This window comes from Prionailurus viverrinus, unplaced genomic scaffold (genome assembly GCF_022837055.1).
Source record: "Prionailurus viverrinus isolate Anna unplaced genomic scaffold, UM_Priviv_1.0 scaffold_33, whole genome shotgun sequence".
Taxonomy (NCBI): domain Eukaryota; kingdom Metazoa; phylum Chordata; class Mammalia; order Carnivora; family Felidae; genus Prionailurus; species Prionailurus viverrinus.
The window spans coordinates 7,881,631-7,998,759 of NW_025927604.1; the positions used below are offsets into that span (position 1 = coordinate 7,881,631).

At 46.0% G+C, this 117,129-nt stretch overlaps 1 protein-coding gene and 1 long non-coding RNA gene across 3 annotated transcripts; one reads left to right on the forward strand and one right to left on the reverse strand.

Annotated features, from left to right (window-relative positions):
- Positions 1-6,956: 6,956 nt before the first annotated feature.
- On the reverse strand, positions 6,957-97,138 carry NOL10 (nucleolar protein 10). The gene is made up of 21 exons (XM_047845197.1): positions 96,964-97,138; positions 93,922-93,967; positions 91,350-91,448; positions 87,971-88,048; positions 86,577-86,614; positions 85,228-85,364; positions 83,966-84,031; positions 82,539-82,599; positions 77,600-77,685; positions 75,044-75,122; positions 73,189-73,338; positions 71,164-71,230; positions 64,199-64,251; positions 34,147-34,273; positions 31,642-31,721; positions 31,363-31,461; positions 29,424-29,513; positions 20,853-21,026; positions 20,351-20,598; positions 11,114-11,216; positions 6,957-7,746 (listed from the first exon to the last, which is right to left on the reverse strand). The coding sequence occupies exons 1-21, from the start codon at positions 97,027-97,029 to the stop codon at positions 7,627-7,629; spliced, it is 2,067 nt and encodes a 688-aa protein (XP_047701153.1). The 5' UTR covers positions 97,030-97,138; the 3' UTR covers positions 6,957-7,626.
- On the forward strand, positions 18,880-35,825 carry LOC125158297 (uncharacterized). Of its 2 annotated transcripts, XR_007149320.1 has the most exons (4): positions 18,880-19,268; positions 33,272-33,401; positions 34,220-34,293; positions 35,449-35,825. It is a non-coding gene; the product is annotated as an uncharacterized LOC125158297 (long non-coding RNA). The 2 variants fall into 2 exon arrangements; XR_007149321.1 differs by lacking the exon at positions 33,272-33,401 and having other exon boundaries at positions 18,890-19,268.
- Positions 97,139-117,129: the final 19,991 nt, after the last annotated feature.

Genomic DNA, 117,129 nt, shown 5'->3' on the forward strand with positions numbered 1-117,129 from the left:
CAAATCCTCGGAGCCTGGGACTCATGACTCTGTCCTGGTCCGAAAGAAACCCAAGGCCACTAGAAAAGTAGTTGGCCTCTCTCCCACCCGGCAGGAAAGCATTTGGCCCCACGACCTTGAAGTTCCTCCTCTGGAACCTGCCACAATCACTCGCCCCCCCCCCCCCCCAAAAGGAGAGCAGGGCAGCATACAGATTTTCTAATAAATTTTTCACCCGCTATGTGCTCGTTCGTGATGAAGGACAAATGTTTGGAGTACGTGACGGCACCCTAATTCCCCATATAGTTCATTCAAGTAGAACTATTAGACCGTTTGTATCGCACTCATTAATTTAGGTAAATTTACATCGGGATAAAAACTGATTTTCAAGAAGGAAAATTACTAGGACTGGAATTTTCCATGCATATGCAAGGAGACATATAGTATCCTAAATCAAGTTATTACATATGCCTAAATATAAGGAAGTTCCAGATATAAGACAATTCCATAATTTCCCAAGGAGAAGAAAAAAAAAATTATACCAACTTGGATACGTAAACTTTTTAGAAATGTTGATAAAAATCACCAAATATCTACATATATATGTGTATACACACACACACACACACACACACACACACACACACACACAGAGTTTTCTAATGCTTTGTGCTTCTCTTTCAAAGTATGAAATAGAATTCAGTCATCCCAAGACCCAACACATCCATTTACTTTGGACTTTGCTTGGACTAAAATACACTTTTGGTATTCTCAAATGCAAAGAAGAGACGAGTTTTCTATTGAATATGTAATGTGGAAACTAGTCTTTGTCACAAAGAGTTAAATGGTTATGTGAGGGTCACCATCTATATTTGCTCAAAAACTCGAGAGTTTTGTTTCAACTTCACGATTACACAGGTAAAGTGAAGGCTGAAAATCATTTCAAAACCAAAATTGATCAAATAAAAACCCAGCTTTTTAACGCATTGAAAATTTGCCTAAGAACTAGAAAATCTTTCACGTTTCTTTAAAGAGCCACGAAAACTTTCTTCTATAAAATCTGTTTTGCATTTATTTCTTTAAATGTTTTTACTTATTTATCTTGAGAAAGAGAAACAGAGAGTGCACGCAGGGGAGGGGCGGAGAGAGGGAGAGAGAGAATCCTAAGCCGATGCGGGGCTTGAACTCACGAACCGAACCGTGAGATCATGATCTGAGCCGAGATCAAGAGCTGGATTCATAACTGACTGAGCCACCCAGGCACCCTGAAATATGTTTTGCATTTAAATGATGCTGACAGAGCTTTTAAAAAGAATTAAATATTCATCTTGTACATTTAGTAAAAAAAAAAAAAAATTCTTCTAGAAGCTCAGGCAAAATGTCTCACCACACAATGTATCGCAATTACAAGTTGTGGCAACAAGGACACCTCTGGGGGATGAATTTCAGTGGGCTTTGCACCAAGTTTCTGGAATGCAACAATACAATCCACCTGTTCGGGTAGGCAGTGATTTTCAACTTGGGGCTGGATCTACCATAGTGGGTCGAGAAGTCAATTTAATGGGTGTGAACTTATTACGTGGATGGGTGGGGGGTGGGGGAAGCGAAGGAAACTGGAATAGGATGGGAAGAACAATCGCAGGGAGCTTAATAGGTTACAGTTTGTATCACTTTTTAAAAAAAAATTTTTTTTAACGTTTATTTATTTTTGAGACAGAGAGAGACAGAGCGTGAGCAGGGGAGGGGCAGAGAGAGAGGGAGACACAGAATCGGAAACAGGCTCCAGGCTCTGAGCCGTCAGCAAGCACAGAGCCCGACGCGGGGCTCGAACTCACGGACCGCGAGATCGTGACCTGAGCCGAAGTCGGACGCTTAACCGACCGAGCCGCCCAGGCGCCCCAGTTTGTATCACTTTTGATACGCACGTGTTCTGGGTCACGATGTCAAATGTGTTTCTTACTGTGGGGCAAAGTAAGAAACATTTGGAAACCAGTGGAGGTAGAATTTAGGAAACCCAGAGAGGCAATAAAACCAGGGGAAAAGAAAAAGCAGAGCCCATGCTTCTCAACTCGATGTCTTGGGTTTTATTACTTTGAAGAAGCAATCGGTTGTTCTCCAAAAATGATGGCGGGGTAGAGAGGTAGGAAGGAGAAAAAAGATCAGGACGGACAGTGAACTGGGGACTAAGAGATTCAACCAGAGCAAAGGCTCTGAATCAAGAGTGAGCTTGGTGTGCAAAGCACAGAAGTTCAGGACGAGGGGAGTTGAGGGGAGGAAGCTCACTCTGGCCCGTAGCTTTGCTTCCTAATTCAGGGAGGAAACAGAAGCAATTCAAGGGAGTGCCCACCAGCTTCCCTCTCCCTATCTGCCTATCCGTCACCTACCTACCTGAACTTGCCTGTGTATTTCGCCTTCTCTCTCGTTACAATCTGCCCGCGTGTCTATGCAAGGTCACTACGTCTGTCTATGCACCACACCCCATTCCCTCCTTTGCTACTGTGCCGGTTCTAAACTACGTCTACGCATTCCTTCTAGGGTGGCCCAATCTAGCAAATAAAGATATAGGTCATCCATTAAACTTGAGGTTTGGATAAATCACAAGTTTTTCACGTAAGGATGGCCCATCGGATGTGCGGAACATACTCTGAGAAATTAGTTGCTTATCTGAAATTCACATCTCACCAAGTGTCCTGTATTTTATCTGGCAGCCTTACCGATGCTCCTTACGCTCAGAAGACGGCACCTAATTGAGTTGAGCGGGGGCGGGGGGGGGGGGGGGGTGGTGTACTTCGCGACTCTTAACAAACGGAAGAAAGCGAAGTGTTGACGCATGACCTCTGGCTCCAGGTGATGCTCGAAAGCATCGTGCCCTCCATCTTGGTCTCTCTCACGCTTGATCTGTTGCTCCGGGGAGTTAGCTACCAAGTCCTGAGGACACTTCAGCAGCCCCATGGAGAGGTCCAGGTGGCGGGAAACTGGGACCTCCTCCTGCAACTGTGTGTCTGGGTGTGGAAGGGATGTGCCCTCCAGCCCAGGTCACGCCTGCAGCAGACGACGGCAGCCTCGCCCTGCATCCGCACCACCCAGCCAGGCTGCTTTTGAATTCCCGACCCACCCAAACCGTTAGGTGACGCTGTTATTTTAAGCCGCTAAGCTTTGAGGTAACTTGTTACACAGCAGTAGATAACTACTACACTTACTGATGCTGTCACTCTGGAGATGGTCCTCTCCGCCATCACTTTTTCCTTCTCCTGGATGATTCCCAGCAACTTGCAGACGTGCTGGGATTTCTCTCGTTTTAAAGAAAACCGTCTCTTGATCGCACACGTCCTATTTTCTGTTCCCGTATGTCCCAAAACTCCAAGTGTTGCCCACCATCCCTCCTTCTGACTCCCTTTTGCCGACTCCCTCCTGAACCACTCCAGTGAGGCCTTTCTGCCCTGAGACGGCTCTTGCCAAGGGACAATCGCCCCCTGTGGTATTGAATCCAAAGTTCCATCTAACTCAACTATTCACTGAATACAAATGTATTAAATAGCGACTATGTGCCAAGCATCGTACTACATGCTGCATATACAGCAGTGAACAAAACAGACCAAAAAAAAAAAAAAAAAGTCCCTGTCCTTCTTCAGGGTACATTCTGGTGTGGGATGGGGGTGGGGGACAAACAATAAACAAACAAAAAAAAGCAGCCCAAATATTTATGGATAACATAATATCTGGAATCAAAATCTTTCAAAGTAATGGGGCCAGCGGGTAGGAGTTCACGGTGAAATGACATCAGATCGTTGTCAATTACTGAAGCTGGGTGATGGGTATGTATGGGGAGCACATTAAGCTGTCTTCTGCTTCGGTACATGTCTGAGAATTTCCATAAGCAAGTCTCTTACAAGCACACCGTATTGGGTATCCATTGAGGTGTGCTGGGGGCAAGGGCGTGACCATTTATTTAACATCGGCTGGTTGCTCCCTGAGTGTGACACACACGCCAATGGCCGGCCGAGGAAAAGCACTCCAAGCACAGGAAATGCACCTGCAAAGAGAACACATCTGGGCTTAAGGGAATGCCCGGAGTGTTCTAGAAGCAGCAAGGGCAGTGCCACGGTGCCCCTGCCTGTGCACTCACAGGTCAGGTCTGTGCTGCTCGTGGCGGCCGGAGGACACACGGTGTGGCTCTCGCGCGAGAGATGAAAACCCACACAACTGTCTGAGGAACTTTGTAATAATTATAGTTGGAGGCCTACCAGTACACTCCATAAACAGTGTGGAAAAGAACGTCATTAAGGGTAGCCCAATTACGTTAAAAAAAATATCTGCTTCTGCTCTTAGGACAGATGGTGAGTCCCACGGATAGAGCTAAAACAATAGCCTAACTAGAGAACCGAATTCTCTCAAATCTCAGAATAAGAGATAATCTCAGAAAAAAAAAGAGAGATAATCTCAGAGAAAAGAGATACAGAAAAAGAACAAAAAGCAGCATTGCCATTTACAGTGCTTTGCTACACGCACGGGTGTTCCAGAAAGTTACCTACGTACGTCCCTTGAAAAAATAAGTTGGGTTACACTTATCACAGATGTGACTTCTTAAAAGGGTCTTTCCGTAGAGTTTTAGGCATAACCATCAATAGGGGAAGAGTCAGATTATGGATCAACCATACAGTAAAACAGTCTGAAGTTTATAAAAAGCAATGAAGTACATCTCTCTGCATAGGTCCGCACTTGAGAAAATTAGTTCTAAAAAGCAAGCTGAGGAACAGCATAAATAGTATGACCCCATTTGATTACCAAAACAAATGTGTATATAGCTGCTTATAAGACGGAAGAATATTTGAAAAAATGTGTCTCAGGAGTGATCTCGGGGGATCAGATGGGACTAACGTGTTATAATGGGTACAGGTGACTTTGATACAATTCTTTTCTAATAAGATTTTGTAGTTAGGGTCTAACATGCATACGGAAAGGTGTACCAGTCGTGAGGGTAATAGCTTCCACCCACGTTAAGGGGCAGAACCAACCAGAGCCCAGATGCCCCATCGTGCCCACTGTGTGCCCATCAATTTCCCCTTTCACTTTCTTTCAAAAGGGGCGCCTGGGTGGCTCAGTCGGCTAAGCGTCCAACTTCGGCTCAGGTCATGATCTCATGGTTCATGGGTTCGAGCCCCACATCAGGCTCTGTGCCTGGAACCTGCCTCGCAGGATTCTGTGTCTCCCTCTCTCTCTGCCCTGTACCCGGTTGTGCTCTTTCTCTCTCTCTCAAAATGTAAATAAACATTAAAAAGAATGTAAAAACCCCACATTTAGGCATCAGGTCAGGGATATTAGAGACTGAGGGGCATCTGGAGCAGGACGAGGGGAGAAATCACCGCTCAGTAGCCCCTGGGACGGTCCTGGTGTGGAAACCAAGCCCCCATCTTTAGGCTGTGCCCGGCTCCCTAACGCCCTGCATGTACTTCTCTGGTGGAGACCCACAACGTAGGGCTGGGAAGTAATCCATCACAAACCAAACAATTACCAAGTATGAAACCTGCATTCCGAAGAAGGGAGAAGATTGTGGCAGGTACTTGAAGAATCTCAACCCGGAAGAGAGGGGGCTGTTCTAAGGCCCCGACAGGGGGGCCCCGGGGCCTGGAGGGGGCATCTGTACATCGACCTGCTGAGTAAGTTTTCCCTGAACACCCGTCACAGATCCCTCTGCCCTTTCGGGGATCCCCCAGGACAAGAGCTGAGCGAGGGGCAGCCCTGCCCTGGAAAAACCTCGGTATTAAGAACTCGGCTGAGTCCACAGGGACGTGTGCAGAGGTGAGGGAAGGGCGGCACTCGCGAACCTCGCCCCATGCTCATGCTCACCTAACACAAGCACCTCAGTGAATTCCCACAAACGTGAAGCACCAACCTCATTTTATAGGAGGGAGTGAGACTCAAAGAGGTTAAATAAACAGTCAAAGGCTACCGAGTGGGTGGGCAGCAGGGCCGGGATTGAACCCTCGGTCGGGCCAGCTCTGTGGCCAGCGCCCCAGCTCCTCGCCCCGGGGAGGCCCCGGCCCCCCATCTTAGAAGAGCCCCCGCGGCACACTGGCTCCCCACCCCCAGGGAGTGTCCCCCAAGAAGGGAAAGAGAGGCCTGGGAAGGCCAGGTATAGGTGTGAAAGCACCCGGCCCCAGGAAATGGGTCTGCTCAACCCCCCGGGGGGAAAACCCGCAGCCAGCAGTGTCCTCGCCTCACTTCTGGAGTCCTCTCTGAGGAAGTGGTCAACGTGGGAAACAGAGAAAAGGAAGTGCAGAAAAGCTGAGGCCCCTTCCTTCGGGAGGAGGTGGTTCATAAAAGGGGTTCAGGGGATAGATAAAAAGCCGGAAAAGGAGAGCAGTGGCTCCAGGGATGGAAACGGGTGAAGCCTCTGCTCCCAGAGCACGAGCTGGGCTGGGTGCGGGCAATAAATAAGACTCTTGTCTGGCGAAGAGTCTGTCCCCACACATAAACCACACGGACACGCACCACAGACACATTCACCACAGATACACATACACACAACACGGACTCACACGCCACAGACAAGGCACCTTTTTTCCTGGAAGCAGACCGCACCTCTCGGGCCTCAGAAGCGGACACCTGTCCGCACAGAAGCAACAGAGATGGGATGGGGACGGGGGATGGGCCAGGAACGTGAGCCGGGGAGACCCGGAGGGATAAGGAACCGTGCGGCAACAGGAGGAAGAAAAGGAAGGCGGGGAGAGTGGGCTAAGTCCGGGGCCCCGAGGCCAGCTACACACTCTGCAGCCTGCTGCCCTCAGCACGTTCCACCTTCCCTTCGTGCTCACAGCATCTTCAGAAAGATTCTGTCATTTGCGGGCCAAAGAGCCCCCGTTCCAGCTGTGCATAAAGAAACACGCTTCCAAAATCCCACGAATACCTGAAAAACTAGGGAAACCAAATTTAATTTTCAAATTAATTCAAAGAACGGACCTGTCTCAAACGAGCCATTAAAATGCAAGTATTTATTTTTACAAATGTTTTCTCCAGCCAGTGTCTCTCAAATTGCACTTAAGAAACAAACAAAAAAATCTGTACTCTTGTGAAAAGTTAAAAGAATAACCAGTAGCTTCCGTTTCCTGTCTTAGGTTGTTATTACCGCTAAATTATATTCTCTTGGTACACGAACGTTTTTTTAAAAGTCCCAGACTAACACGCGTCCAGCCACGAGCGTCCGAACGTCTGACCGCGAAGCCGGCCGGCACCCGGGCACCGGGTGGGACGGGGCGGGTCGCCAGTGAGTGGCAGCAGGTGCCGCGGGGAGGAAAGTCCCGGGACCACGAGGAGCCTGCAGTTTCAGCCCACAGAGACTTCCCATCTCGCGGCACACGTTTCACCACGTGGAAGAACCACCACCTGCTCCACCTGATTAAAACCCGGGGAGGACCGACTGCGGCAACCACGACTTACAGAGGGCAGCCTGGGGGCGACGCACTGGCCGGCGGGGCAGGGGGCGGCTGCGGAGTCTGACGCGGAAGCACGGGGACAGGCCGCCATTCAGCCTGCAGAGGCGCCAAGGGATCACGGGAACCTCCGGAGCGCGCTCCCCCATCTGCAATGCACCCCGAGGGCGAGCGGTCCGGGCGCTCCCTCCGCACCACACGTAGGGTCATTCCCGATTCAGTGAGATGGCCGTCCCCGTCTGTGTCTTGACTTCAGGTGACCGGCTGAGCGACGCAGTGTCTTCCTTTCCTGTCGGTGCAGTTTCTCGGCCTCTTGCTGCTTCTTCTGCTGTTCAGACTGAAGGAGGAAGAGAAGTGAGAGAGAAGGAAGGAAAACCCCAATACCCCCTTTACAGAAAGGGGACCGGCAGACCACCAATGGCCACAGCCCCGCTGCGGGGCTCTGGAAAGACTGCCCCCGGGACCCCGGGGCACGTGGTCTGGCCCCTGGACTCTGCCCCCACGATGCTGCCCTATTCGGAAGCCCAAAACACGTATTTACGTGGCCCCAAACCCAAAAACAAAACAACACTTACAGGTACTAACGGTGTATTTCAACCCACCCACGATTAATTATCATCCGCCAGAACTGGTTCCAAAGATTCTCCGGCTGTTTCCGAAGAGTCAAACTCCCCTCGGAAGCCAGAGATTTGCTACCGTTAACCACCGACAAAGGCTGGGCGGACAAGTGGCCTGCGAGCTCCCGGCGGGCCGAGCGGGCCGACCGCGCCGCAGGCGCCCCGGCCCCCGGGAGGCCCACTGCTTTCGGCGGCGCTTCCTCGACGCAGAATCCGCAGTGGAGGGAAGAGCCGTGTGGTTTCCAAATCACACCTGACGGGCCCGACGGTACCGACTCTTGGATGCAAAGCTCAGAAAATATTCTCAGCTGGTGGGACTGCACAAAAGGGAAACTGAGAAAGCGCTGCCGGGACCTAATTTTTCCGAGTTGAAAAGCGCCGCCTTACAGACACCTACGAGGCTTGCCTGACGGTGGCCCGTGTTGCTCTCCGCCCCGAAAACACTCCGCTGTGTCCTGCTCCTCAGGGGAAGTCTCTGGCCTCACCCCCAGCTGGCACGACTCAGTACTTCCCGACCAGAGCTGAGAGGTGAGCGAGTGCTGGGGAAGCAGAGACGACCCGAAGCGTCGATCCCCTGCTCTAGGAAGCTCCGAGACGGGCGCTCCGAATGAGTCCCCGAGTTCGCTTTCTGATTCCCACTGTTTCCTCAGAGCCCATTCCAAATCAATCCTGCCGCACGTTCCTGTCCCGTGTGTCCCGAGCTCCTCCGCGCCCACCGTGCCTCTGCTCCGGGCCCCTTCGGCCCACTACTCCTCGGAAAACAGCCACACTCAGTTTCTGGAAATACAAACGGTCAGTTTTCTGCTAAAACCTGTCAACGGCTTTCCACGGTTCCACTTAGGTCCGAGGAGAAACCCACGGCCCACTCACAAGGCCCCGCAGGACCAGGCCCCCTGTGCTTCCGGCTACATCCGACGCCACTCCTCCCGGGATCCCGTTTGACACACGCGGGCCCTCGTCCGCACCCTCGGGCGTGCCCGACTGCCTCCCTCCTCAGGCAAGAACTCTGCCTCGGTGGTACCCTGAGCCTGGAGCCCCGCCTGGCCCCTCGGGGCTCTCACCCTGCACATCGCTCGCCCTCCCCGGCCCCCGTGTGTGGGTCAGGCCCCGGCGGATGCTCTCACCGCACTTCTGTCTTCCGCCGGGGTCCCCGCCACCACCATCGTGATGGAACCGGGGGCGTGCTTCTTTCGACAGACTGAGAACCGGAGAGGCGAGGACCACATCTGTCTTGTTCTGTGTATCCCGGGCACACACCCCAGAGCGGATATCTGAGACGCACTTGTTAACGGTAAGCTCAGAAAACCCGAGGGAACCCGCCTACCGGCACACCAGGTAACAGGATCAGGACCCTTGTAGAGTCAGTCAACACTGGGCATCTAATATTTTGTTTCTTCATGTTAAAAAGAATCCCCGAAAAGTGTCTCATCCAAACAATTTCGGGGAATGATGAACCAAGTAAAGGTAAACAGGGTGCGCTGGAGCGTTTCTGCAGCTTCAACACGGACGTCCGTCCCAGGCGTTTCCCTACGGGTCTGGCGGAAGAGCAACCTTCCGGGAGCACCTCCCTCGCCAGCTGCACACGGCGCGGGGCCCGGCCAGGCCTTCCCCACCAAGGCAGGAGCCTCCTGAGGAGTCTGTAAGCAGCCACGACTGCCCCACAGACGGAGCCCCATCCAGAAAGGGACCCGCACCAGCCTCTCTCTGAAAGGCCGTCCTGGAAGACGTCCACACCACGTGACCGGCCCCTTATGATCTATGGGCCAAATAGCTCATCTCCACGTTTTCCTCTCCTGCTCCATCTCGGTCCTGCCCCGGCTGCTCTCCCACAGTCACCAGCAGGCCGGCCCAACGAGAGGGGGGACACGGGCGCAGGCGAGACCACACGGAGCAGCCTCGCCAAGGATCCGATGAGGGAGGAACTATGGTACAGGAAGTTCGAAAACTGGATTTGGGACCTAATCCTACTTTTGCCACTATACAATTTTAAATAATGTGAGAGCATGAACTTTCCCCTTCCATTCTATTCACACATTAGGAAGTATACATGAGGGGCGCCGGGCTGGCTCAGTTGGTAGAGCACGTGACTCTTGATCGTGGGGTCGTGAGGTCGAGCTCCACATCGTGGGCAGAGTTTACTTTAAAAAAAAATGGGGCGCCTGGGTGGCTCAGTCGGTTGAGCGTTCGACTTGGGCTCAGGTCATGATCTCAATGGTTTGTGGGTTCGAGCCCCGCATCGGGTTCCGTGCGGACAGTTTAGAGCCCGGAGCCTGCTTCGGATTCTGTGTCTCCCTCCCTCTGCCCCTTCCCCGCTCATGCTGTCTCTCAAAAATGAATAAACGTTAAAAAAAAATTTTTTTTTAAAGTATATATATAAATCTTGGAAAAACTTGAGATTTTACCTAAATATATCACACACCTAGTAGAGAAAGAGATTTCTATTAAAAACTACACAGATCCCTAATTATTCCTAAGTAAAAATGAGATTTAAGAAGTTAAAATTTGGTTACTCAAATGACACAACTGGCATAAATCAAATATTAACTGATGCATCCCCCAAAAGAATTTCACAGCCTCTGCTTGACTCAACCATGGGGCCATTTTAGGTATTTCTTAGTGCTTTTGTTTTTAGCCAAAAAAAAAAAAAAAAAAAGTAATAACAATCATAGTCATAATTTCAGAGCCATCCTATTTTCATTTCGCACGAACTGTGTAAGCCCCAGACAGTCAGGACTTTCCCTTTACAGGGAGACCAGGGACCAGAGACCAGAATGAGCCCAGTGACCCAGACACCACACCTGCCGCCCTGTCCCCCCGGGGACCCCGGGACCCGCCTGCCTCTGCTTCGGCCAAGCTGTATGCCTGGCCCGGACCCAGGAACCCAGGAGGGGCTGTGGCTGCGGGAGAAGTGCTAGAGCGGGAACACGGTTCCTCCGAGGGGAAAAGCCTGGGAGGGCAGTTCTGAGGTCAGACACACACACACACACACACACACACACACACACACACACACACACACACACACGTAGCTCTCCTGGAAGCCTATTTTCCTTTCTTGAATGAAAAAACACAACACTAAGAACTTACCCTCTTTAACGTGAACGTCAACTGTTTGCTGCCAACTGTGGTGTCTGATATACTCAACGTGCCATTTTTTGCCTCAAGTTTCAAACGATCTTCAAGCGTTTTACTGTGGGAAATTTAAGAGAATGATACGTTAATTAGCATTACGTTTTGATTTAGCATTTGAAACCAGTTTTAATGAGCACTGCTCACATGGAGAAAATCCTTTCCCCTTGTGGTCAAGACAGAAAATGGCATTCATTTAACACAGCCGCGGGAAGAATTAAGGGCGCTCAGCCTTTGCTCACACCCAGTAGATACGCGGTAAAAACAACAGCTGCCCAAACAGCCACGAACTTAGTATTTTAAGTGGTGGTTCCAAATAGATTTTCAATGATCGCCGCTTATCTTACTAAATCACATTTCTGAAGCCAAGATCCAAGGAGCACTATTTCTGAAGCCTGTAATTTCCTGTAATGGTCAGCGGCACGTATGCTTCCAAAGCATTTCGTATTTAAAGCACGCACAAGGCAGGAGAGCGTTTCACTCACCTCGTCAAGGGAGCGGACACACAGGTCAAGTCTTCCAGATCAAGGCGTGGAGAAGGGCCACGCGAATTCTGATTTTTCCTTCGCTCACCCTTAGCTCCCTGGACTACACTCACCACCCGTCTCGAGAACAACCCGAACCGCGAACCGGTCTGACTACAGACGAGGGCAAATTCTATCCGATTCAGTCTACTCACTCACTGCTATTTCTCCAGGTGACTTTTCCTTCCAATTTCTTACTTGAATTACTCTTCCCGAAGCACTTTACCCCAAATGTAAATTTTGTTTCATTTCTTGATCATATATTCCAAACTTTTCTAGAGTCTCTTTCCGTACTTCCTGCCCCGTTACGGTTTGCTGTGCCCCGTAATTCTCTGTCATCTGCATAATTAACATCGTTGTGCCCCGGCTTTACAAGCAAGACGTTCCATTTGTATCTTGCACATGTAACACTTCATTGCATGTTGCTGTAACGTTTTATTAGAAAATCACAACACCGGCCCTTTTTGTTAACTTGGTTCAGAGGGGGGAAAAACTGCGTTAGGCTTAAAGACAAAAACTTCCCGTAAGTTTTAATACTAGCTCTAACGCCTGGAGAAACGGCAAAGCGGCAACACCCTCAGGTGCCTGTGATGGAAACGGGTTCGGGGAGCAGAGGAAGAAAGAAGGCAAGAACGTGGTTCTCTCTTCTATTCCCTCCTCGAAAAAAGTAACCGCACTTCCCTTTCAAGTTAATACTGAACGACCTGACTGAATTGGAAGATGGCTGAACCGGGTGCAGGGTTTTCTTTTTCCTGAAATACGATCTTCATCACTAATTACTGGGCAGAACACTGCTCTGAAACGCCCCGTAAGATAAAGCGATGCTCCTTTGAAATTCTGAAGGAAACGTTTGATGTGCACACCACGAGAGATTTATCTCCAATTTACGACTGGTAGTGATGTACGAAACAGGTCTTCTTTACATAATTTGAGACGTGAAGTGGTTAGCATAAAAGTGGCACTCTTTTCTAAGCAATAATGTTATTAAGAAGCACTTTTAAAGTACTTTTCATCTTCAAAGCGCTCTACAGACGAACTAATTAATCCTTTCAACATCCCTGAGACACAAGTATGTATCCTTTATAGATGGCGAGAAGGGAGGTGAGAAGCTAACTGGTCGCCCCAGGCCACACAAGGACTCAAGTCTAAAAGCCAGGATTCCGGTTTGAGAATTTCTGGTTTCCAGGAGTGTGCCACGCCAAACCCGATTTGTAAAGTTTTGTGTAGGAAATATGTCCACTGGGTCTCCTGAAGGACACGCTTCCACACGACAAACGGAACGGAGCTAAGATCTAGTTTACTTTTTTTTTTTTTAACAAGAATCCCGACGTGAAGCATACACGGACTCCAGCGTGGATGGGAGTGATGTCGGCCTAAGCACATTCCTCGGCCTGTTCGTGCCGTTTTCTGTTCTTTCCTTTCGTGGCTTCTGAATAGCTCCGGAGCCTTGGAGACAGGGTGGCACACGGAAAACGCTAATTTGGGCAGAAAGTGACTTTTCAAGTAAATTGTGGGCAATTACTACTCTTTTAAGAATGACCTTATTTCCTCCATGATAGGGTCTATAAATTCTGGTTTCCTCTCAATGTACTTTCAATGTGCACTTGTAAAAACTTGTTCTGTCTGGGCTGCTTGGAAAGACAAGCGGAGTTTTAGAATGAGCCGTGGCACAAGATCAGACACAGGCACTGAGCGTGCAGATTTCTACATTAAAGCAAGCGCCCCTGCCCTCCCTTTGAAAGTCAGTTTACGGTACGTGGCTCTAACCAGCCATCCCTAAGCCAGCGCCTTGAGAATGAATTCAGTCAGAGACGATTCAAGAAGCAGACAGACACCTGAAAACCATCTACTATAACAGAAGCACAAAATGCACAGGGCCACACCGTGTGTCACCAAGAAGTAAGGTGAAGAATTTCAGGGAAAAAAAGTTCACTGTCACAAGCTGAACAGCCCCCTTCCCCCCGCCCCACCAATGTGTGGGGACTGGTGAGGAAGACAGATGTGGGCTTTTAAAGGTTGAAAGAAAGAAATTACTCAGCACAGGACAGACAGGGCGATGAGGGGAAGAACCAGAATTCTCAGCAAGGCGATCTTTAAAAAAAAAAGGGGAGGGGGCACAAAGTACAAGGGGAAACATCAGATATTTATTGTATGCCCCAGAACTAATGCACCTCAACTGAGTTTTTATTTTTTTAAAAAAATTTTTTTTTCAACGTTTATTTATTTTTGGGACAGAGAGAGACAGAGCATGAACGGGGGAGGGGCAGAGAGAGAGGGAGACACAGAATCGGAAACAGGCTCCAGGCTCTGAGCCATCAGCCCAGAGCCCGACGCGGGGCTCGAACTCACGGACCGCGAGATCGTGACCTGGCTGAAGTCGGACGCTTAACCGACTGCGCCACCCAGGCGCCCCTCAACTGAGTTTTTAAAAATCACTTTGTGTGGAGGCACGTTGTGTTAGTTAGTACAGCACTGAGATGAGTTAACTCAAAACAAAGGACTCATTCCTCCACAGTCTACACCAAAGGGAATAAGGCGGCAGTGGAGAAATGGAATCTACAGATAAATGGCAGACGTTACGTACTCTGCTTAGAACAAATGACTCTGACAGATACTTACAGAGACCGCATGCGTTGTTGAAAACGGTCTGATGCTCTCTGTCTGCAGGTGCTCCTTCGAGGCCCCTATCTTCGCAGATGTGAACCCTGAAGTAACCAGGGTGTCTGGATACCTCATCTATCAGCTTTGTTCAACTTTAAAAAGATTCCTAACGTCCACTGTTGTCGCAAGTGCGGGGCAATAGGCACTCTGGTAAGAAGCAAAGAGCTCGAGGCCTTTCTTGAGGGCGATATGGCCGTATCTATCGCATACCCCTTTTGATCCAGCAAGTTCCATGACTAGGTCATACAGCCTCTAAAGGAATTCCCGCACGTGTGTATATATTTATCACCATGAAAAAGGGAAGAGAAAAGCAAGGAACAACCTAACCATCCCGAATCCGGGAATGTGACCCATGTGATGGCCCATCCACCTTATGAAAGACTGACGCAGCTCTAGGTAGGCCTACACGTACTTACAAAGAAACATTTTCAAGACTTCCTGCTGCATGAAGTGAGAAGTTCAACCGCCATGTGATTACAGCAGGGCCCATTCCCGTCCAGGAAAAAGCTAACACTGACCACGCGTGAGTGACAGCAGTCACCTCCGGGAGGGAGTGTGGGGTCAGAGGGAGATTCGCCTTTTATTCTACACTCTTTTTAAGTATCACAATGAAAATGTGCTTATGTATCACCTGAGTGCCTATCAACTTGAGTAAGATTCTTTTTACCAAGTGCAACTTTGGAATGAAATCACTTTCAAAGTCAGCTTTAAAAAATGCTTGTATTAAACGAAGAGCGTGTGTCTTCCGCTCTCATCCACGACCAGTGAGGGAAATGAGCTGGAGGGTCCGTCCACAAAGCGGATAAAGTCGTAGGTGTGATAAGCGGCTTCCCAAGAGCTACTACAAGCACCTGGCGAACAAGGTGAATTCCTCCAAGGCAGGAAATGTCTTTGAAACCTTTGAATTTCCAAGGCAGACCACAGGCCGGGTGCTTCAAAGAACACTTTCCTACTGAAGGCCCGCCTGGCAGGGAATATGTATTCCCCCGAGGGGAGGGGGTGAGGAAGCTGTGCTCTAGGAGCTCCCCCATGCAGGCTCCCCGTACCCCCTTCCAGCGCCTCCCATCACCCCGCCTCCAGAGCCTCCCCGAGACCCTACCGCCCTGATCACCAAAGTGTGGTGCGCCCAGACCCCGGCCCGGGGCCAGCAGCACGAACGCCCCCACTTTCTAGCTACAAACCTGACTGTTGCCACCCATCCCGCCAGCCTCCCCTCGGGTCTTTGAGGAGGGACCCCCTGTCCTTTCTGAGGCTGTCTCCTTAAGCCGTGCCCTGGCCGCTTCCTCCTGACTGCTCACTGAATTCAGCTCTGTCAATTTACTTATGTCTCTTGGGTCACTGTGTGCTTGCCAGTCAATCCCCCCCCCACCGCCCCCACTAACACATTCTGTCCCTCGAGCCTAAAAAACCTTTCCCATTGAGTTATTGGCTTTGACTCCTTCCTTTTTCTGCCAAACTTCTTGGAAGAATCATCCACATGCACTGTTCACAATATTTATCATCTCCATTCATTCATCAATCAATCGCAATCAGACATCTGGGCCGATGCCTCCGAAACGAGTCCCAGCAAGGCATCTCCCTAACGGCCTTTTAAACCTCCGGCTCGCGGGCCTCCTGCCCCATCACACACTCGCACCACACCCTCCCCGCTCGGCTCTCTCCGGTTTTCCTCCTCCGTTTCTGAAAACTACCCGGTAATTTTTACTACCTACCTTCCCCTTAGCCTGTCCTCCGAATCGGAGCTCTTCGCCCTCGGCTATTGGTGTGTGCGGTGCCATCTCTAAATTTACACGCAGCGTTTTGCTTCCAGTTGCATTTTTCTAAAGAGAGGCGGATGGTTTTTATCGTGGACTCAAGAGAAAACCTCCGTTGCTCCCAAGGGGCTCCATGCGTCACCCTCGCCGCGCCCTACACGTTGGTCTTCCTCATACCGCGACCGCGGTCTCGATCACACGGGAAAAGCTGGGGTCTCAGCCCTGTGTCTCGCCCCCCCCCCCCATTTCCCTCTGTCTACTGAACATTACCCAGAGGACACCTGGGCACCGCACACTTGACGTGCGGACACCCAGCTCAGGACTTCCAGCCTGAAACCCGGTTTTCGTTCCGTATTCTGTATCTCAGCGGTAACACTGCCACACGGTTCAACATCACCCGACTACTCCTTCCTCCTTTGCCATTAAATCAGTAACGGAACAACACCGTGGCATACGCCCATTTTCCTGTCTCATTCTTAGACGGTCTGTGAGTGCCGTGGCTCGAAGTCGGCCCGGTTCTCGCTGCCCCCAGTTCAGGCTTCATCACTTGTGACTGGGATACTGTATAGCCTGTTAGCTGATCTTGGGGGCCCACTTACTCCCTGCCTTTTCTCCCTAAAACTGAGATATTTCATTAATAGTTTCTGAGAAAGAGGGACTTTGTATTTTTATTTTCTACAACAAACACGAACTGCTTTTACTGTATAGAAGCATGCACACCACGGGGTGGAGGGGCTGGAAACAGATCTGATGGTGTTAATCTTAGCGTCCCGACGTTCCCGGGCTCCTGTGCTCGGGCCGGGGGGGGGGGGGCCTGTCTGCTGCTCCCCCCGGTCACCCTCCCGCACCATCACGCTTCTCTCTGTTTCCACACAGCATTCTTGTGCCGGCACGCCACTCCTCCTGGACCAGCATCCTTCCCACCCTGCTTTGGGGGCTCATCTTTTTGCCTTTCAGAAGAGCAGTTTCGCTATGACCTCTTGTTAAGACTTCCTAAGTCTCCAAAAGTTCAATCCCTTTCGGTCTTCCGCGCTTTCCGCACGCCTCTTCACGGCTCACGGAGGACCAGCTAGAATGTGAAGGCTCCAGGACGCGAGCTGTGCCTTGTGTTTCCATCCCCCGGCTCTGGACTGCACTTTGCTCACACTAGGCAGGCACTCAACGAACATCCGCCTGAAGAATGGGCGAGGACAGAGGCTGATGGACGGATGAATAAACACAACGCACAGCACACCGCAAGGCACATAAATGTGTGCCGACAGACATATGTATCTATCTGACGCCGTGTCACTACGCCAAGCGAAGAGAGGGACTCACTCAAGTACCGAGTTAGGACTCATCGTTCACTTTTCCCTTCACAGAAGCAGTTTTAAAGCCGGGCGGGTCCGAGTGAACACTGAAAACACAACATACTCAGTTTTGATGCTGTGTTTTATTGATTGCCTTGTGGTAACTGAGAGAATAAACGGAAGGCGTTCGCTTTGGTGTTCTCAAGGACAATGGTTCAATGCTTCATTAAATAATATTAAAATATTGCAAGTTCGGGATCTGCCAAAATGATCCAGTCAAGACTAGAACTCAATAAGCAGTTTGTGCCAAAACGCCCAGCCAACTACAGGCTGTTCAAACCAAAGGGTTATTACTTTCGGCTACGGGACTCCCCTTTTAAGCTCATGGAGTCCTATCACTTACATAGTTCTCTACTCAAAAAAAAAAAAAAAAAAGAAAGAAAAAAAGAAATGTTTACTTGCAGTGTATTAACCTGGCTATTACTTATCCACTAAATACTCCATCTCGTTTGTTTCTCACGTTAATGTCCTGCTACAACCCACAGGCAGAGCAAAAATGTCAAGAAGGTTTACTCATGCCTCCGGCCCCAAATCACGACGTTGCCAGGCTTACGCTAGAGACCGCCGCTCCCAGGTCTCCCTGGCCGGTGGGCTGGAGTAAATGATTCTTTCTCAGCAGCCCTGGCGAGGGTAACTCCCCGAGATGCCCCACACGTGGCCAAGGCACAGAAGGTCCCCTTCCACCAAGGTTCATCAAGTGCTTACTTGGGTCTAGTACTGACTCAGAAGCCAGCAATAGAGTAAACAAAGCGAGACCAAAGCAGCAGATGGTCTAACAAAGAAACTCCCTCCCCGGAATCGGAACACTACGAACGGCTAGCCTTCCTCCCGCTGCTGAGGCGGACCCCAGGTTAGATGCCCGAGAGTAACGGGGACGCGGGGCCAGGCTGCACGCGCCGCCGGCAGGGATGTGAAATGCAGCGGCTTCCTTGAGAAACCGCGTGGCAGCTTCTCGGAAGGTTAAGCATCACGTTACCACGTGACCCCGAGGAATACAGCCGGGAGAAATGAAAACGCGTCCGTGTCAAACCTGGTACGCAGATGTTCGCGACGGCATCATTCCCAACAACCGAAAGGCGGAGCGACCCAAACGTCCGCCACCGGGTGAACGGGTGAACGGCTACGCGGGCCGGTCTAGGCACACGCTGGAATATTATTTGGCGAGAAAACGAAGGAGGTACTTGCAGATGCTACAGCACGGATGAACACTGGAGACGTTGCGCTAAGTAAAAGAAGCCAGACAAAATGCCACGTCTCGCGTGGTCCCCGTTATCGGAAATGGCAGAGCAGAAAGCGGACAGCGGTCGCCCGGGGACGGGGTGGGCTGCGGGCAGGTGGCGGCGACTGCCACTGGGGGGTGGGGGTCTCCTCTGGGAGATGAAAACGTTCTCAAATGAATTGTGAGGATAGCTGCACAGCTCAGTGATTATACTAGACACGGGTGAGCTGCACGCTTTAAGTAGGTCAACTGGATGTTATGTAAATTGTATCTCAAGGAAGTTGTTACCCAAAAAAAAAAAAAAAGGCCAGTAAAGATATCTTCAAATGATATCAACCCTATTACTAGATTCTTTGTTCACCAACAGATCTTTTGTTTGTCGGAAGCGGAATTTTGAGATGCTCCTGGATTCTACGTTACAGGAGTCCCTTAACATCCGGTGTCTCAGATGCTCACTAGAAGTTGGTGAGATAAACAGGACTAGCCAGATCTCCGTTCCAGAAACAATTCAGCCTGTCCAACGATGTCCTCTCCACCCTTTCCCTACTTCCTGCCTCTGAAAAACCACATTTTCCAAACGGGAAGCCAGGAGCTGGAGAAGTACAGGTACGGAAGTGGTACTAAGCCGGGCCTCACACCTCGCCATGTGGCTCCTTCCCTCCCCCCCCCCCGCCGGCCCCCGGCGGACTCCCCACACCTTTGGGGTCTTCTTTCGAGATCACCTATCACGACCATCTATCACACTTCATCTTACACATTAATACTCAGCCCAAGAATCCTCAGAGCAGAGACTTACACAACTTACAGCTCGTACACAATCTAGAACTGAGGACCCAGCTTGTTCCTTACTTAGACACAACAGAAACTGTCCTATAATACGTACAACAGAATTCTGTTGTCATGTCCTACAACAGAAACTGTCCAAATAACACCCTTTTTTTTTCCCATGTTGACTTTTTTATTGTGGAAAACTATATTCACGTTGCTGTGCAGCCATCACCACTATCCATTTCCAGAACTTCCTCACCACTCCCGACTCATAAAGTGATTTCTCCCCATTCCCCCTCGCCCCGGCCCCTGGTAACCACCATGCTACTGTCTCTATGTATTTGACTATTCTAGAATATCACTTTTGCTCGTCTCTCAGCTGTCTCGCAGAAGGCTTAAAATTTCTGCCAAATTGTCCAAGTGACTTTTTCAGTGATCAGGTAAGCTGAGAGAGGGATAAATATAACTGCACTTCTAATTAAAAAAATAACTTTTTTTTAAGAGGGAAAGAATGTGTTCCCTGTTAATTACCACTGTACAGAAGACTACTGAACTGCGGGGCAGAGAACAAAATGGATATTTGCAGGCTGGGGAAACGGGGGAAAAACAAGGACAACAAAAGCAATGTGACTTTTATGGTGGACAAGTGTTCTCACTATCCTGGCCACTACCCAGAGGGCTAGACCCCGGGTCTCACTGTATGTAAACACCACCCCAAAAAGCTGTTAAAAGTCATCTCAATAAAGACAGTGTTACTTCCCCTCAAGCCTTATGGCGCTTCCCTGACATTAACTGACATAACATCCAAAGATGCAAATCCACCCTTGGGGCGACCAGGCGGAGAGGAAAAGGAAAAGCAAGGCCCCCGGCCACACGGCCAACTCGGGGAGGCACCACCGAGAGCGAGCAGCGTTACTTACTTCATCAGCTTCTGCTTTGTGGCAGAATCTTTGAAGCTCCTGAATTCCTCGCCTGCTTTGATCTCGTAAAACTGGGGCTTGAGGACCGTCTGCCGGTCCTCCCTGAGCTGCTCCTGCCGCTTCACCTTTTCCTCCTGGTGCAGAAGTCTGCGCTGCTTCCTGACCTCTTCGACCCAGTCTTTTTCATCATCCGAACTCTCAGAACTTTCTGCATCACTTGGTTTTCCTTCCGGTTCTTCCTCCTCTTCCTGAAAATAAAAATAGTAAGCAGCAGCTCCTTTCCCCTCGCCAAACCCCGACCTGTTATTTTCTGGTGACCAGCAGTCGCCCACTGGGATACGTGACATCGCGCGCATTGGAGAAAAAGGCCTTTCGTCAAAGATCGACTTCTAAGCTGAAGGTCAAGCAAATTACATCGCAAGGGTCTGAAATGCTCTTCTACCTCGCACAGAAAACTCTATTAACGAAACACGAGTAAACACAAGGACAAGGAGTACGTTACTTTTTCGTGAAGTTCTTGTTGCTCTAAGAGTCTTAGTTTCTTCTTCCTTTTTTCACTAATTTTTGAGACAAGTGGATTCAAAAGCCTAAATTCTTCACTCTCTTCGTCCACCTGGAAGTCAGGGTTCTCAAACATAACTTTAAACCGATCATCAGTGAGAATATTAGGAAGGCTCTATGAGAAAAAGAATGCAGGAATGTAAAGTTAGTATGAATAAAATCTGACCAGAAAGATGGCCTAAAGATATTTGTCAATTATAAGTTAATAAGCTGCACAAGGCATTACTTTAATTATTCGGGAACTTCTTTAGAACTCGTTTCCAGAACTTTCTAACTGCCCTTGGGTTTTCTCTCCTACTCACAAACAAATTCTATTAATCCATTTCAGACGGTATGTATTACTTGGCCATTCAACATAATGAGCTAAGAATAAACCTCTTGGCTTAACTTTATGCTTAATATATTGAACAGAATTTTCCTCAATTACCATTTTTTTCATGAACAACACTCTTCAAGGAAATACATGTTTCGAAACCCAGCTTTTTAGGCAGAGCTACTATACTGAAATAAAATTAGTGACTCTTCCAACTTCATTGAAAACTGCGAAGGGAATAATACTAATAATACTAAGAAGAATTAACATGGCGGGAGCTGCCGGTCAAAGCTTCCTGACTCTGAGTGATTTGGAAACACAAGGGAAGCTTCCACCTCTTAGAGGATGGCCTCCTCATATTTTCCGTAGGCCATTGAATTGTTCACAACGGACGCAGAGTAAACCTGACACAATAAAACTGCTATTGAGACTCATATGAATAGCTCAGGGTTCTGAACAGAAACTTTTCTAGAACGTATTATAAACGTATCTGTTCATGTAAACAGAAGACAATCCTCTACACTCAGGGCTCTCCTATAGTTTTTTATCTGCTATAGGTTTGGAAACCAGATAAATCAACCTACTGAATACAGTCTGTAAAGTAAGTAGCCCAAACGTGGGCCGAATAGGCTAACCTATTCATGGCGGGTGGAAACAGCTGGGTTCTGAGCGTGGTACGTAGAATACGGCTACACAAAAATCTGCCAAATGGTGAGATGTTGACGGACTTTGGCTGTTTGTTCCTGGTAGGCACCTAAAATCTGATAAACGCTTAACCTAAATTTCTGTGACACACTGAATACATATTTAAGATATACCGAACAAGTCTTCCCTGATTAAATATCATTTCCAAGACAGATTTAGGTTCAAGGAAGAAACAAAGATAGGTAAGATCCAGTTCCTCATCCCAAGGTAATCTAAGGAGAAACAGAAACACAGTAACAGAAACAAAAGCCTGGACGCCGCAAGGCTCCTTACGAAGGATGCTAGGCAGAGCTGCAAGTGCTCGGAAAGCGAGAGGTAAAGGGTAACTCCCAACAGGAGGCACGTGAGAAGGGTTCAGCGGGGATGCGGCAGACGGAAAGCCGAAAGCATTTCCAGCCCACTGAGGAGTGGTGAACAGTCTGATGACACAAGAATAATGACAGAATTTGGAAAAGCATGTTTTGATCAGGCCAGACTGTAACGGAAATCAACACTGTAAGACCGTGCCCTTTATTCTATAGGTGAGGGGACTGCTTGGGAGGGGAAGAGGGGGAGGAGGAAAGAGGTGACAGAGGTGTGCTCCAGGACCCCTGGGTGACAAGGAGAATTCTGCACTGAGAGCCCTCGGCAGCGCGGTGCCTGATGGACTGCTGAGGGAGAAACCAGTCACCTTGTGACTACCGGACGGCTTTAGGAAACCGAGAGAAGAGACGGGGCCTATCTTAGAGCAGTGGGATCTAAGGGCGGGAACAAGTACGGCTGGAGGAAAGGGTGACTATGAGACACAGTTCCACATCAGAATGGACAGATGCAGCTACAGAGGAGCCGGGAGGGGGGAGAGTGAAAAGCAGGGTGTGAAGTCTAGCTTAAGTGACTGGAAAGTCAGGGCTACCAGGGGTGGGGACCCATCACTGAAGATCATCAGAAAAAGGTGTAGGGTGGAGCGAAGGACGAGAAATTATGTTCCAGAAACCAAGATGTCCTCCAGTAGGTGCATGGATGAACCATGGAGCATTCAGACAACCGAACGGCATTCTGTGCTAAAAAGACATGAACGACCAAGTCATGAGAAGACACGGAGAAATCTTACGTGCATTTTACTAAGTGAAAGAAGCCACTCTGAAAAGACTTCGTATGTATGATCCCAACTATATGGCATTCCCGAAAAGGTAAAACAATGCAGACAGTGAAAAGGTCTGTGGTTGCCAGGGGTTGGGGCGGGGGGAACAGAGGGACGAATGGGACTTTTAGGGCAGTGAAAATACTGTGTGTGATACTCTAATGGTAGAAACAGGTCATTATACATTCGTCCAAACCTAGAGAATAGACAACACCAAGAATGAAGCCTAATGTCAACTGTGGACTTTGGGTGATTCTGATGTGTCAGCACAGGGGTATCCATTGTAACAAATGTCCTCTCTGGTGGGGGATGTGGAGTGGGGGATGGGCGGTGCCATGTGTGGGAGCAGGGGAGCATATGGGAAATATCTGTGACTTCCCCTAAATTTTGCTGTAAACCTAAAACTGCTCTGAAAAAAAAAAACTTAGTCTTTAAGGAGAACGTCATCTGGTTTCTGATGAACACCATTAGATGTCTGGGAACAATGCAGTCTCAAGTGAGAGAAGGAGGCAAAATTGTACACATTTTTAGAGTTACCTGTAAATATAGGATAGGTGACACTGCCAAAGATCCAAGTATTTTCAAATGAATAGCGGTTAGCCTATTATGCATTTACACAATGAATGAATGAACCCCTAAAAGAAATATTTTCCTTTTCATCCTACTGTATGTATTAAATAATCATATTTAGTACCAGAGAAACATGTTAAAAAAGAATATACTGTGGGGCGCCTGGGTGGCTCAGTCGGTTGAGCGTCCAACTTCGGCTCAGGTCACGATCTCACGGTCCGTGAGTTCGAGCCCCACGTCGGGCTCTGTGCTGACAGCTCAGAGCCTGAAGCCCACTTCGGATTCTGTGTCTCCCTCTCTCTCTGCCCCTCCCCCACTCACACTCTGTCTCTCTCTCTCTCAAAAATAAAGTTTTAAAAAGCTTAAAAAAAAGAATACGCTGCTAGCACTAACTTTTTTTTCTTAATCTTCAAAAATAAATTGTACTGCCTAAAGACAAGTTATGTTTTGCATGAACAATTATGAACTACTAACTCTTCGGACCTAGTATAAAAATATCTTCCTTGGAGATTTTTCCTAGTCTGTTTGTTTTCACAGCTGACTTAAAAAAAAAAAAAAAAGGAGTAGGATAAGATGAGTGATATTCTACAGTAGTTTGTAAGTGTCTGGGTAGCTATCTACCCTAGGAAGATACATGTACATATGCTCAACACCTGCCATTCAAAGGTGAAAACACCTGGAAGCATCATTATTCCTAGCCCTGCTTCCAAGATTTGAGTAGGATGTTTATTCTGAATATTCTGTCCCAACACAGTAACATACAAGGAATGCTTCATATTGAAAACAAGTCAATTCCTTTAATGCTAGGATATCTATGAAATTAATGCCGCGATGGCTATGACGCAGACTTCTGGGTAAAGATGGTCTGAACACACGCATCTCCTTCTAATCTCTGCCAATTCCATTAAAACAACAGAAAATGGACTTTAAATGAAGACACGACCCTTAAGGATGAGGAGGACAAAAAAGGAAACAGGAGCGGTGAGATTCTGGAAAGAAGAAAGGCAGGCCTCAAACGTGCCCTGTCCACGGAGAGGCTTCTTCCCTGGAGGGGAAGAGGCGTGTCCTCCGGGACAGCAGGACCCTGAGGGCCACGAAGGGGCTGCACACTAATGTCACCCTTCCCCCCAAGCCGTCGTGACTAGGGTTCTCAGAATGCTAGGAGCCGGGCGTCACCCTCCAGGCAGCAGAACCTGACCAGCCAAGAGAAAGGCCAAAAGACATTGCTGTTGGGAGCTTCCCCGAGGAAACAGCGTGGCCAGGTCACCACACAGTGCGTGGGGAGTCCTGCCTCCCCACCTCAGAGTTGCCATTCAGCTTTTTAGACCTTTCACTCTTAAATATAAACAAATGACCTGAGGTCACAGGAGGAAAAACTACTTAAAAAAAATTTTTCCCCCCAAAATTCCCCCAGCACCGAAGAGCCTGTTTCTGGATTCAAAGGGCCCACACAGTGGCCGGCACTGAGGGCTGGGTTAACAGAGGGAAGCCAGTCCCCGGTGCAGGCTCAGCCCTCCGTGGGCACTTTCTCCACTCTTCCTCTTCCTTGCCCGACTCCCTTATTTTGGAGGAGAGAATCCTAAGGAATTTCCCGAGGAAAATAAGCACATAAATGTAATGTGTGGTTGTTGCTGACAGCATGCATGTCTGAACAATCTCTTCACTCTATCCCCTTACACTGACTGCCTGCTTGTCTGGGTTGGAGAGAATATTCCTTCAGAAAGCTAAAGGCTAAAGGTCCTGTATGCAACACGGGGAGAAAGTGGAGCGAATCCCCAGGATGCCGGCAGCGCACCAGCATTCGGAGGTGACCAGTCCAGAACGGAGCAGGGCCGACACATGTAGAAGACGCTCCGTCAGGAAAAGAAAAATTAATGTAAAAACCGATATTCATATAAATATCCTGCGAGGAGATGTAGAGAGCCAGCAAACTGGTTAACTAGTTTACCGCTAGTGAAGTAGGGCCAACTAGTGATCACCACACAGAAAACAAACAAAAAGTCAACACTCAGTCCAGGGAAGACGGAGGCTGGACGGGAAATGTAACCATGAATTGCCTCCAGACCCGGCCTTGGGCAGAAAGAGCACCTGCATGGTCCTGACGCAAGTGCTGGGTGCTGAGCGTCCCAAGTTGCAATAGAACTTATCGGGAGGGAAGGTCATGGAAACAGGTAAGATGACTGGCCTGGCATTTAAAAGTCAGGGGGGAGCAGCATGGGCAGTATTAGGACCCAAGGGAGCCTAACACCAAAATAATTAGCTGAAAAGGCAAAAGTATCTCAGGACAGGAGAAAATGAGGGAGGAGGTGGAGGAGGAAAAGGACAGAGGGAGAGCCACCGTTCCTAACAAACCCTGGAGAAATATTTAGTTTCTAAAACTACATGTGTAAAACCGTAATAAAAACCAAGAGCAATTTTTCACTGGTACTATAAAAACTTTACAAATAGTATTTGGGATGTTAAAGCCGATCTGATCCAGCCCGGTGTCTACACATGCACGGCTGCCTCTGTTCCCTAGAGAGATGAATTATGACTTTAAGACCTGCTCTTAATGGTATGGAATAACCCCCGGGCTAAGACACCGCCCCGCGGCTCCGGGCCAGAGCACGCCTGGCCTGGAGAAGTGCTGCAGGACAACCCGGGACTAAACCGCCGCGGAATCCAGCAGAAGGACGTCCACACAAGACTCTACGGCAACAGCGAGAAACTGGGAGAAGAGGCCAACAGCCAGGGAATGGCACTTGTAAGGAAAATGGCTCAAACCCTTTCCGATCAAATGGTTACTCACCGGTGCCACACCTCTCCAAGCTGCCTGTGCACACGGGAAGTCAATTCACACTTGTTGAGAGAACAGATGGACTGACTCTCACTTAACTACAATTAACGCCCCCAAGTGCCTTCGTTTGGCTTAAGATGGCGATGATGCTTCTTGACACTAACCGCTCGGTGGGAGGGCCCCTTCCCACCGCAGGTCCATCATCAACTGAACGGTACACACCTTATTAGGCTTTAGTTATGTCATGAGGGGCGGCAATATCTGGAGACATATTTCACTGTCCGCCTCCAAGAAATTCCAGTTGGGGCCAAGGCAGAACGAAACCATACTGACTTTCCAATCAGGAGCCAGCAGAGCTGGGCGAGCTCCTGAGGGTTTGGAGAACTGCTGACAGACATAACAGACCTTTTAAGTATTCTGCCCATTATGAAGGGTTCTTTCCTCGGCTCATGAACGCTTTTTAAGGTCTTCATTTTAATTCGATGACAATGTAAACAACAGATCGTATAAGCTTTGTCTAAGAACAGCCTCAGATTTCTCGAAAACTGTACTCAAGAGTTTCTGGCAGGAAACTGAGCCCTGATAATAGGCCCCAAATTGGGTCAGGAAGCCACTGAAAAGCAAATTAGGGGCACGTTTTACAAATACCACTTTCTAGCAGAATTTTATCAGGTGGCACAGCTTTTACAAGGACAGCACTTCCAGCAGCTAGAGACACAATGCTGTCTGAGGAGAGAGGATAAGAATTTTGAAGGCTGTTCCTCTTGGCACCGCCACAGAAGCAGCACACAGCCTGTCCATAGTACATAGCCTGATGGAGGATTCTTCACAGGATGACCCCTTACTGTTTTCACAACAAATTTTAAATGCACAAATGATCATGGCTTTTCCCGTTGGCTCTTATGATCATTTTGCATGCTTTCGTTCACAGAGTCATTTTTACCATCCTGCCCCCCCTGCAGAGTGAGGACTATCACTATGTGTCATAAACCTTCTCTGGCTGCCCCCAAACTCAATGAAAGCAAGGGGGTGGCGGGGCAAGGACAGGGTCCTTTTCCCACATTTTCATAATCACGAGGGCCTTTTTAAAAGGCTTCTGAACTGAGCATACCACACTGCACAGGTACCAAAACTGCAAGTTAGTCTTACTCTCTGTAATATTTACATATGTATCACATGGATAAAGACCCATAAGCATAAAACATTGACAGGAAGCATATATCTGCATCCTCCATTAGCCCCACTCTCTTCCTCCTGAAGCTTTTGGGCCTGTAACCCAAAGATCACTTCCATTTAGCTTACAAAATGACATTAGACGTTATGAAGCTGAGAAGTTAGCTCCCTAGCTCAGGCTGGGCTAACAGGAAAACCCAGGAGAGTGCCCTGAGGAGAGTCAGCGGTGCAGGGAGCACTCACATCGTTAGTACTTTATGATACACGTACACACTTAACGCCCTGACGCTAGTTAGGAGGGTGCGTAGATGCAGCACGTACATATAAATGTATGTAGTAAGTTTAAATAATTGTTCCAATGTTGGCATATTTTTCACATACTGAAAATGGAAGCATAAACATCATCTACGTATTTACTTAAGGTGGGCTTCCGAAAATCAAGATTTAAATAATATAATAAAAAAATGTAGCGGGGCGCCTGGGTGGCTCAGTCGGCTGAGTGTCCGGCTTCGGCTCAGGTCATGATCTTACGGTTTGTGAGTTCGAGCCCCATGTTGGGCTCTGTGCTGACAGTGTGGAGCCTGCCTGGAATTCCCTCTCTCTCTCTCTCTCTCTGCCCCTCCCCCACTCGTGCTCGCTCGCTCTCTCAAAATAAATGAATAAACTTAAAAAAATTTTTTTTCAATGTTAATAGGCCAGGATGGAAGGTGGGCAAGGATGAGGAGGCAGAGGGTAAGCAGTGAGTGTGACTCCACTTAGAAATCACAGCACTCCAAGAAGGCCCCCCTCTTGTCCCATCGTTGCACGTTATAGAAGAAAAAACTGTGCCCCAGTGAAGCCCAGGGTCACCCAGAATGACCCAACCAGCGAGCAAGAAACTAGCGAGCGACGTGACCCTTCGTCTGTAGTCCACTGGCAATTCCTGGAACAGACTGGAACAAAAATAAACACACAAGGAGCTGGCTCATCTCATGTTCACTCACCTCTTTAAAAACTACCCAGAGAAGAGAGAAAGAATAAACAAGCAAACAAGAACCGCTCGAGAGCATAACCGGTCCAAAGTCCCAAGGTTAGGCCCTTTGCTCAGAGTCAGGTCCCACAGGCTCCTGAGAGATGTGACCTTTACAACTCATTCTAGTAAGGAGCCAAGGCTGAGTTATCTGCCTGCCTGCTCGAAGCAGGTGATGAGGAAGTCTTCAGGTATCTGGGAAGATTAGAAAAATCTCCCCCTGTCCTGATAATGTCAGCTACATGAAGCGTTTATTTCAGGGCTGATCTTCATCCATTTTCACACTAGTAACGGAAGTTGAGCTGCAGTTACACAGAAGTGTGCATACCTCCTGACAATGCCAAGTCTAAACAAAAATTCGCTACCTCCGGAATTATAAAAAGACCTAGTCAGAACAAAGAAAAACAATAAACAATTTAGGTATTTAACAGCAAAAGGATTAAGTAAACGATACATCCTTAGGAGAGTATATGCAGCTCTCCAAAGAATTTACAAAGAATTTTTAATAAAATGGGAAACCACTTGTGTTATTTTACACAACCAGGATAAATATGTATACGATATTATCTCGCCATCATAGCTTAGAATTTTAAGAGAAGTAAAACAGGAAGGAAATTCAGTAACATCTTAATGATGCCTTCTTTGGGTAGAATTACATAAGCGACACGCTTTACGTTCTTTTCCATTTTCCAGACTTCTCATATTGAGTGTATACTATCCTATAAGCAGGAGGGGAGATGAAGCTACGTGTATTTTTCAAGAATAAAGGGAAAAGATAATTTTAAGCTACCACTAAGAAAATACAGAAACAATTTATCAATTCTCCACTGCCTTATAAAATCTTACCTTAACTTTCTTTTTCCAGGTAGATTTTTGCTTTTCCTCCTCCTCCTCAATTAATTTAAGTGCCAGCTCTTTGTTAACTTTCGGCAATTTCTAACAGCAGGAAAAAAAAAAAGGTGTATGAAATGTCTACAGTTTAGCTTTAAAAGTTAACAGTTCTGTAAGAAGTACAATCTCACCAACAGGTGATGTCTAATTCTCATTTTCAAACTTTCGTCGTCCCCAGAGTAGGGAAGAATGCGGACACAGGGGACGCCATCAGGCACGCACAAAGGGACAGAGCCCTCAGCGCCGGGAGCGCTTGAGCTCACGCGGCCCCCTCCTGTGCATGGAGAAGCCAGCTGGGAGAAGCAGTCTCGGGGGGTCAGCGCACCGGGGGAGGCCCTCTCTGTGAACGGGAGGCCAGCAGGCCTGCCGCTGCGGCCCCTGGCTGGGGTTCAGGAAACCCCTAAAACGCTACTAATAATGCCAAATGCACTATCTCCTGCTCCTGCAGTGGCAGATTTCTAAGGGGAGTTCCAGGTGTGAGTCTGACAGCTCTCAGGACAAAGCTGCGAGCTCTTTATTGTTCCCCACTTAGTGCTTATGTCCCCTGTAAAATACAACTTGGACAAGTAATGCAAAGAAGGGGACAAGAGTGCTCCATGTCCCAGCCTCCCCCTTGCCCCCCAACACACATCTGACACTCCTAAAAAACAAGTAATCTGGAAAAAGGAAATACCAGCGACTAGCCTTTAGTACTGAGTGTGTGGACATATGTGTGTTTATGCACACGTATGTGTATGTACGTATGCACGTGTCTTTGGTACTGTGTACACGTGTGTGTTTGTGCACACGTATGTGTATGTACGTATGCATACGTCTTTGGTACTGTGTGCACGTTTGAGCACACGTATGTAAACGTACACGTGCATGTGTCTTTAGTACTCAGTGCGTGTACATACGTGTTTTGCACATGCATGTATATGTACGTATGTACATCTTTAGTACTGTGTGCAAATATGTGTGTTTATGCACCCGTATGTGTATGTATGTATGCATGCGTCTTTAGTACTGAGTGTGTGCACATACGTGTGTGTTTATGCAAATGTACGTATTTGTACACACGCATGCATCTGTGTGTTCATTTATCACCAATGTTCAGCTACAAACGAGCAGGGCAATAGAGAGAATGGGAAGCAGAGGGCCTCAGCGTCCCTGCCTGCTGGCTGCTGGGCCAACATCGAAAGTTAAAAGTTCTTCCCCCTGGCAGCAAACAGATGGTCAGCACAACCTGGGGTTCCAGTTTGTGGTTTTCTGACCACCCCCCCAGGACGCCAGCCCCGGCTGCAGCCCTCCTGGGAAGCCCGGGTCCCAGCGGTAGCCTCAGCAGCCCAGCTCCTCAGGGCCCGCCTCCTTCCTGGTGCTCCCCGCCCCCCACCCAGCCGTGCTACCTGCTTCCTGCAGCCACTGCCTCTCTTATCAATATCCTTATTCCATATCAGTATCAAGATGCCTCAGTTCTCTAACACCTGGCTGACGATTCTTTACGTCGAATTCTATTAATGTAACTAGGTGGCCTGATGTGACATAGTCTGATGGCCCTGATCCAAGCAGACAGCCTAGGGTACTGCCAAATGTCAGAAATGGGAATTATCGAAGCCTCAACACCCTAAACACTGAAAACTCATCCGAAAACTCCATCGCGTTTTCTTAGAAGGGCCGCCACTATCAGTCCCTCCGGCATCCCTTCCCACAACGTCACGACCACAGAATCCATTACGATCAACCTGTAAAGAGTGTCCACCCTCATGACCAGTAAGATACACCAAAACTATTAGAAACAGATGTAAACTAAAAATGGGAAGACAAAGAAACGGATGGCAGGCTGTTTTGGAATAACACACAAAATGAAAATTAAGTACTTTCCCCTGGCAAACTCAACAGTGAGCACAGTATCTACCTTTAACTGGACTCTCTGTGCACGTGTTTCTTCTATCTTCTGTCGGATCTTATCTTTCCTGTATTCTTCATAAGCAAATGGATTTACCATCAATTTCACCTTTTCAAAGTGGAAAAAAAAGTTCACAAATAAAAGTCATATTTAAGAGCGTGTTTCATATACACCATGACTATTATGCTGACAGACTGTCTTACAAATCAAGTATGTTTTGCAAAATGCAAGTAAATAGAAAAGAAATGGCTCATTAATCACATAAAATCAGGGCAGTTTTCTATTTACCTTGTGATAGAGTCTTATATCCATGAAAAATCCATGCATATATGCCCGGAGAAATGGTGACCCAATTAGATGTGTGAGCCCTGGAAAGAGTTAATCACAAGAGGGCAGGTCATTATGAAATCTTTTTTTTTTTTCCATTTTTTTTTTATGTTTACTCTTTTTTTTTTGAGAGAGAGATACAGAGTGAGAGCAGAGGAGGGGCAGAGAGAGAGACAGAAAGAGAGACAGAATCTGAAGCAGGCTTCAGACTCATAGCTGTCAGCACAGAGCCTGATGTGGGGCTCGAACTCATGAACCGTAAGAATATGACCTGAGCCAAAGTCTGATGCTTCACGGACTCGAGCCACCCGGGTGCCCCAGGTCCTTATGAAATCTTGATGAAAAATAAACAGGTTTTCTTGGATTATAGTAAAATTTCACTTCTGATTGATTATCAGAAGATTTTACTCTGGAGACCAGAACCACTAATTTTCATAAACTATGGAGAAAATCTAGTCCATTCTAAGCAGTGTCACTCTTACTTATTTTAAATGTCATCTTAAACACAAAGGTGACAAAAAGTCTTTATGAACTATGAAAGACTGCTAAAGAAAGATCCTTAATACTAATGGTTCTCAGATTTTTGGATTGCATGGATCAGTTTAATTTAAAAAATACTCCTGGCATCAACAGTAACTTGCCAACTTTCATTGTGCCAGGTAGAAGCAGTGGTGGTGGGGTCGGGGGGCATTATCTTCCATAATTTCCGAACACAAAGCACGCTATCACAATGATAACGTAGCAAGGGCATGTTCTTTCCATTATTCTCATTTTATAGATGAGAAAACCAAGGCTTAACAGGGGTAAACAAGCTGGCCAAGTCCCTCAGATATGAAGCAGAAGAGGGGGATGTGTACCCGTCAGCCTTCCTCCGATGCCCACGGTGTTAGTCACCATGCGTTCTGTCCAGCATTCTGGCACAATATTCCACGAAACATGTTTTGGGAAATACCATGCTTTATAACTGCCTTCCTCACCCAAAGTAAACACAGTAAGAGAGACTAAACAAGCACCCAAGATGAACTAAACACAGTCTTTTTAAAACCCTGCAAAGCAACAATGACTTTTCCCCTCCCATGTTCAGAATGGAGCTGAGTGTGACAGACACAAGTATAAAAATTACCCTGAAAATGCTTAGGAAGGCCCAGAAGCAGGAAAATCTTATTTCACCATATTTCATTCAGGGATCATTTTTAAAAAGCTGACTACAAGTCTTTCCTCTTTAAACATTAACATTTAAAGAGTTACTTTGGTGGGAACTGGCAGAAAATGAGTTCTGCCTGGATTAATTGTGCGATGAAATACACCTTAAGGGACTCTTCGGTGGCTCAGTTGCTTAAGCGTCGGACTCTTGATCTTGGCTCAGGTCGTGATCCCAGGGTTGTGGGATCCAGTCCTGTATCAAGCTCTACACTGAGTTCAGAGCCTGCTTGAGATTCTCTCTCCCTCCCTCCCTCCCTCTGCCCTTCTGCTAGAGCTAATTACAAAACAAATACAGCTTAAAAATAAAGTTTAATAACTTCTCTATTTACGCCACAACTCTATTTTCTTTTAACGTTTAACTGCGGCTGTATACCCATCTGTTCCACAGACACCTAAGCTGCCTGGATTCGTAAAGAATGGGTCCTTTGAGTTTGCCCGCTCTCCATGCAAATTTCTTACGCGGCCTCTCTCCAACGACACGACTCGATCAGCTCGATCTGCTCTCCTTATCCTACAGGGTAGTACCAGTCATCTGAGCAACACGCATTCCCCTGAGGGGCGGTATGGTTGAGGTGAAGAGCACATGCTCCAGGTGTAAAGCCAAACCCTCACGTTCACGATCACTGGGGTCTTTGGCAATTCGTTTCACCTTCTTGGGCCTCAGCTTCCTCGTCTACAAAGTGGCATCATAACCGTAGCCACTCCACGGAGCGGCGAGGATTAAGAGCTGTATGTGAACGTGCAGAATATTACCCGGCACATGGTAAGCCCTACGAGTGCTGGCTACCGCTGATAAAAGGCATTTCTTGTCTGTGACCCTCAAGCCTAAAGGAACTATTAAGGTTCTACGTATCTGAGGATTCAATCGGGTTTCTAAGTTTTGGATGAGGTCTTCTGTAAGCTTAAAGGGAGCCAGAAATCATTTACGTGCAGTCTCTGCGATATTTTCAAAACCTTTTACTCAAAGCAGTACTAAAAAAAATACATCGCTGCTTTCTTGACACTTTTCTATACATAGCTAGTGTGCTCAAGAAAGTCACTCCTCACTTAAGATACAAAAAAGGTTGGGGAGGTTGAATTATCTGAATCTGTCCTAAGCAGAGATTACCAACTTGACAACGTACATAGACTGTTATATCTGCTTTGGCAGAAAAAGAAGATGCGGAGAATCAGATAAAACGTGACTCTACTGCCCCCGATGTTCAAAACTCCCCCTCCCCAACAACCTTATAAATATTTTATCATAATTTTTTTTTTTTTTACCTAAATTTTCGAGGTCTTTCTTGGTGACAAATTTGTAATCATCGTAAACTGTGCTTTCTGGATTCTCTTCTAGTTCTTCGGTCAAGTTGTCCAGGAAGGAGCACCACCTGGGAGCAGGGCCCAAAACCTACCGGTGTGGATTAAAAGGTTAGCAAATGTACATTCTCGCCACATCAACTAACGGTGACTTACTTTACAACCAGATTTTCTTAAATTTAAAAATGCTTGTTTGTATCAGAAGTGCTGGAAACTAATTACAATATGCATAATCAACAAGTATATAATGGAAGGGAATAAAGTAGGAAAAATTTAGGCTTGTGAGGGAAAAATTTCAGTCTGGGATGCAACGATATTAAAAAAAATTTTTTTTTAATGTTTGTTTATTTTTGAGAGAGACAGAGACAGAGCTTGAGCAGGGGAGGGGCAGAGAGAGAGGGAGACACAGAATCCCAAGCAGGTTCCAGGCTCTGAGCTGTCAGCACAGAGCCTGATGCAGGGCTCGAACCCACAGACCACGAGATCGTGACTTGAGCTGAAGTTAGACGCCCAACTGACTGAGCCACCCAGGCGCCCCTGGGATGCAAAGATATTAATGAACGTTCTTACATTAGCACTATCAAAATACAAATAAATAATGCAGGTACTTAAAATAATATCCATCCATTTATCTTCTCTTTCATTCAAAAGAGTGCTAGAATCTACAAAAGCATATTTGGCATAAGAGATTTTTTTTAAGTCCACCTCTCATGAAGACAAGTCTAAAATGAGAATCACCTTTCTTTTTTTTAAAGCCTATTTATTTTGAGAGAGAGACAGAGAGCACAAGTGGAGGAGGGGCAGAGAGAGAGAGAGACAGACAGACAGACAGACAGAAACAGAAAGAGAATCCCAAGCAGACTCCACACTGTCAGCACAGAGCCTGACATGGGGCTGGAACCCGGGAACCGTGGGATCATGACCTGGGCTGAAGTCAGACGCTTAACCGACCGAGCCACCCAGGCACCCCGCAAATCACCTTCTTTTCAGGGGTTTTCAACTAATTACTTGATAATTATATTTGCTCTTGTGTGGTCCACTTCATTTAATTCATTAAAAATTAAAATTCTCTATATAGAATCCTTCAGACTTAACCTAAAATGGGTCACCAGGACCCACAAGTTAATCCCAATGATAGGCTGAGGAATAAAAGTTGAATACAATTTATAACCCACTAATGCAATATGAATAGTTCACAATTCATAGTTGTAATCCAACTGCTTCCATAAAATGTGACTGCTTTTTAGTTTTCTGCTGTTGATACAGATCTTTCCCAGCACTACGCCTCACCCACTGAGGTCAAGGCTTATCCCAAATGAAACAATGCTACGCAGCGGGAAGGCTATGCTGTTGAAAAGTGTCTGCTGAACTCCAGGCTTTCAGAAGAACAACCCTGGGCTGACAAAATGGAACTTCCCGTGACTACTTCCCTGTGTATTTTGATAGCTATCAACTCACCAGGAGAAAAACAAAAATCATAATGAAAATGATGAAACCTAGCTTAAACTTTCTGGAGAAGGGAAGGTGGGAGAGACTCATAACAAGGAACAACAGTGCCTAATACCACCTTCACTCAAAAAAATAGTAAATGTTAGATATGGCCACACTGGCATAGTATCGTCGTGCTCGATTAGAAAGGGTGATCCCCCCAAGCCCCAAAGGTTATGGCACTCATCAACATGAAAAATAATGTTTAAGGAGCATAAAAGGAGTCCTATCAACAAGTTTCATATTGGCATAATCTATGCAATTTTTAAAAAAATAAAGCTTTTGATGCTCTGAGTGGTTTGACTCTAACCATAAAAGATAAAACCTTCAAGAAATGCAAGGCATTAAGAAAAATTCAATGTAGGACACTTTTTAAAGAAACTGCTATGATTTTAAACAATTTTAGGACAGTAGCTCGAAGTCAACAAATGGCGATGATAAACGCTACTACATATAAAGCACTGTGCTAAAACCGAAGAGTTTATCAAGTCTGGCTGGAGCAGAAAATCTAGCGGAACACATGCACACAACACTCAGTTGTGTAAAGCAACAGACTGAGATCTCACGGAGTCCGCGGGGAAGACAGGTGGGGGCCCTGGGCAGGCTGGGACCCCGAAAAGCACAAACAGAGGGACTTCAGGTGGAAGCGAACTCCTGAATAAGCTGGGAAAATCGTGAGCCCCTTCAAGAGAGAGCTTGGGCACTTACACTCCAGGTATGTGCGTCCCATCGTTCATAAAGCAAACGCATAAAGCAAAAGCTCTGCCATCTGCTGGAGCAGAACCTAAGACGGCAACCTCCTCTCTTCTTTTAGACAGAAAGAAAGCACCCTATGGTCGCTTCTCCAGAATATGATCCCCAAGATACTGTCCTCTTGGGAGGGTAGGACCTTCATCTGTTCTAAATGCTGAATTTCGAGTACCTAGAACACTGCCTGCCAAGTAGTACTGTTTTCAATACATATTTCACAAATACATCTATTCTCACATCATGTATGAATGTGTCATAAATTCCACATGCACAAAGTACTAAGACGTAAAGGGTCCTGGGGCACCTGGGTGGCTCAGTCAGTTAAGCATCTGACTTCGGCTCAGGTCATGATCTCACAGCTCGTGAGCTCAAGCCCCGCGTCGGGCTCGGTGCTGACAGCTCAGAGCCTGGAGCTGCTTTGGATTCTGTCTCCCTCTCTCTCTGTCCCTCCCCTGCTTGCACTCTGTCTCTTTCTCGCTCTTAATTATAAAAAAAAACATGTAAAAAAATTAAAAAGAAAAAAGACTTAAAGGGTCCTGTTTGGCATTAGTATTTTTTAAATTGTTTAATTTTCCTTATTCAGAAAAAAAAAAAAACACTCAAATACTTCTCCATAAAACTACTGGATATGACAACACTTTTTGGTGAAAGTCAGACTATTTTGCCTCCTATGCGAGGGGGCAACGGTTACCAAATAACCTCATAATAAAGCAGTTTCACCTTTAAAAACCTTCAGTGATAAACATGGGCTTCAAAGACAGTAAGATTATACTGTGCTAACCGACTCTTCTGGAGGGAGGGCGGTGAAGGGCAGGAGTATCAAAATATCATCCCAGATCTGAACTTATTTTCACAAAAGTCCTTTTTGATGACGTTCCACGACATTCATCTTGATTAGTTAACTGGATTCTAATGGAATTGTTCTAAACGGCCTCTCAGGGGACAGATCTGGTTACGGTAAATACACCCTGCAATCAGATTCGTGGCCATTAAATTTTACAGGAGGAAATATTTCCATCAAAAACAAAATTTAATCGGGTGGGTTGATTTTATTAATCACATTTCCCTAGTTCCTCTTCAGGAAAAAAAAAAAAAACACATCAGAACAACCATAACAAAGTTGAAATTAATGATTTAACTGGCATTAAACTGCAGGTCTACCTAAATCACAGCTCTCCTCAAAGGTCTACCATTAGCTTGTAAAAGCAGTAGTTGGCTTTTGGAGGACTTGACCATATGCACAACTCTCTGGGGTACCCATAAGGACCACAATATTAATTAATGTGTAAAAAGTCCTTGTTTTCACTCAAAATATGTTAAGCCTTCAATTAATCCTTAAAAATATATTCATTTGCTTCCTACATTTCAGGCTTTCCAACTTGAAGAAAGCTTCCTTTTTAACCACTGGTGTCCTATTACTACTCTACGTATCGAAAGCTTCTAGGTTTTCTGTACTGTCATTAGACTGCTATATTCCGTACTTCCGCCATAACTGATTACTGCTCGCTTACCTACATTTTTACGCACCTTAAGAGTGGTTTCAGAAAGCTGGTGAAGACTCTTCTATTTTGGACTTCTGTTATCTGTTAATGAACTTCTACTTTGAACTTGTAAGAACCTCCTAAAGTCACAAGTCAATACAGCAGAGAACCGGAAAGGGACTCTCTGAGCTACTATTAAGGGACACTGTGGGTCCCTCAGCAACTTTCGTGATCATCTTATCAATGAATCTAAACAGAAACATGTGGTCCTCCTGAACGGGAAACAATCTTGATCAACATGCCCTGGGAAGGCCTCAACTCCAATGCAGCCAAGTATCTGCTTGCTCTCATCCATGTGAGCAAGAAGAACTGATTTTAAAGTACGTGAAAACACACGCTACGGGCCCAAGATCATCTGTCTCTACGACTACGAACTTCCTTTAAGACGTTACTTACATAAGCTCAATTTTAAAATTCAAAGTTCTCGTGGGGCGCCTGGGTGGCTCAGTCCGTTAAGCTCCGACTTCGGCTCAGGTCTATGATCTCATGGTTTACGAATTCGAGCCCTGCGTCGGGCTCTGTGCTGACGGCTCAGACTCTGGAGCCTGTTTCGGATTCTGGGTCTCCCTCTCTGCTCCTCCCCTGCTCACACTCTCTCTCGAAAATAAACATTAAAATTCAAAGTTCTCATATATTCGGGTAGTGGCCAAAAATGACAGAGTGGGGAGAAAAGAGAATGGATTATTAAAATTCTTATGGAGTTGACAGAAGAGGGCGGCCCTCCCACACCCTACTTACGAAAAATCACTGTGTCACACGCATCCCAAAGCTGGGTTGGGGCAGAAATGAAGATTGAGAGTTTTCTAAAGGGGTGGTTTTTAACAGATTAAGGACAGGTAAAATAACAACAACAAAGTATTATTCCTATTATTAGAGACAAAGAGCCAAACTAGTAGGTCAGTATAAATCTCATCATTTTTTCCATCTACTTACAAAGCTACTGAGCACAACTAATCTCCTCATCTTCCTACCGTCAAATGGTAAGAAAATAACTGATAACAGCAGTTCAATTTGAAATTCTTTTATGTTTGTTTATTTCAAGTTTTACATTTAAGTTCCAATTAGTTAACATCTACTGTAGTATTAGTTTTAGGAAGAGAATTTAGTGATTCATCACTTACACTTAACACTCAGTGCCATCATAAGTGCCCTCCCTAAGGCCCACCCCCACCCTCCAACAACCCTCAGTTTGTTCTCTTTTCGGGGGTCTCTCTTCTGCCCCCCACCCCATGCTCCTCTGTTTCGTTTCCTAAATTCCGCTGACTTATCTCGTTTGGCATAATACACTTTAGTTCATCCACGTGGTTGCAAATGGCAAGATTTCATTCTTTCCTTATGACTGAGTAATACTCCATTGTGTATAGACGCATGTTCCTTATCCATTCATTGGGTGATGGACATGTAGGCTCTCTCCGTAATTTAGTTCTTGTAGCTAATGCTGCTATAAACATTGGGGTGGACGTGTCCCTTCAATTCAGTATTTTTGTATCATTTGGGTAAATACCTAGTGGTGCAATTGCCGCGTCATAGGGTACTTTTACTTTCAACTTTCGGGGGAAACTCCAGTGTTCTCCCGTATGGCTGCACCAGTTTCCACTGCCACCGACAGTGCGCGAGGGGTCCCCTTCTCCACAGCCTCGCCCACACCTGTTGTTTCCTGCGTTGTTCAGTTCGGCCGTTCTGACAGGTGTGAGGTCGTACCTCGCTGTTTGTTTTTCCCTGAAATTAATTTCTAATGATTTAAAAAAACCGTTAGCAACTGAGAAAATTCTTAATTACTCTACTTGGGAGAACTATACCACAGACAGTAAATAACTCTGAACCAAAATGGGCTTATAAGCTGGGAAACTTCAACTGACATTATTAGCACACACAGAAGTACAGGATGTACCCCAGCACAAACAGTTGATTTTTAAAACTATTCTGTTCCAGGATTCTCAGAATGCATTGCAGCATAGTGTGAAGTAGGGTATCTTTTAATGATAACTGGAAAAAGAATCATGATAGTAGAAGAGAGCATAACATCACATGGAAAAATGGCTTAAGTATATTGTTAAGAGAATAAAACTAGCTCCAATGAATGTCAGGGCAGATCTTAATTCATTTTTCATTCATCACATATTTACTGAGTTCCATGCTTATTATGTTCCACTCCATAAAAACAGGTAGCAGGGCACTTGGGTGGCTCAGTCAGTTAAGTGTCTGGCTTTGGCCCAGGTCATGATCTCACAGTTCCTGAGTTTGAGCCCCCCATCAGGTTCTCCCCTGTCAGCACAGAGCCCGCTACGGATCCTTTATCCTCCCACTTACTTTCTGCGCCTTCCCTGCTCACTCTGTCAAAAGTAATTCAAAAATTAAAAAACAAAAACAACAATCAGGGAGCGAAATAAAACCCCACAGGAAAGGAGTTTCACATACAACAATACTTATGTGGAAGGACTAGATGATTCTCAATTTCCTCAGCCTCATTCGTTCATTCAAAAGGTTAAGTGAGCATTTACTAAAGGTCAAGTGCCAAATGTCAAACATATGTAAAACGAGTTTGGAAAACAGTGAAATACAACATATAAATGCGATTGGCATCATAGCAGAGAGATTTTCAAATGGTGTCGGGGAGCCCTTCCTTTACTGAGACAGGAACTGAAGATAGCTTTTAAGAAGCCCTCTGAGCTAGGCCTTGAAAAATTCGAAGAGGAAATTACACGTCCAGTAAAACTTAACTAACGTGTGAAATATTTTAAATTCAATGCTACCAAAATTAATATATATTTTACGCATCATATAAAAGATGCCTAGTTAGAACTATCGGTTTACTTTTTAGTGACCTTATACTACTTTAATCCTTGAACCTCAATTTAAACTCTATTTTATAATGACACCACTGAATAGATAAGCACTACACTTACAAGCAACAATGGAGAGTGTGAAGACACAACAATTTTACTGTCTAACAACCAAAAGTAAATTATCTGTTAGAAGATTCTGTCAGAGAACTGTTTTCAGGACATTCTAAAGTAGGTATAAATAGGAGTTTCTGGAACTAGAGCAATGATGAAAATCGTATCAAGAACAGCAAAAATCACAATCACTTTCGCAAACAGAGAGTTTCTTCATCCCCCTTTAAGAATTTGAAGTCGCATCCAACCAGAAATCTGTTAGGAGGCCGTAACTCTTTATCAGAAACTACTGGGTCCAGAAAGAACTTGAAGTTCAGATTTTTTGTGCATTTGAAAAAGGTGATGTGGTATGCATACTGTATATTCTATAAAATCTTTGGTGAGGTCTGGGTCAACGGTCCATATTCAGACACATTGCTATCTCTGCAGCAAAACCCATACATATTCATACCAGTGATATGGGATTAAAAAAAAAAAAAAAAGCCTCATCATTACATGGCAGGTTTGAGTCTCGATGAAGCAAGTCAAGTCAGGTTTTCCCACCAATGAATTATAAGAAAATTTTCAGGGGTTTATGGACCGCAGAATCGTGGATCAGAGAAAACAGAGGTATGCTGTACTATAAATAAAATGATAAATAAATAAGTAATATTATGATGGTTAATTTTTCTAACTGCATAGCTTGCATCTCTAGGGGCAGAATGGGATTTTGCCAACTAAGACCGACTATTCAAAACGTACACTTAAAGGAAAATTTCCTTTCAAACTTTTCCTGCACTACTGGTTGAAAGGCACCACCGGCACCAGCATGTATTTTCAAATTCTGACAGCTGGGGCTTAATAATAACCGACGGTAAGCCCAAAACCAGAGAGACAGCTGGGTGAGCCGAGGGAGTGGCCATGCATTTAAGCATGTAATTGCATTTGCAACATAATGAGCTGCCTAATTGCATACCCAAGTTTACATGCATTTGCGTGAGTAATTATGAGTCACTTACAGGTACTCATAGTGCTCTGTCCTCTCCTTCCTAAAAATCAGATGAGCAAAGGAGCAATTGAATTTCAACATTTTAAAAGGTTGATTTCAAAAAGGAGAACAATTATTACCTGCCATGATTTGCATTTTGAGTTAGTTTTTGAAAAAGCAGTTTAGACACTGGAAGGAAATGATAAGAGAATAAGGCCGAGCGGAACAAATATGTCAGACTGCTCATGCCACTGTCTACTCACTATTAGCCAACCAAACCGACAGTCAGTCTCTGTATGAGAGGCTCTGGGAGTACAGACAAGCATGATATGGAATGCCTGTCACACCCAACGGCTGGGGGAGACAGGATACCCCGAGCAAATATTTAAATACAAAATTAAGACCGATAGGGACAACAACCGGGATTTGTTAGTAAGGGCGCGCTAACGACATGCTTTTGTCTCCTCTCCCTCCCAAGCTTGGTGAAAATTCACAGTCCGTCAATATAAAGAGGCATTAACCTTCAAGGACAAAAAGAACAAAAGAAGAAAATGCAGCAGTCGAGGGATTTAACGTGGTAAATGCTGGGGGCCTACGGAGGTAGAGAACAGAAAACGGGGAGTAAATTCTTCCCTGGAGTCCTTGAGACCCAGGACTTCACCTGGGAAACTAGGCCAGAATGGAGGGGAGGCGATGGAGACGAGGAACGCCTACGTTCCCACCAGCCCTTAGGAGACCAGAGGATGATTCTCTGGAGAAAGAGAAGTGGAGACAGCTCCACAAGAGAGGGCAGCAGGCGTGGAGACCTGACTGTGGGGCTGAAATCAGTTCATTAGGTGGCAGTCTGCACGTCCACCAGTGGGACCCTCAGCTCTTTTCTCATCTTCCAGAAAACCAAAAGCCACCGATGCGGTGCTGCTGCCAGCCTGAACCCCCCATGTTCCCAGAAAGAAACTGGGATGCTCCAATGTCTATAGCAGCACGATCAACAACAGCCAAAGTATGGAAAGAGCCCAAATGTCCCTCGATGGATGAATGGACAAAGAAGATGTGGTCTATACATGCAATGGAGTATGACTCGGCAATCAAAAAGAATGAAATGTTGCCATTTGCAACTACGTGGATGGAACCGGAGGGTATTATGCTAAGTGAAATTAGAGAACAGAGAAAGACAAATATCCTATGACTTCACTCATCTGAGGACTTTAAGGCACAGAACAGATGAATACAAGGGAAGGGAAACGAAAATAAGATAAAAACAGGGAGGGGGACAAAACAGAAGAGACTCTTCAATATGGAGAACATGTAACAGACGGGTTACTGGAGGGGTTGTGGAGGGGGGATGGGCTAAATGGGTAAGGGGCTTAAGGAATCTACTCCCGAAATCTTTGTTGCAGTATATGCTAGCTAAGTTGGATGTAAATTTTTAAAAAAAGAAAAAAAAAGACACTGGGGGGGTGCTTCTCTGCAGGGAGTGAAAGATGACCCTACAGTCATTAGCTCAACAGTCAGCATAAAACTACAGTAGACAAGACCACCACATACAAAGAGCTTCCAATTGGTATTTTAGTGCCTCATTCTTAAATAAGAATAGATCGTCTAAGATCACCATTCATTTATTACACAAATAGTTATATCAGACATTTGTCTCTTCATGGTAGATACGGCACTGAATAAAACAAACAAGAATCTCTACACTCCAGAAAGGGAAACAAAGGAAAGACGGAATTGATAAAGAAGCCTTACAATTCAACAATAAAAAGGTAAGTAATTTATCTTAACTTGGCAAAGGAGGGGCGCCTGGGTGGTTCATCGGTTAAGCCTCCGACTTTGGCTCAGGTCATGATCTCACGGTTCCCGAGTTTGAGCCCCACACTGGGTTCTGTGCTGATGGCTGGCCTGCTTCGAATGCTGGGTCCCCCTCTCTCTCTGCCCCTCCCCCGCGCTCGCTCGCTGGAGCTCTCTCTCTCAAAAATAAATAATAAACATTTAAAAAATTTAAAAAAAAAAAAAAAAAACTTGGCAAAGGATCTGAATAATTTCTCCAAAGATCTGAAGACGGCCAAAAGCAAATGAAAAGAGGTGCCACACCATTGGTCATCGGGAAATGCTAATCAAAACCAAATTAAGGTATCACATCACTCACTTGAATGGCAATACCCAAGAAAATGGAAAGCAACAAGTAATGCTGAGGACGTGGAGAAACTGGAAGCCTCCCATTCTGCTGGTGGGAATGCAAAATGGCGTGCAAAACACAGCGCGGCCTCTTCAGTTATGCACGGAGCCGCCATACGATCCAGCCAGTGTAATCCTAAATATGCACACCCAGGAGAACCAAAAGTACATGTCCACACGAAATGCTTACAGCAGCATTACGTGTAGGAGCGGCAACATTTACTTCAAAAGGGGAAGCAGCCCAAACGTCCATCGACTGATGAGCGGATTAACAAGACGAAGATCCCCAAACCAGTTTCCCATACGAGGGAATGTCATTCGGCAATTAAAAAGGAACGTAGCACTGATCCATGATACAACACGGATGAACCTGGAAAACATGAAGCTAAGTGAAAGAAGCCAAACACAGAAGGTCACATAGTCTCGAACTCCTTTTCTGTGAAATGTCCACACTCCAGGCAAATCCAGAGAAACAGAAGTAGAATAGTGGCTGCCAGGGGGTGGGGACGGGGGTCAGGGGTCAGGGAGCGACCGGTATGGGGCTTCCTTCTGGTGTGCTCCAACGTGCACTTTGACGGTGGTGCTTATTACACAACTCGGAATACACTAAATACTCCTAAATCGTACTCTTTCAAAGGGTTATCACTTACGGCTTGTGAACTGTGTCTCCAAGAAGCCGTTACTTTTAAAAGCCTAATTACGGATCACACGTTGCACTAGCTTATTATGCCTCTTCAGTTTCCGTTAAGCTAGAACAGCTCCTCCTGCCTTTCCGAGGTCAGGCCAGCTGATCTGGAGAGGTCTCCACATCTTACGGACTGTTTCTCAGAGTCAGATTCGGTCAAACACTGCCAACGAGGACGCACCGCTGGCCGGTGCCAGAACAACCCTTAAAGCTATTTCGACCTCAAGCATTTGGCTTTGTATGGTTACTATTTGTAATGTCACGTGCTTCATGTGTTTTACACTTTTTTTTTTCCTTCGTATTTTGGATTTGGGGTATAAAATGAGCTTACAGGAAAGGGGGCCCGATAAGGGTTCATCTGGGGACCAGATCCCACGAACCAGAGAGGCTACTGGGACTACAGACGGAGAGACCGGAGAGATGCAAGTAACACTGTACCTGTCCCCCTCCCCCCCCTTCTTCCCACACCACACATACACAAATCAAGTGGAAAGATGAGCAAGACTGAAGACAGGGACACACTTCAGTTCTTTTCAAAAGGAGCTGTTATCATGAAATTACCTTTCAGCAAACTTCTGTGACAAGATACACTCTCCTGTCTCCTTACTTCACCAAGTGCACAGACACACAAACTCAGTCCACTCTCTTCTTTTTTAACACCATCAACGTTTAATTGAGGTGCCGGAATGTCAAGAAAGCTTCTGGGAAACCAAAGTGACCATTTTTTTTTTGAAAACCAGACACATATATCCACTGGACACGCACTGACTGCATTTAGAACATGGAAGCTTAGCGAAAACCCAGTATTTCTGCTAAATTTAGGAACAGAATCACACTCAAGCGAACCATTGCAATTTAAGAGAGCAAACACTTTATTCCAAACCATGAAATCCCTTCAATAACACAAATCTCTTAAATTTCTCTCTCAAGTAGTCAAAACTGCATTATAAGTTGCAAACCTAAGCAACTCTTAATTTATGCTAAAATGCTTTCTGCTTCTGCTTTCCGTGAAATTGCCAACAAGGCCCTACATTCTCAAGAGGAAGAATATCTTCCTACAGTCCCAAACTTCTTCAAAGTCCACTGCTAGTTAAATAGGGAACATCTGTTTCTTTGAAGGCCTCCCACTGCTTCTGTCCTGGAGAGCCTGGCCTCACACCCCAGCCCCTACTTCATGGTTACCATCACACAACACTTGAGTTTCCTAGAGCTCACAGCCAGGGTCCGCAGCGACAATACCTGCAAGGCAGTGTTAATGTCGGCCACTTCAGCCTCCGCCTCTCCCAATTTCCTAACCACGCTAAAAATGCTCAACCTGACGGCTAGGTCTGCGCACACGTGCACACACACACACACCCCCCACGGGCTGAAGGCACCACGCCAGTTCTACCCTGTGAGAACGTATTTATCTTTCTGATCACACACCTGGCAGTGAGCGCTCCCCCAGATCTTGTTTTGTCACCCGGTTCCCGCCAAGGCTCACACAGATGGCTGTCCTGTGTTATCCTGGTGACCACATCACTAGTTTCCTGGTTCCATCCCACTTCCTTGCAGGCAGAAGAATTTATTTATAACTGTTCTGCACATTCTTATGCTTTCCAACTTGTAATTCTGAAGTCTACGTAAAGACTGGCGGTATATTAATATTTTAAGATATCTAGAAATGGGACCTTGGCAGAAACGAAGGAAGAGGAAATGTTTGAAAATGACAGGTACGCTTTTTCTCGAGGTCCTACGCCTCAACAACGCTATTCCACGAGGATCAAAAAACATTTTGTCCCCCGTGTGCAGTTACCATTTACCTACACAGTGCCACACACGGAAGTAGGAAATCCTGAAGACATTTTAAATTCAAGCAAAGTAAGATTTCCCACACATCCTTCAAAAAAGCCCACGGAGAGCATCATACTGGCAGAGTGAACGAAGAGGGTAAACAAACCCAAAATGGACTCATAGTTGAATAATGTGTGGCCAACCACTACGTATTTAAGTAACTTTCTACAACCCTAAGCAGAACGTCTACTTCAGAGTTCAAATATCTGTATTTCCCACTGAGATGATAAACAGGCATGAGACACATAACATTATTAAAGACCTGATTAGGATCGATGCTGGGGGAGGGGTCTGTGAGAGGGAAGCAGCGTGTACACAGCATTAAGCTCTTTTTCAGTGAAGTCAGGACAGATCTAAAAACTTCACGTAAAATCTATCTGTAAAAAGAAGGGAGCTTTATAAGAAAAACCATATCCACCATGAAATCTGTAAGCTCAGAATGAATGGAAAGCTACGCAGTCTGGTAGGGGAGTGGGCAAGGGTAACATACGACCCGCATTAGCTGACCAAAATTTTCCCTCTGGGTTCCCTGCCAACCAAGCCAGAAAGACACGCAGAAGTAAAAAGATACCATTTACTTGATACTGACATGTCTAGAAATAGAAACTCTCTCCTGGAACTAAACTCAAGAAGTAAGAGATCTTTCTTTAAGGGACTCCAATACTGAACAATGTTTCTTTAAAAGAGGTTTACAAAATACACGTCATAGGAGTGTTACACATCAAATACCATTAAGCTGTGTTTATGAAGGCCAAAGTTACGTGATCCAAGCAAACGGTGTTACGACCTAACTTGACTCCGGAATCATTTAGAGCCATGCTGTCCTATATAGTAGCTGCTAGCCTCGTGTGGCTATTTATATTTAATTTAATTAGAACGGAATAAAAATTTAAATCCAGCTCCTCAGGCACACTAAGCACATTTCAAATGCTCAAGAGCCCCATATGGGTAGTGGCTACTATGGTGGGTCGAGCATTCTAGAACACTTCCATCATTGCAGAATGTTCTACTGAACCGTGGTTTACAGAATTGAAAGAAATGAGATAAATAAACATCCATGAATAGGAAACTAAGTAAATAAACCACCACCACTCTCTAAATGACATACCAGGCACCGATCAAAAAGAATGGGTTTGACTTACGTGCTGATCAAAATGATACACTGTTAAAGGGCAAAAAAACGTTTCATAATAATACGCATAATGAGATTCCAATTCTGCTCAAGCACACACGCTTGCGTGTGTAGGGCCTGGGAGCTGAGCAAGGTAGAGAACTGACCTGACCCCGCAAAGAGCTGTACCCCATCTTGTTAATAACGGTACTTGGAGGGGTGATTGGGAAGAACTTTTCCTTTCTATTGTGATTGTCTATTTTTACGTTTGTTTTTTTAATTAGGACATTTTTTTCTAAAGACAAGCAAATAGCACCCCTCAAAGGACTTGAGGCGCAGATACAGGTACGAAGGGTTAGCAAGCCCCCTACAACAGCGAACTGAAACAGCAACTGGTTCGGACAGTCTTTACAAAGGACCCGAAGCCCAGCTCATAATTCAGGATTGAGGTCCTCAGGGAACACCTGGACTGGTATTTGTGATATGGACGGAGATAAGACCTTGAAGAAAGATTTTTTTTTTTCTTCCAGAAAATTCAAGAACCTAATGCACTTACAACCTTTGATCCTTTCCACGGAGATGCATCAAAAAAACCCAAAAGATCAAAACTTCTTCCCAGGAAGCACTTTAGCACAATAATACCTGAAGCTCCAGAGTTTTAACTCCTACACATGGGAGAAAGAATTTCAAGACAATCTGATTTGACACTTCTTTTTTTTTTTTTAACGTTTATTTTTATTTATTTGAGAGACAGAGAGAGAGAGAGAGCATGCACACGCAGGTATGTGTGCCAGCACCAGAGGGGGAGGGGCAGAGAGAGAAAGAGAGAGAGAGAGAGAGAGCGCGCACACGCCCACGAGAGAAAATCCCAAGCAGGTTCCACGCTGTCAGCACAGAGCCCGACACGGGGCTCGATCCCACAAACTGTGAGACCTGAGCCGAAATCTAGAGTCAAATGCTCAATATAAATATTGAGAGCAGCTTTATTCATAAATGCTCAAACTAGAGGCAACAAGAAGCTCTTCAACAGGTGGAAAAATAAACCAATTGTGGTTCATCCAGACAACGGAACAGAATTCAGCAACAAAAAGAAATGAGCTACTGAGCCACAAAAAGACACGGAGGGATCGAAGGCATATTAAGTTTAAAAAGCCCATCTGAAAAGGCTACATAGTCTACGATTCCAGCTTTATGACATTCTAGAAAAGACAATACTGTGTGGACAGTAAAAAGTTCAGTGGTTTCCAGGGGCTTCGCGAGAGCCATCGGGAGGGATAAACAAGGTGGAACACAAGGGGATTTTCGGGAGGGAGGGGGCAGTGCAAACTATACAGTATGATACATAATGGTGGATACGCATCATTTTACCTTTGTCAAAACACACAGAACGAACAATACCAAGAGTGAACCCTAATAACTTTGGACAATAATGTAGCGTCAACGCAGGTTCACCCAGTGTAACAAACGTACCACCCCACTACAGGATGTTGACAATGAAGGAGAGTGTATTGTGTGTGAATGTGTGTATGGAGTGTGTGGGAACTCTCTGTCCTTTCAACTCAATTTGGCTGCGAACTTAAAACTGCTCTAAAAAGTACAATTATGAATGAATGAATGAATGACACGACCATGTGCAGACGCACAAGAAACATGGATAGGCAGACCTAACCTTCCTTTCAGTATGCCTCACTATCATTTACACGTGATTTCTTTCCAACCAACAATAATGTTCCGTTCTTCACGCAGGTAAATACATAACCTAATAAAACATATGAGCCAAGGTGAAGGTCAAATTATTCATTTCCATTTAACAATTTTAAAAAAATGTTTTTTTAATGTTTTATTTATTTTTGAGAGATAGACAGAGTGCAAGCAGGGGAGGGGCAGAGAGAGAGGGGGACTGAATCTAAAGCAGCCTCCAGGCTGAGCTGTCGGCACAGAACCCGATGGGGGGCTCGAACCCACAAACTGAGATCATAACCTGATGAACCGACTGAGCCACCCAGGCACCCCTCCGTTTAACAATTTTTAACAACTACCTTTCTGGAACAGCCTGAAGTGCTAGGAACATAAACCAATCCTACCCCCACTTCTCCCCAAAGCTGAAAATACCGAAGCAAAGGGATAAGTACACGGGGGTTCACTATACTTCTGCTTTTATGCATATCTGAAATGCTTCCATAATAAAATTCTCAAAATCAAGTCAATACCATCCATTCCTTCAGGTCAGCACGTATTCAGTGAGAGCCTGTGAAGCACTAGCCATTGTTCGAGGCACGAGAGCCACAACAAAAAGTAACAACAGAAGTCCTGCCCTTGTGGAGCTTACATCCGCGAACACGGCAGCAGGGGACCAACTTTCTTGGGATTTGAGGACACGAAGTCAAAGTAAAGACTGCGCGAGTCCTAGACCTTTCTTACCGTTTTCTGTGCATGTCAGAAAACAGAATGTAAAAGAATGCGGCCCCAAATTCTTGCCTATTTGTAGAACTTACCTTGTATTTTTTTTTACATGTTTATTATTTATTTTTGACAAAGAGACAGCACAAGCACGGGAGCAGGGGAGAGGCAGAGAGGGGGGGTGAGAGGATCTAAAGTGGGCTCGGTGCTGAGAGCAGCAAGTCCACTGCGTGGCTCGAAGTCACGAACCGTGGCATCACGACCTGGGCCAAAGATGGACACTTAAGCAACTGAGCCGCCCAGGCGCCCCAGCTCGCCTTCTATTTTTAAGGAGAAAACAAAACACACCAAAAAAAATCAGAGCAGGCAATGGGCATATTAACTGAAGAAAGTGACATATGATTTAAAGAGTCAGGCACACTCAGAAGCTAAAACCAATCCCTGGTTGTGGACACTCTAGCCCATCACCACCACCTACATGGCCACACCAACAGGACCCTGGCATACTAGATTTACTTCCAACTCTATCTTGCCCAAAATAATAAGGATGGCAAAGAGATCAAGGTGGTAAGCCCCAAGAGACATAACTTGTCTCTCTAGGAGACAAGCCTTTTGGTCAACATCTGATTCAAGCTGAGTAAGTAGCACCTGAATAGGAAGTTGTCGTCTATTTTCAAGAAAGTGGGCATGCAGGCATGTAACTATATAAGCAAAACTAAGCATCATCTGACACATTAACATAATAAAGCATATGTCACGTGCACATCAAGTATCTCCACATGAAAATGACATGCACTTTACCTAACCAGAACTGCAATTAACTTCTGCAGATGTGACGGGATGCTCGGAAGAGGACTTCCCGAGTGATGCACGTTAATGCTTCCCACAGGTCTGCCATTCTTACGACCAAATAAGTTGTCATCAAAAATGGAAATGATCTGAGGGTTTCCATTGTCGGGGAAAATGCCTCAGATACTATGTTGCTGCCTGAAAGTGTTCAGAATAAAATAGGAAGCCCACACATCCCCGTCGTAAAGATGCAGACAACTTGTCTGTATTAGAACAGAATACCTTATTAGCCAGCTGCCTGACTTTTGTCTTTATTTCCCATTTCATAGTCACGAATATATAACGGAAAAGTTACAGACAGCATACCACGCCTTATAAAACAATTCCATGCATAAATGAAGTTTATGACAGATTTGCTGTAAACTTGGGTTGGAAAGGAAACTCACCCCCCAGTGAAGGGGGCATCCGTTCTGCATCCCTCTCCTTTTGTTCACCGGGAAAAGGTAATGAAAATACACACGCTTTGGATCTAACCCTTCCACTAACCTATATGTGCCTCACATTTTTTTTCTCCATAAAATTAGGCCTTTTATTTTTCGTAAGATACCTTACCCTTTTAGATCTTAAAGGCTTAGCTCTATCTTTAAAATGCTTTTCTTGGGGCGCCTGGGTGGCGCAGTCGGTTAGGCATCCGACTTCAGCCAGGTCACGATCTCGCGGTCCGTGAGTTCGAGCCCCGCGTCAGGCTCTGGGCTGATGGCTCGGAGCCTGGAGCCTGTTTCCGATTCTGTGTCTCCCTCTCTCTCTGCCCCTCCCCCGTTCATGCTCTGTCTCTCTCTGTCCCAAAAATAAATAAATAAACGTTGAAAAAATTTTCAAAAAAAAAATAAATAAATAAATAAAATGCTTTTCTTGGAGAACAAAATTAAATATACGTTCCATTTGCATTATTATGACTCAAGACATCTAAAAAACATGCATCTTGATCTGAAAACTGAACTCAGTGTACAATGAACGGTGTTTTTCCTTCAAATTTGTCATTTTCTTCCTTGCACTTCCCCCCACATTCCGACAGCTCTTCCCATACTCTGAGTCATAGACATTTTCTCCTGCAGTCCGACACCCCACCATTTCCTCTGCCTCACACACGTGCCTTTCTTCCATGATCTTCCTCTTTGCCTACATCCTAAAAACACGCCTTCTCTGCATGTGCATGACAACACGACTCCTGTACTCTCTTCTGAGCTCGCTCTGACCCTCAGCCTGCAAAAGATTTCTCAATGAACATCCCCACATGAAGAGGCCCCGGATCACCCCTTCGTTGCACCTCCTTGTCCTTCTCTGCCCCGGTCACATGTGGAGTCACGGCCAACATTCTGCTTCTTACCACCCGCCCCTCGGACTTACAGCTGGAGAGAATTCCCAGATCTCTTTTAAACTGAGGCTGCTGCTAAGCCCTCTTGCCCATCCTGAACTTGCTAACTGTGTTTTCAAAATCTTTTCCCTTCTCTCACTCCATCCACTGCATGGTAATATTTCTGAAGTTCAATTTCATTGGTTTAACCTCTTACATGGAGATCAGGCTCTAACATCAAGCAGGTAAGACTAAACGGAGTACGAGCAGAAATAAAAATTTGAAAATCCCTTTGGGATACCCTTCAGTAAGTGAAAGAGCACATTTTTCTCAGTGTTGGAACAGGGCAGATACAATGCGTGACCTGCATCTAGTGGCCTTGTCATGCCCCAAACCCCGTACCTCCAATTATCAGGATCACACTCAGCGTGGCAGCACCATGAGAGATACCCGGGGAAACCTCGTTGGCGGCAAATGACAGATTCAAGCAGCCTTTTTCTAACGGCGTCGTTCATCTCAACCACGTGACATGAAAAACAGCACACTACTTTCTCTATTCTCCCAAGAATGACACAGAACCAGTACCTTCCTCAGTGCACAGGAGGGAACGAACTGATCGCATACAGTGGACCCCTTCGGGATTAGGACTGAATTTTCTTAGTTGACAAAAGGCTCTTCCCCCGTGCAGTTCGGTCCAGGACATGTGTCCACCACACGGAACGAGCCGCCACGTTAAGTGACACCGTGTGCTCTATCACACTAGCCCTCCGCACCTCACAGGACTTCCATTTATATTTATGTAAGCTAAGTGAACTTAATTACAGGACTGTGCTATAAACCTAATCAATGGCCACTAAAATATTCCCAAATACAAAGAAAATATAACAAAACGTTAGCAAGAATGTCTGACTAGTGAGGCTATGAGCGTTCTTTTCACTTTTCTGATATTTCAACATTTTTAAAAATAGCTCTATATTATTTCTTATATTCACACACAAAACCCACTTTTTACTCATCTCCAGGAGTTTATATTGACGTGGGGAGAAAGCAAGATACGAGACCACAGAAACAATGTTTCAGATTAAAACAATGGGAAAAATACAGTAAAATGTTAACGTGTTTGTGTTTGGGTGGTGGAAAGGTGTTTGAGTTTTCTACTTATCTTCACTTGCCATTTTCTTGTTTTTTAATTTTTTTAACGTTTGTTTATTTTTGAGAGTGAGTCAGGGAGGGGCAGAGAGAGGAGACAGAATCCGAAGCAGGCTCTGCGTTATCAGCAGCACAAAGCCCAACGTTGGGGCTCGAACTCACAGACTGTGAGATCACGACCTGAGCCGAAGTCAGACGCTCAACCAACTGAGCCACCCAGGCGCCCCTATTTGCCATGTTCTATAAAGAGCTGTGATGATAAAATGGAAGGGAGATGGACTTCAGTTTTTAAAAATCAGAGTTCTTATTTTAGCAACCAGATTTCACCACTGCTTTCCGTTTCTCTAACATTTATTCATTCTTGAGAGACACAGACACAGCGTGAGCAGGGGAGGGTCAGAGAGAGAGGGAGACACAGAATCCGAAGCAGGCTCCGGGCTCCGAGCTGTCAGCACAGAGCCCGGCTCGGGACTCGAACTCACGAACTGCGAGATCATGACCTGAGCCGAAGTCGCACCCTTAACCGACTGAGCCATCCAGGCACCCCTTGCTTTGTTTCAACAGCAGCAAACCTCACGGCATTCAAATGCTCTGTCTCAGCCTGCATTTTATATGATCTGTAACAGGCCGAACAATACCAAGCCATATTTCTGAACTCGTTTTCCTAGTCTGTACTTAACGGTTTTGTCACAAACCTTTCAGTATATCTCTGTTTTGCTCAAAGCACATTCCTTCCAAAAGCAACAGGAAGGCCACATAATGCCAGATACTCTCTGCCACTGGGCTCCTTGAATTCTGCTGCTGTAGGAAGGCTGTAACAGTCATCATCAACTGGACATCTGTTACGTGCCTGGCACTGTGATGAATGACGTGATAAATCTATTCCACACGACCGCCTCACCTCATTCCCCTTCCGCAGTTCCTGAAACTAAGGCTCAGACGGGGTAAGTAACTCCCTCAAGGCCACCACATTTTTAAGTGACGAAGCTGGTATTCAGAGTCAGGTGAGACTAATTACAAAATCTGATGTCTTTCCACTCTGTAATGCGGACCAAAGACATGCCTTGTAGAGCCAGCCCTGCCCCCCGACTTGTCATTTGACCTTGAACAAATAACTTGATTCCTCAGCTATAAATTAAGGAGCTGGACTAGGTGACCCCCAAGTTCCTTCCTTCCCTCGTGTTCTGTGCTTCAAAAGCTTCCCCTTTTCCTTTACAGCACGCTGAAAATTCCTTTAGTGAGGAAACAATTCAGCAACTACTTGTTTACGTTCTGTCTTGTACATCCTCTGTGTGCTAGCAAATTCCCCGGGGGGATGGTTTTCTCTGCATCTGGCACTACCTCCCTAAACCAAGAGAGTATGTTGCTACTGGCATTCTGAGACAGGAATTTCTAACAAAATCTACTTCTGTCACTGTGTCTAACAGCCCTCTCCTCGAGTGAGCGTTCTAGGTGAAAATGTGATTTGCCACTTTGAGGGCTATACGTGGACACCAGTATATTCAAGGCCATTTCACCATACACCAGGTGGCCAGACAGATCTCACATCTGGGGAATTTCCAAATATCCAATCAGTGGACACAAAAGGGCTTTCAGTGTTGGCCTGGAACTGAAATGGATCCACCGGACCAATCGTGGTCCAGATTCAAACCCACGTCTTAGACAGGAGCCTGGAGAGCACTTTCAGCCAACTCCTACTTCAAAGCACAGGCATGCACAGGAAGAAAAACAAAGGCACCGTTTCCAATCTTTAAAACAGATAAGTCTTCCTTACCCAGATGAAAAGCCAACTTCTGCACAAATTTCAAAAAGGGTCCAACAAAAGCTAAATGCCCTTACCTTCATATTTTCCTTTTGTATTCTTCTAGGAAAGACTTTATCCTCTTAACAGCATCGCCATTAAACCTTCTGGACAGGGTATTACTTTTATAAATCTGTCAGTACTCCCAAATCCAAAGATTGCATCACTCCAAGATGTTCTGATCTGGCTGATTAGAATGCACTGTCAGAGCAAAGCAACCGATCCTTATCCTACTGTATAAAAATGACACTCTGGCACTTAGAAGCCATGTTCTTCTTTCTGTACTTTTGTCACTCAACGGTGGTAGCAGCAGAAGGCAAATGGAAAACGCGAATTTGGTAGAAGAGCTAAAAATCAGCATTGCCAACCGGCCACTGTGGAAGCTGACAATCATTACCTAAGATTCTCCAAATCACAGTCATCGGGTTACTCTCCCACACCTTGGTTTTATTGATTTTTCACCGCGTGCTACCCGGATGCCTACCGTGTAACAAACAGGCGCTCCTTCAGGTGCTGGGAGTGTAGCAGTGAAAAGGCCGAAATGTGCCCCCGAAGCCCATGCTTTGTATTAGGAGGAGGAAAGACATACATAAATATTTGAAGTAGGTAAGTGTCGGGAAAATATGTGTTCATGGAAAACTATAGCACTGCCTAAAGCAGGGGCCAGCAGACTTTTTCTGGGCCTGGTACATTATTACAGGGCTTGTGGGGCATACGGCCTCTGTGTCAACCGCTCAGCTCTGCCATTTTAGTCCGAAAGCTGCCGAGGACAACACGTACACCAACGGGTGTGCTGTGTTCCAACAAAACCATTTACAAAAGCAGGTGCTGGTGTTTAGTTTGCCAAACCCCTTCGAGCTGATGTGATTCTGATTTTCTGGAATCTGTCTTCCAAGTCCGTAAATGGAGGTAACTGGCAGCAATGCAAAATACCAGACTTGCGCGTGAGTTCTGTCCCAGACGATTGACCCTCCACACCTCTGACAAATCCGATCCGTGTCCATCTGCACGCACCCAACTCAACGCAACTTTATTCCCCGTAGATCTGTGCTTTTTTTAGACTCCTCCTTTGATCTGGTGTAACTGGGTCCGGTTCCCTCGTTTAATTAACAGGCTAAGTAAAATATTTCAACACGTTTATCCGGCATCTACGTGAGAGTCATGATTTCACGTTTTTCTGAAATGATCTTTTACGTTTCGGAGGTCTCATCAAGAAGCGCAGCGGATTCACCTGACGGCCAGGCACACCCCGACAGCCCGAGAAGTGCCCCTCACGGGGGCTGCTTAGGCTCGAGCACAGCCTTCCCCTTGGCCCCCAGAGGTGAAGCTCAGGGGGGCGTACAGCAGAACTCTGCTTTTCTCAGTTTAATTTTCCTGTCTACCAACTTGACGTATCGGTTTTGGTTCATTTATGTTACTCCCCCTTGGTGGCAACAATGGCTGGGGATTTGGTGACCTCCATAAACGGATTAATGGGTTACAGAGATCTCTATTCTCCGATGGGTGAGAGAAAATGGAGACTCTGGATTTTTAGCCTTTTTCTGCATGTAGGTCATTTTAAGTCATGAAAGGGCTTATGCCAAGCAGAGGGATAAGCCTCTGGAAGGTGTTACGCAGTAGAGCGTTATCATCCAATTTACGTTTGTTTTGTCTTTATTTTTATATTTAAATCACTCGGGCTGTTATATGGAAAACAGACTGCAAGAGAGAGAAGAAAAAAAGAGCAGCGAAGAGGCCATTCTGGCAATCCAGATGAGAGCACGGGAACCGAAGCACTGGGAAATGGCTGGATTTGAACCACCAGGAGCGGAGTAGATGCGGCCTGCAGACAGATGGAGGAGGGAGCGTGAGCAGAAAGGGGTGGGGAGAAGGATGGCTCCTGGCTCCTGCACTCTGGGCCCGGATAACTGGGTGAATGCTGATTCCTCTGCCGAAACAGGAACACCTGGCAGGTGTGGGGTGAGGGTGGGGAGCTGGGATCAAGAATTCCACTGCGGACCTATTAAATATATGTGCCTGTTAGAGCTCCAAGTGGAGAACCCACGTAGGTTAGTGGATACTTAACTATAGCTCCGAGAAGGAAAGACTTAGATGGCAATTCGGAAGTGATCAGCCCACAGGTGTCAGAGAAAGCCTAGGGACATATGAGCTCCTTGGGAAAGAATGTAAACAGAAGCGACAAGGACTAAACTCCTGGGTACACTAAGATTTGGAGGTCAGGAGGAGAGAGGTAAGGCCCAAGCCCTGACCGCACACAGAAGGAGCAACCAAGTGAGACTGAGAAAACCAAGAGAATACGGTGTTCTAGAAGCCAAGGTAGTGTTTCAAAGAGGACGGGTCAGCTGTGCCAAGTGTTATTTAGAGATTAAGTTAAGCGATCTGTGTGTGATATACATATTAAGGAAGCAAGGGCACCTGACTATTCGTACAGCTGGCTCTCCTGGAAAAGCATCACTTTCTCGGTTGGCCCAGATTCACTCTACTGTTGACTTTGTTTCTAGAGATCATGCAACAGATCTGTCATTCACCATTTTGCCCGCAGATATGTGCTGTGATCATGAGACAAAAAGAAGACCAAGTCTTTAACCCTAAACTTTAAGATTAAACCAGGAAGAGAACATCTATACAGAAAGGAGAAAGGAGACATAATGGGGTGCCTGGGTGACTTAGTCGGTTAAGCATCTGACTTCGGCTCAGGTCATGATCTCATTCATGGTTCGTGAGTTTAAGCCTCACGTTGAGCTCTGTGCTGATGGATCGGAGCCTGCTTCGGATTCTGTGTCTCCCCCTCTCTTTGCCCCGCCCCCTGCTCACACTCTGTCTCTCTCTTGCTCTCAAAAATAAACAAGCGTTTAAAAAAAAAAAAAAAGGAGACATAAAATATTTATGTAAAATGGAGACTGATAATTGCGGTCTGATCCTCCGACCACCCCCCATCCCGGAGCATATTCCTGTCACTGCACCCCAATCCTTGCCTTCACAGCATTTGGCTACACATTTGTTTACCGTCATCTTCCCCCAGATCGTGAACTCACAAAGGCAGGACAGGAAGGTGGTTTCACTCACCAACACATTCCTGGTTCCAAGCACATACAAGATGTATCCTTGCTGAATAAACAGAACCACTGGTCGGTCTCCTCCGTTTACTTTTATCATACAGGAAATGATAAAAATACTACCAGGCAAAAGAGCAAAGGGCCACCCATCTAAGACTTTTAGGCATTTACTTTTCAGACATGGTCAAGTCCGTTGTAAAATAACTTATTTATAATTTGGATAGCTGACAAAAATTTGTTACATTCTTTTTTTTTCTTTTTTTTTTTAATTTTTTTTTTCAACGTTTATTTATTTTTGGGACAGAGAGAGACAGAGCATGAACGGGGGAGGGACAGAGAGAGAGGGAGACACAGAATCGGAAACAGGCTCCAGGCTCTGAGCCATCAGCCCAGAGCCCGACGCGGGGCTCGAACTCACGGACTGCGAGATCGTGACCTGGCTGAAGTCGGACGCTTAACCGACTGCGCCACCCAGGCGCCCCGTAAAATTTGTTACATTCTTAAGAGGTGGAGGTAAGGACTAATTGTTAGAAAGCACTCTATGGCTATGCTCTTAAAGTCTTCTGGAAAATTATGCCAAAGCGTCCCAGAGCAGTAATATTTGAAATACTGGACTTAAAGATGCTGCTGTATCAGAGTAGCCAGGTAGCGATGAACAAGTATCCGGAAATGCCTCTACAACAGTCTGACAAAGTGGCTGAGTTCAGAAATAGGCTAAAAATCCAATTTGCCACAGACAAGAGCAGGCAAGATTATTTGCAACTGAATTTTTTGGTCTTGGTCACAAAAGCCCCTGGAGAACAAAAACACTGATGAGAAAATTACGCCCCTTTTTAATTCTTGAGCAACACACCAAGTGTGCCCAAATGCAAGTATCCATATGGCGACTACAAAACATTTTTCATGCCACTTCCTAAAACCGACTTCCGGAGGCGACGGGTTGTTTCCAAAGCACCCCCCCGACTGCCCCCGCAAACCACGTGGCACTTCCTGTGTCTCTGAGGACCACCGCATGGACGTGTGACCCAAACCAGCGACCGAACCCTTACGAAGACAGGAGCAAGTGAACCCAGGGACGGTATCAGAAGCCCTTGGCCCGGCAGCAGACCTTTGCGCAGCTGAGAGTGACAACTCGCTGAAGCGAAGAGACGTTCTTTCCTTAGTCTGAGCCTTTTATCTCATTTCACAACGTTCGGCTGCTGAGAAACGTCTGCATTTCCTTGGGCTTTACGTGCCTTGGTGAGGACGTGCGTGCGTGGTTTGTACGCAAGTGAAGCAAGCACTCTTGAGCGTTTATGATTCTCAACACCTCGTTATCTCTCTTCGCAAAGACAGAGTTTTGTGGGCTTATGCGTTACGCTGGATGAGTTCCAGCGCTATTTCCCAGCAAAAATACAAGTGCTAATGCAGGTTAAATACAGTCCTTTGTGTTTTCGCTCTGCCACATTTTCAGGTAACGGGGCTCCAAAATACTTTCCAAACTGAAAACACAATTTTAAGTTAAATAAGTAGTGAAACTTAAAATGCTTAATGCTTGGTCGATGTTTTACAGATAGTAAAAACATTTCCATAAAAACAACAGAGTTATCTTTTTTCCTAAGGAAATGTTTTAAAATAAAATACCTAACCGCCAATATGGACTGCTGGGTTCGGTGACATTGCGTATAATTGTCATAGTGGCTTCAATTTGCATGCTTTAAAAATTACATTTTTGGCGTTTATTCTTCTAAATCAAATAGCTTCCTGAACAAATAATAATGTGTCCTCCCCTTACATTTTCCCTCAAGATTACACATCCATATATATATCCTCGAGCTTACAAGTAATCAACTATTCAGGCGTGAGGGGTTTCAGGAGCTCCTAACACACTGGGAGCTTGGAACTCAGGGTCATTTCCAACAGAAACAATATTAACCACACTGGCTGGGTTTCGGGAGGGGTGCCACAGGAGACTCGGATTCCTTCTAGAGTCTACACAGAGGCCAAAGGCTTAATTATAAAGAACTACCCTAAGATTAAATTCCATTTCAGGGGAAAACCAAACCTGAAAAACGATTCCTGGCATTAGTCTCAGGAGCTGCAGTTGAATTAGACCCTGGAATTTAAAATGCAAACAAACAAGCAAAATAATACTTCCTGGTCTCTGAGAGGGAAGAAAGGGGTATACTAAGAAAATGGGGAAGGAGCTGCAGGAACCTTGGCCATAAAAGATTAGTTGCTTGAGGGGCTCTGTATGTGGCACAGCGTATACACCGGGAATTACATTTAATCTATAAAGATTTCAAGTATTCAAGAAAGATGGTATCAGATGGAAACGCAAAACTTAACAAGCTAAGAGAACATTCACCTGCCTTCCTTTTTTAGTACAGGCCCAAAGCGGGGGAAAAGAGCTTTCATACCTGATTTATTATAAGATATTAATACAAATCGCAATCCAAACCTCCTAAATTTGGCATGAATCATACATTAAAAACACACTTCCCCGCTTTTATAGGCCTCAAACCATTGTGCCAAAGATCAGTTTGGTAAATCTGATAAAATCTTATGACAAATGGCAGGCTTTCAGACCCCTGGGCTCTCTCCCTGCCCTGGCGGAATCTTCCAGGTGAAGACAAGGGCGCTGTAAAACACCAGGCAGCGCAGGGTGGAAAGGCAGGTCGGGAAGGAGCGCCAAGTGCAAGTCCCAGCACTGAGCTCAGCTGCGCAAGAAGGTCACCCTGAGCGGACGGTCCCTATGGGCTTTTTCATGGCTTCTGTTAACTCTGCGTTACAAAGCTGAAACTAAAAAGCTCTTAGAAGAGAGACTAACATTTGTCAAGAAGGCAGTTTCTCACCCCCTCGTTGGTACTGGCCCCTATCATTCAAGCTAATTAAAACCCCCGTTACTTGGAACAGAAAAGCCCACCCCAAGAATGAGGTACAGAGAAGTGAATAATGGGTCTCCTCTAGTTCTAAGACGATACAAATGTCACAGGCCAGGCAATGAAAAACAGTGGAGATGACGGGGCCGGAGGGGCGGGGGGGGGGGGGGGGGGGGGGGGGGGATGGGTGAAACAGGTGAAGGGGATTGAGGGTACACTTGTGATGAACACGGAGTATAATGTGTGAAAGTGCTGAATCACTATACTGTCCACCTGAAACTAAAGTAACAGTGTGTTAACTACACTGCAATTAAAGTAAAAGGAAAAACAACGGAGACAACTCAAAATGTTGTAGGTAATTTTAATGCCTTGGAATTAATACTTCTGAAGTGAATTCAAGAAACCAGGATGCAGATGTTTATATAAAATAGGACTTCACACCAATAGCATCGTAACTAAAAGTTATTGCATCTCAATATTACCAACATTTATAATATTACAAAGAGGAAATGGGTGGTTTTTACTTCCTTATACTTTGTAAAACACTTAGCATAAATAGAAACATTCATTCATTGTCTAATAAAAAAAAAAAAAACGGTGCGCCGTTCCTTTTAAAGATCACTTTATAAAGCATACAACATGTACCAAGGGGAAAATAATTTTAAGTTTATTTTCAGAGACAGAGGAAAAGAGCGCGCACGTACATGAGCAAGGGAGGGGCAGAGGGAAAGAGAGAGAATCCCAAGCAGGCTCTGCACTGTCAGTACACAGCCTGACGTGGGGGCTCGAACTCGTGAACCGTGGATCACGATCTGAGCCAGAACCAAGAGTCGGACGCTAAACTGACTGAGCCACCCGGACGCCCCCCTCAAAGGGAGAATAATTTTTAATATCCCCCAACCTTGTCCTCATCTACACGCTTACCCAAGCAGAAACAGGGCTGCCGTCTTCGCTTTTCCCTCTTCCTGACTCCCTACGTCCCGTCAACTGCTACGCGCTATCTTCAATTCTTCCCCACCGCCCCCAGCGGCGCACAAACCGGGAAGGTGGTCTTCTTACTGCACGAGCGCTCAGGACCGCCCCTCCTGCGTCTATACTAAGGGGCTCTGCGGCCTGCAGCTCCTGACCCTTTCTGGAGGCCTCCTGATGCAGCCATCCATGCTCCGTCTTAGACCTCTGTCCCCCTCCACGGGTTGAGTCTCCATACAGTTGACACGGAAATGCCTCTAGTATACGGGACATCAACACCTTCCGGGCAAGTGCTAAAGGCCAAAGCACAGTAAGCACTCCAAAGAGGACCTCTCTCGGGACGAGAAGTAAGGTTTAGGGGCTGAGCGGATGTTATTCTGTCTGGAAGACGACGTCACGCGGGACCCAGGCAAGGCATTTCTTGTGATCTACACGAGCCCTCGTCAGCAGACACCTCTGAGACACGCCGTGCGGCAACGCAAGGACAACAAGCCTCTGAAATGACCGCCTGCCCGTTCAGACTCCTCTCAGATCCCAGAACCCAAAAGGTTGCGACCCCTGAGAAGGGAAGCCCGGCCCAGGTAACGCGGGCACCGTCGTCGCTCCTGCACGTGGCTATGGCGTCATCTTACTAGACCCTGTCTAAGCCACTGTCCTAGTGGCAGCCAAGATAATCCTCCCCAGATGCAAATCTGATCCCATCACTCCCCCACTTAACGCCTGTCTAGGACTCCCCGCCGACACGCCCACCGGGCTTACCAGACGCTGCGCCCCCTGGCTCCTGACCCCGACCCCTCTCTCTCTGTGGCTCGGCCACATGGGGGACTTTCTCCCTGATGTCTGCACAGCGTTCCCTCCACTTCCAAGACCTCTCTCGCACTCTGCACCCCACCCTCTCCTTCCTGTGGACGTCACCATACCCCAGGTCTCTCCTGGGAAGTCCGCCCCGCGGGCAGGTTTCTCAGTACCCTCTGTGGCGCCCCCCCCCCCCCCCCCCCCCCCCGTCAGCTCCCAGCCCCAGGCTGGGTGGTGCGCCTCCCCTCCCGAGCCCCAGAGCGCCCTCCTTCATCCCGTTACGGCGTCCCTCACACTGGACTGCCTCTCTTCATTCCCTGCCAAGGGACTGCTTGAGGGAGGGGACAGCGCTCCACACCCCGTGACACTGCCAGCGTCTAGATGGGGCCGGACGCACAGTTGATGCAATCGATGAATGTATTCCCTGACCACACGAAGACAAGGAAAGAGGGATAAACTGACAGGAAGACAGAAGCGGCGTCTGAGCTGCCAGGGAAAATGGAACGAAGGACAACTTAGACAAGTTTGCCGCTGGAATGGCCTGTTTCACTAACAACCAAGAGTACCTCAAAGTGCTTTCAACAACTTACCTACCGGTTTCCTGAAACCACAAAAAGTTGACATCCACCAGAATACTTTTTTGGGGGAAATACACACACCGTCAAGCTATTTCAAAAGAACCACGGTAAATATGAAGAACGTTCTGAAATGGAGGCTGCCAGCAGTTACAGAATTCACGTCTCGAAAGTCTTGCTCTGAAACACTCCTCACCCCTCCCGTCCTCTCCCCAAATCTCAGAAACGGAGCTGTTTGTCGGCCATAAAGTGATCGAGTGCCAGCTCTGTACTATGCTGTTTTCTGTGTAGGGGACCCTCTTCCCCGTCTCTTTCTTACTATAATCTGAAACGTAAAGTTAGGGAAGCTTCCGTCATATGCAAGAGAAGAATTCTTTAAGGAAGAACAAAGGGCCAGGACTGGCTGTGTGCCAGCACCAAGCAGGTCCACCTGAGACAGGTTTCTTAGGTGTAACTTGTTTGTAAGAGAAATGACGCGACTTAAGAGCACCAGGCTGTTGGTTCAGAATCAGGCCTCCTGATCTGAACAGCTTAAAGTTCAAGATTCCGAAATACTTGGAAACAAAATCCAAATGTAAATCTGAAGAACAAAGACTAACTCTTAATGTCTACTTTAATGGGATATTAAGCAGTTTCCCATAAAACGATGGTTAAGCATTCTTTTCCCGGCTCCAGGAAGCAGAGCGAAGCTACCCGTGAGCCCGCTGTGTTTAATTTACGCAGCCGCAGGCAGACCCGAAGGCCCTCAGTACACCCAGTTTAAAAATAAACTACCTTTGCTTGTCCTATTTTTACCGTAACTCCTATTTGTATTACTTACCGGAATGTAATAGATGCCCATCTTGGGGGTTTCATTGGCAGTAAGAAGCATTCCTAAAAATAAGCACAACGAGAAGGGTAAACAGGCGGGGAAAAGGAAGGTGCCCTTTTCTAGTTGTTTTACACTATGGACCGGTGCTCCAGGTGCCCAGAAGACGGTGCGTGGCGAAGAGCCGGACCCGGAAACCAGGCGGGTCATGGGCTTCCGTCCCCGGCCCTCCTAGATGGGGCACCTGAAGTACCGTGAAGTTCTTTACAACATTCCCATCGGCGAAACGCTCCAGCCAAGTACACAAGCAGTTCCCACCGTCGGGTGCTCAGGCCTACGTAGAGCCTGCCATCATCCTCCGAGGAGTTTTCAGCTTTAAGTACATGGACAAAATGTAGTTCTGGTACACCATTTATGATAATAAACTGAAGAAATTAAGAACAAAGGCTTCTTTCTGTTAATCAGGAATCCAAGAACCAAGGCAAAGCATCTCCCACAAAACGCCACGGCAAAGTAGTTCCTAAGGTTTGCGTTAAACCTCGCGTCTGAGCGGAAAACCAAGGGACTGACTTGAGCGGGTGCTGTGTGCAGCTACACCAGCAAAGACCTCTCCAGGGTCTCACAGCCCTTCCTCTCCCCAATAATTCCGTCGTCGGGGAACCTAACGGCCTCAACTAACAGAGTGGTTAATCATTTAGTCTTCCCGGGATGCACAGTTTAAGAAAGCAGAGCTGACGGATGGGCAAACTTCCTGGCATTCAACGATGGCACCCCTGTTACCCCAGGACCCCATCACTCTGTGGCACAGCACCAGGGTGCACATGCCCCAGGCTTTGTTCCCTGCCCTCTGCCACCTGCGGCCTACGCCTCCCCGCAAGCCTCCTGAAGCGGCTCCAGTGCTCACAGCCCCTGTTCCAGGATGACGGCACTTTCGATGCAGCTGAAATCAGCCACCGTCTGGGGAGTTCTTTACAACCTGGTAAGCGCCTTCGCAGATACCATCTTGGTGCGCATGCAAAAAATCTCTGAAATAATAACAGCATCCTTATTTTAGAGATCAAAAAAAAGTTCAGTGGGACTGAGTGCCCTTGTCACAAGCCAGAGAATTCTAGAGCCAAACCTCCTACGTCCTTTAGACACGGTGAGAGAAGTTGTTCTGGGGACTGAGGAGCCAGATTACCACCAGAAAGAAGGTTCTTGCCAAACATACTCCCCAAGCCTGGCTTCACTGGCTTGACTCCGAACACGGATCATTCAGCAGTGAGCATTCCACAAGGAAACACAATCACACCTACCCACCAAACCACAGAGAGGGCTCTAAACTAATGGCTCTCAAGAACCCAGACTGGACACGGTGGATCGTTGTCCACATGGAATACGATCTTTCTTGGCCGTATATGGACAATGATAGCAGCTGACTTACCACCGAACTAAACCGGGGAAGGTCAGGACTAAAACCGATCATGAACGAGAGAAACCGGCAACCTCAACAAAGCCCAAGAACAAGAAGGAAAAAAAAAAAACTAGTGAAAGGAAGTTCAGCAGAAATTAACATGATCATGGGCAAGAGAGGAGAACTTTATTTCCAGATTAACAGTGTGGCCTCACAAAATTAATTTGCTCAAGGTCACCACATAGCTAGGAAGGAGAGTAGCTGATATTCTACGGACTCCAAAGCCCGTGCAACGCAGGACTCTAAAACCACAGTAACAACTAAGATAAAATGAAAAGGCTTCTTGCGGGGTCAAATAATAAAAATTTCAGAAGTGCAAATATAAACACCATACAGCAACAGGAAAAATGTTAATATCACGTCAACTGGAAAGCAAAAGACAACTATACACACAGCATGAGGTCAATGATTGAAAACATACAAACACGAGATTAATACGAGAACTTCTCTCATGGAAATTGTAATGGTACTCGTGAAGAGACTGTGGGCTTATGAATGATTTTTCCTTTAAGTTTCCTTTATAGTGATGCTTATTAAAATGACAATACCAATTAAAAAAGTTTTTTTAAACATTTATTCATTTTTGAGAGACAAAGACAAAGTGTGAGCGGGGGAGGGACAGAGAGGGAGGGAGACACAGAATCGGAAGCAGGCTCCAGGCTCCGAGCTGTCGGCAAGAGCCCGACGCGGGGCTCGAACTCACAGACCGCGAGATCATACCCTGAGCTGACATCAGACATTTAACCGACTGCGCCACTTAAGCACCCCGACAGTAAAAATTTTAAAAGAGAAGGAAGAGCTCAACAGTGCCTGGAGTCAAAAGAACACACATCCAGTCTGAAACAGCACTGTAGAGTGACGTATCCAGTGCCCTGTGTGGCCCAACAGGGCGGCCAAAGAGGATGGGATGGATCAGCAGCCCCCTCCCAGGAAGCGTGAACATTCGGATTCTCCTGTGCACGTGCTTCAGAGGCCAAAGGATTCACTGAAGCCCAGAGTTCCAAAACCAGACTGGATGCCCTCTGCCAGTGCCACTCACTCCACTCCCAGGGCCGCCCTGCAAACCCGCCCCCGGCCAGGCGCTGAGTGTAGAAGTGGAAAGGAAGAGTTCAGAAAGCTGAAGAGTAACGCGACATTGCAGGGAGATCCCCACGTGTGCTCCTTTCCCTTGTAACCTCTTTTTACTACGTTTTCCAAAAGTACCCGGTCTGAAACGGATTAGAAATTTACACACAAAGGAAAAACACAATCTCCGCCCTCAGAAACATCTGCACTGAAACGTACAGCAGCGGTCACCGCCTTGAACAGCTCAGAGCAGAGCACCTGTGAGAACAGAACTGTGTCAGGGAGGAAAGGCCAGGACATTTCTTCCATGTGCTCAACCGCGGATGTGACTACGGAGCTTGGGATGTTACCGTACAGGGCACCCAGGATGTTTCCACATGGCCCGAGCTGCTCTTTCCCATGTTGGGAGAGGACATTTGCCACAGATGGGAAGGCGACTGCACACTGAACGGGGAAGGCCGTCTGCAGGGGCCTGGAAGGCGGCCGGGGAAACCACACTGGGTGCTTTACACGATCATTCAGCCTGAACTCAGTCTTTCTGAGTCGAAAGCCCATCTTCTTTTCTCTGTGGCAGCGATTCGAACCCAGCGATCCCGGGTCCCAGAGGCGGCGGGGCTCAGACACCCGTGAGCCCGACAGGCGCCGCGCCACGCCAACGCGCCGTCACAGAGCTGACCTGCAGGGCAGGCGCCCGGCGCAGAGACGCCGGAGTCGGCCGAGTGAGCAAGAGCAGGAACAAAACAGCAGCCAGGAAGGCGGAGCCATTTCTCAATATTCTGAGCAATCTTCGTATTAGAAAAACATTACAAAACAGTAACTGTGATTCGGCTCTAATTACTTCAAAATGAGTAAGTGAGAAGATAAAGAAAGAAGGACGTTTTAGCTTTTCTAAAATATGATTAAGCGCCTGATGATTAAGCATAAGGCATCAAGAGCGGCGTCAAAGGGAAGAGGAACAGAGCAGGGGAGAGCAGCACAGCGCGTGAATCACACCCACTCACACGCAACCCCCACGGCAGCCGAGGCCCTGGTCTCACTGTGCTTGCAAAGCTCAGGGAACAAACCATTTGGCTACTTTTTGTGTTTGATTCGCTTCTTACAAGTTATTTGACAGTGAAGCCGTCCTTCTGTTCGAAACATCACTCTTACAATGTTTACCTCCCAGGAAAGTACATTTTGCAATGGGGAGACCCGGTGGTCACCTTAACCCAGGGGCCACGCTGCCCCTCCCTGGCCCTGGATGCTTCTGGGAAGGGGTCTGACACAGGGGACCCAGCATTCCTCGTGGCCACAATATCTCACCTACGGTGCATCACAGTCAGATTTAACTTCTATCTGAGATAAAATACACGGGCTGGAGGCACAAGGTCAAGGACATTATGACAGCTAGCCACACGAATCCAGGGTGAGGGACATTCTATGCGACTACTGCCCTGATCTTGGAAAAATCAAAGAAAACAAAACAAAACACAACAAAACAAAACAAGGACGGGTGGGGGGACACGACTATTGCAAACTGAAAGAAACTAAAGATGGCCCCAGCTCAGCATAACACACAACCTTGATTACGGCCTGGTTCCAAACAAGGCGCTACAAACGGCATCTGGGGGACAAGCGGGGAAACGCAGGAACGGACCGGAAGTAAGACAATACTGGAGACCGAGAGTCATTAGACGGGCTGGCGGTCCTCAGTCCCTCTGACGACACAGACGCCACACGCCCTCGGTGGACTTCCACAGCTCCCTCACGCCAAAGCTGCACCCTACACTGGGCCAGATCCCCGAGTCTGGGCCAGAGCCGTGCAACAGAAATATCGTGCGAGGCTCACGTGTGATTTCACATTTTCTACTAGACAGATTTTAAAAAAACAATTTCAAAAACAGGTAAAACATATTTTAATGTATCTTATTAAGCCAGTATGCCCCAAACGTTTCCATTTCAATATGTAACTGACATAAAAAATTAAAGGTCTATTTCGTGTGATTTGTCTCCACGATGTCTTCAAAACCTGGCGGGTAGTTTACACTCAGAGCACACCTCACTCAGTTCAGGTCGGTCACCCTGCCAGGTCTCAAGGGCCACACGCGGCCACACGTGACCATGCAGCTTCCGTCTCTCAGCACTAGCTGCCCTTCAAACTCTCACCCCCCAGGGGCACCAGGGTGGCTCAGTCGGGTTAAGCTCGGGTCCGACTTTGGCTCAGGTCACTGTCTCACATTTCGTGAGCTGAAGCGCCATGTCGGGCTCTCTGCTGTCAGCGCAGAGCCCGCCTCGGATCCTCTGTCTCCCTCTCTCTCTGCCCCTCCCGGGCTCTCCTGCTCTTCCAAAAATAATAAAATCAACATTAAAAAAAAAAAAATCCTCTCACCCCTTAACCCAGCCGCCCACTCACCAGCCTCATGCCAACCTCAGTGCCACCTGACTTTACTCCTCCTCGTGGGCAGCTCAGACCCGGTTTCGGACCGTCTGATACTCTCTAACGGGGACCCCGACATCCTCATCTGCAATTTATTCCTGAACTCGTCCGCACTGGACGTCACCTCGCCGCTGCAACAAGACCCTCTCCGTGACCACAGACACACAGCGCCTCATCCTTCTCGGGACAGCAGCACGTAACTAGAAAGGGCACAGGCTCCAGAACCAGGAAAGGCTGGCTCTACCCGAGGCCCTGCCACAGCCAGCTGAGCCACCAACTCCGGCCCAATAACTCAACAGTTCTCACCTCCTAAGACGTGAGACAGGCAGACAAGAAAAAAGAAAAAAACGTGTGTGCCACTAACTACACAGGGTTCTGGAAAGATTAAGTGATGCGTGGTCATCACCGTGCCCGGAAGCACAGGAGCATTAAGAACTCGTTCTCTCCTTCCCGCCTCAACCTCAGTCGCCCTCAAGCTTGCCGAGCAGGGACCACTGGATCGCTTGTGCCTTAGCTTCTGCTCTACTTCGAAATCTGTCACTCCTTTTATTGCCATTCTGTCTGTTCCTGTTAAGTTTCTCAGCTGGCACCTCCTTCTCCTCAATCCCCGCTGAACTGGACTCGGGTCCTGCTGTGTACACATTCCCGTGGTGATCTCACGCACTCCCACCTCTGAAAGATGCCCTGTTTACAGGCCTCCACACTTTGCAACCGCAGACCTGCTTCTCTTGAGACGGCACTTTCTACGTGCACCTGACTTGGCTCCCGCTGCAAGGTGGTGGGGCAGGGCAGGGCCTCACGAGCACTTGGGAAACACGCTTCTGGGCCCTCCGCCCGGATGCTCTCAGTACGTCTGGGACTGGGCCAAGGAACCTGTCCTTTTTAAAAAGCTCCCTGGGTGATACTGACAGCGGCCAGGTTTGAGACCCTCTGCCAGACACTGTCACTGCCCCATCGCCTCCTAATAATATTCAAATGTTCAAAAAAGAAAACAGTCTCTCTAAACCTGCTCTGTCTCCTATGTTCTCAATCAGCTCAGAGCATCCCCTCCTACTAACTTTGGTTCAAAACCAATGTACCTTTTAGAGGACGGACAGCACAATCTGAACAGGTCCTGACTACAGACCGAGCCCAGATCATTCAGCACATCATTCCCGGACCTCCTCCACCTTGGTTCCCAGGAGAGCCACCAGGGCTCTGGCACGTAAGGCTCCATCGCTTTCCCAAACGAGCCCCACCAAAGGGACCCTGTGGCATCTGCCACAGCCTATCCTTCTTGCCGTTCTCACGCTGCTCCCTCACAGGGATGTGCCTCATCTCGCCGCCCCACCTACCGAATCTCACTCACCACTCCAAACACACCTGAACAAACATCTCCTCTGGCATCTCCCCTCCCCAGTTGCTCTGGCTGAGCCTTTCTCTAACACGCTGGCGAAGTGCTGTTTGTACACACATGACAGGTCTCTCCTGCTCTGCCTTGTATCCGTCTATCAAAATGGGCTGTGTCTGTCCTCAGAACGCAACGCTGCTTGAGAGTGGGAACTATTCCCATTTTCTTTCCTGCCCCCAAATTCTTCACCAATTTGTCTCAAATGTATTGTAAAATCTTGAAATCCACGATGTAATCCGCAAAACAGTATACAATACAGAAGACAACAGAACCCCTGGCTTCGTGAGCCTCGTGGGTTATCGGGCAATCCCAGCCTTCTTCGAACCTCTAACCTCAATTTCCACACGCTATTACTAATCACATAAAAGGGTGAAGAGCACACTAAAATAGCATCTCACCTGCCACCTACCTATATATTGTTACCAGTTTCTACTAATAGCTAGGCTGGCTACGGGCTGAGTCACTGAGAGTGCCATTTTCTGAATCATCCACACCACTTCCTGCTCTCGATTCTTCCAGTAAATACAATATCCAAGAACAGTCCTGACCAAGCCAAACCCCGTCTTAACAAATGAAATGAAATGTGTTTAAAACCCAACAAAGCACAACTCAGATTTATCTCACTGAATGACCCATCGCTACATACCGCATACCTGAGTTGGGATAGAGGCAGACATCATTAATGTCATGTTCTGGTTCCAAGGAAGTAAATATTTTTCCCTAAAAGAAGAGGCAAAAAGGAATTATTAAAACAGTTAAAGGAAGACAACTTCTGGCAATGCTGAGTAAAGAAAATAAACCGGAGGTATGACATAGCCACGTGGTTATGTGTAAATGGTACTGTGTAAAGAAATAAAATCACCTGATTGAAAATAAAGAATGTAAACTACGGTAGAGAGCTCATTTTATCAATTTATCAAATGCTTTCACTTTAGAAACAAAGAAACTGAGGCGAATGGGGGAAAAGCGACTTAACCAAGGAAATACAGTTTCGCAGATAATGTTTTCATAGCGGCAATGGGTAAAGTTTAAGATAAAGTTGTGCATCAACTCAGGAAATCTCTCATAATCTGGAGTTAAACTCGTTGAACTCGTAATCCCCAGTTAAAGCCGTACTCAAAGAAACCAAAGACTGGGAGGGAGTCAACACGGCAGGACGAAGACACTTTCTGCCAACTGTATACCATAAGGCCTTGAGGAGGATCAAGGAAGACAATGGGTATAAATGATAACTTACAAAATGAAATCCTGTAAATACGCAATGAGTTACTTACACAGGAAAGACTACCACACTTCTATTTTCAATGGGAGAGAGGGGAGGAACGTGCTATATTTTAAATTAAGAGAGGGAAAGTAAAAGAAACAAAAGAGAGGAGAAGATGGGAATGGGAAAAGGTGATGAGAAAGATAAACAAGGAAAAGCAAGTCAAGCAAAACCAAGTAATCTGGGTGTTGGTCAAGAGGGCGTATTCAGTCATAACAACGCCAAAATAAAAAACTTATTGCAGCAACGACGGCAGGATAATTTCAAGCGCTGGTGTTGAAAATGTCTGCCAGCTCTCACGTTTATTAACTCGCTACCAGAGGCTCCCAGGGCAAAGGAGAAGGGACAGTTAAGGCACGGGGAGGACGGCTCCCGCACGCTCGGTGAAAAGCTGCAGCCAAATTCTAATTCGAGACAGAGCTAGGAACGGTCAATACTCTGCGAGTTAGCCAAATGAAGAGTGGACACAGAAGTTATGATCCAAGCGGCCAGGAACCCCAGGGCGTAGCGGAGGGGTGATGAGGTCGAGTCGCGGGCCGCTGTGTCGGGCACACGCAGGCCCCCGGGACAGGCCGGGCCTGTCCTCTGGCGGCTAAGGCTGCGGCGTCTGGACCCTGCACCCTCTTCACCTCAAAAACGAGTTAAAAAAAATAAAAAGGAAGTAACGCTTTTTGACTCAAGACACGAAAGTTTGTAACTAATTAAACGCAAAGAGCTCTTAAAAGCAACTGCTATACTGAATACATTTTCTCCCTGTTTGCAGACGAGCTAACCTTTCACTAGTTTCTCCCAAGTTTTAAAATGAAAGACGAAAAGCACAAGGCAGACGAAAACCAGAAATATGGGCTTTTGTTACTTTTACTTTTTCACTGTTACTTGGAACTGAGGGGAAAGAACAGAGAGTTTTAAGAAAATACTGCTTTTTAAAAAAACACTCAAGGAATTACTGTGAAGGGGTCATTTCCAAAAGCCAATTCTTTTGAGATTGGTTTTAAGAGGTATGAAACTGAAATACATAATAACACTGACATGGAAAGATAATTAGTTGCTCATAAAAACTTTCCCAAGGCCGTGAGAGAGCCTCAGGATCTAGGAGGTTCTCATGGGGCGATGTTTTTAAAACGTGATTTACGCTACCCAAGCAAACACGGTTTTAAACGTGATTTACGAACCCAAGCAAAAGGCATGCCAGTTCTAGCAAACCGGGAAAACTTCGTAGCAGGAAGAAGGCAGTCTGGACTACTTTATCTCAGTGGGAACATTAGCTCTGCTGAAGTACCTGTCTCCCAGCTAAGTTCCCAAACAGGGACTCGGCATCTTTCTCAAGAGCCCACGTAACTCAAAACGGGCAACAGAAAGAAAAAAATCCTCAGGAAAACACACTAATAAGTTATGTCAACAGAAAAGTACATACTGAGTTCTTGTTCCACATTTTGACGATTCGTGAGTCTGCAGACAAAATCAAATCTAATGAATCCTGGAAATGAAGTGACTTAATGGGCAGCCCGTACTGGTGATCCTTAACCAGCAATGGCTTATCTGATCGAAGATCATATAATAAAACCTAAAAAAAAAGAAAACAAGTTATTTCTGTTTCAACAAATTAAACATACTTATCTTAAAAAGCAACTTTGTAAACTTTGAATAATGGCTACTATTTGTTTCACTACCTTTTTATGAGCACAGTGAACACTCAGAGCACAAAGATTTTTTTTTTTTTTTTAATTTTTTTAATGTTTATTTATTTTTGAGAGAGAGAGAGAGAGAGAGATAGAGCACGAGCAGGGGAGGAGCAGAGAGAGAGGGAGACACAGAATCCGAAACAGACTCCAGGCTCTGAGCTGTCAGCACAGAGCCCGACACGGGGCTCAAACTCACAAACCGTGAGATCAAGACCTGAGCCGAAGCCGGACGCTCAACCGACTGAGCCACCCAGGCACCCCAAAGGGCACAAAGATTTTAAAGTCAGACAGCAAAAATACTCTAGAAAAATCTCTTAAGTTTACCTGTAGAGTACACGGTTTTTTTGTTCAATTTTTTTTTAATGTTTATTCATCCTTGAGAGAGAGACAGAGCACAAGCAGGGGAGGGGCGGGGGGGGGGGGGGGGCACAGAATCTGAAGCGGGCTCCAGGCTCCGAGCTGTCAGCACAGAGCCCGACGTGGGACTCGAACACACGAACCATGAGATCATGACCTGAGCTGAAGTCAGACGCTCAACCGACTGAGCCACCCAGGTGCCCAAAGTACATGGTTTGATTTAACTGGAAAGTAAGTTTCTGGCACACTAAGATTGAGAACTACTGAGCTACATTAAGAAAGGAACAAAAAGGAAAATTCGTAAGAACTTGTGCCATTTGTGAACCGAACCAAATATATATGCGGAGGGCCTACTAAGGACCAAGCGCTGTCCAGCAACTGACAGAAATAAGAATAAAAGGCTTAGTGAAGACGATCCTGGCAGATCTGCGACACATGGGGGTGGCAAGGTTAGGACTGTTGGGGGAGGGGAGGGGAGGGGAGTGGGTGGGCAGGTCTCTTCTGAGCCTTGTCACTAGAGGCAAGAGGGCTGGGGAAGCTAGCTGCCAGTCCCTGGTGACAGATCCTCTGTAGACCCTGATGACAGAGGTGAACTCCACTGGAAGCAGGGTCCAGACCCGCTCTGGAGAACAAACTTACAAGTGTGTGAATTCTGCCTTGAAGTAAAGAAGGGAAGAAAGAAAGGATGAAATTAACCCTCTGTAGCCGCTCAATCCATCCCTGTCAGACCAGCTCTGCTAAGGTGTGTTACTGCCTGGGATGTGGTCAGTGGTGCTCGGAGAGAAAAAAGGTTCCTTGTACAAGTAAGTTTTGGAAATACTTGTTAAACACATTTCTTGTCTAGGGGAATCTCAGAGCCTTCAATACATATTGAAAAGCACTGTGAGCCTCCAAGAGCAGGAGTCTGGCAGAATTCCAGATTCTGTAGACCACAGAATTTTGTTCCACACACTCTGGAAAATGTTGTTCTAAACCACGGTCAAGAGAATGCCTGAGGCATACCCACATGGTACCTCCAGCTCGACAGCCCCTCAGACCCACCGTGAAGGCCAGAATCAGAATTTCTCAAGGTACTAAGATAGAGGATTCTGGAGAACCCACTCCACTCTGGCCAAAACAAGAATGCCTCATTTCCTGTTCCCACAGTGAACAGAAAGTATTTCCCAGAATACATACATGTCTCTGAGATACTAACGTTAAGTACGAAGTTCTCAATTTAAACACGTTTACCTGCCCGGTAGATGTTCCAACTGCCATGGTCAAGGCTCCATTAAATTTCAAAGCAGAGATTGTTGGTAAACTGTTTATCCTGAAAGGCAAAATATTCATGTTCCATATATATATGGTCAAACTTTCCAAGTAAAAAGTCGTTATTAATCTGCAATTCTCTTTTTTGGAAGTTTTTATTTACTTATTGAGAGAGAGAAAGAGCAGGGGAAGGGCAGAGAGAGACGGGGACAGAGGATCCTAAGTGGGCTCCATGCGGACAGCAGAGAGCCCAATGCAGGCCTCAAATTCATGAACCGGGAGGTCATGACCTGAGCTGAAGCTGGATGCTTAACCAACTGGGCCACATAGATGCCCCTATTAATCTTCAATTCTAAAGGGGAAATCACACTTCTATCCTTATGTTTAAAAAAAAATCATTGCATCAGGGGGCGCCTGGGTGGCTCAGTTGGTTGAGCGTCCAACTTCGGTCAGGTCATGATCTCACAGCATGAGTTCAAGCCTCGCATAGGGCCCTGTCCTGACAGCTCAGAGCCTGGAGCCTGCTTCAGATTCTGTGTCTTCCTCTCTGACCTTCCCCTGTTCATGCTCTCTCTCTGTCTCAAAAATAAACAAACATTAAAAAAAAAAAAAAAATGCCCCACCAAGGGCAAACGAAGCCACTAAAAACTATTTGTGAATCAATATTCTATTAAAAAAAAAAAAAAGAATATTTCTAAAGACCACAGGAGAGATTATCTTTTCATATCCCTTCTTTAAATTTTCTATGTTCACTTATATTACAGTCATAAATTTAAAGCAAAAACAACCTTAAGACATAATCATAATACAAAGAACGCTGTTTCCTCAAATGACTTTTCTAAGAAGAAATCGTCGATGACAGAGCTTATAAATAGAAACCAAGTCTCTCCATTTTAATTCAAAGACAAGTTAATGTTTATGAGCAAAAGAAAATTAACTTTTCTGCTTCCTAGGGAGTGGGTAAATAGCTTTCTCTTACAACTGACTCCCTACTTTCTAAAAATAAGCAGGTATTGGATTTGTTTTCTTTCATACCAATATAATGAAATGTTGAGAAGCATTTTTGTTGGTTCCTTCCATTGACAAACAGAGCTTCACAGTAATTCAGTAACCTGTGTGTTAACGTTTAGAGATTTTCTGTATGTGTGTTATATTTCACAACAAAAATGTCTGATTCTAAGAAAAAAACGAATATAAAATGAGTGAATTTTCCACTTTAAAATTCTTTACTATACTCCATATTGTGATCAGTGAAGTTGTTCATTAGTATTACTTTAATAAAACTCAGCAAGAGGGCAAAAATTTCCTATACTCCCTTTAAGTGTCATGATTAACAGATGAAAAAAAATCAACTTATTCTTTACTTACATCAGGAAAAATATATATTAGAAAAAGACGTCTTTCCAGTTCAGTGATTCTTCACTTTTCTCCAAGTCAAGCTTTATATAAGCTGATTTCTCAAAAGACGGAACTATACAGGGGTGCCTGGGTGGCTCACTTAAACGTCTGACTTCTGCTCAGGTCGTGATCTCACAGGTTCATGAGTTCAAGCCCCATGTCGGGCTCTGTGCTGAGAGCTCAGAGCCCGGAGCCTGCTTTGGGTTCTGTGTCTCCCTCTCTCTGCCCCTCCCCATACTTTCTCTCTCCCAAAAAGTAAATAAACATAAAAAAAAATTTTTTAAAGATACAACTTATATAAATTTTTCTCCCCCAGAAAAACGCAAATGACACACAAATCAGCAGTAATTTAGAGGGTCCATGTTCTCTCTGTACCCCACTCATCAAACACCCCACCTCCCACATGATACAACTACAGACAGGTAAATGTTTGAGCAGCTGAAATGAATAAACGCTAATAAAGCTACATTACTGCAAATATCAAGAGCCCAGAGAAAGGAAGTTCCTGAACCGATTATAGCAAATAATCCCATGTTAAGAATCTGACCAAGAGAGTATAAGACTGCGTACTAATGCGAGCTCAGAAAAACGTCTGAAAACATGTACCAAACAGTAACCTCTCTGGTGAGTGAAGAAAGGACAGGGGGCTTGTAGTTCTTACTTAATTCAGGCATTTAGAAGTTTTTAGCGCCCACGTGTGTTACTTTTCTGACTGTTATAAATGTAGCAACTGGCAAACAGGAACAAGAAAATCTCAGAAACGCTTGCCTCTCTCCAAGGTAGAACTCAAAGTACATCTTTCCTTTTCACTTACTGACAGGAGTGGCGACCTCCCGGTTCTATCACTAGACCCTAAAGAATTGGAAATACAAATTCCTCCAGCGCGTCAATTTCAATACAATTCCACGGCAACTAACAAAAAAGACATTCCATGTAGCACCTGAGAAAGGAATTCTGTCTGGCTTTCCCACTTAGTGAACTTTTCCAAGAGAAGGATTTTTACATAAAATGGTCACAAAACTACAACCTTAGACATGAGTCTGAAGAATTTCATCCTTTACTGATGCTAACCTGGTATTGACACATGCGTTTAAACCACAAGCAAACGGATATTTAAAAAGTACGCCAATTCCCACTTACTCTGAATCTGCCGTGACGCTACTCAGTGCACAGTCTAGCAGACCGACTCTGCTGCGAGTTCTTGGGTCCCAGCACTCCACACGACCCTCAACACACAAAAAGTGGTAATTTTACACAACAGCTACTGCCAGGTATTTTTAGACAGACACCAAGAAGGGCCTTATTAACAGTCTCATGGGAGATAAGAATTTAACTTTTTACCTTAATACCCTTTTTAATACTGTCAAATGTTTTAGGATAAGCTGAGTTTGTTTTAGAATTGAAAGAAAGAAAGAAAGAAAGAAAGAAAGAAAGAAAGAAAGAAAGAAAGAAAAAGAAAATGGAGGATTGGTTAAGAAAAGAAGTCCAAAATGCAATGCATGATCCCTGTCTGGACCTTGGTTTGCTTGGGAGGGTGGATGGGGGAGGAGCTGTAAAAGACACTTTGGTATATAACTGGGGATATCTGAATACTGTATCAGCATTAAGTATTTAATATGTAACATTATTGTATCAATTTAAATTTCTTAGGGATGATAACAGTAATATGATTTATAGAAGAGAGTCCTTGGGCTTTGTTTTGTTTTAAATGTTTATTTTTGAGAGAGAGAGAGAGTGCACACGTGAGAAGGGGAGGGTCAGAGAGAGAGGGAGACAGAGGACCTGAAGCAGGCTCTGTGCTGGGGCTCAAGCCCACGAACTATGAGACCATGACCTGAGCCAAAACCAAGAATTGGATGCTTATCCAACGGAGCCACCCAGGAGCTCCAAAGCCCCTGCTTTTAAGAAAAACATTTCAGGGGCGCCTGGGTGGCGCAGTCGGTTAAGCGTCTGACTTCAGCCAGGTCACGATCCGCGGTCGGTGAGTTCGAGCCCCGCGTCGGGCTCTGGGCTGATGGCTCAGAGCCTGGAGCCTGTTTCCGATTCTGTGTCTCCCTCTCTCTCTGCCCCTCCCCCGTTCATGCTCTGTCTCTCTCTGTCCCCCAAAAAATAAATAAACGTTGAAAAAAAAAATTTAAGAAAAACATTTCAGAAGTATTTAGGGCTAAAATATCATAATGTCTGCAACTTGTTTCCAAATGGCTCAAAAAACGTATTTCGTATAATACACATGCATTTTTATAGCAAAAGAAAGCAAATGTGCAAAATGTATATAAGTGATTAGTGAACTATGTTTTCAACTTTGCAGAAAGTGAAGTTTTCAGATTTTCAGATTTTTTTAAAAATAAAAAGCAAGAAATTAAGCAAATAGAGCAAATAAAGCAAAACGTGAAAAAAACAAAATGAGAACTGCAACCAACAGAGTAAGGGAACAAGTGGCATAACCCATCTAAGAATACTACGTGATCACTGAAAAGAATGACTTAGATGTGCATATACTAGAAATGCGTCCACAATCTGTCAGGTAAAAAAAAGTTTACTTAAAGAAAATAGTATGGGGGGCACCTGGGTGGCTCAATCCAGGAGTTATGCATCCAACTCTTGACTTCAGCTCAGGTCATGATCTCAGGGTCATGGGATTGAGGCCCCCCATCTTGGAGCCTGCTTAAGAGGCTCTCCCTCGGTCTCATAAAAAAAAAAAAAAGGTATGATCCCACTGTCTGTTTTAGAAAAATGACTGTGCTAACACAGAAAACCCTGAGAGGACACACAACGAATCATTAACAGTGTTTAGGAAGTGGAAGGAAACAGGACTGGGGTAGGCAGAAAGGGAACTATGCTTCTCCCTTTTTACTCTTCTGTATTTACTCAATTTTGTGATGATAAAAAAACATAAAGATTTTTTAAAAAACTGTTTGCTATAACAACCACCTTAAAAAGTAAGACCTCAAACATCCTTGAAAGGCTTGACCTCGTGAGTCATTCAGTGTTATTACAAACGTGTCTGTCACAAAGATAAATAAAGGAAATCTCAGACATCATGCAGCAAGAAATTCCAAGTGGTCTGGCCTTCATGCCTTCTCAAAATGAGTTAACAGGCTTTATGGACAGAAAAAAGAAAAATCACGTTGCAAAAACAAAAAAACAGGTATGCAGATAAATTCCAGAGTAAATACAAACTTTTTTTTTTTTTTAACCATAACGGCTCTGTGTGACCTAAATTTGAATATTTGTTGCTAAAGCCCGCACTCTTACGTACTCCGAAAAGCACAAAACGCAAGCCCTTATTGTTTGATTCTGACAGTAAGTAATAACACCTGTCACAGACAAAATAAAAACCCAACATGGAATATCCGACTTCATGTAAAAGTGACTGTGGAAGTCTGGTCTGACTATGCAGACCAAATGTCAAGCTCCCTGGTAATCAGTAATCCAGGAATTTCAAGAGCGGGTCCAGTCTCCCCTCAGGGACAGGCCTAACCAACAGCTGGTGAGGGAGTAGCCTGCTCTGGTGGATACCTTCTCTTACAGGGCAAGTATCGTAAGGAGTAAACTGGTCTGTGAGGACTCTATTTAAAAACTACTTTTCCAGGGGCGCCTGGGTGGCTCAGTCGGTTAAGTGTCCGACTTTGGCTCAGGTCACGATCTCACGGTCCGTGAGTTCGAGCCCCACGTCGGGCTCTGTGCTGACAGCTCGGAGCCTGGAGCCTGCTTCGGAGTCTGTGTCTCCCTCTCCCTCTGACCCTCCCCCATTCATGCTCTGTCTCTCTTGGTCTCAAAAATAAATAAACATTAAAAAAAAACAAAACTGGGGCGCCTGGGTGGCGCAGTCGGTTAGGCGTCCGACTTCAGCCAGGTCACGATCTCGCGGTCCGTGAGTTCGAGCCCCGCATCGGGCTCTGGGCTGATGGCTCGGAGCCTGGAGCCTGTTTCCGATTCTGTGTCTCCCTCTCTCTCTGCCCCTCCCCCGTTCATGCTCTGTCTCTCTCTGTCCCAAAAATAAATTAAAAAAACGTTGAAAAAAACAAAAAAACAAAAAAACTATTTTTCCGAAGAAAATCTTTTAAAACCTCCCCTTGGTAATCTCAAGAAAAGTACTTACCAAGAGAATACTTCATTGGCCTGATTTAGGCACAATACTATTATAATACATTCAACACAGTTTTATGTATTTTCATTAGGCCAACTGTGTCCATTTCGAATCCTAATCTTTTAACATAAAAATAATTTGATGAGAAGTGCGCCTGGGTGGCTCAGTCTGGGCGTCTGACTCTTGATTTAGGCTCAGGTCATGATTTCACAGTTTGTTTGATTGAGCCCCAGGTTAGCTCTGCGCTGACAGTGTGGAGCCTGCTTGAGATTCTCTCTCTCCCTGTCTTCCTGCCCCTCCCCAGATTGCACACAGTACTCTCTCTCTCTCTGTCTCTCAAAATGAACAAACTTAAATAAATAGGGGCACCTGGGTGGCTCAGTCGGTTGAGCGTCTGACTCCAGCTCAGGTCATGATCTCGTGGTTCATGAGTTTGAGCCCCACACAGGGCTCTGTGCTCACAGCTCAGAGCCTGGAGCCTGCTTCAGATTCTTTGTCTCCCTCTCTCTCTCTCTCTGTCCCTCCCCCACTCATGCTCTTTTTCTCTCTCTGTCAAAAATAAATAAACTTTAAATAAATAAATAAATAACTTGAGAAGAGACCTAAATTTCATCCACATGGGACTGGGTTAATCAACTACAGTACATTCTAACAAAGGAATCCTAGCCATCAGTTTTTCAAAATTAGTTTAGCATTTTAATAAGTACAAATGTATAAAGATGCATGGTCTATACTATTATGTTAAAAAAAAGCAAATGAAGAGCTACAGTATGTAATTTCATCTTTGTAAAAAACTTCAAAAATACCTAACACGTACGTATACCTGCATATACCTAGAAAGAAACATTAAAGAATTAACTCTGGCTGTAGGATTTGGTGACTGGAAAGTACAAGATGACATTTTTTCAATAATATGTTTCTGACCTTTTTTTTTTTTACTAGGATTATCTATTGTAATTAAAAATGCAAATCTAGGGGCGCCTGGGTGGCTTAGTCTGTTAAGGGTCCAGCTTCAGCTCAGGTCATGATCTCACAGTTTGTGGGTTCGAGCCCCACGTCAGGCTCTGTGCCGACAGCTCGGAGCCTGGAGCCTGCTTCGGATTCTGTGTCTCCCTCTCTCTCTGCCCTGTCCCAACTCGTGTTCTGTCCCTCTCTCTCGCTCTCTAAACATTAAAAATTTTTTTACGCAAATCTAGGAAAATTCTTGACAAGCATGAAGAACAGGGATTCAAAAGCACTGCAGTTTAAAAGGAAAATGCTGTGTATTTCCCGAATGCTACTACGCAGGATATACAAATCACAATCCCACTCGCCTCTACGGCGTAGGGTGCTTCCGCATGGCGCATCTCACGGGGTTCTCACCAGCACCTCTATAAAGCTGGCAAGGTGGTGTCACCTGCAGTTCTTCGATGAGGAAACTAAGCCTCAGGGCAATTAATTCTGTTGTAAAACCAGTAAGTATCAGAGAGCCGGGACTCCGGGACAGAGCGCCTCCAGTTAAGAAAAAGGCTGGCTGTGGCACAGCCGCTGGTCCCGTGGAGCTGGTGATGCTCGTCTGGCTCCTGATGATCAATGTCAAAGCCAGATGAGATGCACGAGGGGGCAGTCTGCAGCAACAGAAACACCGTGGAGCGGTACCAATGTTCCATACAAGCAGCAACCAGTAGCCTGTGGCTCCACTGGCACCCTGCTGAGAACAAGTAACTCGGTCCTTTTTTTTGTTTCCGGTGTTTATTCATTGAGAGAGAGGGAGGGGGAGGAGCAGTGAGAGAGGAAGACAGAGGCTCCAAGGTGGGCTCTACACTGACAGCAGCGAGCCCTGTACGGGGCTCGAACTCATGAACCACTGAGATCATGACCTGAGCTGAAGTCGGATGCTGAACTGACTGGGCCCCCGGGCTCCACAAGCAACTCTGTCTTTGAGTAAAACTCCACTCGTCATCAAATGTGAAACAAATATTTAAAAAAATAAAGGCAACATATGCTTACCTCTATTGTTCCTGTGGCAAACAAGCCATGCACTGAGTTTATGTCACACACATTATTCTCCCTAAAACAGGAAAGCAACAACGGAAAGCTTTATTATTTATTTTAGGCGGAAGGGATACTCGGTGAACTTTCTACATAAACAGCCCAGTCTTGTGCAGAAAGAAAACATGCAAGTTCTTCCTCACTGACCCGCGCGTGAAAAAACACCAGAAATGAAGGACACTCAATCTGCCAGGCAGATGAGACAAGAGAGGAATTCCCTCTGAAATACTATCTCCCACCATGAGAATCAAGGCTCATTCGACTTTCTCCGTGTTTTCTCCCCCGGCAGAAGGAACACGGGCAACCACTAAGCCAGTCCTGAGACCAGACTAGCTTGGGCCGGGCATACTCATCGAGGCTTCCTTTTCTTTTTCTTTAAAACGGATACTTCACCCACCTCTTTTGGTTGTGTGAGGGTTACATGAAAAAATTTACAAAACGCGCGGCACAGCATCCAGACAAGACACTCAACAAATAAGTAATAGCTACCATAAACAGGGAAGTGTGCAGCGAAAGAGCAGGTAACTTTTTATTATTCAACAACACATCAGGAAGCTACTCTAGTTTTGTTTTTTTAACGAAAATAAGAGCGCTGCAAGCCAATGTGAAAACATTAGCCAGGGTCTACCTAGTCTTTGTCACCACATGTCCTTCCAACCTTTAAAAACCTTTTCAAAGCGATAAGGAAAACCCAACAAGTTCTTTATACACTTGGAGGAGAAGTAATCTAGCTTCTACCCCTTACTAGCTATGTGACCGTGGTCTTACCCTCTCTGCGCCTGAGCAGTCCTGTCTATAAGATGGAGATACTAATAGTACCTACCGTAAAATTGTTATCAGTTTAAAATGAGCTAATACATATAAAATGCTGAATAATATCTGGCACAGAGTCTTTTCACTATTATCACTCTTACTGTTACTCAATATTATGATTATGACAAATGTATTCTTAAGGATTTCTCTTTGAATAAGACAAAAATGTAGACTATAATGTATGATCAAAGGAAAACTTGAAAAAACCGAAAACGTCTGCCAGCAAAAACACAAAAAATAAAATTTTAAAAATGAAACTCCAAGTGAATTCAAAATGTCTCCACGAGAGATTACTAGCACAGAACAAAATCATGAGAATTTAAAGAACACTGCAAAGAACAATAAACCGGACTTCTTAGTGAGTTATAAAAATTTTCTAGTCTGCCAATAAAATTGAAAGTTTAAAGAAACCACCAGGTCTTCTGGTGAATTTTATGTTCAAGACAAATTGAAACTCTTTTTAACCAAGTTGCCCAGAGCTCTGCTTAAATGCAACAAGCTATCTGATAACTTGAGCGTCTGGCTCCCCCTCCTGGCCGAGAGAAACACCCGGATTCTGACAAGACACTCACGCAGCATCCGTCTGTAGAGGGTTCAAGTACCGTCCTTGTTCTAAATTTAATCTATAAACTTCAGAGCTGCAAAGTAATGAATAAAGTTAGAAAGCTGGCAAATGGCAATGAACTTTGCTTCAAGTAAATATAAATTTTGGAAACATATATATATATATATATATATATATACACATATACATACATATACACACATACATACATACATATATACATTTCTGGCTTACAAGGCATTACTTCTCTCCAAAAACACCAAAATGTATCTTAAGCCTAAACAATAATCACCTTATTTGTGAGTCTGTTCACGTATAAAAGTGATTTAAACAACTCACGTGACAAGGAAATATTATGAACTTATTAAGAAGAATATTATTTAAAAACACAGAGAATCCAAGATCCAAAATGGATCTATAGGTATATATAAGACTAGAAGAAATACAATAAAACACTATTAAGGCGACATGATTATGGGGTTTTTTCATTCATCCTTTTGAAAATATTCTCCCAATTTTCTAAAATGATTTACCATTTTTATCATCATATAGAAGGTGGTATTTAAAAATGAGGTTTCAGGGGCGCCTGGGTGGCTCAGTCAGTTGGGCATCTGACTTTGGCTCAGGTCATGAACTTGCTTTCATGAGTTTGAGCCCCGTGTCAGGCTCTGTGCTGACAGCCCAGAGCCTGGAGCCTGCTTCGGATTCTGTGTCTCCCTTTCTCTCTGCCCCTCCCCTGCTTGCACTCTGTCTTTCCTTCTCTGTCTTAAAAATAAAGATTAGGGGCGCCTGGGTGGCTCAGTCGGTTAAGCGGCCGACTTCGGCTCAGGTCACGATCTCGCGGTCCGTGAGTTCGAGCCCCGCGTCAGGCTCTGGGCTGACAGCTCAGAGTCTGGAGCCTGTTTCAGATTCTGTGTCTCCCTCTCTCTCTGCCCCTCCCCCGTTCATGCTCTGTCTCTGTCTCAAAAATAAATAAACGTTAAAAAAAAAAAATTTTTTTTTAATAAAAAAAATAAGAATGAGGTTTCAAAACGTCATGCGATGGGGTTCCGCAACCGACTTCACCACCACTAAGACCGCTATTAGGCACCCACGTTGCTCCAGACTCAGAGCACGCCGCTAATAAAAGTCAATTTCTAAGTGAGCAGTTACTTTGGAACTATACCCTTTGAGGGACCATGTCTTATCCCTCTCTTGATTCCTCTCCTCGATTTTAAGAACAGAAGTTGGAGGCGGAAAGGAGAAAGCCAAGGTGATCAGCCCCAATACCTCGCGCCAACAAAGTACAAGTCACAGGACGGATAGTGGTAGGAGAAATCTCTCCCGAACTTTGGTATTCTGGTTTTGTAGTAAAAACCCGATTGTGAGTGAAATTCGATGTATCTATCATTATGTAAAAAAACAATCTGAAAATGAAAGAAGAAAATCAGTTTGCTGAGGTTTCTAGGAAAAGCATTTATTTCATCATCACTAGAACCGACAAAGCAGGAGAAACTGTGATCTCTCTCACCCGCTCTGTGTGACACAAGTCTCACAAGTCTCCATGGTGACCAAGGACCGGGACTAAGAATCAAACCTCTGCCCTGCCTCCTTAATGCCTTCTTGCACCCCAGGAAAGCTTTTCTTGCCCTCTGAGACAGACTGAAAACAAATGCCCTTCGTGCACCTGGCCCCGGCACTTTAGAGCACAGAGCAATGTTTGGCAACTTCAGAGAGTAATCTCTTACTTTCCTGAAGAACACAGTTTAATCATCTCACAATTACCACTCAGGGTTTGATAAACTCCCTGTATCAACCTAACGTTAACATATTACAAAGGTATCTTAGAAACTGCAGATGGTATTTAGAAGCAAATCCATCAATATCTAGGGAAAAATACACTATAAAATGGCATGTCCCCAAACACATGATTAATGACCACCACAGGCAAAAGAATCAACTGGGCTCCAGTCTCCGAACTGAGGACAATACATAAAGCCACATCAGCTCAGAAAATTCAATTTTCCTTCCAGATGACATCTGACGTCACTAAACTTTTATTTTATTTTCAAAAAATTTTAATTTTAAATTGAATGAGGTACTCTACTGACAACTTTGTAACTACCGAAAACGACCTAAGGGTTGAGAGACGGACTAATGGGACCAAAAAAGAAAAGAAAAAAATATATATATTTAGCTGTGTTTCGAGCTGTCTCAGAACTGTTCCACAACTACCTATTTGCAGTGTTAAGAAAATTAAGCATGTAACAATGTTATTTTACTTTTCACATACGAAAGCAGCTTGGCAAATAACACCAGTGTCAATGTAAAAATTAAAAATCACAAATCTACAATCTAACATGGTCTAAAAAAGATGGCCGCTAACCATTCTTGACAACACAGATGAAGTTTCATATGCGATCCAGGAAACTTATTTTGGTATTAGACTGGCCAAAGGCTATCGCTATCACTGTCCTTTTAAAAGATATTCTATATATCACACATGTGTCAAACTAAAAAATATATTCATAGAAAATAATAGGTTTTATTTTACCACACAGCTATTTTTAATGTAACAACAGGAACATTACAAAAATACTTCTCATGACTTCTTGAGGACCCAATACTATCAAGCGTACCTTTGAATAGTCATCAGACAAAGTTTCAAAGGTGACAACTGAAAAACAAGAAAACAGTTAAGAAAAATTACAATTACCAATCCACAGTCTTCATAACAATGCAAACCTGAGGCAAAGGTTCCAATTCAACACAAAAACTATGTACAAACTATATATAAACACCGGATCCCCCCCCCCCTTTTTTGTCCTTCCATAAAACAAGAAAGCTGCCATATTATATTGACCCCAAAACACCAAATGGAAAATTAAAAGCTTTATAATTTCTCAACGCAGATCAACCAGATTTTCTGCAGAACTGAAGCTAATTAAATAAACTCACAAAACATAACTTCTAAATTCTACCAGTTTGTCTGAGATGCCCAAAACAGACATAGAAGAACGTTAAGAAAATTATTTCTTTAAAAAAGAGAACAGCAGCTTTTTATTCATTCACCCACTAAACATAAAGAGTACAAACGGCATGTGGAGCTTGTACTGTTTTCAAAAAGGAATGGGTAAAACAAGCTGAAGAATACTTAGCCCATTACCTGTTTTCTCTCGACCCCAAACCCCAGCAGCCTGACAGAAACACCTGCTTATTTCCTGCCCTCCCCCCTGTGCAGTCAGTCGCCTTCTCTGCCGAGTGGACGGAGCCTATGAATGCGGGGAGCCTCCTGTGACTACATCGCAGGAGATGGCGAAGGGGGGATTTATCATCACGTGAGCCCTTTAAAATCAGAGTTTTCTGCTGCTGCCGGCAGAAGGGGAAGTGGGAGAGAGACTCGAAGCAGGACACGGACCCAACGACCAGGTGCTGGCTTAGAGGCGAAGACCAGGTGGCAAGGAACACAGGCCGCGGCTGCCAGGAAACGGGAGCCTCGGCCCTACAAGCACAACAGACTGCATTCTGCCGACAAGCGGAAAGCTGCGAAGCGGGTTCTTGCCCAGGGCCTCCGAGTAAGAGCCGGGTGGGCCTGGCTGACACCCAGAGGTCAGCACCGAGCACAGAACACGGCACAGCCTGGATGAACTTCACCTACAGGGCTACGAGCTAACGAATGGATGTTTTAAGCTGCCACACTCATGGGAATTTGTTACACAGCAAAGAAAACTAACACACAACGCATTCCCATTTTAAAAAGCAGAAGAGTTAGGGCGCCTGGGTGTCTCAGCGGCTAGGTGTCTGACTCTTGATTTTGGCTCGGGTCATGATCTCAGTGTGTGAGTTCGAGCAGCGTGGGGCCTCCTTGGAATTCTCTCTCTGCCCCTCCTTCTCTCTGCCCCTCCCCCCGCTAGTACATGTGCACCCTCTCCCTCCCTCTCTCAAAATCAATTTTAAAGAAATTTAAAAAGAAGACAACTATCCACATATAAAAATGCTATTTTCATGAATTCAAATTTAATCTCTTACTTACCTTCTGAATCTAAACACCTTTCAAACTTCAAGGATAATTGATAGGTGTCATAACATCGAACCCGAGGTTTATATGTTCCTATAAAAAAGATTAACGTGATGTAAAGCCTAAAGGAGGTACTTTTCACTGGCAATATCCTGCAGACAGGTTAAGTGCACTTTTTGTTTAGAAGTAAGTAGGATTCATTATAACCACATGAAAGAAAAAGAATTTAAAAGCAGCCCTCCCCAGCATCCCAAGGAGAAAACCAGCAAAGTAGATAAACAAGCAGGTCATAGAAAATGAAATACATGTAACTACTAAACTTCACAAATAATCTAAGTAGACAAAAACAATGAGACAGTTACCGTCCGTCAGAATGGCAAAGATTAAAAGACGGTTAATATCTGTGTAGGTGAGAGTGTTAAAAAGGCACTCTCATACACTTGGTGATTAGCATAAACTTCTCTGGAGGACAATCTGGCAAATCTGTAAAATATGTGATGTTTGTACACCTTGAATCTGTATTTCAACTGATACAAGTTTATCCTGGAGAAACACACCCACAAGTGTGCCAAAGACACAAAGGGTGTTTCCCGCAGCGCTGTTTACAACTGGCCAAAAACTGAGCGCAAATAAAACGCATACTGACGTGGAAATGGTTCAATAAATGATGGCCAATCATCACATGGCTCACGAGAGGATGGCCCAGGCCTGTGCCAACGGGGAAAGCCACCACAACATGCCACCGAGGACGAGAGACAGGGCAGAGAGCACAGGCAAGCGCCCCAGAGTGGCGCCTAGGGTCTCACGTCTGTGTAAGTCAACACTGACGGCATAAGCACCATGGACAGAAGAAGCTGGCAGAAGCACGGTGATGATCCCCGTGAAGAGCAAATTCTAGGGCATTTCGCATTTTGTCTTCTGCAATTCTGTAATGTTTGCGTGTTTTATAAGTTTATCGTGTTTGCAATCAAAAAGAGAAAAAGACTGGTCTTTAAAGCCAAAAGATTTTTTTTTTAAATAAAGGAATGAGGTAGTTCTCGAATCCCTGAGACCTCATTTAAAAATAATATGTAGTAGGGGGCGCCTGGGTGGCTCAGTCAGTTGAGCGTCGGACTTCAGCTCAGGTCATGATCTCACAGCTCGTGAGTTCGCCCCGTGTCGGGCTCGGTGCTGACAGCTCAGAGCCTAGAGCCTGGAGCCTGCTTCAGATTCTGGGTCTCCCTCTCTCTCTCTCTCTCTCTCTCTCTCCCTCTCTCTCTCTCTGCCCTCTCCCACTCATGCTGTCTCTGTCTCTCAAAAATAAACATTAACAGGGGCGCCTGGGTGGCGCAGTCGGTTAAGCGTCCGACTTCAGCCAGGTCACGATCTCGCGGTCTGGGAGTTCGAGCCCCGCGTCAGGCTCTGGGCTGATGGCTCAGAGCCTGGAGCCTGTTTCCGATTCTGTGTCTCCCTCTCTCTCTGCCCCTCCCCTGTTCATGCTCTGTCTCTCTCTGTCCCAAAAATGAATAAACGTTGAAAAAAAAAAATTTAAAAAAAAAAATAAAAAAAAAAAAAAAATAAACATTAACAAAAAAAAAATTTTTTTAATGGTTATGCAGTATAACATACAAATATACACACACATAACACATGTTATATATTATATAACTGTTTACATATTTAAACCATATACAGTATATATAATTCATACATATGAACTGGAGACTAAGCAATGTGTTAGTGAGACAATCATCAGCACGGAACAAAAGAGACTGGCATATAGATGTATAAAAGTTCTGTCAAATAAGCAAGTGTTTGGAAAGGAGATATAAATGGATATAATGTTAAGTCAGCAAAAAAAAAAAAAAGTGCACAATACACAGGATTTAGGTACCACGATCACAGTCAAAACACACACTGGATAATGCTCTTCTAAATTATAACATGTTAAAAGTTACCTATATTTCAGGGCTTTTTGATACTAACGAATAAATACTACTAATATAGAATGTTAGTGGCATAAAAAATATTAGTCCATTACACAGAAAATTATGTTAAAAGCAACCCTTCCCGGAACTTTCATTCATTGTTGGTAGGAATGTAAAATGATCTTGACTGCCTTGGAAAAAGTCTGGTGGCCGCTCATTAACGCGAAACATACATCTACCCTACGGCCCAGCAATGTCCTCCAAAACAAGCCTGTGTAACATTGTCCACCGTGCTTTATTAATAATACTAAAAAATGAAAACAGTCCAGGTGTCCAGCAAATGGAGAATGGACGGATAAACTCTAGTACGTTCTTATGAAGAAATACTATTTGGTAAAAAGAAAAAACCACTGACACCTGTGCCAGCATGGACGCATCTCAAAGACCTAAGAAAAAAGATCTCACATAAAAAGAATATGCAGCGTGTGACTACAGTTACATCAAGTTTCCCACAGAGCAGTGGTTGCCGGTGCATGGGTGGGATCAGGATGGACTGTGAGGGGCATGAAAGAAGTTTCTGGGTGAGAGGAAAGTTCTAGATCTTAACTGGGGTTTCGCCTACATAGGTGAATGCGTCTGTCAAAACTCCTCAAAAGATCTGTGCGTTTCACTGCATGTAAATCTACCTAAAAGAAAAGCCGTAGATAAATACGGTCTGGTTAATGGTACACATGCTGAGGTATTTATGGGAAAAGTATACTGGTATCTGCAACCTGCTCTGAAATGCATCAAAAAACGGGATGGGGGCGCCTGGGGGGCTCAGTCGGTTAAGCATCTTACTTAGGCTCGGGTCATGATCTCGCAGTTTGTGGGTTCAAGCCCCACGTCGGGCTCTGTGCTGACAGCTCAGAGCCCGGAGCCTGCTTTGGATTCTGTGTCTCCCTCCCTCTTTGCCCCTCCCCCTGCTCATGCTGTCTCTCAGCAATAAATAAATGTTTAAAAAAAAAACAAAAAAACAGGATTAAAAAAAAAGGATGGATTGATGGATGGACAGAGATGGACAGATATGATCCAGCAACATACTACTGAGAATCTAGGTGGTGGGTAAAAGGATGTTCACCTTACAATTTTTCCAGTATTTCCGTATGTTTGAAAATTTTTATGCTAAAACGTTAAGGTAATTAAAAAAAGCAACCTTTCGGGGCGCCTGGGTGGCGCAGTCGGTTAAGCGTCCGACTTCAGCCAGGTCATGATCTCGCGGTCCGTGAGCTCGAGCCCCGAGTCGGGCTCTGGGCTGACGGCTCGGAGCCTGGAGCCTGCTTCCGATTCTGTGTCTCCCTCTCTCTCTGCCCCTCCCCCGTTCATGCTCTGTCTCTCTCTGTCCCAAAAATAAATAAACGTTGGAAAAAAAAAAAAAAAGCGACCTTTCCCACACTAGCATTTCCTGCTAGGAAATGTACGTAAGTCGTAACCAAAAACATGCTTACCAGTTGCTAAGATATACTGTCCATCTTTTGACACCTTAATAGTGGTACAAACGGTAGGCATTTCAAAATCCTGAATAAGTTCAATTCTCCTACGGACATCTGCAAAGACAGGAAGTAAAGAACTGATTTCACGACCAGATGCTCATTTTTTTTATCTCCTAAGACCCAGCATGCAGAACAGTCACTTGAACAGGTCAACAATGTCCCAGTGCCTCCAAGCCTTGGAATACAGCCCCACCCATCACACAGGAAGGCTTTTTCTTAGCTCATACCTTAGCTTTCTAAGCTTAGTATTTTTTACTTTAAAAAAAATTTTTTTAAGTTTTTATTTATTTTTGACAGAGACAGAGTGCAAGCATGAGCGGGGGAGGTGCAGCGAGAGAGGGAGACGCAGGATCCGAAGCAGGCTCCAGGCTCCGAGCTGTCAGCACAGAGCCCGACACGGGACTCGAACTCACGAACTGTGAGATCGTGACCCGGGCCGAAGTCGGACACTTAACCGACTGAGCCACCCAGGCGCCCCAGTATTTTTTACTTTTTAAAAAGTATCATCACTAATTGAAAAAAAAAAAAAAAATGTCCACAGTGGTATATCAAACATCCAGTTTCAAGAGCCAGATAAGGGGGGAACACAACAAATATTATACCACTATCATTACTCAGTCACGGCTGAGACAAAAATCTTACCATTTTTTTCCTCCTAAATAAGTTTAGGGGTGCCTGGGCGGCTCAGTCGGTGGGGCGTCTGACTTCGGCTCAGGTCATGATCTCACAGCTTGTGAGTTCGAGCCCCATGTCAGGCTCCATGCTAACAGCTTGGAGCCTAGAGCCTGCTTCCAGATTGTGCATCTCCCCCTCTGCCCCTCCCCTACTCACGCTCTGTGTCTCTCTCTTTCTCTCTCTCCTTCAAAAACAAACATTAAAAAAATTGTTTTTAATTTAAATCTTCAAAATCCTAAGTTTATGTAAGAAACTGCTGGCAAGCTGACTTTGCCTCTGTTGGCACCAGGGTTCTGAGTCAAGAGGACCCAGACTGGATTAAGATTTAGAGCAATCTCTCTGGATCAAAAGGCGTGAACACGGACTCTCACAAAACCTGGTTCCTTTCTACAATCCACACAATGTGTCTACTGCAAGGACCATTTATGACTCCATGGCACATTACTGCCTTGCTTATTAAATTAAACCCAAATATAAGATTCAAACCAACTGAGTAGGAATGGCCCACTCAATATGAAAGACACATGATAGTTTTGAGATGGGCTGAGAGAAAGGGTTGATGAACAGTTTTTCCTCTAAGTAATCTGAATCTCTTTTCTACACTCTAGGCCACTGGGTAGAACGTGGGGGAGGGGGGAGTGGTCAGAAGAAATCAGAATCAGTGAACATTACGAAAGGGGCAGTTCTTGTTTTCCTTGGATTCAAAGTTTCCGTTTTCTAACTTTAGAACTATCTACACAAAGCCGCCTCTTCCAAGATGCTTGCTTTGGGGTATTTATCTCACACACAGAAATCCCTTCCGACACCTTAGTCTTTGATTTTTAGAGACTAATTTAAACAACACATATGGAAAGATAAATCATCTTTCACATGTGACAAGCTGTAATGGAGAAAATTTGCCAAAAATCTGTTCGAAACAAAACTGATCAATGCCTTAAACTTATGAATCCGGAAAAGAACGATTCAGTGTGACACCCGAATTCTGGCAGCTAACGTGAGACGAACATCCGGGCGCATAAAGGTCGCCTCTAAGGTGACAAGGCGACCCAGCTACACAGTGGGATGCCCGGGAGCTGCGATCTGCCCCTCCCTCAAAAGAACAACTCATCTTCTATCTTTCCCTATTCTTCCCAGCCAGTATAAATTAAAGAATGTAAATTTTCTGCAATTATCCTTTATGAAAAAGATGCTGACGTGCTGGAGAACAAAGCAGTCACGGCCCTGCTAGGAGAGACGGCCTTCCTCGGGTCTCCCGCACCCCCGCCCACCTTGCTAGGTCCGGCAAGACTGCCGTGCCCCGGTCGCGCCTTCACCTGAGCCATCTCTCAGGGGTGTCTGCGCGGCCGAGAACCCTGATGGGTAAGGGAACGTGTCTCCTCTGGACAGACGGCAGGCTTGCTCACTGCGGCTACAGAAGCAGCGGACTTCCCGAGCTAGGTGTGGCTCAGCTGCAACACAGACCCCGTGTGCCTGCAGCCACCTGGGCCGTGCTGAGTGTCCCTGTGGGACTCAGGGCAAGGGGAGCTGGCAGAGATACGCCGATGCTCGTGCCATCTGCTGTGCCAAGCTGGGGTTCTCATCTCCGACCCAGGAATCTTGTCTCTTCCACTACTATCCGTGAAATCGTTAACAGGCTAACTCATTTTAAGTAGGTAGAATTCAACCTCACACCCACCAGGAACATATCAACCACCACGAAAGGTTTTTAGGAAGGAAAAGGGCAAAAAGTTTATTTCCCACTTTTTAACTGCCCTGTATCTTTGTCAACCTCCACTTAAATATGGTAACAAATGTGTGAAAGCACTGTTGCATAGGTCGTGCACGTAGCCAGGGTGGGGAAAAACATACTCACCGACATCCTTCTTCTGTAGTGCTCTCTTCTTCCTGTCAGAAAGCCACTTAAAGAAAATGAAGAGACTTTATTTTAAAACAGATTTACTTTGCTTTCCTGCTTACCAAAGTGCTCACATTAAAAAAGTTAAAACGTTACAGGAATATATTAACAGAGGAAGTGAAAAGATTCTATAATCCCAACCCTGTTAACATATCCCCCGGGGTTTTTTTTTTTTTTCTTGTATATACTTACATATATTAGACAATACATTTTATTCATTTTATTTATTATTTTTTTAGTGTTTATTTATCTTTGAGAGAAACAGAGCGTGAGCCAGGGGAGGGGCAGAGAGAGGGAGACACAGAATCCAAAGCAGGCTCTAGGTGCTGACAGCAAAGAGCCGGACATGGGGCTCAAACCCACAAACCATGAGATCATGACCTGAGCTGAAGTCAGATGCTTAACCGACTGAGCTACCCAGGCGCCCCTAGACATTTTAGAACCACTATGTTCTACCCAAGAGAAAACGAATTCATTGGGAAAGTAATAAGCCTCAAATATTAGGAGGGTTACCACTAATATATGGAACAACTTTATTTAGGTCAAATATTAAAAAGCAAACCATTAAAAGGAGAAAGTTTCTTGAGCATATTTTTTACAAGGAACAAAACTAGATCATTAAGCAAATAGCTGACACTTGATAATACGGAAATGATGCTTTTAAGTCATACTCACTGACAGATCTTTTTTTTTTTTTTTTGAGACAGAGAGCGCGAGCGAGCACGCAAACCAGGTGAACGGCAGAGGGAGAGTGAGAATCTTAAGTAGGCTTCATGCTCAGCGTGGAGCCTGACTCGCGCTCCATCCCATGACCCTCGGGATCGGGACCTGAGTCAAAATCAAGAGTCAGACGCTCAACTGACTGCGCCACCCAGGCACCTCTGGGAGCAGATTTTCTTCTGAAATTAACGTAGCTCAATTTAGCAGACGGCGTAATTCTAAAGCCCAAGTCTTTCAGGAGGCCTAGCTACCTCCTCCCCATTCGTGAGGCCTCCCCGGCCACAGTCGTTTGCACAAAGCAGCTCGGATGAAAGCTTCCAACAGCACTGGCGGGAACACCCTAACTTCCCACTTGAGCCTACCAGGCCCACCTCTCCAGCCTTACCTGCCCCCACTGTCTCCCCATAGCATGCCACAGCCACACCCGCGCCTCTTCGGCTTCTCCAACATGCCAAGGGCATTCCCAGTTGGGGACATTTACGCTTTCTGTTCTCTCAACACTGAAAACTCGCTCCCCGTCTTTTCATTATCCAAGTTTCTGCTCAAATTATCACCTCTTATAGAGAGGCCTTCCCTGAAGGCTTTATCCAAAACATTCTCTGACCACTTTCGCCACAACACTCTTTCTTCTTTCCCAACTTTTATTTAAATTCTAGTTAGCTGAGGGGCGCCTGGGTGGCGCAGTCGGTTAAGCGTCCGACTTCAGCTCAGGTCACGATCTCGCGGTCCGTGAGTTCGAGCCCCGCGTCGGGCTCTGAGCTGATGGCTCAGAGCCTGGAGCCTGTTTCCGATTCTGTGTCTCCCTCTCTCTCTGCCCCTCCCCCGTTCATGCTCTGTCTCTCTCTGTCCCAAAAATAAATAAAAAACGTTGAAAAAAAAAATTTAAATAAAAAAAAAAGAGATAAATTCTAGTTAGCTGACATACAGCGTAACATTGGTTTCAGGAGTAAAACTCAGTGATCAGTCACTTACATATAACACCAGCGCTCATCCCAACAAGTGCCCTCCTTAGTGCCCATCACCCATCTAGCCCATCCCCCCACCACCTCCCTCCAGCAACCCCCAATTTGTTCTCTATCGTAAGAGTCTCTGTGGTTTGTTCCCCTCTCTCTTTTTTCCCCCTCCCATATGTTCATGTAATTTTGTTTCTTAAATTCACAACGCTCTCTTCTAGTCCATTCATCGAAGCTGTCTTCCTGTTTGCTCACTTCTCCTTCCCCCCTACAGGGAAACTTATCACCATGTATCCCAACACTCAGAACAGGGCTACCGGCACGTAGTTACTTCTCAACAAATGCGCAGAATGACCAAAACGAGAAAGATCATGCTGTGTGACGAAGAGTCGGAAGATGAGGAATTAGCTGGCCTGAATTCTGAAAAGTAAGGCAGACTCTAATCACAGACTCCAGATCTTTCGGGGGCAGGCACAGCGAAGAAGAAACAGCTCTTCGTTTATTCAGATTTCTAAGGGCAAGAGTGGAACTAACACCTGCATGCTATAAAATCGCAAGTTTCAACACCAGTATCTAGCAAGTAATCTTAAAATGGAAATGAGCTTCTGCTAGAAGTTTCTTCCCACTGGCAGTGCCTGGACAGAGGCTTGCTCATCGCTTATAAGAAATTTAAAAAAAAACAAGCCGCAGATCATAGATGTGTGAGCTTGGACAACTCACCCTTGCCATCGCTGGATCTGCTGCATACCTTAAACATGAGAAGACGACTGTAAAAGAATCACTATTTTCCCAGCTCCTTCAAACTCTGAGGTCCTAAGACCCGATGAAATCAAGTTAAGGTCGGCAAGGTTCAGAAACACTGTCCTCTACACCACAGAAGTCTGCAGGTGCAAAGTCTGTGTGGGTTTTCTTGCTCACTTGCTGTTATCTCTAGAACTTGCCATACAATAGGAATCCAACAAACAGCTGATGCGTGGACATTAAAATGGGGGAGAAATGCCCGCAACCCATCTGTCCACGCTTTCCTCCTCGGTGCGGCAGAAGCTGGGAACATCCCCAGAAGCCCCAAAGGACGCGCGTCGCCTGTTCTAGAGAACTCTGCAAAAGTTCCAGCGAAGCTCATCGCCCCTGATCACCCGCCGCCCAGCTTCTGGCGCGGGGACAGCAGTGTCCTCGACGACCGGCACCGACCAGCTCCCGCGGGCACGGCCACTTGCCCCCCGGGCCTCCCCGAGCCAGAGGCCGGCCAGGGCCAGGCTAACACGGAGGCCAGGGCCGAGGAGAGGGGCGGCTGCCTCGAGAGGCGGGGGACCCCGAAGTGCCTCACCTCAGGCAGGGACTTGCCGCAGCTGAGACTGTAAATCTTCACCTCGTTGAGGCTGGACACCTGCATGGCCGGACAGAGCAGCGGCGACCCACCTTCCTCCGCGAGCCCCTCTCCCCGCGCCACACGCGAGCACCCGAACCGCAGCGTGTCCCCGGCGCGACTGGGCGGCGTGCGGCGCTGGCGACGGCTGATGACGCACTCGCGGCGCCGGAACTGCGCCAGTTCCCGGAGGAGGGGGCGTGGCCGAATGGAATGGAGCGGCTGGGGGCGGGGCTCTGGCCAGGCCACCCCGAGTGCGGGAGGGCGGGGAGCCGCGCAGTCTCCCCTGCGCAGTGCGTGCGTTGACACTCTCCTGGGGTCGCTATCCTGGCCCAAGTGTCGCCGCCCGAGTGGGGCAGGCGGTGCAGGCCGGCGACCGGTGGCCTGGGGAGCTGGGTCAAGGGAACCCATCCAGCCCCTGGGCGAATCCAGAGTATTCAGGGTGGTTTCTTCTCTCCTCCACCGTGTTTCTTTCAGCAACGTTACATTACAAATAAGTGCTCTTTAAAGTTGACGTATAAAAATGTTACTTGCGGGGGTGCCTGGGTGGCTCAGTCAGTTAATCGTCCAAGTCATGATTTTGTCTCAGGTCATGCATGATCCCGGCTCTGAGAGCCTGCTTAGGAGAATTTCCCTTTCTCTCTCCCCCTCTCTCTCAACCTTTTTTTTTTTTTTTTTTTTTTAATGTTACTTTCGTCTAGATTTGTTCGACACTCATCCACAAAGGAGCGAAAGAAAAGAAAAAGCAAACTAAGGAAAAAGAAAACGATAAAGAAGTAGTCGGGGCGCCTGGGTGGCTCAGTGAGTTAAGCGTCCGATTTCTCAGGTCATGATCTCATGGCTCGTGAATTCGAGCCCCACATCAGGCTCTGTGCTGACAGCTCGGAGCCTGGAGCCTGCTTCGGATTCCGTGTCTCCCTCTCTCTCCTACCCCTCCCCTGCTCACACTCTGGCTCCAAAAGTGAATAAACATTTTTTAAAAATGTGTTTTTGCTTTTGTTTTTAAAGGAGTCGACATCAAGGGTGAAGTGCTTTGGAACCTGATGTCTTTTGAGACACGTGTGTGACAGCAACGACAGACAGACACAGCCCCTGACTACATATCATTTTCAGAAAGTTCACAGACTGTTGATTGTCCAACTGCATAGAGAACTGCCTTTACTGCTGCCTAGCTGTGAGAAGTGCAGAATTTTCCGCTCAGAGGAAAACCTAAGGAGAAAATGTCGGTTAACAGCAGTCAAACGTGTCCGTTTAAAATTGTAACATAGTATTCACGTCCCTTACCTGTAGCTGAGGTGGGTCATTTGGGACACAGGCTTTTATTCGTTCATGGCAAGGCGAGGGCTTCTGTGGGGCTTTAGCAATTTTGTTTTTGTTGTAACTGTCCTCAAAGTTCCCCTCCAGATTCTATCTTCTGCTTGAGAGTTTCTTTGAGGAAATATGCAGGAAACCTCCTTGGGGAGGCAGTATGCCACGGTAGAGAGGTCATGGGTTCATAAGAATCATAAAATAGGTCTGTTAAGCAAGTCATAAAAAAAGAAAGCACAGTGGGGCGCCTGGGTGGCGCAGTCGGTTAAGCGTCCGACTTCAGCCAGGTCACGATCTTGCGGTCCGTGAGTTCGAGCCCCGCGTCGGGCTCTGGGCTGATGGCTCAGAGCCTGGAGCCTGTTTCCGACTCTGTGTCTCCCTCTCTCTCTGCCCCTCCCCCGTTCATGCTCTGTCTCTCTCTCTCCCAAAAATAAATAAACGTTGAAAAAAAAAATTTAAAAAAAAAATCTTATAAAAAAAAAAAAAGAAAGCACTTATTTTCCAAAATATGCAGGATGATTTCCAAGAAATCTTGAATACTTTTGTGCAAAAATGATTACTTCTATTATTTCGAGAATGTATTGTAAAAGCCCATTGATTGTAAAACACAATAGTATCTCACTTAGTGCTATGTGTTAGAAGATATATAGATCTACTGTACTAATTTTTGATAATTAAGGGCCCAAGGCCATTTCACCAGACAATCTGATTTCCCACTGACTCCTAAATGTGCCTTCTCTTTCATTAGTACTGGTTTCATTATTCTAGTTTTGAATCTTTGCTTCCGCTAATCTGGATTCTGCAATGCCTTCCATTTCTCCTTATATCCAGATTCTACCAGCTCCTCAAAACTCACCTTTTGAACACCTTGCTCAGTCTCCTATGTATTCACTGTACTGCATAAATAACTTTGTGGCCATTATATCTTTTTGCTAGATTTAAAAATTTTTTTTTTCATTTTAGAGAGACAGAGTGAAAGGGCTGGGGAAAGGGTAGAGGGGGAGAGAGAGAGAGAGAGAGAGAGAGAGAGAGAGAGAGAGAATCCCAAGCAGGATCTGCACTCAGTGCAGAGTCCGATGCAGGGCTTGAACCCACGGACTGTGAGGTCATGACCTGAGCTGAAATCAAGAGCTGGACGAGCAACTGGCTGAGCCCCCCAGGGGCCCCCAAAGCGTAACAGTATGTGAAACGCCTGTATATATCACCCAGCTTCAACAACGCACACACGACCCATCATGTTTCATTTACACCCTCACCACTCCCTCATCCTTGGGTGATTTTGAATAATTTTGAAGCAGTTCTGTGGCAATTATCTCTGCGGGCTGTAAAGTACTTGTCTGACCACCCTCTCCATCTTGACCTGGTGGCAACCCTGAGCCTTAATTCATCTCTGGGTTCTCTGGGCCCAAACCAATGCCTAGTAGGTGGCACACTTTCAATAAGTATTCCTTAATAAAAATGAATCGATTAATTTATCACTGCTCATCCTGACCCAAAGTCCTAATTCTTTGATCCTTACATCTTGGCCTTTGGTAATATTAAAAACAGCAGATCTCTATTCCAGATGATTATGGTTTCAAACACATCCATTTAAACATCTTGTGTCTCGGAGAGTCTGGGTGGCTCAGTCGGTTGAGCGTCCAGCTTCGGCTCAGGTCCTGATCTCACGGTTTGTGGGTTCGAGCCCCACGTCGGGCTCTGTGCTGACAGCTCGGAGCCTGGAGCCTGTTTCAGATTCTGTGTCTCCCTCTCTCTCTGCTCCTCCCCCACTCGTGCTCTGTCTGTCTGTCTCTCTCTCTCTCTCTCTCTCTCTCTCTTGAAAATAAATAAAAAAACATTAAACATCTTGTGTCTCTAACAAGAAATGTCGGAGCTTAGAGTCAGGAGCCACACGCGAGGGAACACAGTGTTTTCTGCAACATAAAACAAGGTGTTCTTGGTCCTCAGTGCCAAGACCGCTCCTTCCCCACAGTCACTGGCCTGAGGGTTTGACCTGCACACTCTAGGGTTGTTTTCCACTGAGAACAGAAGGGCAAAGCTCGGTGCAGTTTCTCTGGTGTTTCTAGGATCACCTATAACACAAACACTCAGTTCCTGGGATGTGATGAATTTTGAATGAAGTGCTAATTAGATGCCTTTGCTTGGAGCTAAGAGAACGGACTCTAGAGCCAAATTGCCCGGGTCCAAATCCTGATTCTACCACTGGCTACCCAGAGAGAGCCTTGACACAGAGATTTAATCTAATCTCTCTCTACCTCTGTTTCCCCATTTGAAAAATGAGGATAATATTAGAACCTACAGGGGCGCCTGGGTGGCTCAGTCGGTTAGGCAGCCAACTTCGGGTCAGGTCACGATCTCACGGTCCGTGGGTTCGAGCCCCGCGTCGGGCTCCGTGCTGACAGCTCAGAGCCTGGAGCCCGTTTCGGATTCTGTGTCTCCCTCTCTCTGCCCCTCCCCCGTTCGTGCTGTGCCTCTCCCGGTCTCAAAAATAAATAAACGTTGAAAAAAAAAAATTAGAAAAAAAAAAAAGGAGCCAAATTTAGGCTCCAAATAACTTACGTGTCCTGTTATTCGGTGCCATTGCAGAAACTTTCGAGTAACGTTCAAGATCCCTCTCTCAATCTTTGCCTCCACGCCCAATCGATCCCCAAATCCTTTCCATTCTACTTGTCAGATGTCAGACCCACTCTTCTCTACTCCCACGGTTGTTGTAAGAGTTCAAACCTTCATCCTCTCTCACCTGGCCCATCGTAATCCTTTTTTCTGGTCTCTGTCTCCCGCGGGAGACAAAACCATCCCTAACAGGAGAATCGGATCACACCACACTCCGACTCAGAACTCTTCAGTTCTTCCCAAACCTAGAAGAACACATCTGCACACCTTTGCTGGCCTCTCTGGCCTTCCTATCGCCATACGTCATACTGCCCCTCCCCAGCCCCTCTCCCACCCAGCCCCTCACCCACCGCACTCCCCAAGCTGAATTACTTACAGCTTGAAAAGTACAAGACCCCCCCCCCTTACCTCTTTATGCCTCCACATCTACTCTTCTGACTTCTTTCAACTCCCTCCCTCTACAAACCTCAGTAACTCCCATTCATTCTTCTCCATCCCCAGGAGGTCTTCAAATATCTAAGTTTCTCATCGAACATTGTATACAATCTCACTGCAGTGTTTCTTAAACCGGGGCTTACAGTTGTATTCTCAAAGAAATAGAGGGGTTTGTATTTCAATGACGGTCTTTTTAACAGCCCGACATGAGCGTATCTGATTATCTGCTTGGCCATCTCCTGAGAGTACTACCATTCAGTGTCAATGCCAAGTTTGCATTTAAGTTTACAGCTCACTGGTGCCACGTGTCACTCCTCTTATTGTCTTGCCTCATTGATGAGAAGGGGAGGTGGCTGGTATGAAGTAACATGATAGGGACAAGTTTGAGCCAAGCAGAAGTCCGACGATGTCATGGCCTGCCGTGGGAAAGAAGGTGTTACGGTCGTTCAAACAGAGTACGTATATGGAAAAAATCGAATCAACTCCATCAGGTAGCGGCCCGGAATGCAAAAGAATTCATGCAGCGCTACGTACTCATTTAGCAAAGTGGCAGATGGCTTTCATCAAAATGGTATCAACCACCATATTAAATTAATTTGAATTACACTGGTGTGAACTTTTAACGTTTTGCCTGAAAATAATGCGGAAGTTTGTTTTGCTGTGCAGTGACGCGAGAACTAAAACCACGATAAACTTTAGCCGGGTTTACTTGTACGTGTTCAAGCAAGACATTAAGAAGAATTAAGTCTTTTTTTTTTTAATTTTTGTTTTCCAACGTTTATTTATTTTTGGGACAGAGAGAGACAGACCATGAACGGGGGAGGGGCAGAGAGAGAGGGAGACACAGAATCGGAAACAGGCTCCAGGCTCCGAGTCATCAGCCCAGAGCCCGACGCGGGGCTCGAACTCACGGACCGCGAGATCGTGACCTGGCTGAAGTCGGATGCTCAACCGACTGCGCCACCCAGGCGCCCCGAAACATTAGGATTTTAAAAGGAAACACAGGAGGATATCTTGTGACCTGGGGGATAGGCAGAGCTCTCTTAGGCCACAAAAAAATCTGTAATCATAAAAGAGAAGTTGATAAGTTAGGCATCATCAAAACCGGAAAGTTCTGGTCGTCAAAAGACATAGTTGAAATGAATAAGCAAAATACAAGTTCGGAGGAAATGTTCACAACACATTTACCAAAGAGGATGGGTATCTAGTATATTTATGGAGCTCCTAAAATTCAATAATGAAAAAAATCTAATAAAAATGTATTAGTATAATAATGACCGATAAGCACATGAAAGTGTCCTCTATATATCTATTCCTCAGGGAAATGCAGGTTAAAACCACAATGAGCTGTCCTCCTACACATATCCAAGTGGCTAAAACTAAAAATCCTGACAATACTCACTGACAAGTATCAGTGAGAATGTGGAACCACAGGAAGTTTCACACGTTGCCGGGGGGGCAGGGCGGGGGAGGTGGGAATTAGTGCAATCACTTTGGGAACACCATCTAGAATTATCTACATAAGTTGAACCCGTGTAAACCCGAGGACCCAGCAATTTCACTCCTAGACACATACTCGATGCAACGTGTGCAATGTGGGGACCAAAAGACACTTACAAGAATGTTCACATCAGCATTCTTCATAATAACCCCAAATCTGAAACGAGGTCACCGGCACGCGATGTCTATGACTGACAATGAATACAGTCAATTGAGACGAACCATCGCTACGCCCAAGAACACAGAATCTCACAAGCATGTAGGATGGTTCAAGGAACATGTGAGGATAAGGAAAGGTGGGGGGGGGGCAACTGATGGGGGAGATGGTCTGTCACTGTGGGCAGGTGGTGGCACTGGCCTCCGAGAGGAGGGACCTGTCACATTCTCGGAGACAAGAAAAAACAGGCGGGGGTGGGAGCAAGGGGTGTGCAGGGTGAAACATCCACAGGCTGGGAGAATTAGAAGGGATAGGTGTCACTTTTCTTGAAGTAAGAGGCAAGGTCATGTACACAACGAAGGCTGCAAAGCCCAAGGGAGGGATTCCCGGAGAGCGCAGATCCTAGCCTGGCTGAATCTCCTTGACAATTATGTATCGATTTACGGTCTCCCCCACAAGCAGGTAAGGTCCCTGAGAGCAGGGACCCGGCCTGTCTTGTTGACGACTCGGTCCCCAGCACCTGTCCTGGCCCGTGGTAGGTGCTCGGGGTATAGCTGTGGAATAAATGAAGGGGCCAGCGAGCCGAGGAAAACGTCAGGTGCCAAAGGCAGCGCAGGTCAGATTTGTGTGGCCCCTTCCAGCGCCACCTAGCGGCCAGGTGGAGATGGTGAAGAAGTTAGAGAGGAGCAAGGCAAGGGTTTGCTGAGCACCCGGGGAGGGGAGGGGGTGATCCATGGCAAGAGCAGAGCAGGAGAGAACGAGGGTGCAGACGTGACGGAAGTTCAGACAGTGAGGCCTGGCAGGAAAAGAAGCAAAACAAGAAGGTGACAGCGCAGGAGAAGGCGGAGGTGTGCGCGTGAGCACATGTGTGTGCATGTGAGCGTGCCCGCGTGCGCGTGCCGTGCGACACGCAGTGGGAGGGGGGCAGGGGAGCGGGGAGGACCGTAGGCTGTGCTGTGTGGGCCAGTGGTATCTAAGATTTCAGAGGTGGGGCAGTTTCAGGTGATGACAAGGGGCGGGGTGTGGCCGCAGGAGTGGGAGCTGAAAGACACAAAGGGAAGAGCCTTGGGGTGGGGGAGCTCCAGGAGCCTAGACGCAGGGGGTGGATGTTGTCCCTGGGGACACTCAAGCCACCCTGTCTTGGGCTGGAGAGAAATACTGCACCAAAGTCAGATGCCCGAGTTTTCTCGGAGGCAGGGGCAGGGGCCAGATGATGACGTTTCCCTCGCTCATCACTCGTCACATTTCATTCATTCATTCATTCATTCATTCATTCATTCATTCAGGAAATACTGCTGGTTAGCCTCACCCTGCAGTGAAGCAGGCAGACAAGGGTCTTTGCCTGGTGGATCTCGTCATCCCTGAGCACCTATCATAGGACACATGTCTGCTTTCTCTCGTCCCTTCCTAGGAAGGGCGGGGGGGGGGGGGGTGGTCAGCCGGATGTCAGGGTAGAGGAGCTTCTCCGCGGTCACAGTCTTGGAAGCATCTGGTGTGGCAGCAGCAGTTCCCCCACGAATGTTTTCAGGGGAGGGCCCCGGGGGGAGAACGAGGATGGTTGACATGCGGCTTGTCTACTTGCCTTGGAAGATGGCTCCCAGGATCCCTGAGGCTTCAGGACCAGAGGGAGGATGCAGAGCATTCTGGAAAGAACAGAGAGAGGAGAGCAGGGTGGGAGAAAGCAGGGATGACCAGGAAGTTTGCAGGGTGCGACGGGGCTGGTCAAAGAAATGAGGGTCCCCAAGGGCCTCTCCAAGCCCACGGACACGGGGCTCAGGCTCCTACCCAGCCTGGACCACAAGGGCTTTGCCTAGAGATTTCACCCCTAGTTTTACTAACGCCTTGCAAGCCCCACTTTGTAAGTTGGTGTGTGAATGTGAACCGTTTTACTTTGCGCAGGGCTTCGGCAGGCTTCCATAAAGCAGAGACTTGTGGAAATTTCCTGCTGCTCCTCCATGCCCGTGGAGAGTCATTGTTCCTTTAGAACATGCTCATTCAAAATTCCCCAGGATCGGGGCACCTGGGTGGCTCAGTCAGTTAAGCGTCCGACTTCGGCTCAGGGCATCATCTCGTGCTTCGTGGGTTCGAGCCCTGCGTCAGGCTCTGTGCTGACCGCTCAGAGCCTGGAGCCTGCTTCGGATTCTGTGTCTCCCTCTCTCTCCTCCCTGCTCCCGCCCTGCCTCTCAAAAATAAATCAACGTTAAAAAAAATTTTTTTTAATTTAAAAAGATCAAACAAAAAATTCCCTAGGGTGGTGCTGCTCAGTTTCCAAAGGAACACACCTTAAAAACCGTGACGTGTTTTAAAAAGGCGGCATGTTAGTTCATTCTATTTTATCAAATGTTGGCTGTGCGATGTTGAGATCAAGAGAGAGGTCAAGCATCCCAAGACTGGCATCCCTGACCCCGGAAGTTGAGCGCAGCGTGCATCTCAGAACGATAGTTCCGGCAATGTGTATCAGCTGTGTACAAATCGAGCCTGTGGGATTCGCGGCAAGTGAACAATATATGTGTATCAAATAATTAACTATCTGATGGATAGACTTATGAAATGTAATGTTTTTCAAGAGAACTACGAGAATCCACTTTTGCTAAACAAACATTTACTGTCAACCCACTCTGTGCCAGGCACCGTGCTGGGTGTTGTTGACCCACAGAAGAGTGAGGAGTGACTCACGGCCTCCAGGGGCTCACAGCGCCGCCTTGGGGACACGTGAGTAACCAAGGGCCACAGCCTCATGCGCTGCAAACCGTCACAGACGGATGAGAAACACCAGGCAGTACGGAAACCCAAACAGGGACCTGGAAGGGTGTCACGGGCAGGTCATGCTTGAGCAGGCTTGTTTGTTTTTAGGCTACCTTTTTTAGCATGCGGTATTTGCAGCTGCTTTATTATTTTTTTAATAGCATTATTGAAATATAATTCACATACCATACAATTCACCAGTTAAACTGTACAATTCACTGCGGTTTTTTTTTTCTTTCAGTATATTCATAGAGTTGTGCAATCATCACCACAATTGGTTTACCTTTTCATCACCCCAAAAGGAAACTCCATATCCATTGTCCCTTTCCATTTTTCCCCAACCCGTCTCACCCCGCTCCTCGCCTCCCCCCTCCCCCAGCTCTAGGCAACTTCTAACCTCCTTTCTGCCCAATGGACTGGCCTATGCTAGATATTTCATATAAAGGGAATCATTTAATGCACTTTTTTTGTGTGTGTGTGTGACTGGCTTCCTTCACTTAGCGTCATGTTTCCAAGGTCACCCACATTGAAGCCTGTGTCAACACCATATTCCTTTTCACTGCTGAATAGTACTCCACGACATGGATATACTACATGTTGCTTTTCTCTTCATCAGCTGAGGGGCATCTGGGTTCTTTCCACTTTGGGGCTATTGTGAATAATACTGTTATTAACACGTATGGCCAAGTGTTTGTGTGGTCACGTGTTTTCACTTCTTTGATATGTACATAGGGGTGGAATTGCTGAGTCATCCGGTAACTGTTCAATGTTTAAGGAGTTGCCAAACTGTTTTCCAAACTGACTGCACCTTTTTGTATTCCCGCCAGCAGTGTATGAGGGTTCCAGCTCATCTACATACTCACCAACACCGGTTTTCTTCCTTCCTCCTTCCTTCCTTCCTTTCTTTCCTTCTTTCTTCCTTTTGTCTTTCTTTCTTTCCTTCTTTCTTTCTTTCCTTCTTTCTTCCTTTTTTCTTTCTTTCCTTCTTTCTTTCCTTCTTTCTTTCTTTTTTCTTTCTTTCTTTCCTTCTTTCTTTCTTTTTTCTTTCTTTCTTTCCTTCTTTCTTTCCTTCTTTCTTTCTTTCTTTCTTTCTTTCTTTCTTTCTTTCTTTCACTCTTTCTTTCTTTTTTATAATAGCCATAGGTATGAAGTGGTACCTCATAGTGATTTTTTTTTTTTGTATTTCTTTAATGACTAGTGATACTGAATACCTTTTAATATGCTCATTGGCCTTCTGTATATCTCCTTCGGAGAATGTCTACTCAGATCCATTGCCCACGGTTGTCTTTTTATCATTGAGTTCAGAAGAGCCCTTTATAAATTCTAGACACAAGTTCCCTATCGAGTATGTTTTGCAAATATTTTCTGTTGTTCTGTGGGTTGTCTTTCCATTTTCTAGTGACATCCTTTGAAGCACAGAGGTTATTTTTATTTTTACTTCTCCAATTTATTTTTCTTCTGTTATTTGTGATTTTGGTGTCATATCTAAGAAACTTTTTCTTAATCCAAGATCACAAAGATTTACTGCTATGTTTTCTTCTGGAGATTTTATGGCTTCGGCATATTCATTTAGGTCTATGATCCATTTCGAGTTCATTTCCGTAGCTGGTAATGGGGGCTTGTGGAGGCTGTCTTTTGATGCTTTTCCCTTTCTCAGAGAATTAGCAAAGTTCTCTGCTGAGGGGGGAGACGGGGGAAGGGAAGTTGAACACAGGCGGAGAGGAGAGTTTGAATAGGTGTCTGGAAGAATGGGAGACAAAATGGATCAAGGGAGTATAGTAAATGACAGACTAGGTGTCATAAGCGGTGAAGAAGCAACCAGGAAGAGAAGGATTAGTTTAAGTAGCTTGTTGGTACAGGTTTCTTGGCTCCCAGCTCTCTGTCCCTGATGATAAGAATATCTTCCCTTCCTCCTGATACAGGGAGGGCACCTTTCACAAGGGAGTTTTCTCACCTGTTTTTAGGAAGAAGAAGGGTCATAGTGTCTTTCCTGCACCTGCTGTTTCTGAAGTCCCGTTAATTCAAAACGGTCAATAAGCCAAGTGCCATACCTTGGGGTGACATGTTCTGGGTTTCCTTCAAGATCAATCAGTGTGGTCCTGTGTTTTTCTCCAGCCACATACTGCTGTAGGATACAGGCACAGGGCTGGTGGAGAGGTAGATTTTCCCAGGGTTGGATTTGGGGCCATCAAATAAAGCACAGCAAGGACGTGTCAAGAGCACGGAGAGGGTGAGCAACGGGGTAGATACAATATGGACTGTAAAGTTTAAGGAGGGAAGTGAGGGCATGACCGGGGGTGGGGGGGTGATAGGCAATGGCGGGACCGATGGATTTTGGTCCCGGTGGGGTGGACAGGTAGGGTACTAGGAAAATAGGGTAGTAGTGTTGGGGGGGGGGGGCACTAATCCACCTGGTAACTGAGGTAGCCATCTGTGTTCTTAACTGCCTTTATCCAAAGGAAAAAAAATAAGACTGCTCATATTTCTATGACAAGCAGCAACAGAAAGGTATCTTGATATTTACATTCCAAAGAGGTGGCTCCTAAAGCCTTAAGAAAAGCCTCTCCGGGTGGTAATGTTGGCCAGAGGCTTCTGTAGCTTTATTTTTTTTATTTTTTTATTTAAAAAAAATTTTTTTTTTCAATGTTTATTTATTTTTGGGACAGAGAGAGACAGAGCATGAACGGGGGAGGGGCAGAGAGAGAGGGAGACACAGCATCGGAAACAGGCTCCAGGCTCTGAGCCATCAGCCCAGAGCCCGACGCGGGGCTCGAACTCACAGACCGCAAGATCGTGACCTGGCTGAAGTCGGACGCCTAACCGACTGCGCCACCCAGGCGCCCCAAACTTCTGTAGCTTTGAACAGGATTTATATACGTGTCAAAAGGATAGAGGTAGGGTTTACACACACACTTTTCTCCAGCAAATGCTCTGATAGAAGGAAAGGGAGGGAGGCCGGGAAAGATTGCTTTCTCTTTGGGCAATAGGAAAACTTCAGACCCTTTATCGTTGGCTTTTACAGTGGTCAGAGAGTGGGACACAGGGTGTTGAGACCAGTGAGGGGTCCCAGTCAGTGGTAATGACAAAGGCTAAAGACCTCAGGAGTAAAAGGCGGGAGTAAAAGGCTCCTCGTGGAGTAAAAGTTGATGGCATGGACCATCAACTGAAGGAGAAGAGTTCAAAGAAACAGGAGACCAGGGTGTGGCCAGAATCATTTCAGTATCTGGTGGCCTCACGAGGCGTTAAGGCAGGAGTAGCCATGGAGAGAATAGGGGAGGAACTGAACGCTTCAGGAAGTAAGAGGATGTGCCTTGGGGGTCTGTAGATCACCACGGTAAGTGGAAGCGGGAGGTACGTCTAAGCTGCACTGTCCAATATGGCGGACACCCTCCATGTGTCACTGTTTAACTTAAAATTAACCCAAATTAAATAAAATGTAAAATTCCAGTCCTTAGTAAAAGTAGCCACATTTCAAGTGCCCAACAGACACGGGGCTAGTGGCTACCACCTAGGGAAGGCAGCACAGTTAGAAAATGTTTCTATTCCATTGGACACAGAAAAATTCCATTGGATGAGGCACCCAGAGATTCAAAGCTGGGGAGAGGTGTGGGGGGGGCGGGGATCGAGGAAGAAGCAGCTGGAAGTGGCAAGAAGGAGCAGAGAGGTTACTTCCCACTAGAGACCCCGTGCTAGCAGGTGTGGGGTCAAAAAGAAGCCTCCACTTGAGAGAGCTCTGAGGACAACAGCGGCCTCAGGGGAAGCCAGGTTGAGGGCAGCACAAGAAAGTGAGGGAGAACGGAAAGGAGTCGGAACACCAAGGGTTTGCCGATGAGGGATGTGAGTTTCTGGGGGCACAGGTACAGGGGCTGAGCCCTTGAAGAGGGATGAGAAGATGGACAGAAGGAGGGGTGAGAAGGGAACGTTGACCTGGGGGTCTCTGGCTTCCTGTGGTGACCCAATGAACAGGGATAGAGGGATAGTGGCCTCAGGGCACAGAGTAGGGCCAGGCTGTGAGGAGAGGTGGGGAACAGGACCCCTCTCTTCACTTCCACCGACTGGAGACCTGGAGGCCTGCAAAGGGAGATTTTCTTTTTATTGTAATACAGTTTCAAAATGATAGAATAGCCCACGGAATCTCCATAGATGTAGCTATATGGTGAGACTACATGTAAAAAAGAGAGAGATACCTGTATCTGTATATATAATATATATGTTATTATTACTTTGAACAGTTTGAGAGTAAGTTGAAGACGTTATGTCCCTTTGCTGCCCCCCATTCCAGCTCTGGAATCACCCATTCCTCCCCGGTTCCCTGCTTCCTTTTCACGGACAACGATATTTAGAAGTCAAGGTTTGGACTATTGATGTTTTCAGTGCTTCTAGGCTCTCTCAATGAACAGAGCTAGGAAAGAATCTGTCTGTCTGTCTATCTGTCTATCTATCCATCCATCCATCCATCCATTCATCCATCCATCCACCTTACAATCTAGGAGCTCATTACTGACACTTCCAGTCCCAATCCAGCAACACAGGGTTTCTTCTAGTTTTCTCCTTTTCCATATTTATAACTTTTTCCTTCTGTATGAGAAACGGGGTTTTGGAGTTTAAGAGCAATGGGAAGCGGTTGGAGGCTTTTGAGCAGAGATGTGATGATGTGATCTGATACGTGTTATGAACCACAGCTCTGGGCTCTAAGGGGATGTGTTCATTTCCTAGGGCTGCCTTAGCAAAGTGCAACCAACTGGGGGGCTTAACACAACAGGGATTTGTTGTCTCAAGTTCTGGAACCTGGAAGCTCCAAACCAAGGTGTGAGCAGAGTCGTGCTCCCTCTGAAGTCTCTAGGGCGGACCTTGCCTTGCCTCTCCCTGCTTTCTGGTGGCCCCGGCAATCCTCAGTCTTCCTTGGCTTGTAGTTGTATCGCTCTAATCTCTGCCTTTGTCTTTGCCTGGTTCTCTTCCCTGTGTCTCTGTCTCCTCCCCTCTTCTTATAAGGACCCCGGTCGTTGCATTTAGAGCCGACCCTAAATCCAATATGATATCATTTTGATATCCTTAACGACTTACATCTGTGAATACACCTGCGAAGGCCCCTTTTCCGAATCAGGTCCATTCTGGGGTTCTGGATGGACACATTTGGGAGCCAAGTGTGATTCAACCACTACAGGAGATGGGAGTAAAGGGGATGAGAGCCCAGAACAGGGAGATGACAAGAAGAAAAGAGGTCAGGTGCAAGGTGCACTCTCGAGGTAGAACCTGGAGGGCACGCCTTGGACTGGTGGTGAGGAAGCTGCTTAAAGGAAGGGTTGAAGAACAGAACAGATGGAACTATTCTGGCTCATGTTTTTAAAGATTGTAGCAAAGCTGGGAGCACCTTTTTTGGTGATAACAAATACTTGCTTAACAAGCTTTCAATGTTTATTATATGCCAGGCCTTTACTAATTTCCTCAGAGAGGTGAAAGACAATCAAATCAAATCAAATCAAATTCAATTTTTAAAAGTCGGGAAAAGGTAATTCAGGGCACTTAAACTTTAGCTCTCAAGAGATAAATACGTAACTAATCATAATAAAAGGTTTAATACTACTACTAATAATAATAATAAACAAAACAATGTAGCTGATAAAAATTGCCTAAATTCCCGGCCTCCCGGAATCAAATGTGGATCACGCACTGCATTTCCAAGAACAGAGGATGGGAATCTTCAGGGGCGCCTGGGTGGCTCAGTCGGTTAAGCGTCCGACTTCGGCTCAGGTCGTGATGTCAGAGTTTGTGAGTTCGAGCCCCACGTCGGGCTCTGTGCTGACAGCTCGGAGCCTGCTTCGGATTCTGTGTCTCCCTCTCTCTCTCTGCCCTCCCCCCCTGCTCACGCTCTGTCTCTGTCTCTCAAAAATAAACTAAAAAAAAAGTTAAAAAAAATTTTTAAAGATAGGATGGGAATATTCAGATGCCCAAAAGAATATTACGAGGATCAGGAGAAAGAAATAGAAAAAGAAGGCAGTCTCTCTCTGACTTTCTGAGCTGAAGAGTTGGGCAGGGACGGGACAGGATGGGAGATTTCAGAGCTCGGAACAGGAGGCGGAAAATGTGGGGACATTATCGCGCTTTAGTAATTGATGTCTGGTGGGGTGGATGGCTGCCCATTCACCCCGATATCATTCAGGATTGTTCTTGAGTTTAAAAATGGTGTGTTTACTATTAAAAAGTTGAAAATACAAAGGTCAAAGGAAAAGAGACACATTCCTCTAATGTGTTCCTCTAATAAACACATTAGAGGAAATGTGTTTATTTCCTCTAAAAAAGGGATATATATACACATGCATGGTATTTGTCGTATTGTCTCTTACAAAGTTGGAATCTTGACTACGTCGCTCACTGTCCTCTAAAACATTTTCAATGGCAGCACGATCAGACCATTATTGGTTTGCCCACCCCAACCCTCTTTGCTGGGCATCTCTGCTGTCTCCAATTTTCAATCTTGTGAGTATGATTAAATGACGGTGGAGGTCATCATGCTTTAGTGTTTGTGCTGTCGAACGAAGCAAGCACGTCGTCACTCACGTTTGACATACATAGCCACTGCGTCCTCACGGTGTTATCTCTTCGCGACCTTTTCAAACCATTTAACATTTCTAAAACAGAACAGATTTAAGAAGAGGAAAAACAACTCTCATTCAGCTTCCCCCGATCGTCCAAGCAGTCTCTGGCATTTAAGCTCCGTGCTCTAGGTGATCGAAAAAATATTCCCTGAGCATCTACTCAGCACTAAGAACGTTAAAAAAAAAAAAAGTTTATTTAGTTTTGAGAGAGAGACAGAGCGCGTGTGAGCAGGGGAGGGGCCGAGAGAGAGTGGGGACAGAGGATCTGAAGCGGGCTCTGCGCTGACAGCAGAGAGCCTCGCGCGGGGCTCGAACTCACAAACCGTGAGATCATGACCTGAGCCCAAGTCGGAGGCCTAACGAATGACTGAGGCACCCATGTGCCACCATTCCATTTTTATTATAACTCTCTAACTAGACCTTGAAGCCCCCATTTTATAGCAGAGGAAACTGGAGTTCAGGAAGATGGGGTACTCGGCACGGGCACAGCTAATACACGCCAGAACTGGGAGGTGAGGTCGGATCCTCTCAATTCCACAGCCAGAGCCCCACCCCCTGCGTGGCTCTTTGCTGTAGCCTCGTCCCGGAGCACTTGCTGTGCTCTGCTTCCTCCAAGGCTAACTACATCAAAGACATGCTTGAAGTGACTGAACGCGTGAGTGACAAATGAGCCATGTGTTTACAAGAGGGCAGAATCAGTATCTTGCAAAAGAACCCTGTGAGGGGAAAAAGGAACTTGGAAAGGAGAGACAAAGGAAGGAAAAGACACAGAGAGTGTTGGCCGTGGCTAATACCCATGGCAACCTCGACCAGTTACTGAATAGGGGCCGGTCACTGTGCCATATCACGGAGTCCCCAGAAAAACCTTAGGGGACAGGTTCCGTGTTTATCCCTGTTCTGCAGCCCACCGAAGTCAAGTTCACTCAGCTAATGAGTAGAACCACCAGGAACATAGTCACAGATGGAATGCTAGTGACTGGTTCTTGGGACAGGGCAGTGGAGGGTGGCATAGACCTTGTTGAGCAATATGCACTCAGGGGTAGAAGAATGAAGTTCGAGTTCCAGGTCTACCATTAACTGGGCTCCTGATTAGATCACTTAACCTCCCTGGGCCTGTTTCTTCATCTGTGAAACGAGGATCATGGCATTCTTGAACGCTCATACCTCATTTTTATGCATGTATCACATCCTGCCCAGAGCCTCGTATTCAGACCGTAGGGAGCTGGGACTGCTCAAACTTCTGCCTACCAAGCTGGTTTTTCTCCATCGCTGGACTGAAAACTCTCATGTATGTTTGCGCTCCCCTCACTGCCTTGCAGACACTGAAAACAACAATAACGACCGGTTAAATGGGCAAAGGAAGACTGGCGTTCTCCTTAATCGTGCGCACTTGGGCAAAGAGACCGTGAGAATTCACGGCCTTAGTTTATCCAGTGAAAGAGTGAAAGCCGTCCCCATGGCTGTCCTTGAATCACAAGGGTATTGGCTGGATGGAAGACGTAGTTGAGCCCATGGGGAACTATGCTGGGCATCGCTGAGCCACTGGTGTAATCGCCCACACTTAGGGTATAAAGACCTATGGGACATCTAAGACAACAGAGGGAGAGGGAAGTCAAGGGAACATTCGCTGGGCACACCACAGCTTCCAAGCCCCCTCCTTGGTGCCCCAGGCTCTCTCCCACCCGCAGGATGAGCCTGAAAGGTGGACATCATTACGCACCCCCGCTCCCTGTTTTCAGATGGGAAGCCAGCAGTCGATCAAGGCTAACTAAGTAACTTATCCAATTGCCCAATTCCAAAGCCTAATCTGTTTCTCCAACACGGTACTGACGCAACAGGCTGTTCTACTTACCTTTGTCTCCACCAGAGAGCTGTCCTAGAAAAACTTCCCTGCGTTCTTCTCAGAAAAGCCTAGAAAAATCCACCTGAGCCACCTGCAGGTGGAATGGTGTGTCTGTGCTAATGGTAAGAGCATCCTATGAGGGCTGTGTCCATACTAGGCAATAAAGAGATCCCAAGGCCATCATTTGGGAGAGGCTAGAGGACAGCAGCCCAACTAGGCCAGCCTGGTCCTTCTGGTTCCCAAACTTGATGGGACTGTTCCCCCTTGTACAGACTCCAGCTGGCTCAATGCGTAACCAGTGCCGACTGCAGAAACCTTTCTGGACTAGGTAGCCAAAGCCAAATTCATAATTAGCTTGAGATTATGCCAGGCTGATAGTATTTCCTCCCTCGGCTTTATTCCCAGGAAGAGAGAGTATTCTTTATAACCTGGGTTCTTTCGGGATTCTCTCTATGAAGCACTTTTCGTAACCAGGGGGTATTTTAAAAGCAGTGGTCAAGGCACATAAACTTGCAATCGCCTAGCTGTAGATTTCAGAGACTTTGGGAGTGTGGGGACAGGCGGAGGAACCGAACACGGGTTGTTAAATGCTGTTTCAGGCTGATGTATGGAAGGGAACCACTTTCCTTAGTGGGAGTGCTGTTGTATACCTTCCAGATATACCAAGGGACCAGATTCCACTGCTTTTGGTGGATTTCTCCTTATTTTTCTGTGTTAAAGACTGATTATAGGGAACTTGAGAGAATAACACAAGTCCATTCAAAACTGATGAGTACAGATGTTGCCTTTGAAAGCTGCAAATCAAAAGATTCCCCCTGGGGCAACATACTGTTGTTTTCATCTCTCTCTCTCTCTCCCTCTTCATTCTCTCTGTTCTTTTTTTTTTTCCTTTTCTTTAAGATGTAAGTTGTCCAACCAGATTTCTATTTACCTTTGAAATCCAATGCATCTGACTCAAATTCTGAGCTGTAGTAAATTGCTGATGACATTGGATTATCCTTCGCTGATAAGATAGGTTTGATAATTTTTTGATCTTTGAAAAACAATCAACAGAAGGGTGCCGACCCTTATGTATAATATGTAATCTCAGTCATGCCCAAAAGTCTATGCCTGTATTTACGAATATGCATTAAAAAATAACAAAAAGGGGGGTGCTTGAGTGGCTCGGTCAGTTAAGCGTCCAACTCTTGATCTCAGCTCAGGTCTGGAGCTCAGGGTCGTGAGTTCAAGCCCCACGATGGGCTCCATGCTGGGAGGTAGTGAAGACTACCTAAAAAGAAAAAAAAAAAAGGAAGAAAAAGAAGTAACAAAGAGAATGTTAACAGTGGTTATTTTGAGATCATGGAAATATAGGCAATTTTTTTACTTTCTTCTTTATACTTTTCTGGTTTCCAAATCCTCTATACGCAGGATAGAATTACCTTGAGAAGCAGAAAAAAGTTAGTTGAAAAAAGTCATGCTATCTCTAGAACAGTAGTCATCAACCATTACAACTTCCGATGGTTAACAAGAAGCCCAAGCAAGATGCACAATAACCAGAAAGATTTTAGATTTTGAGTAGGAAGATTTTAAGTCAGACAAGGAACACTGGAGGCTCTCAACATTTTCTTTATCAGACGTCCGGGAGTTATTTTGTGTCTGACTTGTCTTTAATTCCATGAAACAAGCTTGTTAGAGGAAACCATACTTACAGAAAGAATGGTGCCATGAGCAAAAGTTGGGAACACCTCTAAATGTGTTGCCCAGTCTCTAAGAAGCCAGGTCAGTGGCTCTGAATGTTATCTGAAATGGAAAACATGCTTTCTTCCCCAGAGTTACGACCCAGTCCTGCAGGCTTGCTGGGAGCAAGGCAAAGGACCCTCGGTCCCACGCATAGCTTTGCCATTAGCCAGTGACACGACACCCAGCAATTCATGCAACTTGTGGGGCAACCTTACTCTTCTTTGTACTTAGGGTTTGCCCCCAGCTCTACAGTTCTGTTTTGCCTAGCTGGAAAGAATGGCATCACGGGGTCAAGTCCAAGATTGGAGACCCCAGGTTCAACGTGCAACCAGGCCACTCCTTCGCTTGGAATCACCATTTAACCTCCCTGTGCCCATGGCGTTTCCTCATCCCTTGGTTTCAGGTGTCCACCCTCGGGAAGATGTTGCAAGGACTGACTAATGCACACGAGTGTCCCAATAACGATGATGCACGGCGCAGGTGTTGGGAGTTCCGAACCGCCAGTTCCAAACCCACAACAGGATTGCAGTGCGAGCATGTTGTGATCTTAGAAGCCACCTTTCTGTTCCGCATCTGGGGCTTCTCGTGCCAGCATCTGGAGTTACACCTTCCCTTCCCTTCCAAAGACCCGAAAGCATTCTCGGCAATAGGATGACGGTCCCCCCTAGTTTGATCTAGGAAGGCACAGTTCATTCTCCAGGAAGCCACCAAATCTTCTTCAACACCCGCCCCCCCTCCCAAAAAAAAAAAAAACAAAAACCTCATTCTGAGATTTTTATCTTTCCCAGAAACCACCAAAAACGTCGCCCACAGGGAAGGCTACACTAAAGTTTCCTCCATTACCCCAGAGGAAATGAAGTCGGGGTTTTCTTGTTTTGTTTAACATTCAGACGTTAATTTCCGGGGGGGGGGGTGGGGGGTGGTTCCTTGTCTTGTTTCAAACAGCACGGATCACGACCCCACATCCTGGTACTCAGACTCTGAGTTTTAAACCCCTCCAAAATCCAGGGCAGCTTTGAAGGGGGTAAGGTGAGGTGGGCGCGCCTGGCAGTGGGGAGTTTCCCCGGCAACCAGCGGCAAGCTCACGCCCACAAGCCCAGGAAGGTCTGGGCCTCTGTCCAGGTGTGCTCCAAAACACACGTGGACCTGTGGCGTTTCTTCCCACAGATCAGGCCTCTTCGCCGCGGGATTCCCGAGCCCCCGTGCTC

Excerpts from the sequence above, each read along its gene's own strand:
- NOL10 (XM_047845197.1), bottom strand. The coding sequence starts at position 97,029 with ATGCAGGTGTCCAGCCTCAACGAGGTGAAGATTTACAGTCTCAGCTGC. Across the intron at positions 88,049-91,349 it reads ACAGTATATCTTAGCAACTG|GAACATATAAACCTCGGGTT; the intron begins GTAAGCATGTTT and ends TCTTTTTTATAG. Across the intron at positions 11,217-20,350 it reads ACAAAGCAGAAGCTGATGAA|TAAAACGCTTGAAGATCGTT; the intron begins GTAAGTAACGCT and ends AATTTCCCACAG.